Source organism: Balaenoptera musculus, chromosome 1, assembly GCF_009873245.2.
Source record: "Balaenoptera musculus isolate JJ_BM4_2016_0621 chromosome 1, mBalMus1.pri.v3, whole genome shotgun sequence".
NCBI lineage: Eukaryota > Metazoa > Chordata > Mammalia > Artiodactyla > Balaenopteridae > Balaenoptera > Balaenoptera musculus.
This window is the reverse complement of record NC_045785.1, coordinates 176,251,058-176,395,236: the sequence shown is the minus strand read 5'-3', so window position 1 is coordinate 176,395,236 and position 144,179 is coordinate 176,251,058. Positions and strand designations below refer to the sequence as shown.

At 37.3% G+C, this 144,179-nt stretch overlaps 2 protein-coding genes across 3 annotated transcripts; one reads left to right on the top strand and one right to left on the bottom strand.

Annotated features, from left to right (window-relative positions):
• Nucleotides 1-47,493: 47,493 nt before the first annotated feature.
• On the bottom strand, nt 47,494-134,743 carry CDC73 (cell division cycle 73). The gene is made up of 17 exons (XM_036860156.1): nt 134,359-134,743; nt 131,769-131,874; nt 128,752-128,821; nt 126,882-126,944; nt 126,746-126,798; nt 123,492-123,580; nt 119,724-119,940; nt 115,813-115,911; nt 113,968-114,046; nt 112,259-112,323; nt 69,513-69,570; nt 63,438-63,473; nt 63,043-63,130; nt 57,754-57,915; nt 54,984-55,084; nt 49,011-49,152; nt 47,494-48,093 (listed from the first exon to the last, which is right to left on the bottom strand). The coding sequence occupies exons 1-17, from the start codon at nt 134,487-134,489 to the stop codon at nt 48,057-48,059; spliced, it is 1,596 nt and encodes a 531-aa protein (XP_036716051.1). The 5' UTR covers nt 134,490-134,743; the 3' UTR covers nt 47,494-48,056.
• B3GALT2 (beta-1,3-galactosyltransferase 2) lies at nt 85,003-92,814 on the top strand. Of its 2 annotated transcripts, XM_036860178.1 has the most exons (3): nt 85,003-85,640; nt 89,570-89,740; nt 90,158-91,590. In XM_036860178.1, exon 3 carries the CDS (start codon nt 90,281-90,283, stop codon nt 91,547-91,549), a length of 1,269 nt encoding a protein of 422 aa, XP_036716073.1. In that variant the 5' UTR covers nt 85,003-85,640; nt 89,570-89,740; nt 90,158-90,280; the 3' UTR covers nt 91,550-91,590. The 2 variants fall into 2 exon arrangements, with proteins under 2 accessions (XP_036716073.1, XP_036716062.1); XM_036860167.1 differs by lacking the exon at nt 89,570-89,740 and having other exon boundaries at nt 90,158-92,814.
• Nucleotides 134,744-144,179: the final 9,436 nt, after the last annotated feature.

Here is a 144,179-nt window from a genome sequence, read left to right as displayed (position 1 = left end):
ACTTGTTTTCTTTTGGGGGTGGGGGGAAGGGCAACATGAATCTGGTGTCTGTTACTCCATCTTGTCCAGAAGCTAAAACTTTCAGGTACCTTTCCATATAAGTATATATTAATGTACCTCATTTTTTTTTATTAAAGGAAGCACTATATTTTGTATTTATCTGCCGTTAATTTATTTAACGATTCTCCTATTGAAGGGTATTTGGGTTGTTTCATTTTTTTCTTTAGAAGTGAGTTATAATGCATGTATTACCTTTTTTTTTTTTTGAAAGGTAGATTTTATTTATTTTTTTAAAATTTTATTTATTTATTCATTTTTGGCTGCGTTGGGTCTTCATTGCTGCACACGGGATTTCTCTAGTTGCGGCGAGCGGGAGTTACACTTTGCTGCAGTGCACGGGCTTCTCACTGTGGTGGCTTCTCTTGTTGCAGAGAACAGGCTTTAGGCATGCGGGCTTCAGTAGTTGTGGCACACAGGCTCAGCAGTTGTGGCTCACAGGCTCTAGAGTGCAGACTCAGTATTGTGGCGCACAGGCTTCGTTGCTCCACAGCATGTGGGATCTTCCCAGACTAGGGCTTGAACCCGTGTCCCCTGCATTGGCAGGCAGATTCTTCTTCTTTTTTTTTTTTTTAACATCTTTATTGGAGTATAATTGCTTTACCATGGTGTGTTAGTTTCTGCTGTATAACAAAGTGAATCAGCTATACATATACATATATCCCCATATCTCTTCCGTCTTGCATCTCCCTCCCTCCCACACTCCCTATCCTACCCCTCTAGGTGGTCACAAAGCACCGAGCTGATCTCCCTGTGCTATGGGGCTGCTTCCCACTAGCTATCTATTTTACATTTGGTAGTGTATATATGTCCATGCCATTCTCTCACTTTGTCCCAGCTTACCCTTCCCCCTCCCTGTGTCCTCAAGTCCATTCTCTAGTAGGTCTGCGTCTTTATTCCCATCCTGCCCCTAAGTGTTTCATAACCTTTTTTTTTTTTTTTTAGATTCCATATATATGTGTTAGCATACGGTATTTGTTTTTCTCTTTCTGACTTACTTCACTCTGTATGACAGACTCTAGGTCTAATCATTTCTCTAATGATTAATGATGTTGAGCATGCTTTCATAGTACGTTGGACTCTTAAGGGATATACTCTCATTGTCTTCATGACAGTACATTGTATGGGAAAGAGACACAAAACACTCAGCCTAAGCTTTATTCCTTTACCTTCTGAGAAGCAAAAGGTAAAACTTCTTCACCCTTAGAGTTACTGGTGAGATTCCTTTTCCATTTCGCTCATCTTTAGTGTTCTTGATGGTCCACATACACATTACTAAACTCTCAATATGTACAGAGATAAATTTTAGACTAAGATTAGACTATTGTCTTGCTGTTATATTGGTCTGTTAGCCTTTTCAATATCGTTGTTTAAAGTTCTGTATTTACTTATAACTCAATTCATCCAAAAAGGGTTTGAAATTTCTTACTCCCCTAAATCCTTTGTCTACCTGATTTAATTAACTGAATCCAAAACTGACCAGGCACTTTGGGGGGGTCTAAAAGCATGAATGACAGGGTGTCTCTGCCCTGCAGAAAGTAAAAATCCAGTAGATTTAAGGTATATGAACCTAAATCACTCTGAAGAGACAGACTGATAACTGATAAAATAGGTCTACAAGAGTAACTCAAAGAAAAGAGTCATTCTACCAGGAAGTCAGCTAAAATGCATGGCTATTCTACTTCTATAATCTGAGGGCAGTTGCCAGTACTGATTCATCTCAATGTCCCATGTCTTCTACATCAGGATATAAATGTTCATGTTTATAAGGATGATTTTGAATCAACAATATGTGGTTAAATTATTTAATTTTATTACTTAGACTAAAGCTGGAAAGTATATAACACAATTTTCAAGATATCAATATAATTCATTGGAGAGCAAATCATTTTTTAGCTCAACTTTTACCTTTCAAATGTCCAGAAATGTCATTTATTCAGAATACCTAATTCCCAAGGACTCTGGAATAGCTAAATGTGGTTGTGTGTTCCTATTATTTCACTCTATGCTTTAATTCTTTTAAACATTATATCTTGAGCTAAGGATTCTCAATAGGATTATATACATTGCTTAATACAGTTCTAGCCACATAATAGGCATTCAATTTTGCTGATACGTATACAGTTTTACGTATCTCAATAAGTATTCATTGTGCAAAATTCAGTCAGATAATATCAACAAGAAAATACAACTCAAAATGGATTAAAGACCTAAATGTAAGGCCAGACACTATAAAACTCTTAGAGGAAAACATAGGCAGAACACTCTATTACATAAATCACAGCAAGATCTTTTTTGACTCACCTCCTAGAGAAATGGAAATAAAAACAAAAATAAACAAATGGGACCTAATGAAACTTAAAAGCTTTTGCACAGCAAAGGAAACCATAAACAAGACCAAAAGACAACCCACAGAATGGGAGAAAATATTTGCAAATGAAGCAACTGACAAAGGATTAATCTCCAAGATTTACAAGCAGCTCGTGCAGCTCAGTACCAAAAAAACAAACAGCCCAATCCAAAAATGGGCAGAAGACCTAAATAGACATTTCTCCAAAGAAGACATACAGATTGCCAACAAACACATGAAAGGATGCTCAACATCACTAATCATTAGAGAAATGAAAATCAAAACTACAATGAGGTATCATCTCCCACCAGTCAGAATGGCCATCATCAAAAAATCTACAAACCATAAATGCTGGAGAGGGTGTGGAGAAAAGGGAACCCTCTTGCACTGTTGGTGGGAATGTAAATTGATATAGCCACTATGGAGAACAGTATGGAGGTTCCTTAAAAAGCTAAAAATAGAACTACCATATGACCCAGCAATCCCACTACTGGCATATACCTTGAGAAAACCATAATTCAAAAAGAGTCATGTACCCCAATGTTCATTGCAGCTCTATTTACAATAGCCAGGACATGGAAGCAACCTAAGTGTCCATCGACAGATGAATGGATAAAGAAGATGTGGCACATATATACAATGGAATATTACTCAGCCATAAAAAGAAACGAAATTGAGTTATTTGCAGTGAGGTGGATGGACCTAGAGTCTGTCATACAGAGTGAAGTAACTCAGAAAGAGAAAAACAAATACCGTATGCTAACACATATATATGGAATCTAAAAAAAAAAAAAAAAAAAATTGATCATGAAGAACCTACGGGCAGGATGGGAATAAAGACACAGACCTACTAGAGAATGGACTTGAGGATACGGGGAGGGGGAAGGGTAAGCTGGGATAAAGTGAAAGAGTGGCATGGACATATATACTACCAAACGTAAAATAGATAGCTAGTGGGAAGCAGCCGCATAGCACAGGGAGATCAGCTCGGTGCTTTGTGACCACCTAGAGGGGTGGGATAGGGAGGGTGGGAGGGAGGGAGATGCAAGACAGAAGAGATATGGGGATATATGTATATGTATAACTGATTCACTTTGTTATAAAGCAGAAAGTAACACACCACTGTAAAGCAATTATACTCCAATAAAGATGTTAAAAAAAAACATAAAAAAAAAAGAGTCCAATGTACTAATTAGTTAATTGAACAAATGTGTGTATTGAGCACTAATTATTCAAAGACAACTTTGCTATTGAAATTCAGGATCCACTTTTCGGTTTTTACTAACTAGCCATAGTCTATTTCCTCTGAAATGGAATTTTTCTTTGGAGTCAAGAAGAAAAAACCCAAAAAAGGATGAATTGAAAATTAAAGTATAAGGCACTTCTCAAAGATGTTCCATCACACTATGAGTAATTCTTGCTTTTCCCATTCAAAAAGTGAATATGGAAAAAGGACAGTTAGCCCCTAGTTTGAGAGAGAGAACCTTTAGGAAGATTTGGATAGACCTTGACAGAATTACCATCTGCATTTTGAAGTTTATTCATAATTTACGATTGGTATCCCTGCCCATTTTCCAAGCAAGGTTTACACTAAGGGGGAAATATTTTTCTTCCTATTTTCTCTTATTGTATGTGGATTGAAACAGTTGCCTTATAAAATGGAAAAGTACAGAGCATAGCTGGATCTTTATTTTCTATGGGGACTGCTTATACATCCAAGGGAATGTTGTAAAGTAGGCTATAGGAAAGATGTACTGCAGAAGAAAAATCATATTGATATTTTTTCCAAATTTTTGACTGTATAGTTTGGTGAAAAAAAATGATCTAGAAAAATAATGAAGACTATTGAACTCAATACTGCTTTTCTAATCTGCTGACTTCTGAATGCAAGAGATTTTATTTTAGAACAAACCCTTCTCTGACAAATTTTCTTTCCTGATACATTTTGGTGTGTGGTTAATTTTATAAATTCCTTAAAATATAACATCTTCTGTTTTGGTAACTCAATGAATCAATTTCATAACAATTGAATCAAGGCCTTAAGTAAAAGGATAATAAAGATAGGGTAGATTAAGAATAAGTACCTCAATCAATGGAAATGGGTTATTTCAACATGTTCTTTTCCTGCCTCTACACACTCAAATGGGCATATCCGGATGGTGACCCTCTGAAAGAGTTATAACGAAATAAAGGAACAAGCACTGTACACAATTATACCACTGTACCTTTGACCAGCATCTCCCCATTTCCTCCTCCAGCCCCTGCTGCTACAAGCACCCTCCACTCTCTGCTTTTAGGAGTTCGACGTTTTTAGATTCCTCATGAGATTGTGCAGTATTTGTCTTTCTTTGTCTGGCTTATTTCACTTAGCATAATGTCTTCTAGAAACATCCATGTTGTTCCATATAGCAGATGTCCTTCTTTTTAAAGCCTTTTTCATTGTATATATATATATATATATGTCCTTCTTTTTAAAGGCTTTTTCATTGTGTATATATATATATATCTCTCACATTGTATATATATCACATTGTGTATATATATATCACATTGTGAGTATATATATATATCACATTTTCTTTATTCATTCATCTGCTGATGGGCATTAAAGTGCTTTCAGTATTAAGCTACTGTGGATAATGCTGCAATAAATATGGGAGTACAGATATCTCTTTAAGAAGGTGCTATGATTTTTATTTTTATTTTTTGGCCACGCCATGCAGCACGTGGTATCTTAGTTCCCCGACCAGGGATCAAATCCGTGCTCCCTACAATGGAAGTGTAGAGTGTTAACCACTGGACAGCCAGTGAAGTCCCAAGAAGGTGCTATTATTATATAATTCTTCTTGCCAATTAAAAATATTTATGGATTTTTAACGCATCACATGAAGCGTATCATGGCTAATATCACCAGATTATTATTGGTCTTCATTTGATTTGGTAATTTGTACTGTCAATCAATGTCAATGGTATCATTGTGGCTCATGTATCAGGTCAATGGTGATCACTGGCTTTCAAATGATGGTCAGAGGAATCTTGGGGTTCTGTGGATGTGCCTCAGGTGTCACCAAAGGTGGGCAGGTAGACGCTAAGTGGGCAGCCTGGTCTCCTTCCCATGTTTGAACCAGAGCAATTCCACATTTATTTGTTTTGTATACTGGGGTTCTACAAAAGTCTTCCTTTGAAAAAAGCTTTTCTTTTTCCTTTACAAAGAAGATATTTGAAAATCCATGATAGAGATGCACTGCTAAGCCCTCTTTCTCTCTCCTTTCTTAATAAAAATTCATCCATGGGTAAAACTAAGATGAAAATGGAAGCAAATACGAAATCAGCACCAAAAGCACTATAATGATTCATAATTGCTCTAGTTATTAATGGCATATCACTAATGACGGCTCACTGAAGGATGTGGCAGAGGAGAAATAAATTGCAGGTTATGCCTAATTCTTTCTGCCTGCAACTTCAACTATTTCTTCTAATTTTAGAAAGCAGATAGGAAAGCAAGTGAGTGAGAGTGGTACCATTCAGGGAATAACCTTGAATCTATTCTAATTTGTAGGAGAAAGTAAATCATTTGTATGATTGACATTCTAGTTATTACTATTAAAATTATTTCAACACACCTCATTACTAATGACATCACACTGGTTACGGATTTTCTAGGGTATGGAGCTGAGAGCTGGAAGTCACTGCACTGATTTTAAAATATGAAATTTGGGGGTTGCAAGGATACAGTCTGTTGAAAACACCTAGATTTTTGACGTATAATGGCTCTTATTTTGTTTTTATTTTTTAAATCATAATCCCAACAGGACAGTTTACATAGCGAGAGAGAACATATCCTTGGAGGATGCCTAGTGATTCTGCCTCACAGGCTTGGAGTGGGACTCCCATGAGGTCCCCTGGGTCTGCTGCCCTCAAGGAAGCTGCAGCGAACAGGAGGAGGCTTAACTCAGAGGACTAGTCTGGCCAGAAAGAGTGAGGGAGCGAGGCCTGTTAATAAATTAATTGAGGTGAAACCAAACAGCTTGTTTGTAGTAACATAATCCTCCAAGCAGAGTTTTGTGGGAGATTTAGATCTGCAGAAAATCAGGATGTATGATGGAAATAGAATCAAGAAGACAAGAGCCTGTACTATTGCTAGAACTTGGTAGGCCAAGGCTGTTCATCTTCTCCTCAGGAATAATTCCTGGAGTCATGAGTGACTTAAACTAAAACTGTCGGGAATTCCCTGGCGGTCCAATGGTTAGGACTGCACGATTCCACTGCAGGGGCACAGGTTCCATCCCTGGTCAGGGAACTATGATCCTGGGGGTGTGCGGTGAGGCCAAAAGTGAAATATTTCTGCAATAAAATTCGCCCACAGGATCTTGGGATGCTATTTATTTTCTCTTAATTCTACATTCTCTACAAACATCTTTAACTTCTCTGGAGAATCATTTCTCTTCATTCTCTGAAATGTTCTTTTCTGTTTTTGTCCTTTATGGTGGAAGCCTCTCTTCAAAGTCACATAAGCAGTCACATCTGTTACATTGTATCTCCAAGTATTTCAATGAGAGGAGCAGGAAAACACCAAGATTATTCCCTCACTAAAGAAGAATTTATAATTTCTGTAATCTGGAAACTACTGGAAATGTTGAATACAGTAATATATATTTTTTTATTTTTGCAAAAGAAAGCAGAGGTAGAAATTATCTTCTGTATAAACATAGATGGTGTTCAGAGTAAAATGGTTCCATTTATGAAGAAAAAAACATATGCACAATACAATCAATTACGAACGGCAGGAGAAAAAGTGATGCTATGATTGGATAACAAATCTCTAGCCAGCTAATCTTTAAGGCAAGTGGTAAGATAATACCTTTTTAAGCTTCCCTATTAGAAGACTCAGTAATCTACAAGAGGCTAACTTTTGTTTTTCTTATAGCGCTGCTATTTTAAAAAATCAACACATGAACTTATCAGTATTAAAGTTTTCAACAGTGCACAACTTTTAAAAATAGAAAAATTTAAAGCACATTTTAGCATTAGTAGAGCACCTTAAATGTAGTAGGCATTCAATTAACATTTACAGCTAATGATTATAGCATTTATCTTACTTTTTTTAAAGTTTTTAAAAAATATTATAATACACATTAGTGTATATGTTATATCATATCAATATACATTTTATACCAGAAAAAGTAAATGAAAAAACATTCATACATTCTACAAGAATGCATCTATGGGGCTTCCCTGGTGCTCAGGGGCTAAGAATCCACCTGCCAGTACAGAGGACACGGGTTCGAGCCCCGGTCCGGGAAGATCCCACACGCCAAGGAGGAACTAAGCCCGTGCGCCACAACTACTGAGCCTGCGCTCTAGAGCCTGAGAGCCACAACTACTGAGCCCGCGTGCCACAACTACTGAAGCCCACACGCCAGGGCCCGTGCTCCACAACAAGAGAAGCCATCGCAATGAGAAGCCCGCACACTGCAACGAAGAGTAGCCCCCGCTCGCCGAAACTAGAGAAAGCCCGTGCGCAGCAACGAAGACCCAACGCAGCCAAAAAAAGAAAATAAATAAATAAATTTATTTTAAAAAAAAGAATGCATCTATGTATTGATAGGAGGACAAAAACAAATAACCTCAGAGTTAAAAAAAACAATTCTGGGAATTTCCTTTAGCAGAAATAAAATAACCAACACTCCAGGCATGCTGTTTTTTTCTCTTCAAAGAAGCAAATTCACAATATGTACAAACCAGTCTAGTTGAGTACAAGGTAGGCAGAGTCACTTTATACTTAACTATAATTCTTTTTGACATCTTTTATCACTTAGTGGGTCTCAGTGCTGATTGAAGAGGAATAATAGAAATTGTAGGCTTTGAGAAAATTGAGTAATTTTAATCTAATTGCACTAAAAATACACTATAAATACATCAATAATGTTAATCAATTAATGCAGTTTCTTGAGTTTACATGTGGATATCCATACATTAGTATGTATGTAAATACATGTGTTAAGTAGTTAAGTGATTTAGAACAGTGTTTGGCTCATAGTAAGGACTCAATATTAGTTGGTTATTATTATATGGACATATTGGTGTTTTATCTGTATATTACTTAACTGTACATTTATTAAATAGGTAGAGGAAAATCCAGCTCTATTAGTTATACATGGAAGTAGCTGGTTGTCAATCTGAACTTTTGACTCTGGTACTGCACATTTCAACAGTGAGCACGTGAATGACAACCATCAAACGCCAAAAGGTCACCCATTCTTTCAGCACTGAATGTTAATTTTGACATCATCTTGCCAGGGAAAGGAAGAAAAGTGACATAAATGATCGAGGTAAAAGAAACCAAAAGAATGACCTTTGAGAGTGATACCTATTTTATGTTACCAGCTGCTAACTTTACTTTCTCCTTTAACATGAGTTCAGACTCTTTGCTGATTACATCAGTTGGACTTATTGTAAAACAAATCATTTTCCTTTTAAATGTGACTGTCTAGCGAGGGGTCATGATTTAATATGTGTCAATTACAGGGACATAAAATATTAGTTGGCCTATTCATTTTTATAACCAAGGTGTGAGTGAATGTGTTGGGCAGCTTCTGACATGACCCCAGTGAACCCGACCTCCTGGGAGTCACACAATTGTGTAAGGCCCGCCCCTAGAGAATGAGTCCCTTCTATGTTTATGTTGCTGGCTTTCTCTTTCTTGCCCTCTCTCCTGCTTACTGCCGCGTGGTGAGAGGCTCTGCAGCCTGGGTCCAACAGCCTGCTGAGGTCTGAGTCCTGCCAGCAAGCGCATGAGTGAGCCTGGAAGTGAATCCTTTCCAAGCGGGCCTTGAGCTGACCAAAGCCTCGAGGACGCTCAGAGCCAGGGTACTCAGCTAAGCGGTGCCTGGATTCCTGATCCAGAGAAACTATGAGATACTAAATGTTCTAAGCCAACATTTTGGAGTAATTCGTTACTCAGAAACAGGTAACTGAAACAATGGATAAATTGAAGAGCTAAATATTAGCTTGATAAATTTGGGTTGTGGGTACCTACAATTAGGTTAATTGACTCCAATTATCTGAGATATTATATAAAATGTCTCTGAAGAGTTAAAAAAACTATACACTATTTTTCTAATAATTCTCCCTCTCCCAACTCCACGCCCAGCCTGAGCTTCATGATCTACTTATTTTTCACACAGTGCTAGAAATATGATATTAGAATATTTCTTTGTACATAATTACTCACTAGCAAAAGACAAAAGTAAAATAATTTGACAAAAATGACTTGCATGTCATAGCTCTAGGCTATACCATGTCAAGGAACATGAAATATAGCACATATTTATAATACTTGCATTACTCATGAAAAAAGTTACTTCCCATGGGGTGTTCTCCTTTGAGATGACTGGCCTGGATTACACCGGTCATAGTGCATTACATCACACAAGAGAATGCTGATGGCCACTGTCAAATGCAACGTGCCAGATGGAAATTGTCACAGAAAATTGTCTTTGAACTTACATGATATAAAATTTTTCACTGCTTCCCCTCACCCTAAGCAATTTGTAATTCAAAAGGCATATTGTGGGCGGGTAGAATTCTGGAGAAGTGATTAAAGTTGTATTGGTTACATGCGTATGATTAGGAGTTTGCCATATTTTCTTTCTACAACTTTGGGCTCATGTATTCAAGTGAGAAACTGTGTAAGGAAAGTAAGGCTGAAGTTTATTGAGTTAACTCACTTTGCCAGAGAAAGGAAATGAAATTTAGCGGTGTTTCTGGCCTCAGTTTATTCCAGGTCTAATAATGGTTTTGTGCCAGTTGGATAGTTTTGGTTTGAAGTTATCCTGTTAACGTGTTGTGGTTTTCATCTTCTGATGAATATAGCAGATTCTAAATAATTTAGCTGTTAGCTTAAGGGCAGGTTTTGTATGGTACGGCTTCTCTTCCGCGTCTGTCTGTAGGGCACACTAATTAAACACTTCAACCAGCTGCAGGAGGCAAATGCAGGTTATTCTGGGTTTGGCTTATTGCCTGTCGTGATAAAGAGGGTCAGTGGAGGAGGGAGCTGGATTTAAGAGAAAACAGCTAATTTCAATGATCCATGGTAGTTTGGGTCCTATTAACAAAGAAATCAAGTGGCAACTGGTTTTAAATTTCAGTTCATGCTGGATCAATACAACTGGTCAAGATACAGCAGTGAAAAGAAATTAAGTTATGGGGGCCAGAATTGGACCTAATAGTAACTGGTTTGTATTTCTACAGCTATAAATTTCTACAGTTATAAATACTCTTGACATTATTGCTATGAACAATGGGCTAAACACAGCCTATTAAACCATGAGTCAAATTTACTTACTTTCTTGTCTGTTTAGAGAAACGTTGGTCCTGATCATCTGTTGCTTGCTCAGATTACTTATAATCCGTCAGTTGTAGCAAGTTTTTCTGCATCCAGACACATGTAATCCTGACAAAGTCTGCTTTTCTCACAGAGGCTTCTGCTGGTTGCTGCTTTCAGGTACCTTCAAGAAACCAGTTGGGCCCCGGTGAGAAGATGGCAGAAGAGTAAGACGCGGAGATCACCTTCCTTCCCACAGATACAGTAGAAGTACATCTACACATGGAACTGCTCCTACAGAACACCCACTGAACGCTGGCAGAAGACGTCAGACCTCCCAAAAGGCAAGAAAATCCCCACGTACTTGGGTAGGGCAACAGAAAAAAGAAATAACAGAGACAAAAGAATAGGGACGGGACCTGCACCAGTGGGAGGGAGCCGTGAAGAAGGAAAGGTTTCCACGCACTAGGAGCCCCTTCGCGGGCGGAGACTGCGGGTGGCAGAGGGGGGAGCTTCGGAGCCATGGAGGAGAGCGCAGCCACAGGGGTGCGGAGGGCAAAGCGGAGACATTCCCGCACAGAGAAGCGGCGCCGAGCAGCACTCACCAGCCCGAGGGGCTTGTCTGCTCACCCGCCGGGGCGGGCGGGGCTGGGAGCTGAGGCTCGGGCTTCGGTCGGATCCCAGGGAGAGGACTGGGGTTGGCGGCGTGAACACAGCCTGAAGGGGTTAGTGCACCACAGCTAGCCGGGAGGGAGTCCGGGAAAAGTCTGCAGCTGCCGAAGAGGCAAGAGACTTTTTCTTGCCTCTTTGTTTCCTGGTGTGCCAGGAGAGGGGATTCAGAGCACCGCCTAAACGAGCTCCAGAGACGGGCGCGAGCCACGGCAATCAGCGCGGACCCCAGAGACGGGCGTGAGACGCTGGGGCTGCTGCTGCCGCCACCAAGAAGCCTGTGTGCGAGCACAGGTCACTCTCCACACCGCCCCTCCCGGGGGCCTGTGCAGCCCGCCACGGCCAGGGTCCCGTGATCCCGGGACAACTTCCCCGGGAGAACGCACTGCGTGCCTCAGGCTGCTGCAACGTCACGCCGGCCTCTGATGCCGCAGGCTCGCCCCGCCTCCTCCGTACCCCTCCCTCCCCCCCGCCTGAGTGAGCCAGAGCCCCCGAAGCAGCTGCTCCTTTAACCCCGTCCTGTCTGGGCGGGGAATAGACGCCCTCAGGCGACCTACACGCAGAGGCGGGTCCAAATCCAAAGCTGAACCCCGGGAGCTGTGCGAACAAAGAAGAGAAAGGGAAATCTCTCCCAGCAGCCTCAGGAGCAGCGGATTAAAACTCCACAAACAACTTGATGTGCCTGCATCTGTGGAATACCTGAATAGACAATGAATCATCCCAAATTCAGGAGGTGGACTTTGGGAGAAGGATATATTAATTTTTCCCCTTTTCCTTTTTTTGTGAGTGTATATGTATATGCTTCTGGGTGAGATTTTGTCTGTATAGCTTTGCTTTATAATAGCTTTATTTTACTTCACTATATTATACCCTCCTTCTTTCTTTCTTTCTATTTTTCTCCCTTTTACTCTGAGCCGTGTGGATGAAAGGCTCTTGGTGCTCCAGCCAGGCATCAGGGTCGTGCCTCTGAGGTGGGAGAGCCAACTTCAGGACACTGGTCCACAAGAGACCTACCAGCTCCACGTAATACCAAAGGGCAAAAATCTCTCAGAGATCTCCATCTCAACATCAAGACCCAGCTTCACTCAACGACCAGCAAGCTACAGCGCAGGACACCCTATGCCAAACAACTAGCAAGACAAGAACACAGCCCCATCCATTAGCAGAGAGGCTGCCTAAAATCATAACAAGGCCACAGACACCCCAAAATACACCACCAGACGTGGACGTGCCCACCAGAAAGACAAGATCCAGCCTCATCCACCAGAACTCAGGCACTAGTTCCCTCCACCAGGAAGCCTACACAACCCACTGAACCAACCTTAGCCACTGGGGACAGATACCAAAAACAACGGGAACTACGAACCTGCAGCCTGTGAAAAGGAGACCCCAAACACAGTAAGATAAGCAAAATGAGATGACAGAAAAACACACAGCAGATGAAGGAGCAGGGTCAAAACACACCAGACCTAACAAATGAAGAGGAAATAGGTAGTCTACCTGGAAAAGAATTCAGAATAATGATAGTAAGGATGATCCAAAATCTTGGAAATAGAATAGACAAAATGCAAGAAACATTTAACAAGGACGTAGAAGAACTAAAGAGGAACCAAGCAACGATGAAAAACACAATAAATGAAATTAAAAATACTCTAGATGGGATCAATAGCAGAATAACCGAGGCAGAAGAACGGATAAGTGACCTGGAAGATAAAATGGTGGAAATAACTACTGCAGAGCAGAATAAAGAAAAAAGAATGAAAAGAACTGAGGACAGTCTCAGAGACCTCTGGGACAACATTAAACGCACCAACATTCGAATTATAGGGGTCCCAGAAGAAGAAGAGAAAAAGAAAGGGACTGAGAAAATATTTGAAGAGACTATAGTTGAAAACTTCCCTAATATGGGAAAGGAAATAGTTAATCAAGTCCTGGAAGCACAGAGAGTCCCATACAGGATAAATCCAAGGAGAAACACTCCAAGACACATATTAATCAAACTGTCAAAAATTAAATATAAAGAAAACATATTAAAAGCAGCAAGGGAAAAACAACAAATAACACACAAGGGAATCCCCATAAGGTTAACATCTGATCTTCCAGCAGAAACTCTGCAAGCCAGAAGGGAGTGGCAGGATATACTTAAAGTGATGAAGGAGAAAAACCTACAACCAAGATTACTCTACCCAGCAAGGATCTCATTCAGATGTGATGGAGAAATTAAAACCTTTACAGACAAGCAAAAGCTGAGAGAGTTCAGCACCACCAAACCAGCTTTACAACAAATGCTAAAGGAACTTCTCTAGGCAAGAAACACAAGAGAAGGAAAACACCTACAATAACAAACCCAAAACATTTAAGAAAATGGGAAAAGGAACATACATATCGATAATTACCTTGAATGTAAATGGATTAAATGCTCCCACCAAAAGACACAGACTGGCTGAATGGATACAAAAACAAGACCCATATATATGCTGTCTACAAGAGACCCACTTCAGACCTAGAGACACATACAGACTGAAAGTGAGGGGATGGAAAAAGATATTCCATGCAAATGGAAATCAAAAGAAAGCTGGAGTAGCAATTCTCATATCAGACAAAATAAACTTTAAAATAAAGACTATTACAAGAGACAAAGAAGGACACTATATAATGATCAAGGGATCGATCCAAGGGGAAGGTATAACAATTGTAAATATTTATGCACCCAACATAGGAGCACCTCAATACATAAGGCAAATACTAACAGCCATAAAAGGGGAAATCGACAGTAACACAATCATAGTAGGGGACTTTAACACCCCACTTTCACCAATGGACAGATCATCCAAAATGAAAATAAATAAGGAAACACAAGCTTTAAATGATACATTAAACAAGATGGACTTAATTGATATTTATAGGACATTCCACCCAAAAACAACAGAATACACATTTTTCTCAAGTGCTCATGGAACATTCTCCAGGATAGATCATATCTTGGGTCACAAATCAAGCCTTGGTAAATTTAAGAAAATTGAAATCGTATCAAGTATCTTTTCCGACCACAACGCTATGAGACTAGATATCAATTACAGGAAAAGATCTGTAAAAAATACAAACTCATGGAGGCTACACAATACACTACTTAATAACGAAGTGATCACTGAAGAAATCAAAGGGGAAATCAAAAAATACCTAGAAACAAATGACAATGGAGACACGACGACCCAAAACCTATGGGATGCAGCAAAAGCAGTGCTAAGAGGGAAGTTTATAGCAATACAATCCTACATCAAGAAACAAGAAACATCTCAAATAAACAACCTAACCTTGCACCTAAAGCAATTAGAGAAAGAAGAGCAAAAAAACCCCAAAGCTAGCAGAAGGAAAGAAATCATAAAGATCAGGTCAGAAATAAATGAAAAAGAAATGAAGGAAACAATAGCAAAAATCAATGAAACTAAAAGCTAGTTCTTTGAGAAGATAAACAAAATTGATAAACCATTAGCCAGACTCATCAAGAGAAAAACGGAGAAGACTCAAATCAATAGAATTAGAAATGAAAAAGGAGAAGTAACCACTGACACTGCAGAAATACAAAAGATCATGAGAGATTACTACAAGCAACTCTATGCCAATAAAATGGACAACCTGGAAGAAATGGACAGATTCTTAGAAATGCACAACCTGCCGAAACTGAACCAGGAAGAAATAGAAAATATGAACAGACCAATCACAAGCACTGAAATTGAAACTGTGATTAAAAACCTTCCAACAAACAAAAGCCCAGGACCAGATGGCTTCACAGGTGAATTCTATCAAACATTTAGAGAAGAGCTAACACCTATCTTTCTCAAACTCTTCCAAAATATTGCAGAGGGAGGAACACTCCCAAACTCATTCTACGAGGCCACCATCACCCTGATACCAAAACCAGACAAAGATGTCACAAAGAAAGAAAACTACAGGCCAATATCACTGATGAACATAGATGCAAAAATCCTCAACAAAATACTAGCAAACAGAATCCAACAGCACATTAAAAGGATCATACACCATGATCAAGTGGGGTTTATCCCAGGAATGCAAGGATTCTTTAATATATGCAAATCAATCAACGTGATACACCATATTAACACATTGAAGGAGAAAAACCATATGATCATCTCAATAGATGCAGAGAAAGCTTTCGACAAAATTCAACACCCATTTATGATAAAAGCCCTGCAGAAAGTAGGCATAGAGGGAACTTTCCTCAACATAATAAAGGCCATATATGACAAACCCACAGCAAACATTGTCCTCAATGGTGAAAAACTGAAACCATTTCCACTAAGATCAGGAACAAGACAAGGTTGCCCACTCTCACCACTATTATTCAACATAGTTTTGGAAGTGTTAGCCACAGCAATCAGAGAAGAAAAAGAAATAAAAGGAATACAAATCGGAAAAGAAGAAGTAAAGCTGTCACTGTTTGCAGATGACATGATACTATACATAGAGAATCCTAAAACTGCCGCCAGAAAACTACTAGAGCTAATCAATGAATTTGGTAAAGTAGCAGGATACAAAATTAATGCACAGAAATCTCTTGCTTTCCTATACACTAACAACAAAAGATCAGAAAGAGAAATTAAGGAAACACTCCCAGTTACCATTGCAACAAAAAGAATAAAATATCTAGGAATAAACCTACCTAAGGAGACAAAAGACCTGTATGCAGAAAATTATAAGACACTGATGAAAGAAATTAAAGATGATACAAATAGATGGAGAGATATACCATGTTCCTGGATTGGAAGAATCAACATAGTGAAAATGACTCTACTACCCAAAGCAATCTACAGATTTAATGCAATCCCTATCAAACTACCACTGGCATTTTTCACAGAACTAGAACAAAAAATTTCACAACTTGTATGGAAACACAAAAGACCCCGAATAGCCAAAGCAATCTTGAGAACGAAAAATGGAGCTGGGGGAATCAGGCTCCCTGACTTCAGACTATATTACAAAGCTTCAGTAATCAAGACAGTTTGGTACTGGCACAAAAACAGAAATACAGATCAATGGAACAGGATAGAAAGCCCAGAGATAAACCCACGCACATATGGTCACCTTATCTTTGATAAAGGAGGCAAGCATATACAGTGGAGAAAAGACAGCCTCTTCAATAAGTGGTGCTGGGAAAATTGGACAGGTACATGTAAAAGTATGAAATTAGAACACTCCCTGACACCATGCACAAAAATAAACTCAAAATGGATTAAAGACCTAAGTGTAAGGGCAGACACTATCAAACTCTTAGAGGAAAACATAGGCAGAACACTCTATGACATAAATCACAGCAAGATTCTTTTTGACCCAGCTCCCAGAGAAATGGAAATAAGAACACAAATAAACAAATGGGACCTAATGAAACTTAAAAGCTTTTGCACAGCAAAGGAAACCATAAACAAGACCAAAAGACAACCATCAGAATGGGAGAAAATATTGGCAAATGAAGCAACTGACAAAGGATTAATCTCCAAGATTTACAAGCAGCTCATGCAGCTCAATAACAAAAAAACGAACAACCCAATCCAAAAATGGGCAGAAGACCTAAATAGACATTTCTCCAAAGAAGATATACAGATGGCCAACAAACACGTGAAAGAATGCTCAACATCATTAATCATTAGAGAAATGCAAATCAAAACTACAATGAGATATCATCTCACACCGGTCAGAATGGCCATCATCAAAAAATCTAGAAACAATAAATGCTGGAGAGGGTGTGGAGGAAAGGGAACACTCTTGCACTGTTGGTGGGAATGTAAATTGATACAGCCACTATGGAGAACAGTATGGAGGTTCCTTAAAAAACTACAAATAGAACTACCATACGACCCAGCAATCCCACTATTGGGCATATACCCTGAGAAAACCATAATTCAAAAAGAGTCATGTACCAAAATGTTCATTGCAGCTCTATTTACAATAGCCAGGACATGGAAGCAACCTAAATGTCCATCGACAGATGAATGGATAAAGAAGATGTGGCACATATATACAATGGAATATTACTCAGCCATTAAAAGAAATGAAATGGAGGTATTTGTAATGAGGTGGATGGAGTTAGAGTCTGTCATACAGAGTGAAGTAAGTCAGAAAGAGAAAAACAAATACAGTATGCTAACACATATATACGGAATCTAAGGAAAAAAAAAAAAAGGCCATGAAGAACCTAGTGGCAAGACGGGAATAAAGACTCAGACCTACTAGAGAATGGACTTGAGGATATGGGGAGGGGGTGGGGTGAGATGTGACAGGGTAAGAGAGTGTCATGGACATATATCCACTACCAAATGTAAAATAGATAGCTAGTGGGAAGCAGCCGCATAGCACAGGGATATCAGCTCGGTGCTTTGTGACCACCTAGAGGGGTGGGATGGGGAGGGTGGGAGGGAGGGAGATGCAATAGGGAAGAGAAATGGGAACATATTGTATATGTATAACTGATTCACTTTGTTATAAAGCAGAAGCTAACACACCATTGTAAGGCAATTATACTTCAATAAAGATGTTTAAAAAAAAAAAAATAGAACCAGGCCAAAAAAAATAAAAAATAAAAAATAAAAATAAAAAAAAAAAAAAAAAAAAAAAAGAAACCGTTCTTTCCAACATTACATAAAAGATGAAACACGTGTTCTAAGTAATTTGACAGTGGTGGAAAAAAAGGGTCAATTATTCTGGTGTATTTAAATTTAGACTTATTACTCTACCATAAAATCACCTAGATAAGAACTTTTATTCTTTCAAGAATAAAAAAATAAATCTCTGGCATGCTTTCTTGTTTTGGTAAATTAAGGTGCACTTGAAAAATAAAGCTCTATGAAAAAAAGTGTGTACAGGATACTGCTTTGTCTTTCAACTTACCAGAAAGAAAAAATATGTCAGTGAGTCAGAAAGATTGTCCTGAGATATTTGCATAGTCTGTTATAGACAAAATTGGTTGGATAAAGAAAAAAAATTTTTTTAATAACTTCTGTGGGAAGTTGGCTATAATCTCATGGATCAATATCCCTTTATGAAAAATTTTATTAAAATGTATTCATTATTACAAATGTATTCATTTATAAGTAAAGCATACTTATTTATTATAGAATAAAGTAGAAAATTAATTCGTTTAAGAAATCTATAATTTCACCACCCAAAGGTTAATCTCTAATCCTCTGGTTATTTATTACATACCTTCCACATAATTTTTTAGCCAAGATAGTATCAAGATTTATACTATTTTACCCTGATTTTAACTTGCTTTTTAATTCAACGGTATTTTGCTAACACATTTCTTTTCGATAAATGTGTCATCATTATTATTCTTGATGGCTGCATTAGTATTTCACTCCATGGATGTACCGTACTTTGTTTAACCATTAAGCATTGTTGGCCATTATACTCTGTTGTTAAGCAATCCTGAAATAAACGTCCCTATTTGTAACATTTTTGAGTCCTTGCCAAATTCTTTCTTTAGGATACATTCCTAAAATTAGAATTTCAGGATTAATGGTATACATTTTAAGTGTTTTGATACACTCTAAATTTATCAAGTGAGAATTTCTTTCACCTTAAAGGACATTTTCAGGATCCTTCTTGTTATTTGATCATTTTGTACTTTGTAATATAGACAGCTCTTATTTCCCATGCCAATGCGTGTCTTGGATGACCACTAGAAGTCATCTAGGAAATTAAATATCCTACCTGCGACTCAAATTTTTCAGTCAGAGGTTGACCTTTGTGTAAATCAAAGAGAAAAATAGTCTTAATGCTTGCTAACTAGAGTAATATTATTAAAGTCAAATCTCTTTCCTTCTGCCATACCACCACCTGCTTTAAAAAAAAAAAATGACTATGTTTGTGGAAGACTCAGCAGCATCAGATTGTATTCTCTTTGTGATTGAGAGCTAGTTTACGGCCTTATGCTTAGCACGTGTTTCTTTTTCACAATCTTCCCCGTTCCTTTCACGTATTTTGCTCTTTTATACCTATTTGAATTAGTTTATGTCAAATAGTGAATCTAAGAAATCTTGGAATCAAAATGCCTGGTATAAGGTATTTTGATCCTGTTTTATTAAGGTGGCAGATATTTTTGCTACTGTATTCTTCCTACCCCTCTGCCATGATGTAGATTATGCATGGATGTGCCAGAGTTTGCTTAGCAACTGGTATTGTTCTGTTAATATACTTTCATCTTGATGGCTATGTCATCATCATTTTCATTCTTGAAGGCTGTGTTAATTATACTTTTTAAACCACTTAGCATACAAATAAAAAAATTGAAAACAAATTTTGTTCTAATAATCTTCTATGATTACTTTGAAGATAGACTAGAGATGGCAAACTCTACTTAAATATACATGTTATATACAGGGATATTAATTTGTATTCTGAACATTTAGGTAGCTACTTATGTATCAAGAACGTTGCCACGCTGATCAAGTGAACCTCTTAATTTTTCTTCTCTGTCAGACTTAACCTTATTAGATTTATCTATATACTATCTATATCTATATCTATCTCATAGTATGTAACATATCCTGATATGATAGAAATTACATAAAGATTTCATCATGTTTACATTTTTATTATACACATACACGTACAATTTTTTTTTAAGTTAAAGGCTATCACAGTTCGTGGTAAGCTAATGCTTCACCCTCTTTCAGTGTACTCTGTGGAAGGGATTCTTTGACAATCTTTTACAATATGGACTCATTAAAACACATGCAATAGGGCTTCCCTGGTGGCGCAGTGGTTGAGAATCTGCCTGCCAATGCAGGGGACCCGGGTTCGAGCCCTGGTCTGGGAAGATCCCACATGCCGCGGAGCAGCTGGGCCCGTGAGCCACAACTACTGAGCCTGCGCGTCTGGAGCCTGTGCTCCGCAACAAGAGAGGCCGCGACAGTGAGAGGCTCGCGCACCGCAATGAATAGTGGTCCCCGCTCGCCGCAACTGGAGAAAGCCCTCGCACAGAAACGAAGACCCAACACAGCCAAAAATAAATAAATTAATTAATTAATTTAAAAAAAAAAAAAAAAGATGAAGGCTTTAAAAAAAAAAAACCAGAGGTAGAGTCACAGATATAAAGAACAGACTTGTGGTGGCCAGGGTCTGGTGGTGGGAGGATAAACTGGGAGATTGGGATTGACATATGCACACTACTTTACATAAAATAGATAACTAATAAGAACCTGCTGTATAGCACGGGGAACTCTAATCAATGGTCTGTGGTGGCCTATATGGGAAAAGAATCTGAAAAAAAAAGTGGATATGTGTATGTGTGTAGGTGATTCACTTTGCAGTGCACCTGAGGTTAACACAGCATTGTAAATCAACTATAGTCCATAAAAATTAAAAACAAAACACACGCTTCTTGTATGATCTTGTTTTCTCCCCTATGCTCTTTTACTGACAGTGGCATAATATTATGAATGTTCTTCAAAGTTCTCAAAATTTTTTTCTTAGGATCTCTCTAGACTCTTAAAAATTATTGAGGCCCCCCCAAAAGCTTTTGTTTATGTGTATATTATATCTAGAGATTTTTAGTGTATTCAAACTTATATCTGAGAAAATTTTTTAAATCTATGGATAATTTATTTTAAAATAACAAACCCATTACATGTTAACATAAATAACATTTTAACGAAAGATAATTTTGGGAATATTCTGGCGGTCCAGCGGTTAGGACTCTGAGCTCTCACTGCTGAGGTCCCAGGTTCAATCCCTAGTTGGTCGGGAACTAAAATCCCACAAGCTGCGCAGTGCAGCAAAAAAAAAAAAAAATCTTATTTCCTAAAACTAAAGAGATAAATTTAGTGAGAAGAGTAGCATTGTTTTTTTTTTTTTGAAAGTTTCTTTAATGTCTGACTTAATAGAAGACAGCTGGATTCTTATATCTGCTTCTGCATTCAGTCTGTTGTGACATCACAGGTCATGCAGCCTCTGGAAAACTTCACTGTGGGCTCATGCGGGAATGAGAATAAGAAGACAAGGAATGTCTTTTTGTTATTATGAAAATAGTTTTGACCTCGTGGTCTCCCCAAAAAGATCTTGAGCACCCCCAGGAGTTCCCAGATCACACTTTGTGAACCACTGTGCCAAATTATAAAACTACGGGTATCCTTATATGTACATCTTTCTTGTGGAATAAGAACATTTATGGGAACCGTTATTACAGGGCGGTATTGGAAAGTTACAGACTAGGGTTTGAAGAGCAGCTCTGCCATTCGGTTGCTTTGTTGTCATAGGAGAGTCACACTTCTAAACCTTAGTTTCCTCATGTGAAAAATGAATATCGTAATGTTTACTTCACGGAGTTGCTTTCAAGGACAGGCATCTAAGCTACCTACTATCGCCTATGATTTTTGCTATTACTGAGAACCTGGTGGACTCTGGGTTCATTGATAAAGACCACTTTCTGGTTCTGCAAAGTGGAAAACCTGGCTCTGTATTGTGGTAAATTCAGAGAACAATTGACTGGCTGGACCTGTGACATTGGGACATCTGCATATAAAACGAGTGCTGCTGCTACATGCATTGTCCCCGTGTTGGCGGGAAGACGCACAGGGGTCACGTCACTGGGGCAGGGCCAGCGGCAGCAGACGTGGGATGAGAATCTGCGGCTCACCACCAGATTGTGCGTCCCTACCCTGAACCCTGCACAGCTCCTCTAGCTAGCATTTTGATGTCATACTTCAAATTATGGAATTTGAATCTAGAGTTTGATTCTTGTCATTTTCTGAGTACATTTTACATTATGGAAAAATTATTAAAATTTACATCAGTCACTACTTTGTGTACTCATGGATATTGCTGTATTAACTTTCACTGTAATTGCTTTGTTTTTGCATCTGGTTTGATTTTGTCCGAATTTTAGGTTACTGACTGTGTAGCTATCTTCTCAAGATGTTCTTTCTATAGAGTGTCTCACCCTCGACTGTGTAAGGAATAATTTTCAGCATGATTATTGTCCTACCAAGATGCGGTCTTTTTAATTTTTAAAAACTTATTTTATTTTTCTCCCATTTTTATTAAGGTATAATTGACATACAGCACTCTATAAGTTTAAGGTGTACAGCATAATGATTTGATTTATATACATCAGGGAACGATTACCATTTTTAAAATTTTTTAAATTAATTTTTATTGGAGTATATCTGCTTTACAATGTTGTGTTAGTTTCTACTGTACAGCAAAATGAATCAGCTATACGTATACATATATCCCCTCTTTTTTGGATTTCCTTCCCATTTAGGTCACCATGAGCATTATGTAGAGTTCCCTGTGCTATACAGTATGTTCTCATCAGTTATCTATTTTATACATAGTATTAATAGTGTTTATGTGTCAATCCCAAATGACTTTATTACTTTGAATAAAGAGAATTTTTTTCATTTGTTGGATTTCACGAATGAAATATCTCAAACATGTTTTCTCTTCATTCATCTAAATTAATTTTTAACTGTACTGGACCACCCTATGGTATCAGTGACATCATTCTCCAGAGCAACTGACATTAGGGCAATAGGTTTAGTTTGGTTACCTCCAACATATATTCGATACAAAATTATATTTTTACATTTATGTAGCAATTACATGGCTAATTCAGATCTCAGTGTTAAGAGAGAGTCAGATTAATCTTTTCTGATGAGTTTTCTTTTATCAGAGAAGAAACTTCTGTGTACAGCTGGACTGCTAATATATTCATTGTTTTTCTTGGATAACACTATGTGGCACCATTTAGGTGACAGGTGCGATTTAATTTGCGTTAATAAGGGTCAACATTGCCATCTGGACCGTAAGAGAAGGCCACCTCTTAAGGAAAGAAATGATCTAGTTTCTAAGCTCATTTTAAGAGTTTCCTTTTCACCACATTTCTTTAATTATGATATTGAAGGGAAATTTCATTCTTTGAGAGGCAGTTTTAAAAATACTTCATAGTTAAAGTTGGCACAGACGCTATGAAATCACACCGCTTCAGCAGTTTTAAGAAAGCACTGAACAAAGTGTGAGAAGTTAGAGACTGATCATGCTTCCTGGGCTCGCCGGCTCCCATGACTTAGAGAATTTCTGGCTCTCTTTGCCACCCCATCTCCTCTAAGCATTTTGCTTTTAATTTCTTTTTAACCCTGAACTTTCTAAGTCTCACCTCTCCAAGGTTTCTCATTGATCAAAGGCATCAACTTCTTTCCTCCTCTTTTACTAATCCTCTCTAAAACAGACAGACCCCTACCAGGCTGAGTCCATAAGGTTTCCGGATCATTTGTTGCATGTTTCCATTTCTCAATGGCGCACCCTTTGCTTCCCTACTCCCCGTCCATCTCCATCCATATTTGCTATAAGGAAGCATCCCCTTTTTGTGTTAAAATTAAAACCCCATTTTATAATGTAGTTTTTTTAAAAATTGCAGTTTGAAGTATAATTCTTTGTTGTAAACAGTAATCCTTCTGATGGCCCCCCAGTGAGGTGACATAAAATCTTATCTATCAGCCTCCATAACTGGTAGAATAATTATATATCACTTGTATGTTTCTGGGGATTAATAAATCAAATGTGATTTTAAACAATTTCAAATATAAGTGATATTGAATAGGGCAGATCTAAACATTCAGCTTAAAGAAATATTGAAAAATCTCCCTCTGGTGATTTGGTTTACATATGGGTGATTGGTTTTAATTTTAATGAATTATTTCAGCCCCAGACTAGACAGTAAGAAAGACAACACAGACTGCAGGAGACAGGAGACTGTGCAGATGAACAATATTTTTGATGTCCTGAAAGGATTACTCATTTTACACCTGGGAAAATGACTAAGGATTTTAAAGATCTCTTTTCCCAGGAATAGCAAGAAGAATTGCCTTTAAAAGAGCCATGCAGAAGGCAGGGATTTTAGGATTTCTCCATTGAAATCCCAAGGGGAAAAAGGACACTAGGCACAGTCTTCTAAAAGTTATAATGCAGGTACAAAAATCACGTCTTAGATTAACACAGCCTCCCATGAGTGGGAGTCAATGTCTTTAGTGATTACAACTGCAAACAGTTTATTCTGTCAGATAAATGCATTTTGACAGGGTGAGGTGGTACAACGCATTTTTCCTTTGGGTGGCTCCTACCTTGTCCTGATAGGTCTGAAGTAGGAAGGAAATGAGAATTGTCACATAAAGACTGAATGGCTCAAATGTAGTCAGTCCTCCTCAAATACTTCCAGATTCATAAACTCTTTTGAAGTACGAGAATATTCCAAAGGGTCCTTTCTTCATCTCCAATCCAGACTGAATTGAGAACATCCTAGAAGGAAACACTGATTCTTTTTTGGGAGGAAAAAGACATCTATTGTTGATTCATCAGTTAATCTATTCTTTGAATCAACAGCTATCTAGTGAAAACTTACTATCTACCAGCCATTTTTCCAGTGCTGGAAGATACAGTAGTGGGTAATAGACAGTACCTCTGCCTTCTTTTGGCTTAGTTGAGGTGACTGGATGCTTGATGGGAGAAAGACAATTGGGTTGTTGCCAGTTTCTGACTTTAATAAATTTTGTTGCTATAAATATTCTTGTATGCAGCTTTTGGTTAACATATATATACATCTCTTTGGGGATTATAATTAGGAGGAAATGTTCAGGATTGTGGAGAAGATGTATGTTTAGCTCTAGTCAAAGGTAAGATGTTCAGAAATTTCCTCTTCAGTGATGTCACATTGGTAGCTTGAAATTGGCTATCAGGGGAGTATTTACATCACAGGCAATACTAAACCAGCAGACCCCCAGCCCCGCCCAACACTCCCCTGAGAATCAGGTGTTCGATATTTACTGGCATTCCACTAGCTTTAGTAGCTATTTTCTTATAGTTTTCCAAATTTGTATTTACCAGTTTACCAATTTATACTCCCATAAACAATACAGAATTCATGTTGTTCTACATTCTCACCAACATATATGATCTTGATTTTAGTTTTAGCCATCCTGGTGGGTATGTAGTAGACTGTCAGTTTGAGTTCAATGACACTTGAAAAAGTTTTGAGTTATTTAAATTAGCCTGCTACCTGGATTTGTGAACCTAGACGTAAGTTTTGTGGGCAGATGTTTCTCAATGAAAAAAGGAAAAGTTGAACAAATCATTGAACAAACAAAATTACCTGAAACTCATGCTATAGGAGAAATGCTTTTCTTCTACCGAAGGTTAGAAATGCTCCTTAAGCTTAGATAATTGTCATTCATTTAGTGAGATTTAAAACTTCATTTTAAACTTTCTCACTACTTCTTTTACTTAGAAACTTCTGGATTTGGATAGCAAATGAAAGTTACAAATGCCCATTTTAAAAAAAGACATTGTGTGATGTCAATATAAAAGATGAATTTCTTCTTTACTCCTACTTGTGTGGTCCAGTGAGATGACAGATGACCTGAACAACAGTGAGCTATTGGCAACCGCATTACATTGCGGTTGCCAAACCATGGGACATCAACTTTTTCATGGGTTTTCTGGGGGAGAGGGGACTTTTCAGCCTGTGTTACTGCTGCAAGCAGCCTTCTAACTGGTGATTTGTGGTGATTGCTCCAGCTGCTTTAGCTTTATCTAAGTTATATGTTCTTCCACACGAAGCAACTGACTGATGGTAGCAGAATTTAAAATAACTCAGTGCATTTGGATTTGAAAAGTTAAAAACTCTTTTAAACTAAAACAGCATTTGCTACTATATTTGAAAATGATCTATCTATCCAGTTGGACAAACACAGCATATGCTTTGTGTTACATCTCCTATTATTTCTTTCTTAATTTAGTAATGGAAAGTAAATGAGGGGATATAGGAATATATAAATATACACATTTTCAAAGGAGGGACACATTCTACAAAGCACTGGGGATATTATATCCAAGAAAGAATTTGAATGCCACACTGATATGAAAAGTGGAAGTGGCATGGTTGGAAAAATAAGTCCCAAGACGCTGGTAATATAATAAAAAGATACTGAGGAAGAACGTATGGAAAACTATATGTAGCGATTCTGGATCTTGCCATTTTGGGTGGGGGGCACCTTTAATTTATCTTTTGTCCTAAAACGTTTTGCTTATCACATTATGTTGTATAAATAAAATTGCAGGACAACTCTGTTAAAAAAAACACAAAACCTCTATTGACTTGGCTGTGCCATCTTTGCAAACACTTGTGTATTTAGGAAAGTAAGTTATTTACATGGAATTCTTAGGGATTTTAAAGCAGATGGGATGTGTCAATGGTTTGAATCTAGAAACAGATTCAGGAGGTAAAGTGCAAATGAGCATGAAGGCGTAGCTCAGAGATTCTGAGGTTAACAGGAGATGAGGGTGGTAGAGGACAGTTTTTCCGAAGCTTCTACCAGTAATTGCACACCTTGACCTCTGTCCACACAATCTTTTTTCCTATCTTGTCTCTCATATCCAATCTTTCACTTGTGCTCGGGGCCCCATCCATGCTTCTCATCAATAACTCCTCTCGCCTGGACCATTCCCAATCCTTATCAGAATACAAACATGCTCTGATCTTTCCTGTCTTTGGGAAAGAAAACCCAAACCATCTAGGTTTCCTCCACCAATCTCCCCCTCTTAGCTGAATTTGAGCGAGACAGAGATGTGTCTTTTTCCCTGCTAGCTTTCTCTCCTACTCATCCTAGCGGGAGTCTTGATATTGACTCTTCTGTACTATTTCCCTGAAATTAGCTATAGCGAGCGACACCCATTACATTGTGGTTGCCAAACCACAGGACGTCTTCTGCCCTCATTTTCCTCTGCTTTCTCCACAGGATAGCACATAAGGCCCTCACGGTCTGACCCCTGTGTCTTTCTTCAGCTCATCCTTTGTTCTCTCCTCTTTGCTCACCAGGCTCCAGCCACGCTTGTTTTGTCTTAGATCTTTGAACAAGTCTGGCTCTTTCCCTCCTCAGAGCCTATACGCTGCTTTCATCTTGGCAGGAGAGAGCTTCTCTCCACTCTGTGCATAATAATTTCTCACTCTTAGGTCTGAGCTTTAATGCCATCTTCTTAGAGATGCCTCCCTAACCATTTTATTTAAACTCATCCCCCTAACTCTTCTCTCTCTTAGCTACTTGTTTCTATGTGGCACTTACAATTTACTTTATATACTTGTGTATTTATAGTCATGTGCTTACTTCTCATTTTCTCTATCTTCCTTACTAGAATATAAACTCCATAAAGACAGGAACCATATCTATGCACTGTTCACAGTGGTATCTTTGTTACCTAGAACTGTGCTAGGTATTATCTACGAATGAGTAAAAGTGGAGCCAAATTAATTACAGTTTATATTATTACCATGCTTTCATTCCAACAAATAGGTCTTGTTTTGAATTCAAATAGTTAAATGAAAGATGGTATTCTCAACCATTTTTTTAAAGTTTCATTTTTCTTACATATGATACTGCTATAAATAAATTGTCTTTTCACTGAATTTTCATCCAAAAAATTTGGGTAACATTTAAAAATCTTCGGATTTCATCATAACACCCCACTTAACTGAATCTGAGTGCATTCAATTTAAATTAAGTAAAGTGTGCACATTTATACACTATGAAAAATGCTAAAATCCCCTCACTCTCAAATCCACTCGTCTCCACTTGGTGACTTTGAGTTCTGCCTTCCTTCCGAGCTTTAACGTCACATGATTTGGATCACTCCCCTAAGTCTTCTTAGCTTGCAATTCCCTGTGTAATTGCAGCCAGAAGTGCAGGGTAATTTGAATGCTTTTAACAGGAATAGCTTTGGATACTCTTTTATTAATGTAATTAGCTTGGCTTAATTAAGGGTCAAATCTGAGGGGCTTTTCCAACCATTGCTATTCCATATCCTGCTTTAAATGCTTTTAGTCTTTCCCAGAGTAGTTCCATTCCAGGACGGATAAATCCCAGCAGGACGTTCTGATCTGGTTCTGTCCCCAGAACACACAAACAGATAAATTCAACTTCAGCTCCACAGTCCTGGTGTTTTTGACTTAATCTTTTCCAAGGCTTCATTGTAGAGACATTGCTTCTGTCCTGTTTTCATTTTATTCTCTCAACCCCTTATTTTCTCTCTCTCTCTTTTTTAGCGCTAAAATCAAAGCATCATCTTCAAAAGCTATTGATAACTACATAATATGTCCAGGAAGAGAGGAAGACTCTGACAGGGACACAGGGATGGATTTTCCATTACTCCTCTCCTTCCACACAGAAATTCTTAGAAAAGAGCTTCTTACCAATTAGAACTTTTAGTAGGCGTAGACAGTTACAGGATAGGAAACACATGAAAGAGCCTTCATTGATAGGGGAAGAACTTGGGGTGCTGAGAAAAGGAGGGCAGGTTGAAAGACCATTGAGAACAAGAGTTTGAGAGCGGTAAATTAATAGGAACACTTGGAATAGAAGAGAAGGTGAATTGCTGTGTTGATGTAAATAATGAACATGCAATATACTCATTCTTAGAGCTTCTTTGTCTTCATTTTAGTCCTACCATATACCTATGACAGTGCGGACCATGTCCAGATTTGGTGGAGGACTTTCTTATTTACGGGGAGAAAAAAAAAAGTATGATCCTGATGAAATACTCCTTGCCTTCATGTCTTTTCCCCTCCAATTCATATTGTACCACGGTTACTAAAACATGCCTTTCATCATGTCACTTTACTATTTGAGAATCTATAATGGTTCCTGTTGCTTCTTGTATAAAGTTTAGCCATATCATCCCATACTTTAATCACATCTAGCATTATTTCCCACTGCTTTCCAAATATACTCTTTGCTATCTTCCTTACTATGGACTATTTCTTGGCTTTGTATTTTTAAATTCATTTCTTTGTCACACATATATGTTTAATACCAACAATAAGATCACTGCTAACCTACAGTGGATGACACAAACATAAATAAGCTATGTTTAATAATTTAGTGGGGGTAAAAGTCCTAAAACTACACAAATAACTATTTTCATGTAGTTCTTTGCCTGGAAGATCTTTCTTTTCTATTTATTATCATTATAATGTGAATTCATAGTGTTCACGGTTTTTAATCCTTTATGTTGTATGGTCTGTGATAGTGCTTCTCAAACTTCCATATGGGTAAGAATCACCTGGAGAGCCTAAAAAAGAAGAAATTCCTGGACCTTACTTCTGAGGATTCTGGGTCAACATGTGTGCGTTGGGAACCTAGAATCTGGATTTCTAACAGGTTCCCAGGTGACGCTGATGCTAAGGGTGCAGGGGCCATACGTCGAATCACTCTAGTTTACCCAATGACACTAAGAGGTAGATGGTGTTATCTCCAATATACAAGTGGGAGAAAGATGCTCAAAGAAGCACAGTTGACTAATCAATGATCCTATGACTGGTAAATGACAACACTGGGACACAGGTACCCTGAGCTGTGATCAAGTGTTACATTCCAACAATTTCTAACTATTTCTACTGCATCCTACTGCCTAGGCACAGTTTACACAGCTTGGAAAACTTAATTCTAATTCAGCTAGGCAAAAAAAGTAAAGACTTCTGTTTGTGATCATTTTATCATTTATGATACTTACTGCCTACATCAGCAGTTCTCAAAGGGCAATTCACAGAAACTGTGGACCGCAGAAATCCTTTCTGGGTGTCTTAGAGGGCAAAGCTCTAATAATAATACTAAATAATACATAATAGTACTAAAATATTATTTGACTTTTTCATAGGGCTGACACTTGCAAGCATGGTGGAAAAAAATGGTGAGTAAAACTAATGGCACCTAAGCATGAATGCAGGTAGGGGTACCAAACTGTACTAGTAGTCATTGTCTTTTTAGTTGCCTTCACTGTGGTTAAAAAATGCCAGGTATGCCTAAGAATATCTTTATAAAGCAGTAAAGATTATTAATTTTATTAAATCTTGACCCTTGAGTGCCTGTCATTTTAACATTCTGTGTGACAAAATGGGAAATAGGCATAAAATAATTTGTGCTCCACTCATAGAAACAGACAGTAGATTGGTAGATGCCAAGGATGGGGGGAATGGATGGGGGAAATGGGTGAAGGTGGTCAAAAGGTACATGCTTCCAGTTATAAGATGAATAAGTTGTGGGGAGGTAATGTACAGCATGATGATAACGATAGTAGTTAACAACACTGTATTCTATATGAATAATTTGTGGGGGGGTAACGTACAGCCTGGTGACTGTAGTTAATGACACTGTATTCTATATGAATAAGTTGCTAAGAGAGTAGATCTTAAAAGTTCTCATCACACACACACACACACACAAACACACATTTTGTAAGTATGTGAGGTGATGGATGTGTTAACTAACCTTATTTTGGTAATCATTTTACAATATATACATGTATTAAATTATTACACTGTACACCTTAAACTTATACAATGTTATATGTCAATTTATTTCAATGAAGCTGGAAAACCATAAAATACTTTGGTTGCATACTTGAAGTATGATGGTTGTCTCGAAGAAAAGCACTTATGTATGTTTGAGTTACCAGCTGAACTAGCTGCTTTTTTCATGGATCATCCTTTTCACTTGCAGGAACAACTGTCAGGCAAACTAGAGCTATTCTGATTTATTAGGCAGGTATATTCTTGAAAATATATGAAATGAGTATCATTTTAAGAAGCAACTGACATTGTTGACAATGAAAAAATTTGAGGTTTCACACAAAAATTAGAAATTTAGAAAACTTGTATTCATCACCATTAGCTATAGTTCACCAATACCTAAAGATTTTTCTAATGAGACTGGTGGTGATATTAATGAATGTCATCTTTTGAAACTGAGTAATGAAATGAGTCAGCATTTGGAAGATCTGCATAGCTCAGTGAACCAAGTACTTTTCAAGTGACTAATGCATTATGTTACCAAATCATGCACAGTTCTTGAAAAGGTCATTCAAAGTACAAGATAGACCAATGACTTCTAGTGTAACAGAATAGAAAAAGTTCATGGATATGATTTCCAATTTCACATTTTGGTGTTGTGTCAAAGAAGAATAACCACAATTATCTGAAAAGGCTATTAAAATACCTCTTCCTTTTCTAACAATGTATCTGTGTGAGGGCACGTTTTTACCCCTATATTTCCAAACAACATATCACAACAAACTGCATACAGAAGAAGATATAATGAATGAACTGAATTCTATTAAAGCCAGAAGTTAAAGAGAATTGAAAAAGTGTTCAACAATGACACTCTTCTCACTGATGTATTTTGTTTTGGAAAATATAGTTGTTTTAAAATAAAAATATGTTATTTATCACATACAGTGGGTTTATTGTTGTTATTTTAAGTCAATCAGTAAACAAATATTTTAAGCTCTTAATTTTTTTAATTTGATAAATATCATTAACTGAAACCTATAGACTTTTTAACAGTATAATGAAGTTTTTAGACCAAAACATTTGAGAATTGCTAGCCAATTCTATGAATTTTGGTCATTAATTACATTCAGTATGTCAGTAACAGGAAAGTAGAAATATCCTAACTTTAAAAAAATCACTTAGATTTAGTCTTTGTGAAAATTAAAAGGAATTTTTGGTTGTAATGATAATTGTCTAGAATAAAGAATCTATTATGTAAAATACTTTTAATCATTTTTAAGTTTGTCTTTTAAAATTAATAATACAAACACATAAATTTAAAAAATAAAATTATAATTTGAGTCCTGTCCTAATCTTTACTACTCCCAATTGCATTTTTAAAAGGAATTTAGTTAATTTTATTATGATATATACTTGTAATAAAATCCTATGCAGACATTAATGTTTTTCCTGTAGGAAAAAAAAAGGCAATTAGGCAACGAGTGTTCTGCCTATGTTTTCCTGTAAGAGTTTTATAGTGTCCGGTCTTACATTTAGGTCTTTAATCCATTTGGAGTTTATTTTTGTGCATGGTGTTAGGGAGTGTTCTAATTTCATTCTTTTACATGTAGCTGTCCAGTTTTCCCAGCACCACTTATTGAAGAGGCTGTCTTTCCTCAATTGTACATTCTTGCCTCCTTTGTCATAGATTAGCTGACCATAGGTGCATGGGTTTATCTCTGGACTTTCTATCCTGTTCTATTGATCTTTCTGTTTTTGTGCCAGTACCATACTGTTTTGATCACTGTAGCTTTGCAGTATAGTCTGAAGTCAGGGAGCCTGATTCCTCCAGCTCAGTTTATCTTTCTCAAAAATCTTCAACAGAATACTGGCAAACTGAACCCAAAAACATATTAAAAGGATCATACACCAAGATCAAGTGGGATTTACCCCAGGGATGCAAGTGTTCTTCAACATGTAAATCAGTGTGATACACCACATTAACAAACTGAAGAATAAAAACCATATGATCATCTCAATAGATGCAGAAAAAGCTTTTCACAAAGTTCAACACCCATTTATGATAAAAACTCTACAGAAGTGGGCATAGAGGGAACATATCTCAACATAATAAAGGCCATATATGACAAACCCACAGCAAACATCCATCTCAACTGTGAAAAACTGAAAACATTTGCAATAAGATCAGGAACAAGACAAGGATGTCCACTCTCTCCCCTTTTATTCAACATAGATTTGGAAGTCCTAGCCACAACAATCAGAGAAGAAAAAGAAATAAAAGGAATCCAAATTGGAAAAGAAGAAGTAAAACTGTCACTGTTTGCAGATGACATGATACTACACATAGAAAATCATAAAGATGCTACCAGAAAACTGCTAGAGCTCATCAATGAATTTGGTAAAGTTGCAGGTAAAGTTGTAATTTTATACAAAATTAATACACATATATCTCTTGCATTCCTATACACTAACAACAAAAGATCAGAAAGAAAAATTAAGGAAACACTCCCATTTATCGTCACATCAAAAAGAATAAAATATCTAGGAATAAACCTACCTAAGGAGGCAAAAGACCTGTACTCAGAAAACTATAAGATACTGATGTAAGAAATCAAAGATGACACAAACAGATGGAGAGATATAACACGTTCTTGGATTGGAAGACTTAATATTGTCAAAATGACTATACTACCCTAAGTAATCTACAGATTTAATGCAATCCCTATCAAATTACCAATGGCATTTTTCACAGAATTAGACCAAATAACCAACCCCTCAGGGAAAAACACATGAAAGGGTCTGCTTTCTGAGGAACCCAGGTTAAGACTCTCTGTATTTCTAAATAACTTGTTCAAACTTATATCTCCTGATTTTTCAATTTAAGACATTATGAATTGACTTTTTCATGAAAGATGAGGACCTAGTGGTTTTACATTTTCATTCACCACCCAATATATTTTCCCCCCACTATCCCCTCTATATGTTCCATATGAATATCAGTGTTTATATTATTATAATTACCAAAATATAATTCATAGATGAGTCATATAGTATATTAGAATATATTTCTTTTCTTTTTAGTTACTTAATTTTTATGTACCTATAACTAATTAAACCCCACATTCTCTGATAGAACATTAAAACTAATTTCAATAGAGTCAAACACATCAAGGAATCTATTAGCTCAATTTGTGTGTGTGTGTGTGCGTGTGTGTGTGTGTGTGTGTGTGTAGGCTCATCCTTTCTGGAAACCTTCATATCCTCTTGCTCAAGTCAGAACTTTCTCTCTAGGTTTGCTGCTCAGCTGTCAGACTGGAGTATCTTTTCACCATCGTTATTAGAATTCATTTCACCCTTGTTTCTTAGATACTCTGTTTTCTGAATTTTATGTTGTCCTCTTTCTTGGATTCTTCTCTTGCTTTTGTAGAGCACATTTCCAGTAACTTCCTGAGAAAGTATCTGGGAGGTATATCTTTTGAGATTGCACAAGTCAGCATAAGTCTATCTACATTTACATGTTGATGGTCTGGCTAGGTGTAGACTCCTAGGTTGACCATCCAGAATTATGTAGGCTTTCCTCCATCATCTTTCTATATTCCTCTTGAGAAATTTGATGGCATTCTGATTACTGGTTCTTTGTAAGTGACTATTTTTCTCTCTCTGCAAGCTTTTAGAATCTGCTCTTTACCTCAGGTGATTTGAAATATGGGGGTATGCCTTAGCGTGTGACTAGCTGTCTACCAAAGTCCATTCTTCCCTTCCATGTATAGAGTTGAAGCTGCAAAGAGGCTGATAGATGAGAAACCTCACTTTCCAGTTCTTTGTGAAACTAAGTGTGGCCATATGACTAATTCTCACTAATGTATATGTTAGCAGAAGTGATGTGTGCTGTTTGGGGGCCAAGGCTTTTATGAAATAGGTGTGCTTTCCCTTTGATATTTCCTTTCCCATAGGCTGTATGCAGATGGCAGTGGTGAACTAGGGGATGGCAGAGCCACCAAATGGAATGACCATGGATGCCTGAATCATCCCATGGAGGAGACCTCCTCACCCTCCTTGGCCTCCTATGTGACTGAGATATAAACTTCTATGTGTTTGAGCCATTATATACAAGGCTCAGAAACATATACAGATGGTCCTTGACTTATGGTTCAACTTATCATTTTTTGACTTTACAATGCTGTGAAAGCGATACGCATTCATTAGAAACTGTAGTTCGAATTTTGAATTTTGATCTTTCTCCGGGTTAGTGCTATGTGGTACAATCCTCTCTCGTGATGCTGGGCAGTGGCAGCCATGGGTCCCAGTCAGACATGCAGTCACGAGGGTGATTAACCAATACACTTACAGCCATTCTGTTCTTCACTTTCAGTACAGTATTCAATCAACTACATGAGGTACTCAACACTTTATTATAAAATAGGCTTTGTGTTAGGTGATTTTGCCCAACTGTAAGCTAATGTAAGTGTTCTGAGCACTTTAAGGTAGGCAAGGCTAAGTTGTGATGTTCGGTAGTTTAGGTGTATTAAATGCATTTTTGACTTACGATATTTTCACCTTAGGATGGGTTTATCAGGACCTAAACTCATCGTTAAGTCAAGGAAGATCTGTATGTATATTCAGTCCAAAGCTCTTTCTGGGCTACTCATTCCTCATAAAAAAACTTTCTGTTAATTTCCCTGGAAAGTACCATTAAACTTTAAGATACTAAATTCTTCACTTAATCTATAGAATGTATTGCTCATATAAGTTGGAAACAAACTATGTGAATCAGATCCATCACTAAATTAATTGCTTAAGCTCTCCTACCAGTTGGAAAAACCTCACACTCCTGGACCTAGTTTTCCTCCTACCTGACCTAGTTTTCCTCCTAATTCAAATTAAAGAAGAAAAATGTTGGCTGTAGTGGATTAGAACCCAAAACACAACTTGTCTTTGTATTGTTCCACACAAATGTCTTTTCTATTAATTCACATTAAGTTACTTGAGGCAGAAGCTATGTTACATACTTCTTTCGTGTACCCTATCACCCCTCCAGGAGTAGTTGTTGGAGTTTTTTTCTATCCCATCAGTAACAGAATCTCCTGTCAAATATGCACATTTATTGAATCAGAATATCTGTGGAAGGGCCTTGGAATCAGACTTTTAAGAGTCATCCAAGGTGATTCTCATTACTCTAAAATTTGAAACCCACTGCCTTACGGGGTGCTAGGTAGTTTAGATACTTTTGAATCTTTGCTTAATTAAGTTAATGTTAATTCAAAATATATATCATTGAAATTTATGTAAAAAGAATTATGACAATTAATAATCATTAGGCTTTGATAAGCAGAGTCTCCCATGATGCCTAAGTAATGATTTATATAGCTTCAGAGAAAATTCTTCAAAAATTGGGGCAGGACCATTTTATAAATGTGAATAATTGAATCTCGATATTTCCTGTTATCTGTTCTCACGTTTATAGTATTCAATATGAATGAGCCCAGTTCCTTCTTTCCTTTTGGACTATTTCCATGATTTCGTGGGTGTTGCTCCTCCAGTTACGTGTTGCTCTGTCATAAATCACCCCAAGCTCAGTACACGGACAGGAGCCATCTCTCTATGCTCACAGATTCTAAGAGCAGGGATTTGGACACAGCACAGTGGGGTGGCTTTTCTTTGTGCCGCAACGGAGGCCTCAGCTGGAAAGACTCAGAAACAGCAGGGGCTGAATCCGGTGGGGACTCCTTCACTCATCTGGGAGAGCTGGGAAGGCCAGGAGCCTGGGCTCAGCTGAGAGTACTGACCAGGGCTCTGGTCTCTGCATGCGGCTCAGGCTTCTGCTGCATGGGGCTGGGTTCTGAGGGGGAGCTTCCCCAAGGGGAGGGCTTCAAAGGAACCAGGCAGAAAAGGCGGGACCTTTTATGACTGACCCTCAGAGGTCAGAGTGTCATTTCTGCCCTTACTGTAGAGTTACAAGTCCACCCCTAATCAAGGTGGCCATAGGGGACACAGACCCTGCCTTTTTTTTTTTTTTTTTTTTTTTAATTTATTTTTGGCTGTGTTGGGTCTTCGTTTCTGTGCGAGGGCCCTCTCTAGTTGTGGCAAGTGGGGGCCTCTCTTCATCGCGGTGCGCGGGCCTCTCACTGTCGCGGCCTCTCTTGTTGCGCAGCACAGGCTCCAGACGCGCAGGCTCAGTAGCTGTGGCTCACGGACCCAGCTGCTCCGCGGCATGTGGGATCTTACCAGACCAGGGCTCGAACCCGTGTGCCCTGCATTGGCAGGCGGATTCTCAACCGCTGCGCCACCAGGGAAGCCCCCAGACCCTGCCTTTTAAGGATAAGAGTCTCAAAGAATTTGGAGGCCATGTTTTAAAAGTACCACAAAATTAAGAAGCACTTCTAATCATTTAATTTCTAAAATCCTTTCTTAGCCCTTTATTGGGTCTCTATAATTTATATATAAGAGTATCCCTCTGCTTTTCTGGTAGAGGCAAATAGAGCCAAACACTAAATCTATATATCATATTTACATGTATAATTTTCACAACCCCTTTATAATGTTGATATTATCATCATCATTTAGCAAAGAAGACACCGATGCGTTGAGAGGTTGAGTAGCTTGGCCAAGGTTACACAGTCAGGGAGGTTCTGAGTCCAGAGCAGTAACCCTTCATGATACCTAATTAGTTGCACTTTCATACTCATGTGAGATCCTCTCACAGTGAATCCAGGGAAGTTTACATAATCCACACGTCCTTGGGGAGAGCTGAAACACATTTATAATCACACTCTACCAAAGAGCCTAAGCCTTTTAAAAAGTTGCTTTTGGCTAAATGATGGCTGGACCATAAACCTTATCGTCTTATGAAAGCACTCAGGGGCTACACATGTTTAAGGATTTCATTTCTTGTGGAAAAAAGAAAATGTTCTTAGTTGCACTCTGCTGCTGAATTTTGACCGGGGAGTAAGAGATGCCTTTCTCTGTGAAACAGGGCAGGACACTTTCATTTGTTTTTCCCCGAGGGGTTGGCTATTTGGTCTAATTTTTGTGATAAGCTGACTCAGGGTCAGGGAATGTCAGGAGTGCAAAAGGCAACAAAACCTTGGACAGGAAGAAGAAAGGCTGGCATGAGGTGGAGACCATATACAGAACACCTGCCCAGGAAAGGTCAGACCCAGGCAACACAGAGTTAACTATCTTAAATCAGTTAATGCTGGGCTCAGATTCTATACACCAAGTCGGGTCAAAATTTGGCTAATGAAGCTGAAGTCCTAATTGGAGATAAAAATTTCAGCTGAGGAAGCCGCAAAAGTCACCTTTTATGAGAAAAGTGAAGATGTGCCAGCTCGCGCCTCCTCTTCTCCAAGGCCTGCTTGATAGTTGATGGAGGGAGAGGCGGGTGTCCATTCTGCTATGATTTGCCTGTAATTCACAGACATGAGAACAGCCAAGTCCTAAGGAGTCTGGAAGCAAGAAAACCAGGCAAAACTCAAACTCGTTCTAAAATTTCTTCTTAGATTTCCATCTTTCTGTGGAGAGAAGATATCCTCCTAATTCCATCCTTAAGGATATGGGAGCATCTCTTCTTGACATTAGGATTTTCCCAAACCCACGAATTATATGTTTACTTACTTTCCACTTCCCATATGTTGCTTAAATTTGCAGAATCAAATGATAGGTAATTATTAGCTAAACTTCACTCTCATTCTGAGAAATCTAAATAAGTATTACAGAGCTTCAAGTCAACCCATAATGTTTATTTGACTAACTGCTGTACTGTACTTACTTCACACGTTACAGATTCTCTATCACAGAACACAGGTCTTCGTTTAAAGTTCTTGGTGCATTTTCCTCAACCCAGGTCACTGGGGAGAAATATTCTGTGGATCCTCAAGATAAACAATCGTATTTGGGAAAGGGATTCTTAGTTGTAGTCATTCTCTAAAGCCTGGAGATGTGATTTCCCTTCTCCCTCTCTTTTTTTCCTTTATAAATTCCTCTCTTTACCCTGGAATTCAAGAATTTGAGTACCTTCTCCAGCCTGTCTGACCAGCATCCCAAAGTCAACATCCCAGTTAAGCCTGATTCCCTACGGCTTAACTGCTGCCGCCCCCCAACGGGACCCTCACACAATCTGTCCTCTTACAGGAAGGAGAAGCTCCGTGCTTTCCAGGTACTCAGGCAGAAACAAACAAGCAAGCAAACTTGTTGCCTCTATAACTATCACACACCATACCCAATCCATCTACTTTCAAAATATTCCCAGAATTTGACCGTTTGTCGCTCCTCCACTGATACCACACTGCTCCAAGCCCTTGTCATTTCTTATCTCAATTCCCGCAACACCCAGTGATCTGGTCTCCCCGCCTCGACCCCCTACTGCGTACACAGTCTATTCTCCAAGAGCAGAGTGACGCTCTTAACACGTAATTCACCTGGTGTCCCTCCTCTGCCCCAAAACCCTCCAGGTTTCCCATGTGTGCCAAAGGCCTCACACCTGCCTCCAGAGCCCTCTCAGCCCTGCCTGCTGCTGCGGGAGCCCTCATCTCTGACCGTGCTCAATGCCTCGCCTCCAGCCAAGCAGCCTCCCAGCCAGCCCTTGAAAGACCACGCAGGACACTACCTCAGGGTTTTCCTGTTCCCCGTCTGGAGTGTTTCTCCCAGATATTAACAAGGCCAACTCCCTTGCTTCCTTCGGGATGCTGCTCCCACGTTACCTGGCCTGAGACGTCTCTGACCGCTCGCGTAAAATAGCGAATCCTGCCTCTACAGGATTATCCCAACACGGCCTAGTCACTCTACTTTGTTTCATTTTTTTCTTTTTTTTCCTGTATCACTTATTCCCGTCCATCTCATCCCATTCACTGAGGGATGAGCCAATGCTTTGTTCACCCTGTATTCCCTGTGACTAAAACCATGCTTGTCACTGGCACGAAGTAGATAATAAATATTTGACAGAAACGTCTGCCAAGTGTCTTTTACCCCCCGATGTTGCCTGGAACCTACATAGTAAGAGCCCTTTCAAACTAGTGAAATCTTCCTTTAGTAGTTAGTAAGTGTGCCTTCCTGAGTCTGTTTCCATTTTTTTCCTTATGGTTCTTCACATTAAATATCCTAAACTTGTCTTTGAGGTGTTTTCATTTTTGCTACCATCTCCGTATCTTTGGGTTTTGCTTTTCTAAAGATAAATAACTACTACTACACATATTCCAGGCCACTAATCTGGTCCTCGAGAGGGGCCATTTCCCTCTTTCCTACCACACTTCAACGTGTCAGGTTTTTGTTTTAATTTCTGGAAAGTTTATCTTACACCGATTGAATTTCCTCATGTGCTTTTTCAAAATTAAAGTTGCCCTTGATCTCTACAGCAGTTCTTTTTTACCACTACCCATTTCTGAGGGTTCTTTCTCTCTAGATACTGGCTACTTAAGTTTTATTTAGACTATTTTCCTTTGTCAACTCATTCACCCTCCGGCACAAGTCAAACTGGGATACTCTGAGTGCCGAGAAGCCTGTGAGCGATGAAAGCCAGTGACCTGGGCTTCCGTGGGCTGACGGTGGATTAGGCAGCAAGCTGCCAGCCCCCGGCACAGACAGGAGGACTGGCTCCCCCACCTCATTTCCTCTGTTTACAACAGCCTCCCCCTCCCAGCCTCGCAGGAAGACATGGAGGGGAACCCACCACGCAGCCGCCCCGCGGGGACTTGGGAGTGGAGTGGGCCTGGTGCCAGCCGTGTGGACCACACCACTTTCCAAGTCCAGGGAACTCTGAGAGCGAGGCCCTCACGTCTCCAAGCCATACCCCTAGAACCGCATTCACGTTGAAGATGGAAGGTGCAACCAAGTTTAAACGTGGCTGGCAAGGGGTAAGTACAAGGTGACAGGATGAAGATGCAAGCTAGCGAGTAAACAGTAAGAACTCAAAACTCACGACACTGGGGGAGGTTGTAGGAGAACACGTATGAACGGGCAGCTTCCCTGATGGATGACAGGACGTTTAAACCACCGTGACAGGAGGAAAGAAAAAAAAAAAGAATGCTTATTATCGTGCACACCTGTTTGTGAGATACAGTCCCGGAAGTTCATGGCTTCTGCTTCCTCTATCAAGAACAGGTAGGGTCACTTGTGGGTAAAGACAATCAAGTAAAGTAGGATCACAGCTGGATCATACTTAACAACTAAAGATTTATTGGGAGAGTGAGGAAGGAGGAAAAACTTGCAATAATATCAAGAGAAGGCATAAAACCTCATGCTAACAAAGAAACCGAGGAAAGAAACAGATTCAGGCAAGATTTAGATTAGGTTCAAATGAGCATCTAACCCACTTCATTGTAGGAAAAAAAGCTGACATCATTCGAAGAACCCCCATCCGAAATCCATAACAAAGCAAACTGAGGAAATAAAGAGGCTCCCATAGAAAAAAAACAATGAAAACCCCTCAGGAATGAAAAACCCCTTCCAACCACGAGTATCCCCAGGGGTCCCTTCTCCCAGCACCCTGAGCACAGATTGGGAACTGATCCCGGTGCTCTCCCTTAGTGAGGAGCTTCGAGTTCCACCGCAGGGGGTGTGGGTGGGGATGACCTCGGAAGAAGGCAGAGCTCAGGTCTTCCAACAAAGACTTGACCATCCTCAGGATTTCTGGGCTCCAGAAGAAGCTAGGAGAAGAACTAGCCTCACAGGGGAGCGAAGAGGGAAGACAAGTAAGACTCAGAGTAGGCAGGAAGGCCACAGGCAGAATTTGCACTTAGGAACATCAAAGCTCTCATAATCTGTGCAACTTGGAGGGGGTGTTGAAATGATCTATACCTTTTTATTTTAAATCTCAAAAAATACCTAAATGTACATGCACTGATCTCTTGATATAATGCCAAGGGTTTTCGTTTGCAGCGTGGGTGATTCTTTAAAGCTCGTGCTATCTAGTCACGATCTTCTTGTCGCCATCAACGTGAGCCCCTAGCCTGTGGCTGTCCTCCGTCACCCCAATTCTCGTTGTCATTCTAGATTAGTTCAACACTCACATTAATAACCATTGCCTCACAGATCCTTGACTCTTTATCTCAAAGATCTCCTCCTATCTCGGCCTCTTCCAAGGTCTTGACTTTTTCTCATCAATATTCTATCACCTCTGAAATCTTGATTTCACACATCCCATCCTCTGGCCTTCTCATCTTTCAGGCTCACTTTTAGCCTCATTTCACTAAAGGTTTCAGTTCACGGTTGGTGCCACTTTCCCCAATCCACCACCTCCTTTCCATCATTTATTCCTTGAAGGCCTTACTTAGATCCCATGTTCTGGTCCAATAATCATCACCTTGTGAGCATCTTCAACTCCCTGGCCTGCTTCTACTTCCATCAAAAGTTAAAAATCTAACTATTTGCTTTCTCTACACCTGCAGGTAAATGCTGCTGGAGGGGGGAAAAAAAATCTATCTATCTCACCTTACAGGTTTGCCTAGTTTCACTTAAATTTATGACCAAAACCCCAAAAGGATACATCGCTGCCCAAATCCTACTATATTTGGAGTTCCCAAATAATTTCTTTTCTCCTCAAATTCCTACATCAACTTGCTTTAAACTACATTAATGCTCCTCAATTTATTTTATTTCATCATCAGTAACTCTTATTCTTCCTTTTTGTACTCAGTGGTGCATTATGGAATAAAAATACATAACTAAGAATACAAATTCTTTAAAATCAAAACCACCATAAACATTAGCGATGCCCAACTGTGCTAAAATAGCTGAACGAGCACGAACAAGCTCATTTGATCTCCCCCAACCTTCAACACACTGACTTGACAAACCTTCACATTATTCCATTTTAAAGAGAAACATGTTCATGTTATTTAACAAATTTAAAAAGAAAAATCGATGCCATTACATTTACTTCTTTAACACTGTGAACTGCATGATGGCAGCTCTTCTGTGAGTATACATTACCATATTTTATCACAGTGAATGTTGTATGACCCAATGTGTTTCCATTTGGATTTTTTTGTAGCAAATGAAGCACAGCCCAATAAAATATCCAAATGTGATAAACAGAATCTCTCAGATGCCTTCTGTTTCATATGGCCTCAGCCCTACTGTCATCAGTTACGTGATATAAATCAACATTCTATAGATGAGGGTGAATTATAAACTATTAATAATTCTATGCCTAAGGATCTACAAATAATTATGAGACAGACTCAACAACACAGCCTTCTCCAGAGCTATTTTTAATGTTTTTTTATGGTCATTTAAGAAAATTGAGAGGAAAAGTCTTCTAACCCACCATAAATGCTGATCATTATACAATCAAATATAATAGGAAAGTGTTTTAGAAAATGAGAGAAAAAAAGCTTATTTGGCAATGTGCTGTTATTTATATACTAGTACCTTTAAGCCCTAAAAAAGTTCAACATTTACAACTCAGGCTATATCTATTTTAGTTATGTGAAAGCTCACCCAAGAGCAGATGATCAAAGGAACAGAGAGCAGAATAGAATACATATTTAGTGGGCACTTATGAATTGGATGGAAATTAAGTTCAAATATGGCCCATTAAACTCTTCATTAAAGAAATTTTGCTGCAGAAGATTCACACATTATTACTGGCACCACCAATATGCTGCTGCTGCTGCTAATGATTTGATTATGTGGGAGTAGTTTGTTTTGAAACTATTAAATGTTAAAATCAGGATGCTCAAACTGTAAAGATAATGTAATTTACCAGGATACACTCTTAATTCTATTACAAGGATATAGGAAATGTGACCATAACCAAGCTGTTAAGTTCAGCCGAGCACATAGCTTGTCATCTTTACGAAGAGCTACGAGTCTCTATATTATTTAACTCATTAACAGAAAAGGTGACTATAAATGTACTTAACTCAGTAGTTTTCAAAGTGAAATCTTATATACTGTATTTATTTCCGAAACAGAAGAATACTATGCCTGAAAAATCTGATGAATCATTTTATGTAAAGACTTTCATCATCCACATCCTACCCCACAGTACAGTTTCTGTCTTCTTGGCTGAATGTGATTTTTCTGGTGGGGCACGGGGTTGGGTTGGGGGTTAGTATTAAAGTACCACAAAATGTTTTATTCACAATTAAACCGGAGACTTAAAAATCCACTGGTATTAAATCAGAATGAGTACAACGCTTTATCAGGTTACACCGCCCAAATTTAAACTCTACTCAAGAACCACTTTGCTTGAGAAATAATAAAATTGGTGGCTAGACAATCACTTCTAGTGCCTACACCATGTACATGAACCGCATGACATATTAAAGCACTTTAATCAAACTTGGAGGTTAAGTAGCTTTTAGTAAATTTAAAGTGGATAGAAATGGAATTCAGTGGCAAACAAAATTCTCAGAGAGATAGGTCATTTACTTAAATCTGACATAGTATCACCCCACTTTTTGAATTTTGGCAATAAAACTGGCTTTATTTCATTAGCTTTACTCATTTAAATGGCACGCATTTATAACTCCCAAGATACTCGTATAAACACTACCTAAAATAATACATAAAAAACCAAACAGATCAATAACTTGAAAGTGTTATTAGCTATTATGCATTTACTAAATATAATTCTTTATACATCTATTATACATTTTTAATTTTTCCTTAGTTATTATTCCAACATATTAATATAGAAACCATGCTGGGGTCAATATATATCCAAATGTGGCAATGAGTTTGCCAGAACATATAGGACAGGCATTTCAAAATTTCTAATGCAATTTTTAAGTCAAATTCAGTCATTTCTCCCCTTTTTATTTCTAAAGTTAATATACCATGGTTAGAGTAATCAGTTGAATATCAAATCCAAGTGAATCATAAAAGTTCAGCCACGTTAATATTAAGGCTAATGTGATTAAATTTATTTTTCATGTTTCCTTTAATTTTGACCAGCTTTTGTAATGGTTGCATTTGTAATATTATAAAATAAACTGTTGGTCTCAAAAAATTTTATAAACGAATTAGTTTGACAACTAAGACTCATATAATAGTTATCTGGGAAAGTGGCACTTTATTCCTGGCTACATATGTATATCTCATCATCACTGTTCCTACTGTTAACACCAATAAAATGAAATTGTTATGTAGTAAGAAATATGGCAACAAAATACCCCCTCCCCACCCTCCAAAAAAGAACAATGTCATCACTTGAATTTTATTAGGAGTCACAAAATTTTTTATTTAGGAAAAATATTTCCTTCAATGTTTATTAGATAATGAATCTTAAATGAATAATTTACTTTTACTTTTCTGTGTAGACCAATTAAAAAGTATGCCTCTTTCCTTTCATAAGCAAATTCTATTTGTCTAATTCTGCATGGCAGATAAGAAATTAATACTTTATTTCCTTCTACCTTAAAAATTATTAAATTTTCCTCATTATGAATTAGTTATTTCTGTATGGACTGTTGTCATGCTGCTGTTCAAAAAAAAGTTAGTAAAGGATATGGACACATGGGAAACAAACCATAAACTATAATACTAGTTTATAAGGAAATATATTAAACATTGTTTAAATATTAAACAGCAAAATATTCGTATATTAAATAAATAAGACTTGAATTTGTCTTGTGGAACTATAGGCCAATACCACCAATAATGGGGATGGTCTAGTGCAAAAGGTGGCCACAAAAGAAAAAAAACAAAAACAAAAAAAGGAGGAGACGACACAACATTTAATACTGGCATCGTTTTCGTAACAAATTGAGCCAGTGATTTTAGATCCTTTCTGAACATAAAATACCTGAAGAACAACTTTTTAACAATACTGATGAACAGGTCTCATCCCATACAAATTAAATCAGAAACAGGATTCAGGCAACGGAATTTTTTAAAGGCCCCCAAATGATTCTAACGTACAGTCAGGGTTGAGAGCTGCTGACTGAAACCCACAAGCTTCTTACTGTTGCCTGACTCAGAAAAGGTGTCCTATGAATGAAGAAAAGGCGCTTTCTTTTACTGGTGGGACAAGAGAAGGGTGTCTCCAGTTACTTATGGTTAAGTCAAACTTACTAATGCGTACTTCCTTTCCATTAAAATTATCTGCATAGGACTCTTCATTCCCTACAGGGAATTACAATTACAATTCTGTATTTTTAAACTCCAAGACCAAGTAGAGTCAAAGTACTTTTTTGTAATAAATCAATTACACTGAGAATCCATCACTCATTCGTGCACATAAATATGTACTGAATGCCTACTGTGTGCAAGGCACTGTGACAGGTGCCGCTACAGGACCTGGAGCCATGAGAGGATGAAGAGTGATGGGCTGGAAGCTTTTTTCCTTAGAATTAATGGCTATAAAATGAATTACATGGACCTAAATAAGGGAATGAAGGTCAAAAAAAAAGGAAAAGAAAAAGACAAAAAGTACATACTAAGGGTTTGATTTTCAAATACATGATACAGCATATTTGTACTTTTCCTAATGTTATTTCCAGAGCCTCTGAATACACGTAAGGCAAATTCAAGATAGAAAAATAAACCCTGTTTAAAGCAGATGTTCCCAATTTTAACCACACTCTATAAATTTCATACATAAGTATAAATACTAAAAATCTTTATAGAAAGGTAGTTCATGTCCACTTGTAGTAGTCTTAACAAGTAATCTTACATTAAAATATTACAGATTCTAGTCCTTGACTATTTCATCACGGAGAAAGTTTATACAACACAATTTATTTTGAAAACAGATTTATATGCTGAGAAATTCTAATGTGAACAAATTTGAGTTTTCTTTTCAAGAAGAGAGGATGCAGAGAAGGGAAGAAAGGGGTGGGGGGCAGAGTCTGTTCAAACCTTATAAATATCCTAAAATCTAAAAATTTAAAACGCTGACTGCTTTCTTCCTCAAGAACCTAGTGAATTCCATATGAATAAATACTTTTTCTGTTCATTATTGGCATGGACTTTTTTGGTTACTTAAAAAATAAATACTAAGTGCTTCTCATTTTTACGACAGCATTAAATTTCAAAATGAGGCAGGTAATGTCAGCTTAACATAAGAAGGAGCTAAATGTTTACATAAAATATGTTAACCTACGAGAGATTCCTGGGGTGGGAAATGACATAAACTGAATGATCAGCAACAATTCTAGTGGCAAAAACTCTTTAGGGGAGTAAAGGTTCCAAGCTGCGTTTAAGTAATAAAAGATGGATCAAGATTCAAGAAAAATGCTCATTCGTTGTACCTTGGATGCAACACTCCGTCTAAAGTACAGAAGTAGTAAAATATTTTACTAAGTTAAAATATAGGTTTTATATTTTATACGATATTGAATACGCACATAAAAATACCAGTGTTTTTATCTTGTTTCTGTTCAGACACTTAATTAAGCAAATATGTTCTTTGGTGTCTGGGAGAGTTTATCAATATTTAAAGATAATGGAAGATAAGAACATGCCTAGAAATAGAAGACTCAAAATCCTATACCATACAAAGAATCAAAGGTGGACTTATGAGAAAAGACAGAGTTACACTGCAGTAGGACTAATACATTTCTTTCCCCCAAATCATACTCTGGCTCCCAAAATAAAAAGTACTATAGCCTATTAGGTTTTTAATCTGTGTTTTGAGATTTTTCAAGTGGAAAGATATCACAGATAGAAATATATCACTCTAAGTTTTAAAATTACCAAAGTCAGTGAGAAGAATGTACATTCATTAAATGTATTCATTGTAAGTAAAGAAGTCTTGAAAAGCTGAACAGTTCAACCAAAGGTGATGAATTGTTCTTGATTTTTCATTATTCCTTTTTAAATAAAGAGAAAGTACAGATATAGTACACATACAGGCTGACATTTTGATTCATTCAAAATAGTCACATCCCTTTGCTTGGTTTTGGAAGTTCCAGAGACTAAAATTAATACCATTCATAACACAGTATTTTCAATAAAAGGAATTATAGAGCAATGAAAAATCAGAAGCAAGATGGCTTAGAGAGCCTTATAACCTCTACATATACACACTTTTGTAACCTGTATTTATTTTCTAAAGAAACAAATTTTAAGTAATGCTAATTTAATCAATGGAGAAAAAAATTCTATCAAAATATACAATTTCCATTACAGACTAGAAGGCTAATATTAAAAAAATAGTTGTAAGCCAAAAAGTTTGCTTATATGACAGGCGTCATCCCTTTGAAGCATAAATCATCAAATAAGGTTTTATAAAAGATCGATCTGTGACCTTCATTTGTTAAGTTCTTGATAAATTCATAAAGCTTGAGTCCCAGTCTCTAGATCACGGTGTATCCATGCTTCTTAATCCAGATTTCCAGAAAAGCGGGAAAACAAGTAATTCAGAATCTCAAGTGGGATTTGTGCTTTACCATGTACCTGAAAAATAATATTATAATAGGTTATAATGATTATAAGAATTCTAGAATTTTTAGAATATTACATGTAAAAATAAGTTGACATTTTTAAAAACTTAAAATCAACAGTGGAACAGGATGTTTTGCTTTCTAAAAAACAGATACTGTAACCTTTGGGAATATAAGGATTTCTGAAGTAAGCCAGAAAAAACATTCCTCTTATTAATTTCTATAATCTAAGGGCTTCTGGCTAGATAATAAATGATTCTCTTTAATATATTATCAATTATAACTACTGGGTTAACTCAATCACCTATGACTTTGAGGAAACCCATAATATTCGGTGAGAGACCAAGAAAGTTACAGATTTTACAGAGCACCCAAAATGAGAACCACAGATTCAGTGGTATTGTGATCACGTGCTGTTGTTAAATTTCCAATTATAAAACTGATATCATTGCAAAGGTCTTTAAGAACTCAATTTATACTAGTAATTAAGATATATTCAAAACCTGAACTCCTTTCATGAGCAGCCAGCTACCCATAACTCAAGTCCAGAGTCAGAGACCTTTTGGTGCTGGCAAAAAACGAAGGGATCACTTACTTAGTCCAAGTTCCCTGGACAGACAGAAAACAAGGTTCAGAAAAGTCACACGGTTCATTAGAGCCGAATCACAAAATCAAGACTAAAATCTAGGTCTTCTGACTCAGAATTAGTGCTCTTTCTACCAAGCTGTAACCCTTTCTCCCTTTGTTCAAGTCAGTAATAACAAAGATATTTGTTAATTATCTATTTTAGATCAATAACAAATTAGGCACTGTTTTAAAGGGGAGTTGGGGGATATGGGTCACAACTTCAAGGAACTTAAAATCCAATAAGGAGGCAGGAAAATTACTAAAATAAGGCAGAAGTTAAGTGCATTTTAGGATCAGGATTACCTATCCAGGGTTTCCCAGAATCGTAAGAAAACTGGTCTATCCAGATGACGTTTGTGATAGCTGAGTTCTAATACTGTTACATCCCATTTCTGAACGTTTGGATCCAGACGAACTTCATCATATTTGAGATGGAAGGCTTTAACTACAGGCGGAAGAAATAATACTCTTTATTCAAACTGCAACCAAAATTATAAAAATATTTTATAGAATAATAAAAATACCCAAACACAGACATTAATCAAAAAAACTTAAAAAAAAAAAAAAAAGTCAACCTTTCTTCCACCAACCAAAGCTGTATTATAACCAAAGTGATCTTTGAAATAGAGGCTGAGCACTGTAGTATCTCCCAAAACATTCAACAAAAATTTACTGAGGCTTATACATGCCACCCCCTGGGGATTGAAATAAAAAATGAGGTAAAATAAAATGCATATGATCCAGTGAAGGATAAGAAGAAGAAAAAGACTACTCACATACAGTATGATAAAGGTAGTAGAATATCATAGAAACACAAGAGAGTACCCTTCTTACCCACATCATGGGATTCAGAAAAGGCAGATAGGCAGGGTGGAGTAAGAATTAGGCAAAACACAGAAAAGTGATCCAGTTAACAAAAAGAACATGCTCAAAGAGAAAAAGGTTTAGTCTAGGAACTAAAGAAATTTAACAAAATTGCATCATGCAAAGTAAGGTAGAGGAAAAAAAAAATAACATAGGGAATGAATAAAAGCTAAGACCATAGAGGTTTAGAGCAGTGCCAGCCTTGTAGGCCATATTCAGGAGTTTGGACTTTTACCTAAGAGATGTAGGGAATCACTGCAGAGTGTATAGCAGAGACTGATGATACAGCATAGTAATCTAGAGGAGAAAGAGATTTGCTCTACTGGGGAGAAGATACACATATGACAAGAAAGATTCAAGAGATAATTAGCAAGTGAGAACGGAACTTGGTAAGAAATGATGAAAAAGGAAGAAGAAACTGGAAGGTCTCTAGAGAAGGTTATCTGGAAATAGATATTTACATGATATAAAAAGAAAGTCTAGCAAAGATCTAGAAGAGGAGGATTTCAGGCAGAGGGAACAGCTGATACAAAGGCCCTTAGATGGAAGGAAGCTTGGAATGCCCTACAAACAAGAACAAGTTTTGTAGGCAATGTCCTATATGCAGAACCTATTCAGCTATGATAAGAAATCTGAATTTTGTTTCAAATGTGATAGTAAACCACTAGATAGTTTGGAGCAAGGAGGTGAAATTATCTGATTTTCGTTTTCAAACGCTATCTCTGGTTGCTGGGGAGATTCAAGACTCTAGGACTAAACTTCCCAACAAGTGTCTGCTGCCAAATGGTAACAGGTGACCATAAACACTGACTTTGAATCTTCTTCCTTGATCATCCCGCTGGACCATCCTCACCAGTTTATTATTGTCTTTGCAATCAGTTTATCAGTGGAATGTTAGTTTTACTTGTGCACATGGAAGATGTTTAGTTTTTTCCATTTTCTACTTTTTTTCTAACATATAAGATATGATCATTACTATCACCATTATCATCTATTATTAGGAGTTTCTAAAGAGAAAATGATTGACTGTTAATTTTTTTAAGTAGCTAATTTATAGATTGTTTGTTCCATACTGCTTGCAGACTTACTGGCTTTTGATGTTAACTAATCAAGGTCTAATTCCTTGATGGAAATACAAAATAAACCATTTTTATTTTGTTAAAATTTTTATTTTGTCTGTTTTTGCCCCCCAAAAACACATAAACATTACTTCTAAATTATTTGCTTTCATAAATAAAGGTCTCCTCATTGAGCACATTATTTATTTTGAATTTAATTCAAATTAATCAATTTAAACCAATTCATTAAAGGGGCTATCCGTTAAGGATTCAGAAAACTCACTTTCAAAATAATTATTATTTATATGTGTAAAAAATACTTTTTAAGTTTCTTTAAACTTTTAAATTAAATGAAGTCAATATTTGAATACTCTCTATTGTGCTTACTACATGTTTCTCTTTTCTAATGTTCTCAGTATGATTTGCTTTAAAAATCATTCTTAAAAATACATGAGTTATAATTTTTAAAATGACTTATCTAAAGCCTTATATAGGGCTTCCCTGGTGGCACAGTGGTTAAGAATCCACCTGCCAATGCAGGGGACTAAGGGTTCAAGCCCTGGTGCGGAAAGATGCCACATGCCGCGGAGCAACTAAGCCCGTGTGCCACAACTACTGATCCTGCACTCTAGAGCCCACGACTCACAACTACTGAGCCCGCGTGCCACAACTACTGAAGCTCACATGCCTAGAGCCCATGCTCCACAACAAGAGAAGCCACCTCAATGAGAAGCCCGCGCACCACAATGAAGACCCAATGCAGCCAAAATTAATTATTTAATTAATTAAAAATAAATAAATAATAAAGCCTTATATAAAGGCCTATAATCCCCTTTACTAATTTCAATAGATTTAGTTTACACAGTATTTATTTTTCCAATAGAATACACAACTTTTTAAATTAAAACTGAATATCAGAGTCCAAAAAGGTTAAGTCACAAATGAGGAAACATAAGGTTTCTCTCATCATACAAAGTATGTTATTAGCATGAAGCAATGGTGGCAAGCAAACTTACACCAAGACACCATAAAACATCTTTTTTTTTTATTTTAAGGTTTTATTTAAGCTAGTTTATCTGAAATGTATTTTACCATGTAATCAATATAAAATTATTGACAAGATTTATTTTTGTCCTGTATTAAGTCTCTGAAGTCTGGTGTATATTTTACACTGACAGAACATTTCAATTTGGACCAGCCAAATGTGGCTGGTGGCTTCTGTTTTGGGCAGTGCAGGTGTAACCAACCCCAGCAAGAACTCAGCCGCCCGTCTAGGGAATTCCCTGGAGGAATTCCAGTAAGTCCAGTGTTTCTTACTCATAAAATACATAATTTTTAAGCCTCAGCAAAGATAGAAGAAACAAAGTTCTTTTTATAAGAAGCCAGTTATCTGGGGAAACAATGAACACTAAAGCAAAATACTTCACACAATTCAGAATTGTTCATTTTTTGCAAACTGCATGAATGTTGTCAACGCTTTTTTGCAGGAACAAAGAAAGAAAAGAAATAGAAAGGTGCTCTTAAATAGTATTTCGGTAGATAAATGATGGCATGTCAAATGACAAAGGGACAACATAATACAGAAGATTACTAAATGAAAAAGTTCTCACAACGATAACTAAAAAATTTGAAGAAATCATCATTTAAAAATCTTGATCAACAAATGCATGTAACCATTTCAAGCATAAGAAATAATATTTTGGGGACTTCCCTGGTGGCGCAGTGGTTAAGAATCCGCCTGCCAGTGCAGGGGACATGGGTTCGAGCCCTGGTCCGGAAAGATCCCTCATGCCGCGGAGCAACTAAGCCCGTGCGCCACAACTACTGAGCCTGCGCTCTAGAGCCCGCGTGCCACAACTACTGAGCCCGCATGCCTAGAGCCGGTGCTCCACAACAGAAGAAGCCACCACAATGAGAAGCCCGTGCACTGCAACGAAGAGTAGCCCCCGCTCGCCACAACAAGAGAAAGCCCGCATGCAGCAATGAAGACTCCATGCAGCCAAAAATAAATAAAATAAATAAGTTTTTAAAAAATAATAATATTTTTTAAAAGCTATATCCAGTTACAAGCTCAAATCTATCATAATTTTGAAAAGATTTTATTTGGAAATTTTATACAATTCAATATTTAAAATCTTTTCTAAACCTTTGTATTTTCTTACTGTGCAATATGAAGAAAATATAATTTTTTTACCAAGTACCCTCAGTTTACTCCTATGCTATATAGATATAATCATTTTCTATGTGGGTTATGGGGAAAAGGTGAGGAGCTAGAAGAGTCAAGAGTTAAACGCAAGGAGACCAGCTAAAAGCTAAGAGATAACATGTTTCTAAATTTCTGGCTTAGGCAAATTACTAAAAAAAAACTGACTGAGGAAAAGAACAGCTTGGGGATGACAGAGTGTATAAGACAATAGATTCCGCTCGGAACAGGCTGAGTCCTGATACACTGATGGGACTTCACAAGGAGTCACCTGGTCATCAGTGAGACAGGCAGGCCCAGAATATCAAGCCAGAGACATAACGTTTAGAAACAGAGGACAGATGGTAACTGAAAGCTATCAGATCTCCTTGAGAGAGTATGTGTAATTAAAGGAGAAGAGAAGCGGGAACACAAATATGTCACTGAAAGCCAGAGGAAGAGTAGCTAGTGTCTGAGAAAATGTTAACAAGCCCTCAGAAAAGAACATTTAAAAAGGAGGAAATGGATCGAGAGTAAAATTCTGATAAAGAGATCAAAAGTATCCAATATTTGGGTCACTGGTGAGTCTGGCGGGAACAGTTTAGTGGGCAAGCAAGAGAGCACAACTACAGTAGCCTGAGAATCAAACAGAAAGTGAGTGAGTAGAGACCATTCTTTCAAAGGCTTGGCTGTAAAAGGAAAGGAGAGGGAGCTAGAAGAAAAGGTGAGGTAAGAGGAAAGGGTTTTGTTTCCTTTTAAGATGGAAGGGGCAAGAGTACTTTCATTGTAAATGCTGATAAGGTAAAGAAGGAAGGTTGAAGAGAAAGAGAATACTTCTTGGAAGAAAATTATTATTGTTAACTTTTTAAAAAATCTCTAAGTTCCTATCTAAATTTCTGAAGACTAACAATCTGAAAAAAACAACAATGAATTTAGAGAGCATTTATATCTTGAAGACATTCTAATCATTTTTTATTATAGTACTATTCAACAAGGCAAGCAAGTAGGTAAAACACAACAAAATTAGTGTTCACTGACATTTTGCTTTCATTAAAACTCCCATTCTCTGTATCTTTGACTTCTATTTATCAAACCTGTGCATTACTCAGGTTTCTGAAATAACATAAAAAGCTACCATCATATTAGAATTCATTTTTAAAACTGAATGAAGGCAGGAGAATAAGCGATTAAAACCTTTCAAGCTTGGGCAGTTTCCAGCCTGGAAGAATGGTGGTACCACTAACAAAAACTAAAATTGATTTAAAAAAAAAAAAAAAAAAGCTGGGTTTCACAGTAGCATAATAATCTACATTCGTAATAACTAAAGTTGTTATTTCTAACAAACATACCTGTTTCATGAGGATGCTTTTTAAAAAGTAATTTTACTAATGTTACTAACTTAAATGGGTACTCAAATTAAATGATAATTAGAATATCCCTACCAATAAAAAGACAAGCTTAAATTCATCTACTTTTGGTATATCAATACATACCAAAATATGGTCAATAAAAGACATAGACACATGAAATCTATCCATTTAACAGGTATCTACCGAATGCTTCCCAACGCCATGCTCTCTTCTGTGCTGATGATACAAGAGTGAACGAGGCAGATGAGGTGCTCCCGTCCTGGAACTGGCATTCTAGCCAGGGAGGACTTACCATACAGATATGAAAATAAGACCATGTCAAGCAAAAGTGAGTGTCACCACTGCAGTAACTGGGAGGAAGTAACGGCTACTTCCAGGGTGGTCGGAGAAGGGCTCCCTAAAGGAGAGAGTACTTACTTGGCTGAGACCTAAATGAACAGAAAAAGGCCAGTCGTGCAGCAACCACTCCAGATAGTGGGAGTAGCAGGCGAAAGTCAACCCCTTTAAAAACTGGCTATCAAAGTGAATAAAAGTGTAGGGACACGCAACAATATTAATGATTTATTAATGTTGAGGGATAGGCAATAATTCACTTTTAGATATAAGTACACAGAAAATATTAATGTTCCAAAAAGGCTTTAAAATATTTCACAGGTGCTTAAAAATTAAAATACGTGGTACTTAACAGGAATCCTCTGGTGTACACATCACACGTGCAGAGCCGTGTGCTCTTAAATAAATAAATAAATAAAGCAAAAGCATTTCTGTATTAGATAAGCAGTAAAAATACAGAGACTCTTACTTTTAGCAAATATGTCGACTGGTGATCCATCAGGCAAAAGCCACGGCCAACCTTTGAACTGCCATGCAGGACCTTGCACAAAAACTGCTACAACCCGGTCCCTATAAATAGAAAAGAGGGAAGGGAAGAGTGGAGACTGAGTATCTCAGATATTCTTGGTTACTATAATCCTTATGGAAAGAGTCTCATCATTATTCCTGCAATAGTCTCCTGTCAATACTTCTGAGCGGCAAACACAGTACTGCATTACCATAACTTTTCATTACAATGTTACCATTAGAGTACATAATGATTGCTACATTTCCCATGCATTGTTTTTTACATCTAAGTCATTTAAACATAATTACATGCACAGTCCTATACATGATCCTTTTAGCCTTTTATCTCTGCCCCTTCTATTAATTAAAGGGCCCATTTTGCTTACGCAACAGGGAACAGTAGTATATCTGTTAATTGAAAAAGTTAGTTTTAAAAGAAAATCATTTAAAATTCAAACGCATCTTGAATATTTCACTTTAATTAAAAATGTTATAAATTATAATAATTTGCTAACCATTTTATAAAGCTCAAAGGCCTTATTTTGAGTTCTTCTGATTATCTGGAAAATAATTTGAGTACAGAAATCACCTAAACTTTTAAACTTTTTCAATTGTTTTTCAACTGTTTCACTCACCCTAAATTCTCTAAGTGTTTTCTAAAGCAACTTGTTTTTCCCAGCCATTCAACTTCATTTTCCTAAAAAGCACAAATCTCTTTCTAGGCCCTCATATTTCATCAGCTTCCAAAAAATTTAATTAAACTGAGAAATTATAATAAGTACAAAAGCCGTCAACAGTTTAAGCCTACAACTAAAGAGGTGGGAACAAAATCATAACATCAACAATAATAAGTAACACTCATTAGATTTACTACGAGCATTTACTATGTGCCAGTGCTGGTCTAAGCAGTTTACTTATGTTAACACATTTAACCTTCAAAACAACCCTGTGAGGTAAACTATTATTACCCCTATTTTACAGAAATGCACAAGCCTACTAGAGAACAGTCCACTAGCCAGAAGAGAGAAGGAGGGAGGGGAGGAGTGTGGAGAAGAGAGCAGAGTGGGAGAGAGGGAGGGAAATCAATGATTGATCTTGTGCACTGGTTATGCTATTGTCCTGTATGGGGGCTAAGAAATCACATGAATAGCCAACTCAGTGTTACAATGGAAACAGTTTTGACCTTACAACTCCCTGAAAGGGTCCTGGGAATGCTCAGAGGTCCACAGACCACACTTTGATAATCACTGCATTAGATGGAGACTCTGTACATCCAACAGAATATTAAGCCAAAGTTACCTTCTATTCAAGTTAAAGACTTAACAGCAGTGATCAAAGTTACTATGAAAAACCACAGCTTAAAATTCTTAACCTGCTCAAAATCTCTAAGGCTAAAATTAAATCTTAAATAAAAAATTTCCTCCTTCATGGGATATACGCTCCATACTGCCTAAACCATCTTTGGTAATGGAGCACACTATTAAATGGCCTCTTAATTTTATGATGTAGCTTGCACCATACAATAGTTGAAGGTCCAAGGTACCTGCCAAAGTAAAGAGGATTTGCTAGACAGAGGTCCCCTAGATCCTACTGTGTCTCACAGGGTTAGCAGGGGAGCAGGATAATAAAAATACTATTCCCAGTGAACTCCTGAAAGGACAATTAACAGAGAACAGAAGAAGAAGAAAGGTAAGGAAAATATTATTCCTAGGTTATGACACCAATGGCTAGGACCAAGCTAACACACACAAAGCAGTAACATAAGCACAGTGATGGCACTTGTACACACTGTGTGTATTATTGTTTTCTGTAAATAACTGCAAACATATAAATGATGTAACCTTCTACTTCCTATAAGTTTTAAACTTGATATATGAAATTCTCATCTTACACTTCATACATAACTCTAAGTATTTCTGTTAGGTACTAAAAGAGAATTCTAATACAAGAACCCTTGATTCTTTAGTAAATTTTTAACATACTAATATTCTCAATGGCTTCACCTCCTAACATCTGAAGACTAACGAGTCAAAGGTACATTTCAGCTAATGCGTCAACGTGTTACACTATATCAGAGATGCACACTTAGACTTTGTATTTTTACTCTGGCTTAGATTAATTAAATAATTTAAGGTAATTCATGTATCTGAATTTATACGCACTTTATATTACAAACATTGGGTTGGCCCAAAAGTTCGTTCGGGTTTTCCGTACCATCTTACGGGAAAACCCGAACGAACTTTTTGGCCAACCCAAACACTTAATATTTTATTAAAGGACATTTTAATGCAATAAAAGAGCTGAACCGGGGTGATGTTACTATTTTCGTTAACTTATTTCCTTACAATAAAAGTAACAATGCTTTCACTTATCACTTCTAACCAAAAAATTTGAATTCTCCAAATCAAACATCTAAAACATAGGCCCTCTAAAACAACATGTCTATTTGAAAATTTTTTTCTAAAAGCTGATCCAGAATAAATGGACAAGTGGAAAGAATTTTTACTCTCCAAGTTTTCCAGAAGTTTGTGTTTCTTCTTATAAGTAAAATAAAGTTTAGACATCCAAAATATATTACTTAGGTATTACCAGAATGTTAACATTACTGATGACCAAATTAGACATTAACACAGGTTTCAAGGATAGGTTCTATCTAGAGCTCATGATGAAATTTGATACTCGTTTATTACACAAAAAATTAATGACTGTGTGAAAAATACAGATTAATTTACCAGTCTTGAGGCATTAGTTTAAGGGGCTGGTCTACTACTCTGTAAGGAACTGTGACACTAATTGCAGTGCCCCCTGGTTGCATCTGGTCTTTTCTTCTCTGTATTAGAGTTTCATTTTCTCGTTGGCAGCCTTGCTTCTTCTTTTCATCTGATGGGACAAACCTTTCAAAAAACAGAAATGATTCCACAGGAATCGTTAAAAAGAAAAGAAATAGTATTTTGAAATGATTTTTTAAATAATGATATTTTCAAACCAAAAACATTATTTTTTGAGATAAACCCACTCTGCATGTACAGATCATAATGCTTGAAGAGTATGGGTCTTTACTTCCCATGCCAAGTAGAACTCAAGCTCACTTAGGCCAGAAGTCAGTATGTGTGTGTGTCAGTCTCACACACAGACACCCAATTTATATTCCTTCATCTAGCGTTTAGTATTCCTCAAGATTATATAAACAACCACACTAATCCTTGATTTCTCAACGCTAGTAAGAGGGAAGTTTTACTATGAATCAAAGGTCACTTGAAATGGAGCCGACGTGGCTAGCTAGGTGACTCAGTCTACCCAGAAGCGCCAGCAAACACCCCTTTCCACATGGTAACCACCACTCCCATCAGGATACAGGCACATGTGCAACAGACCAGAAAAGTTTCCTCCTGTACCTTTCAGTAAATCCCCATCCTCCTCCCCCAACAGGCAACCATACAATTCTGCTTTCCATCACCATAGACAAGTTTTGCCTGTCCTACGAATTCATATATGCAGAATCGTACAGGATTGTACTCTTCTTTGCCCGGCTTCTTTCATTCAATTTAATGTTTCTGATATTCATCCATGCTGAGGGGTATATTGGTAGTGAACTACCAATGAATTCTTTTTTACTGCTGAATAAATTTCTATTGTATGAATATGCCACAATTTGTTTATACATTCTCCTGTGGTACATTTGGGTGGTTCCAAAATTGCAGTTATTACAAATAAAACTACTATAAACACTCTGGTATAAGTCTTTTTGTGGACGTATGTTTTCACTTCTCTTATATAAATACCTATGAGTGGAACTGTTGGATCACTGGGTATGTTTAACTTTACAAGAAACTGTCAGAAAGTTTTCCAAAGTGGGATAAAGTATGAAGAACATTCTAAAGGCATCTCTGAGCTAGCTAGCAAGAAGTAAAGAACTCTTGGGCCAAAGACTGAGTAAAGAAGGGAACTCAAAGAGGTTAGAATAACACTGCAGACTTCTTTCCATCCACGGAAGGCACTGGCAAACTAATTAAACTTAAGCTTTGTCTTTTATTGACACTATATTTCACTAGACTCCTGGAAGAGGAAACAAAGCCCATATTCTGCTCAAGGTAGAGAATCTAACAGAAGTTCCTTCTTTCATAAAGCTAGGACTCTGGGGTTTAAGTTCAGTGTAATATAAATAATGTAAACTAGAAATAAACCCACTGCCCACCCGTTTTCCTGCCCCCCATGCCCACCCCAGCCCTAACCAACACCCTGACAAGTGCAAGAATAATCAAATCTCGGAATTGCAAATTGGACCTCACTTGGATTTAAAGCAAGAATTAACAACCCTGACCACAGTGACTGGTTCGGAAATAAATGTGTTATACAAGCCAGGAAAATAAGACTTAATCCTGGGATTTTTGGTAACCTGGAGTTTCTGATGGTCATCTTTGCCCCTGAAGCGGGAGAACCTGCTTAAGAGACAGAGAGACTAACTCCTGATCACTTCATTTAGCACTGAGTCCAGCTGTGTCAGAAGCTAGGACTAGTTATATTGAGCTAATAAATTATTTTTTGATAAGGCCACTTTGGGTTGGTTTTTAATACTTACAACAAAAAGTGCTCTAATGAATACAACCAGAAATGATGCACAACTGATTGGATGGATATTTGTGATTTGGAGAAATATTATGATATCCACTGACTCATCCAATATTTGCAATTTATTTATTCCACTTTGCATTCTATGAGTGTGAAGGAGTATGGGTGATATGATTAAAGTCATTACTGTTTAAACAAGAACAGTTCTAGTAAAATAATTTTCTTAGTATAAAATGCAAATGAGTTGATATACTGAGGCAAGTTCCAGATTTTAAGTTTACGTTATTTTGAAAAACAGAACAATTTTATGGATATTTCACAGATTAAAAATATAGTTTTCGGGAATTCCCTGGTGGTCCAGTGGTGGTTAAGACTTCACCTTCCAATGCAGGGGTTGCGGGTTTGATCCCTGGTTGGAGAGCTAAGATCCCACATGCCTCAGGGCCAAAAAATCAAAACATAAAACAGAAGCAATACTGTAACAAATTCAATAAAGGCTTTAAAAATGGTCCACATCAAAAAAAAAAAAAAAAAATCTTTAAAAGAAAAAAAAAAGTCTTTAAAAGAAAAAAAAAAAAAGAAATATATATATATATAGTTCCTTTCTCCTAAATAAAAGAAGTTGAAATTGGAGGGGGTAGGGAGAATTAACAATAATTTCTGGATGTTAAACCTCGAACTGAGAATTTAACTTAAAGCAATGTTAGATTGGCTATGCTCCCAGGTGCCTAGCAGACACAAACACAAATCTTCATTCTGGAACTCAAAGAATTTCCACAAGAAAAAAATTCCAAGGAAAATGAACAGAAATTACTAAATGAAAACCATTAAATGAATAGTAAAAAAAAAAAAACTAAACACACAAGGAAATGAGGTATAATGAATGAAACAATAATCAAAAGAAAATGATTAGTAAGTACTTCCAATGATGCAGCTATCAAAGACCAAACCTGTAAAACAAGCCTACAAATACGTACAGGGAAAAAGAAATTATTTAAAAAAGAGAGAGAGAGACCAAAGATTTGAAAAAGAACTAAACAGAACCACTAAAATAGAAAAAATAAGATATCTGAATTTTAAAATGGAATGAATAGACTAGGGGACGGCCAAAGAAAACACAACTACAAGTTATATCTACAGAAATGATCAAGAATGCAGGTGACAGAGAAACAGATGGAAAGTAGAACTGTTTAAGAGACATGGATGATGAAATGAGAAAGTCTAAAGTATGTCTCATTTAAATCCCAGAAAGAAGAAAGAAAAAAGGGGAGATAAAGGGGGAACACACAAGTAATATCTAAAGAGATAAGAGCCAAGACTTCCCAAACTGATGAAAAACACAAATCCACAGATTCAATTCTGAATCCCAAGGTGGGATATATAAGAAATCTATACCTAGGTACAGCAGATAAACAAATTTAAAATGATCTTTAAAATAACAAGATAAAGCAGATTTCCTTCAAAGGACTGATTACCGCAGCTGACCTCTCATCATCAACAAAGGAAGCTAGAAGGTACTGCAATAATACCTTCAATGTAATAAGAAAAAAATTAACTCCTCTATGGTTTTCCAGAGTGGCTGAATCATTCTGCACTGCATGTTGCAGCAGGGAACATGAACTATTTATGGTCCAGTGTAAGCTCCAGTAACCGTTCTGCCTGCTCTTCCCCAGGCCTTAAGTGGTTTTCTCACGTGCGAGTGCTGAACAGTATTTGACTAATGCAAGGGGAACCCTCTGCCTATCTCTGGAGCACTCTCTCCGTGCAATCTCTCCTCTTTGGAACTCTGCCCTGTGAGAGGACCACCGTGGCCAGAGTCACAAGTGCCATCCAATCAGTTTATTTTAAATAAACTTATGGTCCCAGTGAAACTTCTCTCAAGGTCATGTTTATAAATGTAAAATGTGCTTTCTCATACTTCCATGATACAACCTTAATTTTGTTATTTAAAATGTTAAAGGTGAAGGCAGGTTTTATTTTATTTCGTTTCATTTACTTAATTGAAGGGCTAGAAAACTGAAGAATCCTCAGTTTTACATGAAACCAAACAGAATCTATGCCAACATGAGCTATGGGTTACAGCCAGTACTATAATTGTGTGGAGGAGGTTTCAATTATGCATTAATTACACAGCAAAGCCTCCAGCTGACTCAAGCTGCAGGGGAGATGTCAGCTGCAATGAGGTGTTAAACAATGAAGGGAGTGTTTTAAACTGAGAAGAAAAATTAGGCATGATCTATCCAAAGAAGGTAGTCTTGTTAAATTGTTTGGCTTCTCTGTAGTAAGGCTAAGGAGAAAGATGCTAAAATTTAGTTTGTGATTTCCATGCACTACTTACTACCTTTATTATAAAATAATATTTTATATTATTATCAGATCTATTTCAAGAGATGGGCCAAAATAATTATATTTCATATTCATCCAACTGTAGATTACTTGAGGAACTGCAGACTGTAGATTATCTGAGTAATCCACAACACTGTCGGAATACTAAACTTCACAAAAAAAGCCTAATAAAATATAAAAATATAAAACCTAAAAATTCCTTCTTTCCACACTGTTATTAGGAAAAGGTTCACTGAAAATTTCACTCAAAAGTACTAAAGAAAAAATACTATACGAATACACTTGTATGTGCCAGTTACGTAGGTTTTTATTCAGCTATTTAAGTCATAGGCACTCAAAATTCAATTCTGCATTTGGTAAAACCTGGAATCAGCAAGTATTACAACTTATTTTGCTACTCATTTTTAATTAGTCATAAGTTATTTAGAAGCAGCATGATTTTCTTTTTGGAGGTGAGGTTGTTTTGTTTCTTTTTTAAGAATCGTCATCGTTATTTTACTGAGAAAGTTAAGCATCTGGAAATTTTAACACAGGATATAGATGTCCTCTTCACTTCCTCAACTATCTTTTACTGATGTCTAGGTTAAAAAAGTACGGTCCCTCCTCCTCCCTCTAGGAGGTATGTACATCTAATTTAAAGCTCATATTACTTTTTTGGTTCTTTAACCAGAATTCGGAAGTGGGGAGAAGACAACCTGAATTTCTTGTCTTAAAGTTCATATTTACTTTTAAAGTTTATATTAAACTTTAAAGTTCATATTACTTTTTTGTTTCTTTAACTAGAATTCGGAAGTGGGGAGAAGACAACCTGAATTTGTTTTAGAACCTCTTCAAGCTCTTCAGCTGGAGCAAAATAATTCACATTAAAAATTAATACAATAGTACTCTCTTCGTTAAAACTTTAGTCAGAGTTTCTATAATTTTCCCCACAGGATTCAGATATAAAAGAATATACTGTTTTGAAAATTATATTTGAGACTATCTGTAAAGCCTATAGCACTGAAACTGAATTTTTGCTTTCTCGAAATAAATACTGCATTAGTAACTACTAATTCTCAACAATAGTTCCATGTCCTATGAAAAGAACAGTTTAACAAATTACTTACTTCAGGTCCTGTAGAAGGTCCTTTGCATTAAGCATGGTTATTAAAGAGGTGGTAGCTGCAGGAATTATGATAATGGGTGTTCGAGATCCTATAAGGACAAAATTTTAAAGGAGCAAATATGTTATTAAAAGGAATTATAGTTACTTTCCTAATTATAAGTTAAAAGTTTGTAAATTTGTAATTTTAACTCTTTTGAGCTAAAAAATATTTTAGTCAGCAGTGATACTCAGAATATTTAATGATCAGGATGACTTGAGCACTGACTACTCAGAACAGACACCAAACACGAACATTTGGTATAACTGCACAAGCATGCAATCAGCCCTGATTTTGTAAGCTAGCTTACTCACGTTTACTTTTTTAAAGTAAGTTTAGAGTCACAGGCACAACCTTACCTTTCTTCTGATTTGGGGGAGGTCTGGCTTGAGAAACTGTAAGAAAGAAAAAAATCCAAAATATTGTTATGAAAATCACATTCTTATTTTCAAACCGACAAAGTAAATAAGGCCTAAAATATTTGTATTTACATATGACTAGTTGTAGAATTTTTAAATGCATTGCAATCTTCTTAAATAATATTATTTTTCTGCTTCACAAAACCACTACAGTGCCTTAGCACTTCAACAATCAGTGGTCACAAGGAAAGGGGATATATGGGCATTGGTAGGCACTGAGTATCTACATTCATGGATGCTTGGATCTAGAAAAGGAAGCAAATAAATAACTTCTGAATTAACTGATTACACTGTAATAAATGCAAAAACAGAGTACTACAAGAGCATCTAACTCTGGGGAAAGGGCTGGGAGAGGGAAATGTACTTAACCACTGTGGAGGAAAAACAAAGACATTACTGGGGACTAAGAGCTAAAATATTTACCTTTTTCTCTCTTTTTAAAATTTTTTGGGTTTTTATTAGCAGAAGAAAACATTACAGGCAATGAGTCATGTAAAGGTCTTTATTCTGGAATTGCCCATATTATCAATAATTTTGAATACATGTTATAAAAACATGAATATTTGTATCTTTTCATTATTTGTATATACAATGGACTTTATAATACACAAAAATATTTGTTGGCATAATAATGGCAATATCAGCCTAGTTCAAGATTAACATATTTTACGATAAAAAGTGCTGTATGTTCAATTTTCAGTATTTATTCATACAATAAATTTTTATTGACTGCCTTCTACATGCCGTGTGCTGTGCTGCAATTAATTTTTTTAAATCACAAAAAATAAAAATTCAACAATTTAAAATTCTAATTCAACATTAGTTCTTAGAGATACCACTTTTAAAGGAAAGCACACACATCTTTGGAATATGTTGCATTTTAAAAGCAGTAAAATGCTAAATTTTAACTAATACTTTGTACTCCTTTATATAGCTATTTCACTGTGAGAAAATATTATGTAGTCCAGAAGTATGATTCTTCTAGCCACAGAAAGCAGAGAAAGATATATACAAATACAAGTTCACACACATATTTATTATAGTGTGCTCATCTTTCTTATTCCTGAGAAAAAAAATACTAAAACTTTCTTAAATTATTTTTAGAAATAGTACTCATGGATACATCTGACATGTATACACAGATACTGCTAGATAGTGTCATCTGGAATATGACAATCTCAATAAATACTTAGAATTTGCTGGCGGGATACAGGAATGATGGGATGGACAGAGAGATGGATAAACTGGAGGCGGGAGCTGCTGGGAGAATGACTAAGGAGAACAAAGAAATCTTCAACTGAACTACCACTGATTTGCTAAGGGAACCCACAATGGACTCTGGAATATAGGAAAAGATTCTCTAAAATCAAGGCTGAGAAGACTTAATGTAGCAAAAACACAAAATATAAAAGCTCACATATTAAAAATAAACTTTAGGTGTTTAGTAAAAAAACAAATGCAATTAAGGACCAAGACAGGGACATGAAGATGAACATGCTAATAAGGATAAGCTTGATTGAAAGGGTGGGGGAGGAAAGAGCAGAATAATTCGAGTCCACAAGGAGAGTGATGGAGAGCAAGAGCCTGTACTCGGTCCCCACTGTGCCACTTCGCAGGCAAATTACCCCGGCACGCTAAGATGAATGCTGCTCAGCTTCAGTTGTCCCCAACCATAAATCAGAGACAACAATTTCTACATCTTGATTCTGTTTTAAGAGTCTTAAAAACAACAAGGCAAGTTGTCCAGGTCCTGGGCCCTGGGCATACTGACCATTCACTGAACCTCGCGGCCACCGCTGATGTCAACTGCTACTGCTTCTTGTGCCTCTACCACTACCACTGCCTTCCGCAAACGCAATGACCGATTGTTTACAAGCTGAGAAGAGGCAACTACTGTTACTATGCTTGATTTCAAATATAATTATATTCTTTACTTAAATATTTATTCAGAGCCTATGTACAAGGCACTCTGCTAGGTTCTTATTTTTATGATGATAAATAAAACAGAAATAATCCCTGCCCTCAAAGAGTTTTCAGTAAAGTAGGGGAACCAGACCATAACAAACAGGCAAACAAACACATATAAACCAATCTGAATACATAATATTAAGAAGCAAAGAGAATGTACACTGATATTAAAGTGTCCTTTAGACAAAATGCTTAGAAAAAGCCTCTCAAAGGAAATGGCATTTAAGCTGAGGTTTGAAGGACAAGAAAGAGCCAACTTGCAAAGAACAAGTGAAAGAACAGTCTTGATAAGAGGTAGGAATGTGGGCAAATGCCAAAGGCAGGAAGAAACTGTCATGCTTATGGAACTGCAAATGTGCAGACAGACCATGGGGACAAAAGGAAGAGTGGCAGGAGATGAGGTTAAAAATACACGCAGGAGCCACTTTATGTAGGGTTTTCTAGGCAACGTTAAGTTTGTTATTTAAGTGCCACTGGAAAACCCTGTAACTTTTAAGCCAGAAAGTGACATAATTTGATTTTCAGGTCACACCTTCTGTAAGGGAAAAACAATAAATTTAGATAAGGGATCAAAAGGGGGACAACCGTGAAAGCAGGAAGCTCAGTTAGGACTATCACCAATATTCTATAGCGGTGCTACCCAAATTATGTGCAGTTAAGCATAAGGTTTTTCTGTAAACTTTCCAAGGTCAACTGAATAAAATACAGTAACAATGAACAGGTAGAAAACTGGCCACGCACCTGGATGTTGTGCCAGTACGGTACCCTCAATTCCTATCTGTATCTTGTTAGGGACCAGAACTAAACAGGTCATGGACTAATATCAATACTTTAAGATGCACTAGTCTAGAGAAATGCTGGTGGTTTAGACTTGAGTTGTGGCAGTGGAGATAAAGAGAACAGATAAATCTGGAATACAGAAAAGGTAAATTTGACAGAACTCACTGACATATTAGATGAGAGGAATAAGCAAATGAGAAAAATAAAGAATAACTCCTAAGTCTTGGACTTAAGAAGCAGAGTTGATAGCGGTGTCATTTATTCATGAAGAAGCAGAAGAATGTGAAGTAAGACATCTTGGGAAAAATATCAAAGAGCAAATGTTTTAAGGTTTAATCAGTTTTAAGATGCCTATGGCACATCCAAATGTTAAACAGTTAACAGATGATACCAGAGGTAGGAAGAATCAGGGACACAAGTTTGAAAATCATCAGCACATAGATTTGAAACTATGGAATGAGGTAATCCAACCAACACCTAGGTTATAAAGTGGATCACTGAACAGGGCTAACTCTCTCTCTCAATCTCACATGAGCAGTAAGCAGATAAACTAGAGTTACAGAGTTACGGGTACTCACCTACCCATTTCAGAAGACCTATGAAACAGAAGTAAAGAATGAAAGCTGGAGAAGTGCAGTATGTGATGTACACGCATTAGAAAGAGGCAGCAAGAGCAGGGACATGTGCAAGAGATTTAATGTGGCTATAACAGGAAACAACATTAAGCTCCAGGACTGTAGCTTATCAAAGGCTTGTGTTTCTTAATTCACTGGAAAGCATGTGTCTCTTGTCAGTTATATTCCCTAAATGAATGTTTAGAAGTTGGGAATAATTGTAAACACTTTAAAATATTAAATTGACCCAGGGACTTGCCTGGCACAATTAGTGCTAAATAAATATTTGATGAAAGAATAAATAAGAAAAAATGATCAAAAAATGGGACACCATGGGACTTCCCTGGTGGTCCAGTGGTTAAGAATCCACCTTCCAGTACAGGGGGCGTGGGTTCAATCCCTGGTCGGGGAACTAAGATCCCCCATGCCTCGCAGCACAGCCAAAAAAAAAAAAGGAACACCATCCTTGAGTTCCTTTACTGAAGGAAAAAAGAATAGGTAGTTCAGTCCCCTATTTGCAAATAATTCAAACTCTACCTAACAAATAACAGTATAGATCTATGCTGTCTCATGTATAACATGTTACATTGCCAGAAATGTTTTGTGGTTTTTTTTTCAATTTTAAAAAGATAATCCAGGTGAACATGCCATATATTGCACAATATGCCTTCAAAATTGGGCATCAGCCAATAAGCAAATACATTTAACAATCTGCAAAACAAAAATTCACTGATCGAGACAAATAAAGATGACAAACTGCTAACGCCCACTCAAGTCAGGTCTTACTGACAAATGAGCATTAAAAACTTATAAAATAATCACTGCTTTTGGAATGGTGGGTAGGGATTGTGGACCTATGGGAGTCAATCAGTGAGTGAAAGAAGAGGAGACCTCACATGGATGGGCATCAGAGTATTTGTAATGAGACATTAGATAAGATTAATTTCAACCATTTTAATCACCATGGCAGAACAATTGAAAAAGAAAGATGGAATATTAGGAGCTGAAAAGACCCACAGCTCCTTACCTCACATGTGACCTTCCCCAGGATCACATAACTTACTAGCTGGTAGAACCCAGCTCCCTTCGCTTTATTACATGGCACATTTGAACAACTGGGTTTACTCAGGTATTAGTGCCACCCCTACCCCTTTCCTTTGTCTGCCAAATGATTTTGAGAAAATGTGAAATGGAGACAGTTATTTATCACACAGCACAAAACAGAGTTAGAATCCTCAGGTGGTGATTTCTTCCTTTTTATACCATTTCTGAATTTCTCATGTGATCTTCTTTAGACTGACCAACTACAGCCTGCCATCCCTCCCTTCCAAGGGAAAACAAATAATTCTGTATCTATCATTCAACTGCCTCCACAATATTCCTCTACTTTACAGGCTGTATTCCTTGGGTCCAACTCAGTCTGCCCATTCCTATTTCCTTGACTTTTTTTCTTCGTTCCTGAAAAGAGCTCCTTTAGCTTCTCCTAGTTTCTGGCACTGAGTACATGGAAGGCATTCAAATAATATTTATTAAATTTAATTGCTCTTCCTTATACTCTCATTAACAGCTTTTGGTATGGTCTTCTCTACTGAAAAATAGTGCCATGGTCCTGTCATCTGAAATAAATTACATCCAATGTGCTCCAAATTTAACAAAGATTTCAAACAAACCCATCATTTAAAAAAAAAAGTAAATACTAGTCATGTCAAGACCCAGGTTTATGGATCCAAGACAGTGAAAGAGCCTACAAAACCATCCCAATATAAACCTCTTAACATCATGCTTTTAAAGTGCTTCCAGAAATTTGAATACCTGTAATCTACATAATTTTAGCATTAGGCTATGTGCGAACGTACTATGAATAAAAAGATATACAAATCTGCACTACTGACACTAACAGACTGAAAAGGAAGATCACCCAGTCAAATTCCTGACTGTGCCTTTTCAATTCTTTTCATTTTCTTCATAGCCACTTTTAACAGCACTGATACTATGCTAAATGCAAAAATAAAACAAACAAACACTAAAATCAAACCCAAAACACCTAAAATGAATATAGCGTTCATATCTACATGCATTTATAAAGATCAATCTTTTTAGGTACTAGGAAGAGGAAAAGAAAATATTGCTAACATACTGGGTTGCCAAAAAGTTCGTTCAGGTTCTTCCATAAGATGTTACAAAAACCCGAACAAACTTTTTGGCCAACCCAGTAACTTCAATACTACCCTTGCTTATTAACATACATATTTTTAAAAATGATTCCAGAACCTAATATGCTCAATAACACAGATATCTGAAAATCTAAACATCAAAGCTGCTTATCAGTCTATTAAAATTATGGTTCTATGCTTCTGTAGGAAAAAACAAAAATCACATCCACCGTGCTATCATGGAATTCAAACAAGGAATTGATGGGGGAATGGGTACATAATAAATAGTTTTTTAAAACATTCTTCTAAAATCTTAAAAGCATTTTCTTAAAAATTTTCTTTAACTCTTCAACTATCCTATTTAGTCAAGTAAATGTTCTTATACTAGTTTTGAAGTATTTTAAGTAAAATTTCAATTCCTTCAAAGCATTATACATTATCAAAAATTTTCACTGTCATGATTATAGAAAAAAACAAAAATCAAAGTTTTATATTTTTACCTGGTCTTGGTACCGGTTGTGCTGCAGGAGTCTGCGTCTTACGGGCCGAGGCACCCTCCTTTAAAAGAATAAAAATGGGTATGTTAAAGTTCCTTTGCATAATAAACACTTTCATTTAATTACTGCAAAGAAATTCCGTATCTCTGTCTCTCTCTCAGTCACTCCACTGAACACGCTATGAGTTTAAAAAAAAAAAAAAAAAAGGAAAAACCTCCCCTTATCTTTTATGCTATTGGTTGTGAAGTAGTAAGAGAAATCTTTAGTGGAAATATATTTAAATTGTTACCATCAATAGTTATTGTAAGTAGGTAGTATTTTTCAAATATTCAATGATTTGCTTAATTGCTGACAATTATAATATTCTCAGAAATGTCATTACCAGTTTAAAAATCAAGTCAATCTTTTTTTCCCTTAAAGAGTCGCAAAATGAATAAATGATACATAATCTCACATTAGAAAGATGAAAGTGTTACTTTGAGTTCATTAAAAAAAAACACAAATATTTCAAATTAAATGCCTTTTAAAATATTCAGGGGAAATAATCCATTTATAAAGATGAGATTTGTTACATTTAAGAGTGGTTGAAAATATCTTAAAAACTGAATAACAAATCTCAACTAATTACTAAGCATGTAATATATACAAGGAAATATGCTATGTATTGAAGTACATCAATTATATACTCAAGAATAAATGCCTCTGAAATGCTTAAGATACTTCAAAACTTATCTATATTTAGTGCAATAGTTTCAATCATATTCACACTAAATTCTTCATTAAAACATTTTTCTTTATAGAAAGCTACAAGTGTAAATTTCAAAAACAACTAGTAGCTCATGGAGATTTTATTCTAGCTGTATTCAAGTGAAGGAAATTTGATAAATATCATGGAAGTTACATAAATCCATAATAATAAAAATCACTACTACAACCGCAGAAACATTTCTAAAGAAGTCCTGCTAAACAATGTTAATTTTAATCATATTAAATTTTCTTCAAAAATTTGGAATGGTAAAATCATTTGGAAAGATAAGCTATCCCAAAGCATCTTTTTTTTTTTTTTTTAATGATTATAAAAATTAGCACCAACACAGAGAATGTATTTCACTTGGAATTCAGTGGGATTCCTGGCATTCAGTTAAAAAGCCAGGGCTTCCCTGGTGGCGCAGTGGTTGAGAATCTGCCTGCTAATGCAGGGCACATGGGTTCGAGCCCTGGTCTGGGAAGATCCCACATGCCAAGGAGCAACTGGGCCTGTGAGCCACAACTACTGAGCCGGCGCGTCTGGAGCCTGTGCTCCGCAACAAGAAAGGCCACGATAGTGAAAGGCCCGCGCACCGCGATGAAGAGTGGCCCCCGCTTGCCGCAACGAGAGAAAGCCCTTGCACAGAAACGAAGACCCAACACAGCCAAAAATAAAAAAAAAATAAAAAAAAAAAAAAGCCAAAGAAACCATTCTTTACTGCAAAAAATAATAGCAGCAGAGGCAACCAGCAAAAACTTTTTGGGGAAAAAAGGTACCTGAAGACAGCAGAACATCCTTTCCCAATATTTTCACTGTTATGCATTCAGTTATACATTTTGTGGTTAAAACTGAGTCACTCTGGTTGCTGGTTTCATGGATGTGTTAAGTTTGTGAAAATTTGTCAAGCTTACTAATGATATGGTCACTAGACTACAAGTAAATTATATTCAAGTAAAATTTTAAATGTGAAGAAAGTCAGTTATTATTAAGGTGGAGAGCATATTAAACATTTAACTTCATTTAACGTGCTGAAATTTCTGATTTATATTTTTCTCTAAGTTCGTGTTAGGGGACACAACGGCTTTTACTCATCTTTGTAAATCTAGTACCTAGAACACTCAACAAATGTGTGTCATATTGAACTGAGTCTAGACTTCTAAAAATCAGAAGCCAAGGGATAATCATTAAATAGAAATCAACTAGACATTACATAATAAAATAACTAGATTAAGCTTTAACCATATTACTTTTAAATCCTTATATGTAAATACAGACTCATTGGGTATGGTTTAAGTACACAGAGAAGGAAGAAAAATAAAGGAAATGAGACAGGAAAAACAATGAGCACACACATATGGAGACCTCTTTCTGTCTGCATTTGACTATAAGGCTGGTTGAATCCAAATCAAAGCCCTCTTCACCTGAATTGAGTAGACTTAGATAAAAATCACTAGAATACAGCACTATGTGCGTATTAAGAGAACTATCCAAACCAAAACTGATCCAGCTGACTACTAAAATATACCTACACTATATGAACAAAGAGTATGGCTCTTACAGCATGGGTCAGCAAAGGGGCAAGCATATATATGTAATACGAAAAAAAAGTCTTTTCCATTACAAATTATTACCCTTAAGTATTTCTGTCTACAAAACTAGACCCCTTTAAATATCAATAATGGGCATTTTATGTTTACCAAGTAAGCAATCTTTGCTTGATGACCCTTTCCCATTCCAAATCATTCCTTTTGGCAATAAGCCCCTGGTTCCTGGTCACTGCACAAGACATATGTCCTGGGCTAGGTCTATTGAGAGTTCTTCTTTGATACGTGTTTTATAAACTGGAGCTCGCCAGTCACAAGGCTATAAGGAGGTTAAGTCTAAAATTACAGATAACCGTGTCTCTTGACTCATGGAGAAAACCCATCTGCAGACGGACATAATGAAGTTACAGTTAGGAAAAACAGTGACTGAAACCGCCCTGGCCAGGCAAGGACAGTAACAATCTGCATGAGTTATTTTACGACAGAAGATCCTGTAAGGAACACGGAACTAACAAGCCACCACCAACCAGAAGAATATGGGAAAGGTCAAAAGGACAGAGGAGATGCCAGTCCACATGTCCTACCAACCTCCCAGAATCCTCCTCACTGGAATCCATCTTGGCTGAGCGGTTCCGCACGCCACCAGAAAGGACCCTGAGTCAGAATGATGGGCCAGAGACAACCCGGAAACTAACCCCACCACCATAAAACCTGAGACTGCGAGCCACGTGGCAGAGCAGTCCTCCTGGGTCACCTTACCCTCCTGCTCTCCACCCGGGTGCCCCTTCCCAATCAAGCCTCTTGCTTTGTCAGCACGCGTGTCTCCTCGGACAATTCACTTCCGAGTGCTAGACAAGAGGCCACTCTCGGGCCCTGGAAGGGGTCCCCCTTCCTGCAACATTACCAGCATGCAAGAAAACACTCATAATATCTATCTAGTTCTAATGGCCTGTAAGACCTATTCTCCTGCTAACTCTTCTTGATTCTAAGAGCCGTTAAAATCCCTCATCTCATTCTATGCACCCCACACAAACAAGTTTTGTCTTAACTAGTTGAGCAGAATCTGTTAATTGCAACCAGAAGAGTGTTATCTAATTTTGTCTTCTCAGATTCACTGAAAATTCTGAGTTTCCAAAAGTCACTATAGTATAACTTTGCTTAATTCTGAAGTAAACACACACAAATAAGCTCAAACGCACATGAACATACACAGCTATGACACTTCAGTAGGCTGTGGGCTCCTGGAATGAAAACCGGGAGACCTTCGCTAATCACGTCGTTCGTTCATGGCCATTTCTAGGACGCCCTAGCCAATACTAAGAGCTAAAAGCTCCTTCTACTCTGACCTGCATTATTTTGAAATAAATTTGTAGAAGTCATTGCATAAAGACCTCAGAAACCATATAATCCAATCCCAGCACTCTTTACTCTAAAGATGAAGAGACAGAGGTGAAATAGTTTTTCAAAGGCTACATAGTGGTATATCTGGCATATATTAAGAAACAGAAATAATAATTGGCAGTAATGTGGAGTAAACCGACAGTTCTATATTTTTAAAGATATTTGGATTGGGGGGAAAATACTACTCAGCTGGGAAAAGAAAAGTATCAGCACAAAAACAACTAAAAGAGCTGACAAGTTGTGCTAACTGGAGAGGAAAACCTGCTTTCTCTTAAAAAGTCAGAATCATTACAATTTCACTAAGACTTGAGGCATTCTGGAAAAGAAGTAACTGATAAAAAGGGATGGGGGAAATAGTGATAGAATCATATTTGCAAAACATAACAAGACAAAAACAAAGTAAACTGTTTACAGTCCTTCCTTGCCTTCTTTTAGCAAATGCAATAACCTAAAATCTTCTGGTATTGGGAGACAGAATAGTGGTATTTGCTGCTTAAACAAGTAGAAAATAAAACCGTAATATAAAATATCATAAGAAAGAATATTTGTAACAAGTATCAGTATGCAAAATATACTATATTTAATTTTGAAAAATGCTATTTATATGAAATTTAATGAAATACTGAAATTGCTTAATGAGGAAAACATACAGAATATATATGCAGATTCTAGGAGTTTATAATCTACCTCTCTGACTACTGTATTTATGAGAGGAAAAGTAGTATGTTTAAAAAAGTAAACAAATACTAATTTACAGTTGCATGTTTTTTCTTTTTAAAAAGTAACTCATTCCCATCAAATCTGGATTTGATATTCACAATTCCCAAGTATCAGGATTTTTTTCTTTCAGCAACTGAATTTTTAAGTTCACTGAGTGAGTCTTCAAGTATTTTGGAAAAACTATGTACAAAAAGGAAACTGCAACTCTGAGCAAATCACAATGAGGCTGAAAAGCACTAAAGGTTTCAGGAACAAAACACTCCAACACAAATTTTAAGTAGACTTGTCATAACCTGGGGGCATATGTATACAATGTTTGCCAATACAGAAAATAGCTGACACATTTCTAAAATATAGTATAGTATATCTATACAGGCATACCTCAGAGATACTGCAGGTTTGGTTCCATACTACTGCAGTAAACTAATATCATAATAAAGTGAGTCACACAAATTTTTTTGGTTTCCCAGTGCATATAAAAGTTATGTTGACACTATACTGTAGTCTATTAAGTGTGCAATAGCATTATGACTTTAAACAATGTACATGCCTTAATTAAAAAAAACTTTATTGTTTAAAAATGCTAGCCATCCTCTGACAAGGCAGGGTTGCCACAACCTTCAATTTATTTTAAGAAAAAATGCAAAACCTGCAAAGCATGTAGTACAATAAAACGAGGTATGCCTGTTAAATATACAGATTTGATACCTCTATCAAATTTCTCATTATGCTATATAATTACTTGTCTACTTCTTCCAACCAGACCATCAATTACTCGAGGTCAGGGACTGTCTATCACATGTCCAATGCCTGTTATAGAGAGCCTGATGCATGGTATATATGCTTAATAAATATACATTAAGTAATTAATTAAAACAAATCCATGCCTTAGCATTACTAATTCACTACTGTTATACTGGTTAAACTGCTTTAATCTGTTAAATGAAGATGGTAAAAGTATCATAAAAGATTACTGAGAGAAACAAAATTTATTTATTCATTCCACATACTTTCATCGAGAGCATCAAGTACCAAACAAGAAACTGGGAATGCAGCAGTATAAACAGAAGCCATGTGGTCCCTGCCCTTATGAAATTGGCAGTCTAATGGAGGAAGCCAGTGACTGAATAAATGAATGAACAGAAGTTTAAAAATTAGAAATATAATTACATATGTATTTAATTATTCATCATGTGCATATATGTGTATTTGTCTGTAAGTGTGTATGTGTGTATATGTCTGTGTGTCCAGCTCACTGCCCAAGATAAAGAGGGACTAATAACTGTTAAACCACCTTCTTTCCATAAAGAGACATTCTCTATACAAAGATAAGAAAAGAACTAGCAAACCAAATTCAGCAGCATACTGAAAAGATTATATGCCATGACCAAATGGGATTTATTCCTGGAATACAAGGATGGCTCAACATATGGAACTCAATCAGTGTAATAAATCACATCAACAGAATGAAGGGAAAATGACCTCATGATAAAACTTCATGATCATCTCAATTAATGCAGAAAAAGCATTTGACAAAAAAAGTCAACATTCTTCCACGATTTAAAAATTAAAAACCCTCAACAAACCAGGAACAGAAGGAAACTTCCTCAACATCATAAAAGCTATATATATATATGAAAAATCCACAGTTAACACCATACACAATGATGAAAGATTGAAACCTTTTCCCCTAAGATCAGGAACAGGATGTCCACTTTCCCCACTTCTACTCAACATAGTACCTGAAGTTCTAGCCAGAGCTATTAGTCAAAAAAAGAAATAAAAGACATCCAAAATCTGAAAGGAAGTGATAAAATTATCTCTTTGCAGATGACAAGATGTATATGTAGAAACCTAAAGATTCCCGGGGTGGGGAGGTTGTGCAGGGAACAGACGCCCTACCACAACTAATCAACTATTTCAGCAAAATTGCAGGGCGTAAAATCAACACACAAAAACCCACTGCGCTTCTATACGCTACCAAAGAGCAATCTAAAAAAGAAACGAAGGAAACAATCCCATTTGTAATGGCTTTTAAAAAATCAAATACTCTGGAATAAATTTAACCAAGAAGGAAAAAAACTTGTACATTGCAAACTACAAAGTGTTGCTGAAAGAAATTAAAGCCATAAATAAACGGAAAGACATCTATGTTCATGGACTGCTAGAATTAACTATATTAAGATTTCAATACTACCCAGTGCAATCTACAGATTCAACACAATCCCTGTCAAAATCCCAAAGGTGTCTTTGCAGAAAGAAAAACTCATCCCAGAATTTATACAGAATCTCAAGGAACCCCAAGGAGGCAAACTAATTTTGAAAAAGAACAAAGTTGGAGGACTACAACTTCCAGATTTCAAACCTTACTACAGAGGTACAGTAATCAAAACACTATAGTAGGGCATAAAGACAGACCTATAGACCAATGGAATAAGACAGCCCAGAAATAAACTTTCACATACATGAAAGGTGCTAAGTCCATGCAATGGGGAAAGGATAGTCTTTTCAACAAATGATGCTGGGAAAACTGGATATGCACATGCAAAAGAATGAAGTTGGACCATTATCTTACATCATATACAAAAATTAACTCAAAATGGATCAGAAGCCTAAATTTGAGAGCTGAAACTTTAAGACTTACAGAAAAAATCAAAGAGTAAAAGCTTCATGACATTAGATTTGACATCAGTTTCATGGATATGATACCAAAAAGTACAGGAAACAAAAGAAAAACAGATAAACTGGACTTCATCAAAATTAAAAGCTTTTATGCATCAAAGGACACCATCAACAGAGAGAGAAGTCAACCCAAAGAATGGGAGGAAACACTTGCAAATCATTTATTTGATAAGGAATTAATATCCCAGACATTTGGTTATAATATTATTCTGGATGTGTCTGTGAAGATGTTTCTAGATAAGATTAACATTTTAATCAGCAGACTGAGTAAAGCAGATTGCCCTCCCCAAAGGAGATGGGCCTCATCCAATCCACTGAACAGAACAAAAAGGCAAAATAAAAGAGAATTCACTCTGCCTGGCAGTGGTCAAGCTGGGACATGGGTATTCTCTTGCCTTAGCCTCAGACTGGAGCTTACACCACCGGCCCTCCTGGTTCTCAGTCCTTCAGGATCAGACTGAAGCTTTACTATCCCATCAGTTCCCTGGGTCACCAGCCTGACGACTGTAAATCCTGGGACTTTTCAGTCTCCCTGAGCACATGTGCCAATTCCTTATGATCAATCTATCTATCCTATTGATTGTTTCTCTGGAGAACCCAAACTAATATAGCAATAAAAATTTGGATCAAAAGAGAGGAAAAGACAGTGAGACAGAACACAAAATCTTTAAAGAGGTATTCTTTCATACTGGGAAAATGTCAGGTTTTTAAAAATTATTTATCTGTAGATTAAAAAATTACATCCACATGAATGTAGATGAAATGTTAATCTCAGCACTGCAATTAGAAACAAACCAAAGCATGTGTACTGATCTCCTTTAACACCAAAGTCTATAATGCTCACAGACCTTCTGGTACAAATGAACAATTCTTTCTCACTGAGTTTTAATAAAAGCACTATCATTCTCACTTAAAACTGGCAGAATTGTTTTTATAGTGGCAGAGGGATACGGGTAAGGTAGAAGGTCCACAGGCTCATTTGTGTAGCTTATGGATCCATGGACTAAAAACAAATACACTGATGTTAACTAGAGACAGAATAAATCAGTGCAAAAAAAAAAAAAGCTTGATTTACAAGTCTTGAGCTCTAGGTTCTAGCTTTGGCCCTGCCACATTAAGAGTAGACCTTCGAGAAAAATCACCGCCTCTCAGGGTCTTAGTTACCTTGCCTGTAAAATGAGGAAACTAGATTTTTAGATGACCTCAAAGGTCCAATTCTGCTCTGAAATTCCATTATTCTAATGTAAGTAATACCTTTTCACTAGGAACAATGCCATTACAGTACAACCCGAAGGGTCCAATTAACTGATTAAGTTTGAAGACATAATTCAATGTGAGTTTCTTCAAACCCATACAGCTTATAATTTTGCTCTATAGCTTATAAATTTGCTCTTCTTTTGTTTTGTGTGAATAAATAATATTCTCCTGCCCAGCTCCCTCTATCAAAGGGTACACGTTTGGAATTATATTAATTTCGTTGTTTTGGGAACCAAAGATTATAGCTACTGGCAATATAGGTAGAAAGGGAAATAACAATATTGTAAGCTTTAAAAGAAAATATTCAATGTTTTACCATTTAATGATTCAAGAAACTGACTAAGGAAGCTAAAATAAAACACAGACCTGTACATACTTAACTATCTGAAATCACACATACTAAGACAGGCAACTGAAATGTTGTGAAACATTATAAATTCCAGAGATGTTAATAAATACAAATTCTGTGAAAAGTTACAGAGGAAATATAGATAAACCTCAAAGTCTACTATGAGGATGTTTATGAAAAGGAAACATACTAAATATGTTAATTAATAAGTAATCAGGGAGACACTAAAAAAATGGAGGGTACAAACAGAAATATATAAATTTTCATTTTTTTAATTTTAGTTCACTAAAACTCAGCAACTGTACTATCTGTGAGCCCTCTTTTTATTTATTAAAAGGGGATAAAATATTAGAAATACATAAAAATTAAACAGATAAAAATGTAACATAAAACCGACTACAGGGCTTCCCAGGTGGCACAGTGGTTAAGAATCCGCCTGCCAGTGCAGGGGGACACAGTTCGTGCCCTGGTCCGGGAAGATCCCACATGCCTCAGAGCAACTAAGCCCGTGCACCACAACTACTGAGCCTGCGCTCTAGAGCCCTGCAAGCCACAACTACTGAGCCCGTGTGCCGCAACTACTGAAGCCCACGCGCCTAGAGCCCGTGCTCCACAAGAGAAGCCACCGCAATAAGAAGCCCGTGCACCGCAACGAAGAATAACCCCTGCTCGCCGCAACTAGAGGGAGCCCGCGCACAGCAACAAAGACCCCATGCAGCCAAAATAAAATAAAATAAAATAAATAAATTTATTTAAAAACAAAAACAAAAACAAAAACAAAAAAAACCAACTACAATTGGGAAGATCAAAAGTATCAAAGCAGTGAAACTGAGTGAGACCACAGTGAATTGTACAAGACAATCTGTACCTGAAGGGAAAAACTGTAAATAACTATATAACATTTACTTCTAGTTATCTGTGCCATCTTTATAATGATTTGTGTACCCATCAAGTCTAGAAATCCCTTGAAAAAAAGGAACCTAACGATGCAGTATCTCATATGCTCCTGTAATTTGTGTACATGCTTAGTGCATTTGCTGAACGTAAGTGAATCCGTTGGGCATCCTCTAAGAAATTAGGGAGGGGAAGAAATCAAACCCTAAAGTCAACCCTTACCCCTTCCTAATCCTATAACCTTTGCCTCTCTCTTTTGCAAAGTTTTGAAAACTTTGCAAAGTTTCTTTATACTGAAGTCCCTATTGCCAACCAGACCATAAACAATCATTCTGAAGACAGCTACGTACGTGAATTTAGAATCAAGTACACTCAATGTTCCCAGGTCACCTTAAAAAAGCCCCCTTGGGGAAAACATTCTATTTAGTTACTTCTGACTTTTGCTTTCGTTCCTTATCTACTAAAGCTATTAAATAAGAAGCATTTTTCAATACTAATAATTCATATTTGGGTAACTATGCTTCTTTGTGAAGTTTTAGTGGACTTGTAAGTTCTAACATATTATATCTACCTGAATTTACAAACTGTCACACTTTGTAACGAATTAATAGTGTTAATATTTTAAAATACTCTTATGTGCTGGGGAGCAGGGAGTCAGGAGTAAGACGCCTGAAATAATTTAAAGGTGCAGACCTAGCAGGCTTCAAAACTCTATGTAAGAAATATTTTACACTGACCCCTCTAACAATCTAAAATTAAATGCACAGGTAACATTTTAACCTATGTATGTAAAATTTTTAATGGAAACCAATATCCTAGCAATATACTCTGTATTACAATTATGTTTTAGATTCATTTAAAGAAGGTCTCACACAAACACACACACACACACTGAGACACTCAGAAGGCCTTGCTGTTTTCAAAGATTGTCTCCCACACTACAGACTACCTTCCCTGGCCACACTCACTAAATGCCCTTCAATTATTTTGTCAGCCAAACACACCTTCCCTCGTAAACTTCTAGAACACCTCCTAGGAAAGTAGTATCAAGCCCAGTACTGCCTTCATTGATAACCCCAGCGCTAACCTCTAAGACTATTCCATGTGTGCCAAATAACAACTGAAAGATTCTAGTTGATTCGTGCTAAAAAGAAACAGCTATGCTACTGAGAAACCAAAGAACATACAAGCAAAAAGGCATACCTCGTTTTACTGCACTTTGCAGATACATTTTTCCACAAATTGAAGGTTTATGGCAACCCCATGTTGTCAGATCATGGTTAACATTTTTTAATTAAGATACGTACATTGTTTTTTTAGATATAATGCTATTATCGCACAAAGTATACTGTAAACATAACTTTTCTGTGCACTGGGAAACAAAAAATTCATGTGACTCACTTTATTGCGATTTCGCTTATTACGGTGGTCTGGAATGGAACCCCAAATATCTCTGAAGTATGCCTTTACTATTTTTTTAAATTAATTAATTAATTTTTTTTTTGGCTGCGTTGGGTCTTCGTTGCTGCGCGTGGCTTTCTCTAGTTGCGGCGAGCAGGGGTTGCTGTTCGGTGCGGTGCGCGGGCTTCTCATCGCCGTGGCTTCTCTTGTTGCGGAGCACGGGCTCTAGGCACGCGGGCTTCAGTAGTTGTGGCACGTGGGCTCAGTAGTTGTGGCTCGCGGGCTCTAGAGCGCAGGCTCAGCAGCTGTGGCGCACGGGCTTAGTTGCTCCACAGCATGTGGGATCTTCCCAGACCAGGGCTCGAACCCAAGTCCCCTGCATTGGCAGGCGGATTCTTAACCACTGAACCACCAGGGAAGTCCCTGCCTTTACTATTAAAGTACTTGCCAAATTACTGCTGATTTTAGATGCTTACATTTTCCCTTAGGATCATTAACAGTTTGTTATGAATTAAACCAGATAAAGGTGTCTACAGTTAGTTTTGAAAGAGACTTTTAAATTTAGCTCTGCTTTCAAGTCTAAAGAAATTCTTAAACAATATGAGAAACTGCAGCACAATCTTGTGAAAACTGAAGGAAAGAGTAAGGCAGGCAAACACTGACACTTGTGGTCATTCTGAGATTGCTAATTTGCAATCAGCTAATTCCTGCTTTGTGAGTTCAAAGAAAAGCAAAACTGGTTCATAAATCTTATATTAACTTCAAAGGAAAATGCCAAATTCTTAATAAACACAATATTTTTTTCAAAAATGGAAAACTACTAATATTAAATAGCCAAAAATATGTTATTTGTCCAAATCTTTTATGTAATGAAAAAGATGTCATCTGATTTTGAGTCAAAATAGTCAAGAGATATAAACTCCAAGCAAACACTGCTATGCAAAATTGCTGATTGATCTCAATAAAATTAAAATTGGTATCTAAATAACTGTGTCAAATGGAATTTTTCAGAGTACTACGTTGGAAATTACACCTAATCCAAAACATTAAGATTTTTCTCCAGCACTGGAAAAAGATAGCTAGTTCTTCAGGTGAAATAAATGGCCTGCATTTAGGGGCCAAAGAGTCAGACTAAAGCACAAACAGGAATGGAGACTAATGTAGGGAAAACCAGATTCATGTTCCCCTCCTCACATTACTCAAGGCTATTAGCTCATTCTCAGTGAACAGAAATCACCCACCATGGTTGAAGTGTTCTCCCCACAACCCTTTTTCCCTTATTCTTTTTACCAAGGACATTTAGTTGAATTTATATAGATAGATGAATAGTATAATACTTGTCTTTCTTATTACATATTGAACAAATCTGTACCTGATTGATCATGTAATAATCACTCAGAAACTATTAACAACATGAATAAAGAAGTAATAATTATTTCTGTACCCAGTAGAAACTAAGAGTTAGGAGGCATAGCAAATCCTGCCTTTAAATTCTGACTCCTTAGGGGATATTCTAGACATGCCCAGGAAAATCCTAAAATGAGCCTGGACGATGCTGGCCAGAATGCATATGTGATAGTAATATCCATCTATTTTCCCACCAGGGGTGTGTTCTAAAATTGAAAAACAGACCTATGCAAGTAAAAATTACAAGACATTTATAACTATAAAACTTAACAAAATAGCTGCCAGTTTGCTGAGTCTGACAAAGAAATCTGTCACATTTACTGAGAAAGTTTAACCATAGAAATCAGATGTTAAAAGAAATTAGACTAAAGGAAGAACTTCTACAAGCTTGCCTGTCATAAGATTTTTACCATTTCTCTTGGCTGGAAACATGCAGGTTGCTAGAAAAAGTCACTAAAGGAACTTTTATCTCACGTCTGCTGTTTTTCTGTAAAGTTCCTAACCAGCTTAACTTAAACATAAGAAACAGGATGCAGTTGTACCTAGAAGTTTAAAGTAAATTCTGATTCAGTCAGTACACAGGTACCCTTTCATTTGCTTTCAGGAGTCTCCTTTGCTGTGTAAACACTTTCCCCATCGCAAGCACAGTTGAGACAATAGTCCACTGGGAATTCAGGGGCTCTACCTAATACTGCAAGGAACCACTAACCAGCAGGTTACCTATGGAGTTCTCTTAATAATCAAGATCCATAAGAAATCCAGTGGGCATCAGAAAAGAGTCCAGTCAAAAGAACAGCCACAAATAATTCCTTTATCCTTCCTGGAGAAAGGGCAGGGAATGTAACTAAAACATCTTTGTATCTCTAACATTTAATAAGCTGTGCCTAATTGCAAATGTTGGCACACAGTAGTTGATCAGATATGTATTTGCTGATCAAGTGATTAAAGCAAAACTACAAACATCCATTTATACTGCTATGAATGATCTCTGGGTATGCTGTGCTAGTAACAGGAAAAAAGTCCCACAATTTCTCCAGCAGTGCCATGCAGCATAATGGTTAAGAAGAGAGGATAAGGACTTAATATTGCTTTAATTCCCAGCTGGACTCTTTCTCATCACTAATCATCTGATATTTGGGATAATTAGTTTACAACTCTAAACACTGGTTCCTCATCTTTAAAATGGGTATTACAATAATAAAACCATTATGAGAAAAAAAGTCATTTATATAACAGCTCAAGTAGGCTTAGCACACAACATGAATTTAGTCACTGCTGCTACTTGCATAGTCAAATCCTACGTCAGGAATTATTGATAAATAATGATCTACTACAAACCACTTATACTTTTATAAAGTAAGTTATTTTAAGTAAGTAAGCACTTAAGCATTACTCTGCCACCTAAGTTTAATTAAAAAAAAAAAAAAGAGTAGTGTGGGCTTCCCTGGTGGCGCAGCGGTTAAGGATCCGCCTGTCAATGCAGGGGACAAGAGTTCGAACCCTGGTCTAGGAAGATCCCACATGCCGCGGAGCAACTAAGCCCGTGCGCCACAACTACTGAGCCCGCGTGCCACAACTACTGAAGTCCACATGCTTAGAGCCCGTGCTCCGCAACAAGAGAAGCCACCACAATGAGAAGCCTGCACACCGCAACGAAGAGTAGCCCCCACTCACCACAACTAGAGAAAGCCCGTGCGCAGCAACGAAGGCCCAATGCAGCCAAAAAATAATTAATTAATTAATTAATTAATTTTTTAAAAAGAGAGTAGTGAGCATGTAATATGGGTGGACTTAGGGACTAAATGCCAAGAAACCTGGGTTTTAGTTCTCTCCTTCACACTTAACCAGAAAAAGTCAAAGCTCTAGGCCTTACATTACCCATTTATAAAACTCTTACTGTTCCTTCTAACATTTCTAGGAAAATCACATACACTCCTTTAAAAAAGTCTTAGGATTCCTAAAACTACAAAACATGTTTCATCAGCTATACTAAAAAACATAATGAGGACAAAAAAAATTTTAATATTAGAGAAAATGTAAATCTATATTTGAAATAACACACATTACTGGGGAAGATAGGTGGGATGAAAAATATATGACTACAAATATACGGTGTAAGTTTCAAAATGGTAAATTTCTATGAGTTACGGTCCCTAAAGTCTCAGAGGAAAAACTGATAATTCAGGTTATTTAAAAAAAAAAAAAAAAAAGGACAATGCCCCAGTACTTGCAGAAAAAAAAGCAGCAAGGTGCCCAACAGACTAATCATACAAAATATTTCAGAGTGAATATCTAGTGTTTACTGAAAAATTTGCTTGATGGCAAGTTACTAAACCATCCGGAAATATTAGGACAAATAAATATGATTAGTAAAACCTCATTACCCACCAAGATCCCATACAAGTGTGCTTTATCCATTACATCATTTTGTTGAATTCCACCATACATGTAATTTTAAAGAAAAATAAAAATAAAAAATAAATGCTGACATTAAAAAGTGATTAAAAATAAAGTTTTGCTGCCTTCAACAACACTAGAAACCACACAAGAGTAAAAAAGAAGTGGGCTGTATCACAGCATGTGTCAGTAAAGCAATCTACAGCAGCTGATTTACATAAATCCCAGAAAATGGGGGGGGACGGGGGGGGGGGAAGATGTCTACGTTACTGATTAAAAATGATCTACGAGCCGCAACTAGGTATTAGTAAAACGAAAATCAGAACAATTTGAGAAAAAAAACTTCAAGGGAAGGAGTGCACTGAAGGGGTTAAATTACCCTAAGTTACATATCAAAGCTTATATTGCTTATGCCCTATAAAATCATGTAACATGAAAACCAACATCTAACACTGAAAACATTTAGAAAGCCTGTGCTTGAGCATAAAGTAAAAAAAAAAAAAGGAAATAAGCTGGAAAAAAATAAAATTATAACCATTCATTTCATAATCATCCCATTTTTGCATTATTCACTCATCACTACACTTACACTGAATATATATAATTTAGCACATGGAAGCAAATCTCTAAGCTTCTCCCTACCTTAGGTTTTTAGTCAAAATGAATGCAAACCATCACGTGGGATTCAGCCAAGCAGTGACGTTCAATTCTGCTCTGTCAGAGAGAGCATCTGTCAAGCCCACATTTAAACGGCTGCCTGCCTGTGCAGCAGCTGAGGAACCCTGGATTTCATATTACAGACTAAAACCCTGGTAAAACTGCTCAAAATCCTTCCTGCAGCTGCCAGGCAACAACGACAGAGAGTTAAATCCTGTTCTTCTCCAATACAATCGAAGCACTCCATTCTAGCTCTGGCTGCTTTTGATTGCAGCTCAGTGTTCTTACTAGAAATATGGATACTGAGAAGAGAATACAGCACTGCATTGTCCGGCCAGGAAAACAGCAGATGTAAAAAGCTTCAATGCATCAACTGTCAGCAAGAGTCGACAGTGCTCCAAACAGAACGAACAACCACAGCTCTTTTGTTTAAAGAAAGAGAAAGAAAATGAAAGAAAGGAAAAACCTCAGAAGACCAGGACCCATATGAACAAGAAGGGGAACTCGAAGACAAGCAGACAGATGGACACTCTGGACACTGTGAAAGGCAATCGCAGGAGGCAGACTGCTGGGGGAGGTGCGCATGTTCGATAGCATCTTGGCTGAAGTGACGGCGTGCCAAAAGTATCTTCAGTGGGCATAACCCTCGCCACATAAATGCCTGACCAAGGAAGGTATGTCGATATCTTGTGTGGGATACTCATTTAAATGTCTGTTACTTTTTTATAGCCCTGTAGGCACTAGTATCTAATAGACAAGTTCATACAGCTCACTGTCCTTGAAACTATGAAAGGGTTTCTAAATATATGATTTTAAAATCTGTCATTGTTTAGAAGACAAGCCGTCACTGCTTTATTCAAGTAAACATGTAGCTTGCAGTAATTATGGATTACCGAAAAGGCAAACAGTAACAAGATGTGCTTAAAGGCTTCTCTGAGAAATTAAACTTTAAAAAAAATCTGAAGCCCTCTAAAGAAAACATAGCAATCCTTTATCAAATTAAGTCAAGCTGAATCCTTATCCAATAAATTAAAGTGCTCTCTTAAAAATGGCCATCAAAGAGGTCAATGCAGTGAAATTCATTAAATAGTATCAAAGATGATCTTAATATTAAGAGCTTTTTCAGTCCTTTTAAAACAAAATCTTAATATAGAACAGTTTTTAGTAACAAAATGTTGCCTCCCATTCCCATCTCCCTAAATAAAGATAACTTACCAACTCTGAGACTATCGACAAATTTTAAGTACCACCGAGCTGTAAGATACTAAAAGGAAAGCATTTGCACAGGATCACAGAAGGCAGTGTGCATTTATGCACAGCACACCACCCCAGGAGATTTGCATGTCCACGAATACAACTTTAAACAAAGAAATATCAATACTTGCTAAAATTACCCCCTTTTAAAATAGTGAGCTTTTATTTTAAGCAACAGACTGATTCTAAATGATCAAAATATAAGACTGGTTTTGGTGATCATTTTTAAAGTGAAACTCAAAAATATAACACGAAAATACTCTGTCATAAAAATATCCATGTAACAGCAATACAAGGTCAAAAAATTAAACTTAAATGTAGCCACTGTGCTTCCAGGCTATATAAATATGTAATGATGAACTAACTGGCATAGTATGTGTGTGCAGGGCAGAAATAAATCTAATAAACTATTTTAGTAACAATCATAGAAGAGCAACTCATGGCTCAGGAACTCGGGTATTTCTAAAATTTTTTTACAGATCGTCAAAGATCCTGATTTTTGCTCAATTTTACAGCACAACTCAACCTATTATTTAATAATCACAAAAGGCAAACATTTGTAAGACATATGTAGGGATTCCATTCTAAAGTTAAGATTAAACAAGTCTATCAGGCCCTATTATTATTAGAGCTCAACATCAACTCTCACTCATAGTATGAATTTTTATTCCATTAAGGAATGAAACCAGATGGTATTAAACAAACAAAAAAAATACGGTTGTAAAAAACCTCAAGTCTCTCTTAGTACCTTTATCTCTCAATGTTAAAGTCACCAATTAAACATTTTTATAAGCTAGCTATCTCAAAACAAGAGTGTAGAGTTTTTTATTCAAGCACCCCTTAAATCTAGAACTGTTCCCACAGACTAAAGATATCATCACTTTTAAAAGCCAAATAATAAAAACAGCGTGTGTGTGTGTGTGTGTGTGTGTGTGTGTGTGTGTGTGTGAGAGAGAGAGAGAGAGAGAGAGAGAGAAAGAGAGAGGGAGAAGTAATGGAACATTTTATAGTAACATCCTCTCCATGAGCGTCAATCCATAAGATGTAAATACATATTAATAACTTGATAATATTACCATAAAAACCCATAAGAGATAAATCAAAGCTATTTCTATGCTGAAAATGTAAAAGTGCAAAACTATTTAGAATGTCAAAATATTGTAACTTTCTGGTCTTGTTCCCACTTCTTAAGAATTAATGTACAACAGGCAGTAACTGGAGAATAATTTTATCTTTTAATAAAAGGAGGAATAGTTACTTTAATTGTACTTTCTTTTTAACAGTAAAATTATGATAAATATCTGAAAAATGTTTAATGAAGAATTTTTTTAAGGCTAGACACATGCACTACACTTACCAATGGGAGATTAAGAAATGAGTATATATGGATTTCAAGCCTGAGCAGCTGGATATTTACAAACAAACAAATATCATGAATTTAAATTAAGATGCATCTCCATCACCTATGGCTACAAAATTACATAGGACCATAAACTACATGTATGCCAGATTACAATGTATAATAATTTGCTGTTTTCTGTAACACTGAAATACTTTAGAAACATCACTTCAGGTATAATGTTTTCATAAAAATACAATTTACTAATATATTTACCTTCATTCATTTTTTCAGTCCTTTATTCAAACATGCATTCAAACATCTGACCTTCTATTTATTGCTTCTTAAACCATCAAATTTACACTTTTAAAAGATCTAAATGACTAGACTTCAACCAGATTCCAAGCATTCTGTATCAAGAGAAAGCTGACACATTTAATTTAGCTTTGGAATGTTTAAAATAGATTATCAAATAAATTTTAAAAGCAACTTTTGTTTCTTTTAAATTTACACACATAACCCTTGTATCTACTGGCTTCTTTACGGGGTGGAGGGAGAATTATTACTATTTATCTAATCTTTCACTTGAAAATAAAAGCTTAGAAAGAGTCTCCTCATCTGAACACAATGGCCAACTATTTACAGCGTAAGGAGGAGAAAAGCGAGTCTCTAAACCAGAACACTCAGCTCTGCTATTTTCAGCCGAGCTCACCACAGAGCTATGTTTTACTGGTACGGTGAAGTGTCTTGGTCTTCATCAGAGTAATGTGAAATTAAAATTCAGGTAAATAAATTCTAATAAATAACTAGATTCTATTTTTTTTAAATCTGAAAACTTAAGGAAAAAAAAACACTGCTCCTATCTCATAAAATGATTAAATAATTTTTACATTGGAGAAATACCGTAACTTCTAAAAGCACTACATAATTTCAGATACTAGAAATTATCAAAAGCTAGTGCCTGCACTATTACACTTTAGAAATGTTTGAATTCCCACCTACTTGCTCCTCCTAGTGGCTTTTGCTAGAATAGTAGTCTAACACTTTCCATCAATATTTTCAAAATACTTCACATTATATGAGTGTTACTCTAGTTATTCAATTATATGAGGACTTCCATGTAAATGCCATTATTTTCCCCAAATAATTAAATTTCTCATCAAGGTTAAGCAAATTTGGTATTAACCATAAACCTTTCAATATCACAGGCTACATAAACACATTCATATGTGTATATATAATTTCAAATAAACAAACGCTCCTACCATGTTTTTAATTGACCAGTTTTCTTTTACATAAAGAAATAATTTTCACAATAAAAAGTTGAAAAAATTAAAATTACACAAAAAGGCTTTTTTTCTCTTTTAATAGAATTCAAGCTACAGCTCCTTATCCATCCTTTACCCCCACGCCTTGATCCAGAAAAACTAAGAGCAAACTGAAAAAACATGAACAAATTTGTGCTATGCACTGAAAAAACTTGTTCAAAGACCAGTTCTTAATATGCGGCATCGTGAACTTCCCATATTGACATCTCATAAATTTTTTTTTCTAAATGTAGGGCTCTAAGTGTCATGCTAGCAGAAGTCCTAAAAATGTAAAAAATTCTCTACATGCAAATTTAGAACACAGCATAACTCAAAAATCTTTTAAGATGCATTTTGTGAAATTTAAAATTTTAAATAGTTGGGGATACAGTAATACCTAGTGTCTATATTTTGTAAGAAATCTGAAAAGACTGTTCAAAGCAGTTCTTTGTTTAATTCTAACATGGAGATTCAACTGAGATACGTGATAGTACTCTGTGAAGTCCACAGATAACTAAAGATAATTAGTTGCTATATTATAAAAATCAATCTTAAGTCTAAGTAAGGACAATGATCTCCTGAATACCTCATGTTTGAAGTGGAAAGTTAACATGAGAAAAGGGTATTTGCAAATGTCCATCATTTATTACTGTCTTAAAATCCTGCACTGAAGTTACTGAACCCTGAACATTAATTCTGACAGGTGCGTCTTCTCACTGACTTTCTCGACACAGTAGGGGCCAACGGAAACATGCCAAGCAGTGTACTGTGACTAACAAAACTCTGCCATAATCAACCTTGCACCGTCTGTCCCACAACTGATACATGACCATTTTACAAAAAGGGCCGCTGACTGTGCACCATACCACCAACGGTATGTCAAATCAATTTTAATTAATGCCAATAAAATTTCCATCTGCTCTCAGGCCTCCTTACATGGCCTCTCTCAGGGATCTAGCAGCATTTCCCTCTTCTCCATGCATACAACTTTTAATCTTTAACTTAAGTCAACAAGTACAAATGACCAGAGCTACTGAGACGATAAGTGGAAGAAAATCAATCCATTCACCTCTCTTTAAAGTGGTCACTGTGCTCCAAAGGTGTATTTTTAAAGAAATTAATCCTGTTCTCAGGATGTTACGTTGCCAAGGGAAGACAAATCATAAACCTTGTTCCTGGGTTATCCTATTTTCACAACTTAAAAATTTCCATGTGCCCTAATTTTATTAGTCTCTTTCAAGCAGTTCTGTGATATTTCCATGCCGTAAACATTTATGCTTCATCTTTATAGAATGACTGCGAGGGAGACGACGTGACCGCATTAGAAAATGATTACCAAAAAACAGTACTGATTCAGGAGAAGAACACATTCTCAGCCACCGATCTCTCTCATCCACTACTGGATATTTACAACATGCTTCAGTGGAGAAGAAGACACTGCTGCCTTGCAAAGATGAGCTGGAATGCCAAGAGGTCTCTGTTCCGCACCCATCTTATTGGTGTACTTTCTCTTGTGTTTCTTTTTGCCATGTTTTTGTTTTTCAATCATCATGACTGGCTGCCGGGCAGAACTGGATTCAAAGAAAACCCTGTGACATACACTTTCCGTGGATTTCATTCTACAAAAAGTGAGACAAACCACAGCTCTCTTCGGAACATTTGGAAAGAAACAGTCCCGCAGACTCTGAGGCCTCAAACAGCAACTAACTCCAATAACACAGATTTGTCACCACAAGGAGTTACAGGGCTGGAGAATACACTCAGTGCCAATGGAAGTATTTACAATGAAAAAGGCACTGGACATCCAAATTCTTACCATTTCAAATACCTTATCAATGAACCTGAAAAATGCCAGGAGAAAAGCCCTTTTTTAATACTACTAATAGCTGCAGAACCTGGACAGATAGAAGCTAGAAGAGCTATTCGGCAAACTTGGGGCAATGAAAGTCTAGCACCTGGTATCCAAATCACACGAATTTTTTTGTTGGGTGTAAGTATTAAGTTAAATGGCTACCTTCAACGTGCAATACTGGAAGAAAGCAGACAATACCACGATATAATTCAACAGGAATATTTAGATACATACTATAATCTGACCATTAAAACACTAATGGGCATGAACTGGGTTGCCACGTACTGTCCACATATTCCATATGTTATGAAAACTGACAGTGACATGTTTGTCAACACCGAATATTTAATACTTAAGTTACTGAAGCCAGACCTGCCTCCTAGACATAACTATTTTACTGGTTACCTAATGAGGGGATACGCACCCAACAGAAACAAAGACAGCAAGTGGTACATGCCACCAGACCTCTACCCAAGTGAGCGCTATCCTGTCTTCTGTTCCGGGACTGGTTATGTTTTTTCTGGAGATCTGGCAGAGAAGATATTTAAAGTTTCTTTAAGCATCCGTCGTTTGCACTTGGAAGATGTATATGTAGGGATCTGTCTTGCCAAGTTGAGAATTGATCCTGTCCCCCCTCCCAATGAGTTTGTGTTCAATCACTGGCGAGTTTCTTATTCAAGCTGTAAATACAGCCACCTAATTACCTCTCATCAGTTCCAGCCTAGTGAACTGATAAAATACTGGAACCATTTACAACAAAATAAGCACAACGCTTGTGCCAATGCAGCAAAAGAAAAAGCAGGCAGGTATCGCCACCGCAAACTCCACTAGAAAAGACAACTTTTTTTTTTTTCCCAAACGTGCAATCTGTAGAATATTGCTAAAAGCATGTATAGTTAAAACTGATCACATCCATAGGACAAGTTTTAGTTAAAACTCATCGCATAAAGGAATCCAAAAATATTTTTTTAATTTCTGAAGAAGGTAATTCTTAAAAATACATGATATAACAAAAAGGTATCCCAAACAATCTACTAAAAATCCACATATGGGGATTCTGTGTATTAACATGCAATAACAGGCGTGCATACATCAACGGTTCAACTCTTACGTTAGGGGCCAAGAAGGTGTATTTGCATATGTTTTCCACATAAATTTTAATTTAAGAAATGGATACAGTCAAAAGACCCTTCATTTGGGATTCAGTTTTTCATTTCAATATATAATTAAATGTAAATAAAACATTATTGTCAATTTTAAGGAAACTTTATAATTGTGCAAAGGACAAATTTTGACCTATTCTAGGGTTCTAAAAACCATATTCCATGCAATAAGATTTAGTTGAATTATTCCATAAACATATTTATAAAGTTCAGATGTTTCATCAATGCAGTTCTCATCTAAGTATTTACTTTTTAAAAACAATTGAGATATTCATTTTCTTTTATCAATACGCACATATACTGGGGGAATTTATTTTGACATGACGTGATAAAATGTGAAAAAAAATCAATGTGTCTCAGGCTCACGTTTTTATAAAAAAAAAAAATTAAATGTTTCAAAATAGAACATCTGTCCCCTCGTTGGTGTTCAGGGCCAAGCTAGTACTTCAGTGATTTACTCAGTCAACCAGTTACTGCACTCTCAAGGAGCATCACCACTTAACTTCAAGCATATCTGAAAAAATCTATCATTTTCCTCTAACTGAAGCAAAAGTGATTACTTACAGGCACAAAGAGGATGCACTGTTGAAAAAAGATAAAGGATAAAGAGTGCAGCGGCAGTTTCATTCAATACATTTTAAGATGCATGTCTGTCAAACTGCAACATATGGGAAGTTTATTTCCTGACAGCAGGTGTACACATGCCAATACTTAATCATTTTACGGCACCTACTTCTTTCTCTGAGTGCCAAGTTTACAAACCTGCAGTTTTTAATTTGGTGGATGACAAATATTCTGTACCACTGATTAAAAACTTTTCTGGGAGGGATGGGGGAAAACTACAAATGTTTGATGAACACTTGATTCTAGGATAAACAATGTATACAATGCACTTTTATCAAGTTTTTAATAAAAAAGGTAAACAAAAAACCTTTACTGAGTGTTATGGTCCAAATACTTCACAATAATTTTGTATGGCTCCATTACAAATTTTAAAATCAGGAAATACTAAGCCATTAATTTTAAAATAGTGTTTTTACTTTAAACAAGTGTGTAAATTTATCAATCTTGCTCAGTGAGGATGTCACTTATCCTAATTCCAATAACAATCATTTTTATCCTTGATTCTATTCTGAAGAGTTATCCACCAAAATAGAATTCTAACATGCTATAGTTCAGAATCACAGAGACTGTTTCAGTACTTATCATTTAATGCGTTGAATTCTATTTATACTCAACTTATCTCCCACTTTCAGTTCAGTTGTTTAAGTGTTCTATTCTACATAGAATAATTCTGAATGCTGAGCTAAAAACCCCCCCAGCTCTTGGTAAGGTCTGTTTTTCACTTAATTTATTCTGTATGGTTATAAAAAGACTAAAATTACTAAATACCAAAATTACTAAACAAAGGTCACACATAAAAGGATAATACCAAATTAGATAAGTGTGATGAAAGACAAAAGGAATCCTTCCCTCAGTATAGAGTAATCCTCTCATTAATACTTCAGAAGTTTTATTTTTTAAAAGTATATGTATATGCATGTGTGCATCCACAGGTATGTACTCAGAAACAATGCAAACACTATGTGTACAAATTATTATTACAGTGCAGTATCTTTAAAAGATAGTATTTTCCTTCCAGAAAAATTCAAGTTTAAAAAAGATGACTTGGAATCTGATGACACTCCAAGTTCTCAAAGAGCACTGAATCAAATAACAAGTGTTTTAGTACTGCTGAAAATCTTTATTTTAAAATAAGTATTCTGCTATTAATTTATTTTTGACCTTCCATTCTGAATATGCAAGCTGATTTCAGCAAAATATGATTTTCAAATTCATATGATATTTAAAACTACAGTATTTAAACATCTCACCAAATATTAATTGTGCCTTATTCATGCCCAGTACTATGTAATTTTTACTATGCATGAAAATATAATTTTAAATGACAGCACTTGCATTTGGTCAAAGAAAAAAATTCCAGGAACAACCATGTAATCTTTATGCTTCAAGCGTTACGAGATATTTTGGAAGATAATAATACCAAAACTTTCAATACTTACACTAGTTTATTTTGATCAAGATTATTGGGCTTCCCTGGTGGCGCAGTGGTTGAGAATCTGCCTGCCAATGCAAGGGACACGGGTTCGAGCCCTGGTCTGGGAGGATCCCACATGCCGCGGAGCAACTGGGCCCATGAGCCACAATTACTGAGCCTGCGCATCTGGAGTCTGTGCTCCGCAACAAGAGAGGCCGCAATAGCGAGAGGCCCGCGCACCATGATGAAGAGTGGCCCCCGCTTGCCACAACTAGAGAAAGCCCTCGCACAGAAACAAAGACCCAACACAGCCATAAATAAATAAAAATAAATAAATTTAAATTACTTATAAAAAAAAAGATTATATAGGTGATGAAATTCTAATTCAAGTAAAAAATTTTTTTCTCACCTCTGAGTATACAGTATAATCACATAAAATCAACTGGAGTCTTATTAATATCTATTACCAAAACCCTTATAAAAATAATACCAACACAGCAGCAGGAACTATTTACTGATTGAGAGTACGCTGTGTGCCTGGTACCGTGTTAAAGCACTTTACACACATGATCTCGTATAATCCTTGTAAGTAACACTAAGAGCTAAGAAAGACTTGTACAAGAGGTTAAATACCTAAGATCACACAGCTAGTAAAACAACAGGGTTCCACTGCAAAGACTCTTAACCATTATGCTATTCTGCTACATACTTCACATATGACTCCTGCTAGAGGGTCTAAAAAGCTAAGCAAAAACGGCCTGTCCTCTCTTCTATTCCATGCTTATTCTTCACCTTTTGCTAGGATCTCCAGGCATCACAACTGTTTTCTCACACTGGAGGGAAGCCTGATGTCAGGTGCAAATAAAGAGAAGGAGAAAGAGAAGGAGAAGGAGAAGGAGGAGAGGAAATCTGATCCCTCAGTTATTTTTTCTTCTCCTTTTCAGTTGTTGATGTCTGGGGGCCAGAAACTCAGAAAAGCTAAGAATTACTGCGTATCTCTTGCTCCTTTGGGCACTGAGACACATCTGTAAACAACAGGCAGGTGGCACTTAGAAATTATGTAAAAGGTGCTTCTTTTGAAGTACAATTTGATCATTGTTAGTAGACAAAAGTAGCAGGGCATTTACTCACTCAGTAGGTTTCAGTTCACTGTTTCTAATCTAGGATTTTTTGTTTGTTGATTGCATTTACTCAGTAGGTTACTCAGTATTTACTCAGTAGGTTAGTCACCTACTGTTTTGTGATGAGGTGGTAAAACCGATTTATCCAGCTGGTTCAGGTTTGTTTTCAGTTTTTACTGCTTAACTACAAAATTAGACTATTAAATTAACACAGATTTAAGAAGCCAAAAAAAACACATCTCTACCATACCTACATTCTAACACACCTCACAGAGTATCAGTGTATCACTTAACGTGACTCTCGGAAGACGGGTAATGTGCATCAAATACTAACGGGACATTCTAAGTTTCGGCCAGGAACCTGCTGCTGCGCACTCCATCAGCGCACGCACACACACACACACACACACACACACACACACACACACACACACACGCCCTCCCCCAAGCGCGATGTAACTCTACACCTTACTACTTTCAAGATCCGATTTGCCAGAGAAGGAAGAAAAACGTTTCTGTATTTGCAGGAAGTGTTTCCCCTCCCTCCACCAGCAAATGTCTGAGCTAAAGGACAACTAGAGTGAAAGCAACTGCCTCCATCTGTTTATTAATCTAATTATTTCAACTTCCCACTGAAGCCTATAGATTCTCAGTCTGAATTTCACTTGAGACAGTATCCTAAACGTTGAAAGATGAAAATAAATCAACGGCATCACAAAAAATAAATGTTAAGTAACAGAAAGCTATAACATTATATGCAAAATCTTAAATTCATGTTTGTATAAGTTTTTAATTAAATGTTTAAAAGATACTAATTTATACGATAAAACTAATAAGGGTTGTTTACTTCACTGTCATACCTAAAATGCTAGTAAAAACATATATTTGAATATAGATAACAAACAGAATTAGCATGAGACTCTGATGGCAATGAGAATTTTCTATCATACTGGCAGATTTCCTTTGGGGAGCTACTCCACCCTCAAATAAGAAAGTTCTAGGAAATCTTTCAATCAAGACACCCTGCCTTGCACTAGCCAAGCTAAGATAACCAAAGACCCTCTCTTATTGCAATCTGAATCCTGAAGGAAGGAAACAAACACACGCACACAAACAAAGAAAGTGATTGGAGCTGATTCACTTGAAACTCAGCACCCTGCAGAAATTACCCACTGATTCTTGTTCTCTAGATCCCAGAGCTGCTACTGTTCCTGTCCCTTCTACCACTTGGTTCTTTAATTTTTTGAACTCACCTATAATATTCTGATACTTTTTTTTTTTGGTTTCAGTTAGTCAGAGTCAATTTTTAACCAAAGAATCCTAAGTGACAGAAAACCTACCATTAGCAAATGCTGCAGTGATAAAGTCGTTCCTAGGTTCTATGATGACTTCAGAATGCTCTATAAGACCATGCCCTCTGTGTGCTTTGCCACCTGAACAAGTCAGGAGTGTAAAGGGATCCAAGAACAACTTTTCTGTTAAAGAAAACAGGCTGAAAATTTTAGAGCTGTTCATAATCCATATTCATGACCAGGCCTCACAAGAACAACAAAGTAGTTTTTGTGCATATAACATAACATAGCGGAGAGCATGTTGCTATAGATACCTTATTACTGAAGGGATCAGGGAAACAGGCTTGGGAGCTGTGTTTCTACAGTCACACCACCATGGGGCAAAGGCAACATGTCTCCCAAGTAGCCACCAACACGGAAGTAACCATGAGCACAGCTGCCTGAGCCCCCTGCACTGTAAAATGCTGTCTGAGCTTAGAAATGAATGAACAGAGAAGCCTGACCACACCTTCACATCTGCTGTTTAATACTATTCCTTTATCAGAGATCTTTTCGTCTCCTGATGAGGTTAAAAAAAAAAAAGCTACAACCTTCTTCCTGGTAGATTTATGTAAAGGAGGGAAGAGAATGAATGACTCCTCTACACTGAAAAGAGAAAGCTAATAACTGGGCCAAAAAGACAAGTAAAGTTAATTTTTACAAAAATAAAATGAATTTCTTAATCAAAGTTCATAAGCATAACCCCCAATTTAAAGTATTTGTATGTCTGAGTGTCTTTAAGTACACACATTTAACAGTACATTTAAATCCAGTTATCTTCTCTCATCTCCAAATTTTAAAACTTTTAAAATAACATTTCCTGTCTGAGTGAATGGCTATATCCAGTCAGTGGCCACACGAAAATATCAAGAGTCATCCTCGCCACTTCCTTCTCTTACTATCACCCGTATCACTCTATCCCCAAAACCTGGATTCATAGTGGAATCCACTCACTTTTCTTCATCTTACCGCTCTAATAGTTCAAGTGAGCAAAACTTTTACAACTGGTTTCTTCACAGTCACCCAATCTGCTTCCCATATACTACTGCCAGAATGATACTTTCAAAACCACAAAACTATTCACATCATCCCAATGCTTCAATGGATTCCCCATGTTCTTAGGATAAATACCAAAATCCCTGAAATCCCTGGATAGCGGCAGGGCCCATGAATGACTCTCTTCCTTGCTAAAGCTAATGTCTCTACCCAATCTTTTGATCTTACTGATGCCTTTTACTTCACTCCATAATGTATCCTCTCTCTTCCTCAAGACTGATTTTAAAAGCAATCAACAAACAAAAAATCCTAGATTAGAAACAGTGAACTGAAATTTGACTCAATAAAAAAAAAAACAGCCTCACATTTTTGGTTTGCAGCATTTTCATCTTATTTGAAAGGAAACTTATTTTTAAGGCGTCAAAATCAATTTTTCTCTATAGTGAAAAATTGATTTTGACGCCTTAAAAATAAGTAAGACTCAACCACTGGCTTATATATGGGCTCACCCACACTGCAAATAAAGCAACATATAAGTAAATATATGTTGACAAAAAGAAAGTACAGGGGCTTCCCTGGTGGCGCAGTGGTTGAGAGTCTGCCTGCCAATGCAGAGAACACGGGTTCGAGCCCTGGTCTGGGAAGATCCCACATGCCACGGAGCAACTAGGCCCGTGAGCCACAACTACTGAGCCTGCGCGTCTGGAGCCTGTGCTCCGCAACAAGAGAGGCCGCGATAGTGAGAGGCCCGCGCACCACGATGAAGAGTGGCCCCCGCTCGCCACAACTAGAGAAAGCCCTCGCACAGAAACGAAGACCCAACACAGCTAAAAATAATAAATAAATAAATTTATTAAAAAAAAAGAAAGTACAAATATTCTGGAAATAATTACTATAATCAGTTCCACAAATGTGAAGGTCCCTCACATGACAGTGCATTTCTAAGCAGGGACCATGATGCTGAAGAAGATCAAGAAGTGTTAACCTTCCTCAATAGAAATTCAATGCAAATGAAACCCCTAGGCATCATTTCCCAAACAGACCAGTTTACCATGCTCTATTCCAGAACTCTAACACTAGGTTAATAGAAATTCTTGAGTCCAGTCCTCCTTAGCGTTGAAGAAACATCCAAAAGTCCACTCACTTGATAAATATTAACTGAGAGCCTAGGCATTAAGACATGAGCTGTAGATACAATGATAAACAAAAACAATCATTAAGTTGCTGCCATAATACTCCTTTGACAGAGAAAGCCACGTATCAGAGCTTCATACAAATAAGTGGAAAGGACAACTATGATATCTGTCATGAAGGAAAGATACACAGTGCTTTGCAAGCATACAACGGGAACTGACCTGACCTATGGCAGAAAAGCCTTCTCAGAAGAAACGTTTGTTAACATCTAAGAAATAACTAGATGTTAATCAGGCAAAAGGGGAACAATTCCAAGAAGGAGCAGCAGGTACAATGGCCCTTGAGGCTGGAGTAAACCATGGCACAAAAATAAAGAGGAAGATTGGTATGAGCTAATGCCAGAAAGGTAAAAAGAGAGAGAGACAGCTAAACCCTCATGAAGACTCGTGGTACCTATTAAAATATGGCTTTTAATCCTAAGAGTAATAGGAAGCCATTGAAGATACAACAATACTTGGAAAACAGAAAAACAACTGAGGCTAGTGCATGCCGAACAGCTCCCCTCTTCTTCAGTGTCTGAGGCATCCTGGCTGCACCACGAGAACAGAATGAAGAGGCGCATGAGTGACACAAAAACACAAACTAGGAGACCACTGCATAATCCAGGGAAGATACAGAAATAGTTGGACCAGGAAGGACGGTAGTGATCCGGAGATAAGAATTCCAGAGATGTTAGCAAGTGAGGTCCACAGGCCTTCACGACGTGTGGATACTCGCGGTGAGGGAGAAGGCATGAGTGGCAAGGCCTAAGATCCTGGCCTGGGCACTGAGGGCATGAGGAAAGAGAAGACGCTGTACGAGAACCTGATTCGCCAAGGATAACATAATAAAGAGCCACTGAAAAATGTACAGAAGGATTGTCAAGTGGCACTGAGGGCCTATATATTACAAAGCATCAATAACAATAATAAATCTTTACTACTTAACATCCATATGAAAGGATGGAAAGTAACTAAAAATATACAGATAACATGAGCTTAAGAATCACTCATTCAGGGGCTTCCCTGGTGGCACAGTGGTTAAGAATCCGCCTGCCAATGCAGGGGATATGGGTTCGAGCCCTAGTCCGGGAAGATCCCACATGCCGGAGACCAACTAAGCCCGTGTGACACAACTACTGAGCCCACGCCCCACAACTACTGAGCCCGCGTGCCTAGAGCCCGTGCTCTGCAACAAGAGAAGCCACCACAATGAGAAGCCCGCGCACCACAACCAAGAGTAGCCCCCATTCGCCGCAACTAGAGAAAGCCCACGTGCAGCAACGAAGACCCAACGCAGCCAAAAATAAATTAACTAATTAATTTAAAAAAAAATCATTCATTCAATAAATACTTTTCAAGCAACACCTATGTGCCACTACCCTGTTCTCAGCACTGGGGAGATGGTGGAGGGCAACAAGATGTGTTTCCTACCTTCGGATCTTCATATTCGAAGAAAATCGTTAATGTAAACAAATAAATAAGATTACTAGCAGAAAAAAAAGTGGGAGGTCTTCCTGGAAAAGTAACCTTTAAACTGAGATCTGAATTTTGAGGAGCCAGTCTTATTAAGAGCAAGAGGAAGAATGATCCAGGCAAACAGAACTACAAAGACAACGGCCAGGAGGTTGAGAAGAACTTGACACGTCTGTAGAAAAACAGAAAAAAGCCAGTGAAGCGGAACTCTAGAGTAGAGCGCTGTGGATAGAAATCAGAGGGGCCCCTAATATGGATGGGAAAAAAATTCACAATTTTATCTTCACCAACCTCTAACAGAAATTGACATTTCCTTCTTTCATGAATGAAGGCAACAAACCACAGTACTATTAACAACGGTTCTGACTTTGTCACCAACAGAAATCAAGTATTTTCATATCACATTACTCTTACAGATATCTTGAAATACTGTGTATGGTCATACTTTAAAATTCTGGAATTTATTAGATTTGTCCCTAGATCTTGTTATATAATGCATTAGTAAAAGCAACACGAAGCACAATACCATGTCATAAAGTTATATTTCTCAAAATTTTGATAATTTTATTTCAATACAATTGGTTTTCTTTGTTCTCTTATGTATTTTATTTTATGCATTAAAAACATTATTCAGAGAGAGGAATCATAGGATTCTCCAGTCTACTAAATGGGTCCATGGCACCAAAAAAAAAAATATTACGAACTTCTAATCTAGAATAAAAGACATATAAGACTCCTATCAAGTAAATGCAACTATTGGTGCTTGTTTGGATCCTATTTCCAACAAATGAACTGCAAAAAAAGATTTTTCAGAAAAATCAAAGAAACTGGAAAATGAACTGGGTATTAGATGATACCAACAATTAATGTTTATTTTGTTATATGCAATAATGCCTACATTAAAAAAAAAAGTCCATGCTTTTTAGAAGTGCAGAGTAAGTAGGAACAAAGTGTCAGTGTCTGGGTTTTGCTTCACAGTACTTCAGGAAAAAAGGGAGCTGTCGAACAGCTGAAGTAAAAGTGGTTAAAAAATAATTATAGAATCTGTGTGATGGGCAGATTTAAAAAATCATACACTATTTTCTCTAATTATATTTATGTTTGAAATTTTTCATAATTAAGAAAAATGGGGGGTGGAATTCAGTAGCTGCTTTGCAAAACAGAGCCCCTTAGAGGGGAAAAAATTGCAAAGGGGCACTGTCTGTTGGAAGAAAATTAGAGAAAGATGCTCCTTTCTCTGGGCTGATGATATCCTAGGCCAGGCCACCTAACTTGAGGAGGGTGTAAGCTATCTAAGGAGTTTTCCTCTTTCTTCCACCATTAAGTTCAGGGAAGACAGTAGGCATCATTAAAACTTGCTTTGACATTATTCATTATTCACCTTGTGAGTATGCACCACCTGTCTAATGGCATTTGTTTCAAAGAAAAAATAACCTATTTCCCATTATATCAACTGTCCAGGCCTAGAAAATTAGCCTTTGATCAAACTAGCACATCCTGACATTAGAAACAGTGATGGTTTAGGAAAAATAATAAGTTATAGTCTTAAGCTAACGAGCACTGATTGCGTTTAGTTTTCATACTCAGGAGAACCTGACGATTCAGAAGAACAGGGTGGGGGAAAGAGGAGGGAAGCTAGGTAGTTGCAAATGCACGTAAATGATGCGTGCCAGGCCGCTGTCGTTTTCATGACTGGTAGAAAGTTAAAAAATCTGGATGGGGGTGAGGGAATGCTGTACATATTTAAGCAATTGAACCATGCAAGATGGTTCCCAGGTTGTCAAAAAAATGACTGTAGCCGAAAAGGAGCCCTCTCCATTTGTGTAATATTAAGAAGTGGACTGTACACCTCTCCAGCTTAGCGTATTTAAGGTAGGCTCTGCGTCGGCAGGAAGGTGGGCTTGCTAATCTCTTCTCGGCAAGCCCGTTCCACTGTCCTGCTATCCTCACCTGTCATCTAACTCAGCACTCGCTCATCAACTGCTCCTCTGCCTTAGTAGAAGTGTTTTCTCAGCCTGACTGACAGACAAAAAGCCTTATAACTCTGTTTCCCAAATATCATACGCTGTCACAAACCAGGAGGATGTCTTAGCAAAAACTGATACGTTCATTCATTAAGAGAAATTTTCTTTAAAAAAAATACCAAATGTCCATTCTATTTGGCTTTAAGCAATCAAAAGTTCCTGATTACAGGGGCTTCTCTGGTGGCACAGTGGTTGAGAATCCGCCTGCCAAGGCAGGGGACACGGGTTCGAGCCCTGGTCCGGGAAGATCCCACATGTCACGGAGCAACTAAGCCCGTGCACCACAACTACTGAGCCTATGCTCTAGAGCCTGAGAGCCACAACTACTGAAGCCCGTGTGCCTAGAGCCCATGCTCCGCAACAAGAGAAGCCACCACGATGAGAAGCCCGCGCATCACAACGAAGAGTAGCCCCCGCTCGCCGCAACTAGAGAAAGCCTGTGTGCAGCAACGAAGACCCAACACAGCCAACAATTAATAAATAAAATAAATAAATTAAAAAAAGAAAGTTCCTGATTACTAAAGTTTTATTAATAAAAATTTAATTCCTTCAGTACTAGGAGATATATCTTACAGTTTCTCACTGCTGTCAGTCTAAAATCCAAATCCATCAGTAATAATTTTCATTTAATATTCCTGCATTTCCTAAGATAAATAGAAATAATAGTTTAACTACAGTACACAGGCAAAGGCCACTAGGCAAATGTCTCCAACATTTTTTAAATAAGTCAAACGCAACAGAATGAGATGTTAGTCCTAAAGCTGAATCAGACATCTGTCCATCTAAAGAACTACATCACATCCACTAGAAGACGGATTAGTCAGACACACCAACAGGAAGACAAGTCACAATGGCAAAGCCTATCTAAGCAGTGACCAAGACTAAAGGTTCCCTGGCCTTTGCAGTACATCTTCCTTTACTGAAGAGATGCAAATATCATTATCTCTGATCTCCAAGTAGCTTCTCTACTGGGAGAACGTGTATGTGCTGGATAGAGGAACTGAGTGCCCACTGCCCTTGGCAATTACATTTCTCACTCGAAATTAATTAATCAGCATTTAGCATTTCAAATGTTACTGTTTCATAAGCTTGAACAATGAATCAATCTCTACCGGTATGTTAATATTACCCAGTTTCTCAGCCTTTCTCTGGGCCATGGCAAACTACTAAGGAAATGCCACCCTATTAGGCAACTTGGGATCCACAGAACTGATCTTTGTAGGGGAGAATAATGTTCTGCACAGGTGCTCAACACCAGCTTTGATCTGCTACATCACAAAGACGGTGGTGAAAATTCTTCAGGTACTTAGAACCAGACTGTATGTCTAGGGATTAGTCTTCAGTGATCTACAAGAGGGTTCCAGTGTAAAATATAAGTGTGATACTACCAGTGTGCCATACTGAAGCATGTTTTTGTAAAATCTACTAACCTATGACCTTTATGCTGACGTTTAAAGCTTTAATAAAAAAAATTATACAAACTTTTCAAAAATACTAATAATGACTCAGGAAGTTTAGAAATAAATCAAATGTGTATCACAGGTCTCCCCAAAATTGGCATCTATTACCTTATTAGACGGTATTAAATCAATTATATCTATTACATTTAATCCAGATAAAGAAAGAATGTTCCCCCAAACAATTTGAATAGTTAAGCTTTTAACATTTATTTTTCCTGTTAAAGTAACTTTGGGATGGGGGGAGGGGAGGATGTCATAATATGTACTAAAGTTATTGATGAATTATAATGTATCCACAAATTTACTATCAGAATGGTTGGTTATTATAACGTAGCTCTCCATGTTAAAAGCCAACAATTCCTAAGGACACTATGAAGTATTTTGTACAGCCTTTTAAAATAAATTATAATATTCCAATCATATCAGAAGCTGAGTATTTTTTGGGGGGGGGGTGGCGCTTATAAAGAAAACTAAAAGCCTTCTACATAACAGAAGTTAAAATTCTTCTGAAAGGTCAAAGAGCTGCTTAATTTTAATGATCAAACTTGGTATATTAAAATATATAAGGAACTGAATTTCAGGATGTTTACGGCAACACACATATAAGATAGAAATGACAAAAAGACACTGCAAGAAGACTGAAGCACCTATCTAAAATATCAAAGTTAGGGGAGATAAATGATTAGTTTGATAGTGTCCAGAATTCACTGTTTGTAGATGACAATAAAATACTGAATCAACTCTCTTTCTGACTTAAATGGTAATTTGTAAAAATGTTAATTGACTTGATTTCAAAATAATTTTGTGTTTGATCTTATATACTTCTGCACAAACCTAAATGTTAAGGAACAAATGCTTTTTCAATGACAACATAAAATATGACGTCAACAACGAGACAATTACCTGAGTTCTATGGTATGACTTTTGTCTCCAATTAAAACAAAAATAAAAATCTTAAAAGCTTTAGTTCCTCAGCATTTCAAATGAGTATGTCTTCAACTTATGCACAGTAAAGCACCATTCTGAAATTTCAAAAAAAACCTTAGTTCTAAACAGTAAGATTTGTCCGAACCAGAAGCAACTAAGAGTCTTTAAAAAACAGGTATTTAAAATAAACGTGGGAACAGTCACTCACAGAGGAACATGAGAAGCAGGAAAGACAAGAAGAACAAAACTAAAAGAAACATCCATCAAGAAAAAGACCTGGAAAAGAAACCAAAACTTAGCATTAAAGATCAAATGAGGTTGGCAGGGTGTGGGACAGAGGGGAGGGGAAGGGATGAACTAACTAGACAATCCAATGAGTATTAAGAGAAAAGCTCTAAGACACTAAGAAAATAAAATTTGAATGTGGGATTTATACAAAAGATTAGAAATTCATTGAAGATTTAAATCAATTTATGAAGACCTAGAAATTGATAGAACAAACTAAAACTCAGCCAATAACAGCCAACAGAAAAGTACCCAACAAGAAAATATCTAAATACCCAATTACAGTATGTAATTAATATACTGTATTTTTATTATGAACGAACTGATTCAAATCATGTCATGATATTAAATATTAATCTTTCTTCCTCAAATTAATGAAGAAAAATAATGAAGAAAAATATACAAAATAAAATCATGTCTAAGTTAAACAAAAGCAGTGGTTAGTCTAAAAATACATTGAGAAGTTAGAATTTAAAAGTGATGAAATATGTTCAATACTGATACTAATTTTGTTAAAACTGAATAAAGCTGTAGTGATGAAGGTAAACAGAAATTAGAATAAAAGACTATATTGTAGTATGTCCAAGAGAGAATATTAAATTTAATGAAAATTAAAGTTTGCTTTTGTGTACATCTGAGTCATGTATATAACTGCAGCATTACATATGGAACTACAGTGAAAAGAATTTATATAATCAAGCTGAAATTTCATAGTATAAATTTTTATTATATTAACAAAATACCATTATATTTCCAAACTGGCTTCTGTTTTCTCCTGTTCTCACAATAACCAATATTAAAACACTTTGAAACAAAGTGATGTTAACATTATTATTAAAAATTATACAATGGTTTTCTAAATTACTTCTAACATACATGTCAAGAATAACTTTGTCTATGCTTCTTTCAAAATATGTCTCAGAAATTGTGTGATCATGGCATTAAATATATGGTCACTGGTAGAATAATTTTAAAAGGTATGTTACAGGCATTATTAAAATTTTAAGGCATTTTGGATAAACCGATAATTACTCTTTAATGAAATGCAAAGCTAAATTAATGGAGTTTAACTGTATAGGCTTACACCAAAAGCACCATCCACTGTGCAATGCATTTTCAATAAATCTCAACAAGATACATAAACTGAAAGCAACAGTATAAAAAAGCAGTATTATAAAAATAACTTTTACTTTATAGGCATTAAAATTCCCTGACAATTATTAACATGATCTGTGCTATTATTTATTTTTTCTAAGTATATCAGCATCAAAATGCTGATCATATGCTGACAAAATATTAATGTAAAATGAGATTTTAATACCTTTAAGAAGGTATCAATGTAAGGAGATTAATACCCACCCAAATAAGTGTTCACTCTACATACCACCCAACTGTTTTTTATTTTCTAATTAATTTTTTAAAATTTTTATTGGAGTATAATTGATTTACAATGTTGTTAGTTTCAGGTGTACAGCAAAGTGAATCAGTTATACCTATACATATATCTACTCTTTTCTTTCTTTAAGATTCTTTCCCCATAAAGCCCATTACAGAGTATTGAGTAGAGTTCCCTGTGCTATACAGCAGGTTCTTATTAGTTGTCTATTTTATATATAGTAGTATGTACATGTCAATTCCAATCTCCCAATTTATCCCTCCCCCCACTTATCCACCCAACTAATTTTAAAATGTGTGGGTGAACAGGGGCTCTGTATTATTCCGTATAAAAAGTTCATAACTACAATTAATTCAGTACTACAAACAGCACTGAAAGAACAATGCTAAACTAGGTACACCTGTGCACATTTCAAACCCTGAAGACCTCAGAGGAGGTTATTATAATACCACTTTTCAGATGAGAAAACTGATGCCTAATTTGCTGCAACAAACAGGCAAAGAAATGATAATATTGTAGAAGACTCTCTTCTTCTGTCTCCCTTATATGGAGGTATGCGCCAAATCTACAACGAGCACAACATTATAAAAAATATTTTTTTAACCCAAAAATCTGGAAAAATCACTTGGGGAAAACTACTATAAAAGGGATAGAAGGGAAGTTTTGAGTACAGAGAAAACAACACTGTTCAGTTTAGTGATGAAATCTTAGAGAAGTCTCTGAAAATGCAAATATAATAAAAAATAAACTATGCACAAATACTAATATGTTAACAGTTAAGTATTACTTCATGTAACAGACAGTAAAAGTATAAAGTTGACTTTCAAAAGCTTAAGACATATAACGAGTTACTGACAGAAAACACACAATGTTTTGGTTTTTGTAGGGGATACACCTTTATGTTGGTCAGGCTGACACAGGATAGAACCACCCCAGTTCCCTGAAACAGCAAGAGAGGCAACAAGTTCTGAAAATTATTTCAAGTGTAATATAATATTCTCGAGCAAAATAATATGCCAATCTAAATGTAGAATGCAGCAAATTATAAATTACAGAAGTAATATTCCTACTTATAATTCTGTGACCATATATTAAAATCTCAACACTTACATACTTTTTGGATCAAAGTAAATAATCTAAATCTAAGTAAATGACGTTTCTTCCTATATATGAGCCCTAGCAGGTAAATGGAAAAGCCTAACTAGCTAAGCTGTCACACACTTAAAACGATAATGTCTTTGTAGCAATTTTCTCTCAAAGGATAAAGAACTTTACCATAAGATAAACACACACAGCTAGAGTAAAAATATCCCAGTTACTGGAGAAGAAAAGGGTTCTCATAATGTTTAAGTAAACTAGTCTTCATAGCTTTGAATGAAAATTGTATCACTAAACATGTAATATCAAGTTCATCACTGAAGCTACAGTTGCCTACATTTACACATATGACAAGCTGAGATTATACATAAAATTATAAATTCATAATAAAAGTAGCCATCATTTATCTGTTGAGTCCTTTTTGTGTTAAGCACTTTACACAGTGCCTGTTTCACTCATCAATAATACTGTAATGTAAATTCTAATATCTTTATTATAAAATAAAAACAAGACCACTGATAGAAAGGTTACATAACCTTCTCAACTTCATTAGTGGTGGAATGAGTGGAAGAGCTGAGAGTCAAAGCCAGGACTGACTTCAAAGCCTTAAATTTGTGTTTCCAACTGACTGACTTCTCTTTAACAAGCTAGCACTGCCTTTATTTACAGCAGGGATTTCATACTGAAAGGACAATAGGGCCTAAGAAGGTGGTGTAAATAAGTGAAGAAGGCAACATGAAAGACCAGAGTGGCGAGGCCTGAGGCTACCCGGGGAACCCGTCCCAGGTGAGGAAGGTGCCCTGCTCAGGGCATGTGGGGTCTGCCACGCTGGACTGTGGGCCCAGCGCCCAGTCGCGCCAGAGGCCTCGCAAAGGAAGCTGGAAATCCAGCCTGCTTACGAGACATACTCTGATTCTTTAAGTGTTGGTGAGTAAAATAAACCCTGGAATTACTACTACGGTAAGCGTGCGGCCACGTTTAGACTGGCACAACGAATGGCCCCAGAAGTGTGCGGAGAGGCCCTGGCACGCGCAGACAGGCAGGCTGTACCTAACTCTGGAAAGAAACTTTCCCAGAGGCATCCTTCGAATCCACACAATCACCAGTCTCCTTCCGAATCTTTCTAAGTGCCATGCTCTTCCCACCAGGGCACTTACTCCTGCCTTCTGTTCACTCTCCCTAAAATGCGCTTTCCTGCAATCTTCAAGTCAGCTCCTACTCAAACTCTGGATCTTACTTCAAGTACTACTTCCTCAATGAACCGTTCCGACTCCCACAAAAAGTCCTCCAACTTTAGGTTCTCACGGCACAATGTGTCCGCACACACGTGGCACAGTCATAATTTCACATCTGAGTGACTGACTGATGTCTCTCTCCTCCAACAGACCATTAAAAAAAGCCCATACGCATATGTCTGGTTTTCTTCATCTTCGATGTCTCTGCATCTAGTATAGTACATGGCATACAAAAGCACTCAACAAATATTTGCTGAAGGAAGAGTAGAGGGAGGGAAGGGAAGGAGAGTCTTGAGTAAGAAAGTCTTAATCAGCTACCTCCATCTTCTCCTGGCCCCCGCTCTAGACCCACCTCCAGAGAGCACTTGGTAACTAGCACACTCCCATAACACTTCAAGCAGAGATGAACACGTTACCTGACCACCAAATGAGAACGAAGCAAGCTTTGTAGAACAGGGAATGGGGCGGTTACTGATGTATGCATTCCTGCTTAAGAATGTAACTTTGAGGAGATTGAGATTCTGGATCCTTCTCAAAAGTGAAAGTTGACAGTGATAATATTAGACCTCTAACACAGATACTGAAAATCCACCCAAGTTTACTTACTATCAAAAAACTGGTTTCCCAAAAAAGAGATCATAAGAACTACGACGTCTGTTGGAGTCTCTTCAAATAACGACCTTAAAGGGAAGTTTTGATCTGTATGATTTCAGAGTGCAAAAGGTTTCCTCAAAAATGAAGACAGCAAGGTTATCGAGAGTCAATGATATTCAGTAAGAAGAGAGGAAAGAATAAACAGGGGCTAGAATACATGGCCTTTCCACGTGAACATGAACAAGCTAGATTGGGAGATTAAAATAAAGTAGTTCTTGATAAAGGATTTCCAAATCCTTATAAATAATAATAATGAACTGTGATCATATCTTTCTTATTCCCTCTCCGGTGGAACCACAGATAAGTTCCTTGCTACTACCTAACAAAAAAAGGTCTTCATCATCTCCTTTATTTACTATACAATGAAAAGCATTATCAAGTGGCATTTTCTTAGTCTAAAACGGCCCCTTTCACTGAAGGAATACATGAAAATATATTCTGATGTCCCCCATACTGAATGAGAGTACTTTCTACTCCCAAACTACGACTCCTAAGATAGCTTCAATTAAACTGATTCTATGCAACTCTGGTTCTTTGCAGTATTCTCAAGAGAAGGGAGGAGAGGGGCAAACTTGGGGGGTAAACAAGCTTGGAAAAGAGTCCATACTCCTGTGTTCCAATTAAGAGATTTATACATTAAAAACGATGAGATTCCTATACCACAAAATCTGCTTAATCCAGTATTTCTTAAACATTATAAAACCCAAGTGACGCATTTTGGGGGAAGTGTCCCAACCCAGGAAAGCCCTCTAGCTACTCTTCAAGAGGTCGTGTGCCTCTGTATTTCTTGGCACAATTCAAAAGCTATACTATACAAACTTGTAACTTTAAAGATACCTGAGCTTCTGTTCTTATAATAAACTTCGACAAATTATTATCTTTACAAAGTGTTACAAAATATACTGCCTGGGCCCTAATTTCTATAGATTTCAATAACTTATGATTCTTATGAAATATTATCAAAACACATACCCCTTCCTTCTCTGTAACAGATACAGAAAAAAACTCATTTGTATGAAAATTTTCTAGTCTGTATGATGTGACTTATTAATTTAGTCTAACATCTAAGAGAACTCTGGTGTCTTGAACTTAAAAGACATGCAGATCAATCCTAATGCAGATTGAAACTAATCTTGGTAAGCATGTACATCAACCAGGCACATCAAAACCCTGAAGAACAATGGTAGCAAAGCTGCACATAAATTAGAAAGGAAGTCACATCTGTGCAACAAAGTCTTTAACATACCCTTAACTGCTTTCTATGTCTGGGTGGATCTCATAACAGAAACATTCTTAACTGGAGAATAAGGTAGAAAGTTGGTGAAACTTGCAAGCTCACAAACAGGTAATAATTTCAAAAGAAAAAAAGAGGAGGAAAAAACATTACATTGAAAGGATAAGTTTGAGATTCAACTAAAAATAAACAATTATCAGAGTAACTTCAAAGCTTTCAGGTTCAAAGTTCTCAATGTATAATTCTCTAACAACTGCTAAATGAATCAGGTCACAAGCAGCACAGAGATTCAAACTGGGCATTAAAATATTGGAAGTACTAACAATTTGACCATTTCTAGTCTTTCTGCTGCGTTCCTACACAATGTCTTTTTGTGATTAGTTCTGTAAAATCACACACCATAGAACTGTTTGCCTCTTTTAAGTATACTTAGGAACAAAGACTTTGATAAGGAAGTAGAGCCTTATCATTCGCGTATTGCTTAATTAAGAAGCTGTCCTTGGATTTCAGAAAAACTGTTCTGTAAAAAGCATCTATTAAAAACTATCACTGATTTTACCACTTGCACAGAAGCTCAGTAATGAAATCAATTTCATGGCATTTTAGATGAGACAAAAGTAAAACCAACAGCAGCAACAGTTAACCACAAAAAAACTTATTTTGATGGCTACACAAGGGTGACAACATCAGTTCCATAATTCACTTGGGGAATGGCGAGGAGGCAAGCTCTGTCCCCAAGAAAAGGTCAATAAACAAATCTTTAAGAATGTAAGCTAAATCTTACAGCTATGAGTTACCTTTTGAAGTCAGGAAGACCCAGGCAGACCTCATAAAACGGGTGTACCTAACCTTTTACCACCTTCCCCTCACCCACTCGGCTCTGGAGACACTGGCCTGCGTGCTGCTGAATGGGCCTCAATCCTGACCCTGTGCGCCTTTCATGGAATGCTCGTCACCAGGCTCTGGCTCAGCTGTCACCTCCTCAGAGAGGCCTCTCTGACTCCTTTCTCTGAAGAGTCCTGTCTGGCTTATTCACAGCAAAAACCCTAGCAACCAGAACACGGTCTGACACAAATACTCATAAGCGCCTGTTGAACGAATAACGCGTCCCCATACAATTTCAATAATACAAAAACAAATCTGATGACAATTTAAAAATAAGTGTGTTTTAGCAAAATACATATAAAGACAAATATCAGTGGGGAAATTTAAAAAAACAACAAAAAAACGAACAAAGACTCACAGATAACAAAGATTATTGCATAGATTAGTGGTTACCAAAGGGATAGGTAGTTGGGAGGTGAGTGAAATGGGTGAAGGGGTCAGCTGTATGGTGTATGGTAACTAGACTTGTGGTGGTGATCACTCTGTAGTGTACACAGATGTTAAATTACAATGTTGTACAACTGAAACTTATTTTAAAAAAAAACGGGCCTTGGTCAGATCACCTAGAAATAACCATCTTTAGGACATTAAAAAATAAAAAAGAAAGTTTGCTAAAAGTGAGCTGAAGGCTTGTAATCATGGACGTCAAGTATTTGGCTGTATCAAGTATGCATCTTGCAGCATGACATCAACCACTGCAATCTGTCTTTTTAGAGCGTAAAGCGTTACATTTTAATAACATGAGATATTATGGCAAAGAACTCTCCCAAACTGAACCTCGTAACTCCTCACTGACTTTAAATTCTCTAACCAGGTAGCATCCAATCTACTTGCAAGTTAATCAAAACAGCTTTTCTTTACACTCAGTTTAAAAAAAAAAGACACCCATGAATCAAATAATCACCCCACAGCTCTGTCAGCTCAACTGCTCATTAAAGATAAATGTATGAAATTGAAAATGTTGGAGAACAAAGATTTCCTTCAACATCTGCTACTCACATAAAATGACTGGAACAAAAGAACCTCTGCAGTCAGAGTGACTTACCGTTACAGACTTCAGCGTCATACCATGATAGGTGCCCATAGTGTCAATTTTGAAGCCTTCCGTTTCTATAAAGAAAGGGAAGTTACCATTAGACTTTACATATTTCATGATAAATAACAAATCTAAAGTAATAATCTACATTATATCTGACAGTTCAACAGACTAACAAAGCCTAGACTCTACTACAGATATAAAGTTAAATTACATACTTGTGAAGTTAGAAACTTTAAAAGGAATACTGGTCTCCAAAATACATTCAATACACACCAATGAGCCCGAAGTGCAGAAGCTGGTTAGGACTATCTATCTCTACAACTGTGTTCAACGGTCATATAGTTGGTTGGAAATATCAAAAATTAGATTGAATAAAATACTTTATAACCCCCAAATTATTTAGTCCTAATATTCAACTACAGCACCACTAAAAGCATCTAATACCATGAGACCTCCTTAACTTATAAAAAGCTGTGTTCCAAATCACAATCATCAGCATATGTTATGTAATTCATAGAAAAGCAACGTTGTAAGTAGCGACAGGGACTCCAGGACAGAGTCCCAGTATACCTTTCTGTGATGGGTCAGATATTAAATATTTTACACACTGCAAGCCATACAGTCTCTGTCACGACTCCTGAATTTTGCAGTTGTGGTGCGGAAGCAGGATGAACAACATATGTAAACAAATGAGCACAGCCTGATTTGGCCCAAGGGGGTTCAGATTTGGTCTGTGGGCTCTAATTTGTCAACCCCTACTTTATATAATTCATCCCAAAAGAAAAACATTGCAGTGGATAAAAGAACACACTACTGTCTTTCTACGCCATGGATTCAGTACATGCCTTTAACCAGCAAATGAAAGCAGCACACAAAATTCACTGTATAAAGACAACAAACCCTTTAATAAACTTAAATGAAGATTTCAGATTATGCAGGAAAAAAAATCATAAATGATAAACTTCTAGTTGCCTCTATCTCATTTTTTCATGAATAAAGTCAAGATAAATGAAGATCCCAAGAGAAGTTACACTGACATCAGTCGCACGCTCACGAGCCACCTCACTGCTGTGGAAATGGTTCACTACTGAATTAGCCGTGTAGCTATCACAAAACAAGTCCTCACATGGCTACTCTATAATCTATGCTTCCCAAGTTCTCAATGTAAACCTTTATAAATGGGGAAATATGATTTGATATATAGAATTTCCACTCTAAAGTAAACTTTCAGAAACAGAATTAAGGCTAATGGCAGTAAATATTTATAGATAGCTTATTATATATACCAGTTACTATTCTGTGGACTTTATTAACTAGTTTAATCCCCACAGTAACACTAAAAGATAGGGACTACTATTAACGCTACTATTAGTATCGTAATGACACACAGGAGGAAACTGAGATAGACTGCACTTAAAGTAACTTATCAAAATTATTCTGTAAAATGCTGGACAGTATTTTTAGGCTTTGCAGGCCACAGGATCTCTGTCGCAATTCAAACTGCTGTCACAGCACTAAAGGAGCCACAGGTAACACAAAAATGAATGAGCATGGCTGTGTTCCAACAATACTTTATTCACGAAAACACGTACGTGGTGGCACAGACTTGGCCTGCAGACGTTAGTTTGCCAACCCCTGCCCCGAACACCAGGCCACGCTGCCTCTCAAGTTCAGCACGGCCACGGTAAGGGTAAGGCCAAAATTAAGTAACTTGCCTTCTTTTCCTTTGAATCTTTCCTGGTCGTACCTGTTGTAGGCAGCTGGAATAGGCTGCTTGGTACGCAACGTGGGATCCTGTAGAAAAATATAATAATTATGAGTTATGTGTCAATATTGTTTAAATTGTTACTTAATACTCATAATAAAAAAGCCACAATAAGGGTATTGTTTTCTAAGCCTTCTTCTTCTCAATATTTGAGCCAATAAGACAAAAATGAGGAGTAGATAAAAGTGGGGAATCATCTGAAGCTGATATTCAAGATACTGTTTACTGCTAGAAAATTACCATCCCTGCCAGGGACAAGGCAAAGGACCCCAAGTAAACGTGCACGAAGGCACAAAGCAAAATTCTTAGACACTGCAGAAATAAAATTGGTGTACTTAGTAATTTCATTCTAATTACTTAAATTTCTTCACAAATTAATAAACTGCCTCCAGTTATGAATTATTTTTCTTTAACGAAAAAAACTTTTAATGCAAAGCTTACTGAGCTGACACTTTGGAGACTTTTAACTGAATTATTCCAATTATTAATTCTTATATTAAATAAATAACAATGACAATAAACCCATGTATCAATGTACAGTGTAAAACTGAAGTTAACAAAGGTGTTTTTTTTAAATACTTAGAAAAACTTGCTAATCTAATGATGTATAATTTAATTCACAAATACTTTATATAAAACTCAGTCTGTAATAATCTAAAGAAGGAGATTTAAAGAATATTCCCAAAATTGCTTGGGAAATTCATGGTATTCATAAAGACAAATATGCTTCATTTTGTTACAATAGGATGCTACCGCTATTATTATTCCAAATAAAAGATACTCATTCAAGACTGTCACTAGGTATACACTTCTATCGTGAAATGCCAAACATTAAAATTTTCAAGTATTTTAATGATTACGGAAACACAGAGAATATTCAGTCACGAAGATAATGGCTGAACTGTTTTAAGATTTGACATAAGTTTCATGCCAGCTGCTATTCAAGATGTCAACCAATTCATAACCATAGGCGCCCTGTGTTTCACCATAACTGCACCTGCCCCACTACCTGTCTGACTCATTTGTATGTCCCGCTAGACTACAAGCTCAAAGGGGCTTTTGTTCTTGTCCCTCTTGTATCCTTGTCAGCAAACTGCCTGACCAGCAAGAGGCACTTAAAAACTTGCCAGAAAGTCACCTCAAGTGTTCGTCTAAATACCGGCAAAAATTCACTACCTCTCAAAGGGTAAACACCAAGGATTTCATGAACAAATAAAACTACTACTTCTTGCAAAGACTGCATTAGTACTCTACCAAATTTTGACATACTTTCAAAAATTCTATATAAAAAGGTTTTATTTGCATATTATTTTTCCTTTGCTGAACCTTATGAAACTGGCTTCATAGATTTCACTTATATGTGGAGTCTAAAAAAGAAAACAAATCAACAAACCAAACAAAACAAAAACAGACCTCACAGATGTAGAGAACAAACTGGTGGTCACCGAAGGGGTTGTGGGGAGTTGGGGCAAAATACGTAAAAGGGATTAAGAGGTACAAAATTCCAATTACAAAATGATTAAGTCACAGGGATGCAATATACAGCATGGTGAATACAGTCATTAATACTGCAATAACTGTGTATGGTAACAGACGGTTACTAGACCTACGGTTCTGATCAATTTGTAATATACATAAATGTCGAATCACTATGTTGTGTACCTGAAACTAATATAACATTGTATGTCAACTATGCAATAAAGAAGCAAATAAATACTTTAAGATGTTTTCAAAATTACAACACGGAATAATCGCTTTCATTAAAATTACTACATAAGCAGTAAAACATTCTTACCACAGGTGCCGCATTTGGGGCCGGTCGCTGTTCGGGTGCCCGCCCTTCTTCTCTGGCTTTTACGGATTGAAGAATTGCAAAGATATTCTTGGAAAAATTCTGAAACAAATGGATTTTAATTATTAAGTCCGCTTAAAATTAAATATCCAAAAGCAGTAAGTTTACTTAATAAACAATTTCAGACTCAGTTTTCTTCCTATCAATTCTTCCCTACTACATCATAATGAGGTATGATTACTACACACGTAAGTAAGAATCAACTGCTACTAGGAAATTCATCCAAAGACCAATTATTATAAACCCCGTGTTACTCACTTATTTTCATTTTACTTAAAGTGCATAACTGGCTATAAATTCATTCATATTTTCCATTTATTCAAATATGTAACCAGGAAACAAGTTAACATTAAAAAAAAATAAAAATATGGCAGATTTGTTGCCAAGGGGGCTTCTTAATTCTAAAAGAAATTAATCCTTCTGAAAGAAATCAACTACTATATTCTCTTCCAGGTATAATAAACTCCAGTGCTAATTTCAGATTGCTATAATTTGTATGAGATGTTGAAAGTTTTAAGATACTGTTTGTTAGGACTCAACATGCACTTTTCAAAGTTTTTAAGTTGGAAAGCAATTTAAAAATTTTACTTAACTTTTGCATGAACAACCTTAGCAACACTGAACAAAGCTGACGAATCTGACTCCTTCTTCCTTCATGAAATATTCTTCTTTTACCTGAGTCTCTCCCTCAGTTCTCCTGGGGCTCTTCTAATTCTGCCTGTCAATCACTTATCATTTTTAAGCAACATGGTATTACTATAAGCCAAACACCTTGCTTGGCACTCAGATACAATGATGACTAAGAGAGACATCGTCCCTGTCCTCATGAACCTCAAATGATTTCTCTTCTCTAGACAATTAAGAATACTGTTTCTTTGGCTTGGACAGCTTGTCCCTCCTAATTACTTTTTACTCTTTAGGTATCATTCTCCCCTCTTTGTTCTAGACCAAGTTAACTGCCCTTCTTGGGTAGCATCCCTATAATGTCATATGTCACAATTACTGCTTATTTAATTTTCTCTCTCCTATTAAAGAATATAACCTCTGCGAAAGCCAGGACCAATGCGTCTCTAGTGAGTGCCCACCACGTGCCTGGCTGGTAGATGTTGAATAAATATTACACAAATAGACGTGTATACAAAAGGAGAGACAGCCTGAAACATAACTTTAACCATTGCCCCACTAATAGTACTTACAAGTTCCTATAATTCTTTAGGACAGCAGACAAATGTCTCACAACCCCTTCCCAGTCTCGAGAATTATGGCACACCCCAAAGAGTTTTATTATATAGGTTACAATATTTATCACATTAGAAATTTGAAACTGAAATATTTTAAAAATATTAATTCCTGCAAAAATGAGGGAAAAAACTATTCCACGTAAAAATAACTTGTTTTTATGAAAAAGTATTTTCCAAAATGCACAAAAAGTAATGACAAGGAAGAGTGGCACTATGTTAAATTTAGGAAACTGTTAAGGTCTCAGTAGCAAAAAGAAACCTCCCAAGTTCTAATTTTCTCATGAAAGTTCGCATTTTATTACTGGCAACAAATACTGTCAGTTCCATATCTTGAAGGAACAGGCTTTCTTCCCTCATTTTCGAAAAAATGTCAAATGCACAAGTGCTCTTTGTGGAGACAATCATCACATTTTGGGATGCAGGAGTGCTTTGTATGCTCCGATTTCATCACAGAAAATACTAGAAAGACACATACTCAAAGGTTAAGATTTAATAAAATTAGTAAATTTTCAAATTTCACCAAGGACATCATTAGTAGATGAAGAACAAAATGGCTACTAGCAAAGTTTGGTGCCAGTGCTTTGATTCATGCCAAGATGCCAGCAGTTAACCAACCACTGCTTTTGCACCAGCAGTGAGAAGGTCAACACAGTGACATATTCAAATAAAATCTTAATCCTATTATGAAAATAGCTGAAAATATGAAAGTCAAATTTCATTACTTTAAAAATAATAAAGCATTTCATGAGAGACACAAACTCTAGAAGAATCAATCAAAATGTTACTAGCTATTTTTGTGCAGTAGAATTACAGGAGGTTATCTTCCTTTTAGTGATCTCTTTTTATCAATCTTTCAAAAATGAACATATACCAGTGTATGTAAGTTTAAAAGTATGTTTTAAATAGTATTATAAAATCAGTCTGCCTTTTTGTAGGGTGCTTGCAGTGGTAATGTAACTACAAAAGTATGTAGTTACATTTCTCATGGAATTTTAAACCTGTCTTTTATTCCAGAAACTCAGAAAATAAGAAAGCCCTGATACCTGGTAATAACGAAGATCTGTCAAAAATCACAGGGCCTTTCAGGGCTATAAGTACCTAAAAAGGTTTTTTTAGAGTTTTGCAGATGAGAACAGTATAGAGAGGCTATCAGTTAAAATCGTTGTTTCTGACTTTTAAAAATGTTCATACTCATAGAAGCAAACCTAGCTACCAAACAGTTCTTCTAGTATTAACTTATTTTTAAAATTACACATTGGTGCCAACAACACTAAATTATATTAGAACACTAAGTTTTGAAATGATGGTACAATCCTGCCACCTAGAGCTCAAAGAAAATTGTTCATTTCAAACATTACAATGAACGTTGGTAGAACAATATAAGTAACAATATTTAACTATTAGCCATACTAGGCAGTAAAAATGAGTATCAACAGATCACTTTATTTTAAATACAAAAATGAAAGTTTACTCATGTTCTCAAATTTCTCTATAATTCTAAGCTCTGGAGAATGATTCTTAACCTTGACCTCAAGTACTTTGTAAAACAAGTCAAAGTACAAAAGAAAAAGAATTCTTTCCTTCATATATTCTTTTCTAGTAGCTTTATTCCTACTAAAATGGCACAGTAAACTTAAGGCCAGAATCCAAAAAAAAACGGCAAAGAAAACCAGTCTGCCTGGACCAATATTAAAGTTCACTTTCATCAGTAATCTCACAACTTCTATAAACCTTCTCGCCAAATCACCACTGTGACACACTGTGCATCAGTGAAGAATTAACATTTAAGGGAAAATTCGGATGTGTGGGAGGAAAAGACAGGTGAAAAGAGGTAAGTGAAACAGAATCAACGCAACCTTTTTGGAGATCTATTAAGATACTGAACATCCAGTATATTTCAACTTCTTATCTTTCAAAATTTAAAGTACATATCTCCTTTAATCAGCAAGTCACTTCTAGGAATTAATCCTTTTGCTATATAGACATAAATGTACAAAGGTTTATGTACAAGGATGTTTAACGCAGTTGTTTGTAATCATGAATAAGAAGGGAAGGAGACAGGGAGAAGGAGAGGAGGAAGGAGGAAAGAAGGAGAAAGGGAAGGAAGAAAACCCACAATAGCAAACACGTAGCAAAAAACAAAACAACTCCATTAATAAGGAATAAACATCCACCCAACAGACTATAATGTATCAAACACACTCAATAAATGTCTGCTGACTGATTTTCGTTAAGTTCTCTACTTTGTGAGGAAAAAAATTAATAACGGTATTAATGACCAGAGAGCTTGCCATCAATATTCCTTGTTCATTAGGTTTAAGCAAAAATCTCATCAACAAGAAAACTGTAAATCTCTTTGGATTTACAAATGAGGTGAAAATAAAGGGACTCGCACTTTGAATCAGACTTTTTCATCAGCTTCTCTGGTGACCAACAACCAACCACATGCTAGAATGGAATGGTAAATATGGCCCCTTAGAAGTCTACATTATTACTGATCTGTCACATATAAACTTGAAACTTCCTCCTCATGGGAAACTAACGAGTTTCATAACCAATCGAAGATGAAACACACACACTGACTCTAAGGAACAAATAAAATGTTTCAATTACCTTTCCTGTGCTCTGTAAGATAGTTGTTCGTGTCCTCCACACCCTTTCTCTGCTCACAATATCTCGGGTCACATCTACTTCAGCATCCACAAAACTCCTCTGTTTTAGGGCAGTTATATCATCATCCAAGTCAGTCTTGATGGTAGATCTTTTCTTAGCCATAATTTTGGCTTTGATTGCAGCAATTTTTTCCACTGACATAGCTTCAGACAAAGACCTGAAAGCAATTTCTTTCTTAATATTCACAGCAAGGATCTCTTGAGCACATCATAAAATATTTTGTGACATTTTTAAGTTCCTGGTAATAACACTGTAAGTGGCAATAATTAAGCTTTCCTTCTTATATGCTTGATAACTTATAACCATGTAAGAAAGAGACCCTATAGAAATATTGCACTATAAGCATATTAGTAATTTCTTAGAAGAAACAATGCAAAAAATTTTTCACATTTTTTTTTAACCTCTTGCCCTCCCAATCAGAGAATTTTGCACAAGCTGATCACATGCCCTGGGACACCCCTCCCTCACCCTGCCTTTAAAACTACTTTGCTGAAACCCTTCGGACTGTTTGGGTTTTTTGAGCACGAGCCACCCGTTCTCCTTGCTTGGCCCTGCAATAAACCTTTCTCTGCACTTCCCCCCACCCCAAAAAAAAGCCCTTTTCTATGAGACTTTTACTTGCTAACCCTCCCTCCCATCCATGCCAATTATACAAACACATACACATATGTGAGCATGTGCATGCACAACCCTGGAATGGGGGTAAAAATTTTTCATTCTGTTAAGAATTCAGTTTAGGTTTTCCTTGAAACTTATTTCAAGGTTTCAAATCTATATGTTACAATGTACAACATATCAATTTTATAGATGACAGAGGCTTTTATATGCCACACAAACATATACTCCTTTTAAAGTCTAGAAGATAAAACAGTATTTTGAAATTTTCGTTTTCTTTCCTTTATTTTCAAATAACATGTGAAATAGCAAACAGAGCCTATGCTTTCAGAACTATTTAGAAAAAAAAAAAGACTTAACAATGAAAGTACCGATTTCATTAAGATGACAATCTTAAGCTTGGTGTCATTTTTTACAATGTAAAACAAGAAAAAGAGTTTGGATACCTTAACAACAGTTGATAAAATTATTAGTCTAATCACAAGATGACAATCTTGAAAAACGTTTAAACATGTGGGAAAAGGACAGGAATTCCTGCAGGTTTAAACATGGTAGTATTATATAGTATGTATTTTATTTACATTAGGTGTGAAAGTACTTGCTCAAAGTATATGCTCAATATGCATTAGTATTCGACTCATTTTACATACTACTACACAACTTACCCTTAAAATCTAAAGCATACTAGCATACCTTGAGCCAAATTCAAATACTTTTCTAAACTATAATCAAACGTGCACTGGACATTCAATCATTGAACTTTTACTTCCAGCCAAGATGAAGTAACAGGGACTGGATTAACCCTTCTGTCTTGAGACAACCAGTCAAAATACATAAAACAACAGTTTACACAATACATGATATCAAGCAATGAAAGACAGTGATCTCTAACAAATGAAAACTAAATAAGTAAGTCCTATGAAAGCTGCAGGTTATGGCCTTGAAAGTTTCCAACATGGCAGAGGGAGGAGAACCCAGGCAAAACAGTGTACTTCCTGATCTGAGAAAATGGTGCTGGGATTCCAGCAAGAACAAGGCGTATGGAAACTCACAGGCCAGAGTACCTGGGAAGAGAGAGCTGCACAGAAGGTCCCCCTTGAGTATTCCAGCAGAATACTGATTAGCACATAAGCAAGTGGAAACTAAAGCTAGGAACAGAACCACCAAGAGTATTAGAGGGAACAGTGTCCAGCACTCACTCAGGAAGAATAATAATACCTGCTCCCACCAGCCAGACTGAAAACCTCATATTCCTGGGGCAGTAGGTAGAGTTATTCCCCAATGGTGGGGAATAACTACCCTAAATTAACATTGTTCAAATAACAAACCTTAAAATCAAGACTCAAAAGGAACAAACTGTTTCCAAGTGATTTAACTGTGTTCCCAAACAAAACTAAAGAAAATTTAGAAGAATACAAAAACATCTAGCACTCAACAACATAAAATGCAAAATGTCTGGTATCCAAAGATTATAAGGCATATAAAGGAACAGGAAAATACAAGCCAAAATGAGGAAAAATCTAAGCCAAAAACACTATAAACTGACACAGACGTAGGACTAGCAAACAAAGACATTAAAATAATTAATGCAACTATTCCATATGCTCAACAAGTAAAGACATGGACTGCATATTTAACCACCTTGTAGAGATAAAAAATACAATGTTGGAGACTACAAATGTAATGTGAATATAATTACAGAAGAAAATATTAGTGAACTACAGAAATTATCCAAAATGAACAGAAAAAAGAATCCAAAAACAGAAAAGAACCCAAGTAAGCTGTTGGACAGCTTCCAGCAGAATACGAGTAATTAGGCCAGAAAGAGGGAAAAAGAAAACAAATTTTAAGAAGCAATACCAAAAATTTTCTAAATTCAATGAAAATTATGAACCCAAAAATCCCCTCAAAAAGCTCAATGGACCTCAAGCACAAGAAAGATGAAGAACACTCCTCCAAGTCATGTGATAATTACATAGCTCAAAACCTGCAATACAGAAAATTTTTAAAGTAGTCAGAGAAAAAAGGGCACACTTAAAGAAACAAAAATAAGGATGACAGATTTCTAATCAGAAACAATGCAGTCAAGAAGGCAGCAGTACAACATCTTTAAAGTACTTTAAAAAGATGTAGCTTGGAATTCCATATCCAGTGAAAATTAAAAAAAAAAAAATATGGGAAATAAACTTTTCCAGAAATAAAAATTAAGTTGAAAGAATCACTAGCAGACCTGCACAAAAAAGAAATGTTAAAAGAAGTCTTTTGGGGGGTGGGGTGAGAAGTCTTTCAGGCAGAAGGAAAAAAAATGGGTACACAGGTCTACAACAGGAAAGAAGAGGCATGGAAAGGGTACATAAAATGTTTTTCTTATTTAAATCTCTTTTAAACAAGAATAAGAACGATGCATACTGGTGTTTATAACATGTGTGTGAGTACAACGTATGACAACAGTATCACAAAGGCCAAGAGCAGAGAACTGGGAGTGCCTTCTAGCTGAGGCTCCCACGCTTCCTCACAGGGGACGGGGCGCTGAGGTGCACTGTGACGCTACACCCTAGCAACCACTCGAATAGGACAACAGCATAAACCAACCGGCCAACAAAAGAGACAGAAAGCACTTACAGCATGTATTCATTTAACCCAAAATTAAATGGATTTCTTTATGGGGGGACAAAATTTTAGCCCCCCAATAAGGAAAAAGAACAAAGAGACAAATAGAAAACAACAGCAAATTAAAACTAGAATTAAGCATATCAAAAATCATGTTAAACGTAAATATTTAACACATGGTACTTAACAGAAAAAGTTTGCTAATCACTGCTATAAACCAACAAAAGATTTCATGATAAATGAGTGGCTTGGATTATAGAGTAATTTTTAAAAAGGAAAGATCAGTACAGTAACAGAATCAAGAAGCTTCCAGAAAGCATAAGTAGCACAATGGCTTCCAATCCTCCCATCATGAAACATGCTCAAGCATCTTCTGAACTGAGGGCAATGAAGAACACATGTAGACAGCATATTAATATCCCTTTTTTCCATATATACTTACATATACCTAGACTGCTCAGTTTCTACTAAAGAAATTCTTACCTGATCTGTTCAGTCTGTACAATCCCTTCTTTGTGACCCTCCAAACGAGCAGCCAATCTCTCTTTATCAAGGCGTACACACTCTTCATCCTGAAAATAATCACTCAGTGAATATTTTAAATTTTTATTTAACTTGTAGAACAACAACAAAAAGAAACACTGCACATAACTTTTCCTTACCCAAGTTCCCACCTATAAAGTCCCAGGCATCACTGGCCTTTGGTCAATTTTAAAATATTTTTAGTTACATAAAGACAACAATAATAAATATATGTTGGATCATGTAAGATTAAAACTGACTAAAAGCTTACAAATAAACTTTAGTAAGTTTTTTCTATGATTAAGTGTTCTTCCCATAACATATCATAGCTACTTTTATTCAGAAAGAAACATACAACAAATAAATTCCTTCTCTTCAGGAAAGTTTATAACTAAATTTTATGAGAAGCCTTCGCCACAGTCAAAAATTTCATTTTGGGTCTAGATTTTTTTCATCTGTTGCCCCAGGTCCTGAATCTATCAGCACAGAACAAAACACCAGAAGTGAAACTTTAATGGTTTTCAAAGTATGCTCCTCAGAACATCAGGAGCTTCCTACAAAGTGCCCATGAGCCACTTCTTATCTGAATTCAACTTTGGTAGCTTGACTTTTACCTCATTTAGATATTAGAATCTCAGGTAAAAGTCAGTCTGAAAAGTGTTCGGTTACTTAAAAACAAAACTTACTAATTCTGATCTAGTTCAATGCCCACATTCAACAAACACGAAAACTGAGAACCAGAGTCAGTGTCTATGGCTAACAAATATGAAATTGTATAAAAACCATCAGTACGTTCAAGAGGTCCAGAGAGATGTGCTCCAGTTGTGTTCTAACCATGTAAAACTCGAAACAGGCATATTGCTGAGATGAATGCAAAGATTAATATTTTAACAAGCACATTAAACTCTTTCCATTTGTAAGAATGATTTAACACATATTACTCAAGTTCCTTTGGAAACTGATTTTTTTTTTTTTTTGGTCGCGCCGTGCGCCTTGTGGGGATCTTAGTTCCCCAACCAGGGATCGAACACGGGCCCTCAGCAGTGAAAGCAGGGAGTCTTAACCACTGGACTGCCAAGGAAGTCCCAGGAGACTGATTTTAGAGACAACTGCAGCCTAGGTTTTAACCAGATCCTAAGGTTTCTCTCTGCTAGCATAGTGCCCAGCAGGTCCTCAATGTAGATCTGCTGAACTGAAAACTGTTTATGTAATATATCAATAGCTATTTATGTAATTCATTTTAACCCTACAAATGCTCTGGAAAGCATTTTATAATGCTATTTCTTGCTGGTTTCTAAAGTTACCAGATCCTAGCAATTCTGCATTTCTGATACATTCAATTATTTTTCAAATAATTAAACCATGAAGTTCACGTTTTTCCAACTAAATGGTATCTCTAAATTCACTTTTTTTAAAATTTATTTATTTATTTTATTTTTGGTTGCGTTGGGTCTTCATTGCTACGTGGGCTTTCTCTAGTTGCGGCGAGCGGGGGCTACTCTTTGTTGCGGTGCGCGGGATTCTCATTGCGGTGGCTCTTGTTGCGGAGCACGGGCTCTAGGTGCACGGGCTTCAGTAGTCATGCACGGGCTCAGTAGTTGTGGCTCGCGGGCTCTAGAGTGCAGGCTCAGTAGTTGTGGCGCACGGGCTTAGTTGCTCCGTGGCACGTGGGATCTTCCCGGACCGGGGCTTGAACCCATGTCCCCTGCATTGGCAGGCGGATTCTTAACCACTGCGCCACCAAGGAAGTCCTAAATTCACTCACTTTGTACAAAGTGGGTTATAACCTCCTTACACAAAAAGAGAGTTGGGGAAAATTTCAGTTTTACTGCCACAAAGTTTGTACCCAGCATAGTGGACTAGGTAGGAACCACACTGCCTGGGCTCTAATCCCAGTTATGTGCACCTCAGCAAGTCACTTGTCTCTGAGCCTGTTTGCTCACAGATGACATGCACAGTACTGCCAACTTCAGGAGGTGGTGGTGAGGATTACATGAGTTAATGATATACATAAAGTACATACAGTATCACCTAGCACAGGATAACAACAAGCTAATTATCACTATCATCTGAAAAACATCGCGTCCATGTCTCAGAGTATCTTTAAGTAAAATTATGTAATCTTAGCATCAAATTTTGTCAGTGATTCTACTGTATGTACTTACCAACCAACCCTGTCCCTTTAAGTTACCTTTCTTACCCTTAATTGTGGATGCTTTGCTGTTCATGAAGCAGGCAAAAGGTACAACTATTTGATTTTTATTTAAGTGTGAAATGACAAAACTTAAGTTTCTAGTAATGTTAACACTACTGGTGATTACAAGTGTTCTTCCCATACTGGTCATTGATATATAGCCAGTTCAGTCATTTCTCAGATTTTAAGTGTGCCTCTAATACATGATCCTCCATCTTCAGAGGGTTTATATGCAACTGATCTGGGGCTTGTTACAAATTTAAATAAATAGTATTGTACTCATACAATTTAAACTCCCAAAGTTTAATTGTCTTATGCAGTATACGAGCTGGTCAACAAATTTTCTTTTCAATGTTAACTGCATTACTTACAGGTTTCTATTTAACATGAACTACCCTTGTTTACCAATACTAATATTCCACTTGCTGGTTATAAAATGCTACCAAAAAGACATATAACCTGATATGTCAATATTGGAAGAAGTAACTGGAATAGGCACTTCATGTTCACAGCTCTTCAGAGTGGAGTAAACTCCTACACCACCTTATTCCAGAGGTAGGCACACCACAACACAAAGGCCAAATCTGGCTGGCCATCTGTTTCGTAAAGTTTTACTGGAATACAGCCTCGTCTGTTCATTTATGCATTGCCTATGCCTGCTTTCACACTGCAGTGGCAGAGTCAAGGAGCTGGACAAAGACGACAATGCCCAAAAAGCCTGAAGTAGCTACTATCTGGCCCTTCACAGAAAAAGTCTTCTGACCACTCATCTAGGCCAACACTTTCATCATAAGGAAATAAAGGCACAGAAAATAAAGTGACTTGTCCATCACACAGCTTGTATGTGAGAGATCTTACACGATAGCTCAAGCTACTTATTAATCAACTGTTCATTCTAATATTACCACTTTTCCAGGAAAAAACAAGTTCTTAGGACTACTATGAGCAAAGAATTCTTACTACTACATGATTCCAATCTCCATAAAAAAAACGAATCACTTTTAAAATAAAGTTCCATTACCTCAATTCGCGGTTTTTTTGCTTCTGCCAAAACTTCATCTGCAGCTCGTTTGACTGTAAGGAAAAAAGAAGTAAATAAATGTATAGTTTGGGGACTGGTGTTTGAAAGTTCAATATAAACATGCAACAAGACATACCTTGAGTAGATCTCTGCAGACCTATTTCTAGAGGGGCACTTCTGTCTATACTGGCCGATGTTGCTGAAGATTTAAAAAGATTTCTGTGAGAAGATAAATATTTGAACACATGTATTGGATATTATTACAAGTGAATGCTCAAGATTTGTTATATTTCTTACTTTATATATGGTTATTTCCCTTAAAAAAATAAGTTTTAAAGCAGGCTTGTAAAAACATTTTATTATAAAAGATTAATCTGTATTAGAATGTCTGTAAGAGGACAAACTCTTTTTGACCATTTAACTTACAAACTAAGATAACCTGACTGAAATCAACTTCAAAGAATATACTCCAGTATCACAACACATGTACATAAAAGTGTATGTAAACATAAATAAAAGCATAAACGTATATATATAAGGGAACAACATTAGAGCACAGCTCTGAATGGGGTGGTGAGAAGTGCGTCACGTGACAACGCAGAGAAACAAAATGTGACACAGAGGGAACAGCAAGTGCAAAGACTCTAAGGTTAGACAAGCTAAAAGAACCAGGAAGACCGGACTTCTGTGAGCAGAGGAAGACTGGGAGAGGACGAGGGCACAGAGACAGGCAGAAGCACAACCGCGACGCTCAGGAAAGGGGGATGAGCTGCATTCTGAGTGTGACGGGAAGCCACAGGATGGCCTTGAGCAGGTGGGTGGCACAATCAAGTTCAGATGCTTTTTCAAAAATAGGTCCCTCTGAGTGGTGAGCAGAGGCTACACTGCAGGAAACAGCGGAGCGAGGACCTTCCGGAGGGCTACGCAATGGTCTACAGAGGAAGGTGGGGCAGGGTGGGCGTACGATGGTAAGAAGCTGTCATACTTTCAAAGGTGAAGAAAGGACTTGCTGATGGAACGGATGTGAGCCGTGAGAGAAGAGAAATCAAAGATTTCTCCAGGGTTGGTGGCCTAAGCAACTGTATGAATGAGGTACCATTTACTGAGACTGAGACGGGAACACTGGGAGAACAGACTTGCTGCTTTCGTTCTGTCGGTGGGGAGAAGGGAAGGCAGGAATCGGCACTCTACTTGGATATGTTACGTTTCAGATGCCTGTTAAATATCCAAGGGAAGACGCCGACAGTGAATTTCTAAACGTGAAGCTCAGGAACATGTCAGTGTTGGAGATGAGGAAGCAAGGAAAACAAGTGAGGTGGACAATGAGTAGAAAGAGAACCTCAAGAGTCCGGTGCCCCAAACGCCAAGTCAGCAAGGCTTTCCAAAAGGGAGCAAGCAGTCAACAGTATCAGATGCTGAGAGGTCAAGTTAGCCGTGAAGCGGAGAGACCAAAGGATCTGCCAGCCCTTACGTCAGTGCTGAGCTCGTAACGGTGATCTGAGTGAGGTGGTGAGGAAGAAAGTCAGACAGGAGTAGATTCAAGAGAGAATCAGAGGTAAAGAGGAAGCAGTGACACCACACAACCCTTGCAAAGAATTTTGTAATGAAAAGGAGAAGACAGATGGACCAGTAGAGAGTAGGAAGGTGGGGTACAGGGGGGCTCAGAGAACTGTTTTAATGAGAGAGACCACTGTGTATGTTCTCAAGGGAATGGTGCAGAAGAAAGAGAACTGACGATGTAAAACAGAAGCAGCAATGTGCAAAGGCAGAATCTCTGAGAGTGTGAAAGGAGATGAAACCCACACGCAGGGAAGGGGTGACTGGCCCCAAGAGTCAAGCGCATCCACTATAACAGGAAGGAGAAGACAGCACGTGGACACGGCTGCAGGTAGGGGAAGTTTTTAGTGGGAATCCACAATCTCTTCCCACTAATTCTTATTTCACAGGGGAAAAAAAAAAAGCAACAATGTCTATTTAAGAGTGAGAGCAATTTAAAAATTACTCACATGCTTCACCATTGAGATATCCAAGTAGATCTTTTCGGTCAGGTCTTCTAACCACCGGAATATTTTCAGTCTAAAGTCAAAATTTTAAAATAGATATCAAATCAATAACAATTATAAGAAACTTGGTAAAGATAAACATCCTGTAACGTCTGAATTTTATTCCAACATATCTTGATAACATATATTTAGAATCATGTTTTTTAGAAAATAATTAGGCTGTAAGAACCTAACAAAATCTTGACAATTTTTAAGCATATTAATTTTTGGTAACTTTATCCTCAAAATTCCAGTAAGATATACAAAAGGTAAGCATTAGAAATGAAACAATAACCCTATCCTCTTTTAAATACCGATTAGTCTTTTTTGTCCCTTGGCTTATTCTAAGTATTTATTTTTGAATTTTACTCATGATGTTTTGCTTTTCGGGACAAATATCTTTTTAGTCCCATTGCTTGCTTATTTTATTCAAGGTTTCCAAAGTGCTTTCTTTTCTCACACCCAAACCAGACCTCCTCCAAATATGGTAACTGAACTGTTTCAAATAAACTAAATTAGCCACTAAAACTATATTTTCATAATTAACAATAAGTACATGTTCCAAGAACATACACTGAGGAAAAGACAGGCTTTTCAATAAATGGTCCTGGGAAAACTGGACAGCTACATGCAAAAGAATCAAACTGGACCACTTTCTTATACCATATACAAAAATAAACTCAAATGGATTAAAGACTTAAATGTAAGAATTAAGAAACAATAAAACTCTTCGGAGAAAACACAGGCAGTGTGTTCTTTGACATGAGTCTTATCAATATTATTTTGGATTTGTATCCTCAAGCAAGGGCAACAAAATAAAAAAATGGACTACATCAAACTAAAAAGCTTTTGCACCATGAAGGAAACCATCAACAAAATGAAAAGGCAACCTTCTGAATGGGAGAAGACACTTGCAAACAATATACCCAATACGGGATTAATATCCAAAATATATAAAGAACTCACACGACTCAACGTCAAAAAAGCAAACAATCCAATTATGAAATAACTAAGTCATGGGAATGTAATGTACAGCACACGGAATATACTCGATAATATTGCAAAAACTCTGTATGATGACAGATGGTTACTAGACTTACTGTGGTGATTAATTCACAATGTATGTAAATGTTGAATCACTATGTTGTACACCTGAAAATATTTTATTATTGTATATCGACTACATTTTAACTAAAAGAAAAGAAAAAAGAAAATGATTTAAAAAATAGGTATGTGTTGCTTAGGCACAGGGAAAAAAGCAGGAGACTATACAGAAAAATGTTAACGACAGCTGTTTACTTTCTACATTACGTATCCCTTTTCTTATCCTTGAGTGTGTATAAATTTTGTAAGCGGGGGGGAAAATTGAAAAATTAAATCTGGAAAATGTATCTACTGTGCTACATGAGTAGTTTTCCTTTAATCTCCTATATTAGCAATTTGTAAAGAGGTAAGCAAAACAAATAAAACTGCATACTTTAGGCACCAAGTCATCCTTGGGCCATGAATTCAATGAATTCTACCATTACCACAATTTTCACTACTATTTTTATAATGTAAACTAAGGACAACAGAGTACGGGAAAAACATGTGGTTACAGGATTACACAGTTATAAACCCTTTGTTACTTTACATAAGCAACAATGAACAAGAACCCTTAATATCTCTGGCTCATTGTCTTATGTTGAGAACTGACTATACTTCACTGCAGCAAACATTCTGCACATGCTCCTCAATGATAGAGATAAACTATATTTAATCACTTAACATTAATCTGTTTTTTAAAAGTTAGGTTAAAATTTAATTTTTGCTTATGAGTATAAACAAGAGCCCACCAATTTTTTTGTGCTTGTTTTTAAAAACTAGTCTACATGGACTATCATAAATAGTTAAAATATTTGAATTGATTTTCTTTAAATTATTGTGTCTAAGTATGATAACATACTTCATCATTTGGTCACTAATGAATTATATATACGTTATCACCAACAAAAAAAAGTATGAGTATTCACACTAAAATAGGGGCTACGAGTAGGAAAAACTCATTTCAGAAATGGTCTGCTCACAGGAAAGAGCAAATAATACAAAGGAGTTTGGAGAAAACAAAATTTGTAGAACCCTAGACTTTTAGAATTCTGCCCTTTCAATCTGTCAAATATTTAAGAAATATAATAGTTAAATCTTACGTGACCAAAGGTCCTAAGGCCCACAGTTAACAATTACAGAATCAGTTACGTACTACAGCCATTCCCCAGAGACGTAATCTAAACCTAAACCAAGTGTCTGGATTATATTTATTACTCCAAAATGAATGGACTTATCCAACAAAACATTCTAATTAGTGCCTGATTCAGTTTTTAAAGATCTAATATGAGCTAACATAGCTTTATAAAGCGAGATGCTGATATTTTATCCCACTATTTCCAAAGTCTTAAATAGTTTCACCCTACATATTACTTTTTTCAATACATACTTGACACTAAATATATATTTCTTGTTCAGAAAAGCAGTGTTCATACACTCAGATGCAGAAAGCAGGCATCTTTCAAGCATCTGAAAACAAATGAATTTATCACTTAAGTATGAAAAAAGTTTATAAAATTGATTAAAAATTCATTTTAAAAAGCTGTCTACTAAACTTGGTTCTTTTTGATGCCAAAAAAAATTTTTTCCTTGCAATTAAACTAGATTTCTGAATATCAAGGTCCTTCCACAGGCTCATAGATTTTTTAAAACATCCCTACAAACAGCCTTGAAACTTCTGTTGTTATAAACATTACCCACGTCTTACATGTAGAAAAATCACAGATTTAAAAATGCATAAGTCACAGTGATCGATCTAATTTTGACCCTCCAGGAGACTTTCATATAGATACAAACAAACTTTTCATTCTTCTGATCTAAAACCCATGACGGAAGTTATCCACACCAAATGATACCAACTATCAAATCAAAAGAGTTTTTAAATGAATTCTACTTACAGCTGCACGTCGGACATAAACAGGATGAGATAGGTGCACATTATTAAGTAGAAATAAGATAGAATCCAATGTGTAGTATTCTCTGGGTTGGCCTTCCTTCCCAGTCCTGAAATGATTAAGACAATATTTTTACTCACATTCTAATACAACTCCTTCGGCTTAATCACGTGTGTTAATTTATCTACACTCACTTTGCTATCCACGACGGATTTAACATAGCTAACAAAGATACATGTAGGGTATGAAATTTAGTAAGTGGAACTGTCATTTGGGCAAAAGGAACACAAAAGTAGATAGTGACAAAAAGCAAGAAGTAAGGAAAGCACACCATATTCATACTTTATTACTACAGACTTTTTAGAATTTGGCCCAATTAGGTTCTGGGCTTTGTCAATAGGGAGAGAAACCTAATCGGTTAGAGAGGATCCGTAAGAAAAAACAATCAAATGATTAAAAGAAGCACAACTACGACTGGTGCTAAACTTCCAAGAAATGTATCCTGTCTCCTAAGTAAGATACTGCTGAACAACGTTCTTAAACACAACAATTAATCTCAGACATTTGAGTCTTATGACATCCCTCAAATTAAACCAATGACATAAAACCCAAACTAATTCTACCTGTAATAAAACAATGTCGTCTAGGGGTGCAAGATCTATCCTTGTAAGCACATACTATTACTTGCTCAACAAATGTTAGCGTCCAATCCCACCCTCCCTCTTACATTCTCTCCATCTAGAAATATCAACGTGTTATTTAAATTCATCTGAGTACCGGCCAATACAAACAGCCCCAAACCTACTTTTCTAGCCTCTGCTTCCACTTTTCCTCTAAATCAATATATTTCAAAGCACACACCACTTTTCAATCATTGTACTGTGAAGTATAATATATGAGTCACAACCTGGTATTTCTTTATGATATATACATATATATATATAAAAATAGAATGCACTGCATTCAATAAGGGTAAATTGTTTAATGTTATGTATATGTGTGTATTTACATGTGCACAGACAACAACAGTAAATGAAAATGTTTGTATTGGTGTGACACACTGCTGTGAAAGTTTAAAATCTACTATTCTAAGCACTCCTTTCTCACTACTTGCTTCACTGAATGGCTGTCAAAACATTTCCTTTCCAGCTCTCATGCCTTTAACCACACAGTTCCCTCATCCTGGAACACCAAACCCACCATTTCACCCTCAGAATTCCTATCCATTCCTTAAGGCTTATTCATTTGTTCATTCACTTATTCAAGAAAAACCTGTATGTAGCACGTCTACATGCCAAACACACGTCCATGAAACCTTTCCTAACACCCCCAGGTAGAAGTGACTGCTCTTTTAAGAGCTGGAATGAGATTCTTATCAAGTTATGTCTTATCTCCTCTACTCTAATCGAGGTAACCTCCTTTGAGGCACCGACCCGGCTCCTCACAATTTTTCCTAGTTCTCAGATTGAACAGTCTCGAGTACTCAACCATTTTTTAAAGAAAAACCAATCAGTTAAAAACCCAATCAGCCCCTAGCTCCTATGGGCGGGGCAGAGGGCTCCTACCCTCTTCCATAGTTTGGCACTGCCCACATCAAGTTCTTTTCCCCCAAAGAAACTCTTAAAAGTTGTTTTTAAAACCCAATCAAATGCAATTCTGTCTGGGCAAACTCCTTCTGGAAGAGAAAACACACAGAAAACTCAGAATGATTTCTCCATCAACATTTCATAAAGCTAATTAAATCGTAAGCCCTCGAGGCCAAAAGATAAAAAATAAAAACCAACCAACTAAACTTCACCTAGCTTTTCATCAACTCCTCCTAAAGCCCGCTGCTCCCACTCGATCAAACAAAGTGAGTATGGAAGTTCTGGCCCAGGGTTCTAGCTGTCCAGATGAAACACCACTGAGAGAGACATCACTCAAAAGGCCCCCAACGATGATCAGACATCTCTCTCTCTCTCTTTTTTTTTTTTTCGTAATACATATGTATATATCCATTCTTTTTCAGACTCTTTTCCCATTTACTTTTCCCATTACTCCATTTCAGCAGGAACTTTCTCCCTGAGGAAACTCCTGCCTTCACCTCCAACAGATTCTGACTACTCTTCCAAAGTCACCGAATCTCTTTCCCGTCCTAACTTCAGAATTGGTTCCTTTCCCTCTGCTTGAGGGAATCGGGAAAGGAGAAGGAACAGATCAGGAGCTGCAAGGGGCCAGCAGAGATAGTTACAGAGCAGCCGCGTAGAGAAAGGAAAAACTAAAGAACAAAAAAGAGACTTCTGGGCACCCGGCGGTGCGCTCCTTTCTGCACCTATGCACGCAGCCAGCACTCGGCACACACGGGCAGAAACAAACCCCCACGGCACCCTCCCCCGACGCTCAGAGAATGGACCGCTGCAGACACCACTCCTCCCGCTCCCTCCTCACCTACAAGTGCAACTTCTGCTCCTGGGAAAACTTTTTCCCCGGAGCACCGGGTTTCCTCCATCCCCATAGGGAACGGGGGGGAGGGGTTCGGGAAGAGGGGGCCCCGGGGTCGCCCAACTCTGCCCCGCCGCCCGCCGCCCCCCGGCCCCGGCCGCGCCGGACTCACCCCCAAACCACGTAGTTGGTCTTCACATTCTTGGGCCAGGAGAACTCGCCGAAGATCACTTCGTCCCCTTTCACCACAATCTCCTTCTTCTGAATGTTGTACTGTCGCAGGACGCTGAGCACATCCGCCATCTTCGCCCCCCTCGCTGCCGCCCGCCCCGGGCTCCGCCGCCGCCGCGCCCGCCGCCCTCTTCGCCTGTCGCCTCAACCCCCGCCTCGGCCGCCGCCGCCGCCGCCGCGAGCCAACTGCAGCCGCACTGGCAGCGGTCCGCGCCTACGACAGCAGCTGAGGAGAGAGCCACCCAGGCCGCCGAGGACCCCGCGCTAGCAAGCAAGGCCCCGCCGCGGGCTGCCCGCGGAGAACGCCTGATCTCGCGCCGCCAGGGCCCCCAGCGCCGCCGCCCGCCGCCAGGGGGCGCCGCGCCCGCCCGGGAAACGCCCCTCCCAGACTCCCACTCGGCGCGGAGCCAAATCCCGTACCGAAACTCGGAGCGCGGGGACGCCGTGCCCACGTACGGCGCACGTACAGGGAGCATTGCCCGGCGCACGCGCGCGGGGCACGTAACTCATCCTCGTCCCCCCGCCCCGCGCGGCGCGTACGCGGCAGGCGACAGGTGCGCGCGCACCTGCGCGGAGAGTCCGGAACTTCCATCCCTAGAGCGCGCACTGGGTGCTCCACGACCCACCTGGAGTGTGGCCAGTGGTTCTCGGGTCTCTTCTTTAGCCAGGATGGAGTTTGGCGAGAGATTTGCAGAACCGGGATTACCTTCCCAACTAGATCGGACCCGCCTAGCAAATGGCCTGTAGGTCTTAGTGATTAAGCCCTCTTTGAAGGGACGGGTTTGGGGGAAGGGGTTGCTTTGGGGGTTGTTTTTTATTACGTGTTTTTGGTGGACTCGCATAGTGGAGAAGACCGCGTCCAGTGGAGATCAATCCCGGGCACTGGTGTTTGTTAGCTGCCTTTTGACCTTGGTCAAGTTACGCACCTTCTCACAGCATCAATTGGTTAATGGAGAAAATGGAATTAGTATAAGAAGGTGAAAGCACCTAGCAAATCATCTAAATATCATAAATGTTGGATCTTCCCCCTCAATTCCTTAGGTGGTGACTTTTTCCATCCTGTCCTCTTCTCCCCGCCAACCCCAAAGGGCTACATTTAAATGGCTCTGTTCCAAGATGCTGATAGGAAAGTTAGAGAACACGAACTCAATTTATTGATAGAAATTCAATGTACTGTGGCCTGTTTACCTTAATTGAAACATATCCCATAGGCCATTTTTAAAAATTTCTCTTACTATAAGCAGAAAGGAAAAGAAGGCAACTTTGTGATTGACATAACCAAATTCTGTTACCTGCTTTGAAAAGACTCAATTCTCGTTATCTGCCCTGCAGAGACATACATAGAAGAATGTGGTTCATTTTTCTATACACTCTAGCCATTTTGCAACTGAATTTGAGAAATTTTGGCTATTCTGCAAATGTTCCCGTTACTATGGTATTTTCCTAAACTTCGCCCCAAACACTCAGGTTAAAAAGAACGTTTTTTATTTATCCCCAGCACTATCTACTCTATTTATACTTGTATCAGAGCACCCAGTACTACTTGACTGCCTCCCCTACAAAACTAAATGACAATAGACCTGTGTCATCCTATCAGAGTGTCTTGCACATTATTTGCCACGTTGTTGGCCCCTTAAAAAAATGTTAAATCAATAAATGTGTAGATGAGTTCAAGGAAGTCAAAGTTTTATGATAGATTAGGAGAGTCAACTTCAGTCCCCTCAGAAGATACTTAATTTTATTTTGTAAACAAACAACGATTATCTTAGTCCATTCAGGCTGCTATAAGAGAATACTATAGACTAGATGGCTTATAAGCAAATTTATTTCTGAAGGCTAGGAAGTCCAAGAGCAAGGCACCTGCAGACTCAGTGTCTGGTGAGAGCCTGCTTCCTGGTTCATAGACCTTGGTCTTCACATTGCATCCTCACCTGGTAGAAAGAGGAAGGGAGCTCTCTGGAGTCTTTTTTATATATATATAAGTTCCTAGTCACCCCTCCAAAGGCCTCACTCTTGGTACCATCACCCTGGAGTTAGAATTCCAACATATGAATTGGTGGACGGGCGCGGGGACACAAACATTCAGTTTTATAGCAGTGACCAAACAGTCTCTCTTTGGGGATAAATCATGTTTTTTTGAGGGTAATGATTCTATTTTTTTCTTTTCCATTATAGTTTATTACAAGATGTTGAATATAGTTTCCTGTGCTATGCAGTAGGACCTTGTTGTTTATTTTATATATAGTAGTTTGTATCTGCTAATCCCAAACTCCTAGTTTATCCCTCCCCCCCTCCCCCTTTGGGAACTATAAGTTTGTTTTCTATGTCTGTGAGTCTGTTTCTGTATTGTAAATAAGTTCATTTGTATCATATTTTAGATTCCACATGTAAGTGGTGTCATATACTATCTGTCTTTCTCTGACTTCCTTCATTTGCTACAAATGGCATTATTTCATTATTTTTTATGGCTGAGTAGTATTCCATTGTATATATCCATATATATACCACACCTTCTTTAGCCATTCATTTAGGTTGCTTCCATGTCTTGGCTATTGTAAATTGTGCTGCTATGAATATTGAGTTGCATGTATCTTTTCAAATTAGTGTTTTCTCCCGATATATGCCCAGGAGTGGGATTACAGGATCATATGGTAGCTCTATTTTTAGTTTTTAAAGGAACCTCCAAACGGTTCTCCATAGTGGCTGCTCCAATTTATATTCCCACCAGCAGTGTAGGAGGGTTCCCTTTCCTCCACACCTTGAGAGCAATGATTCTTTTTTTTTTTTTTAAGTTTAATTTTTATTTATTTATTTATTTATGGCTGTGTTGGGTCTTCGTTTCTGTGCGAGGGCTTTCTCTAGTTGCGGCAAGCGGGGGCCCCTCTTCATCGCGGTGCGCGGGCCTCTCACTATCGCGGCCTCTCTTGTTGCAGAGCACAGGCTCCAGACGCGCAGGCTCAGTAGTTGTGGCTCACGGACCTAGTTGCTCCGTGGCATGTGGGATCTTCCCAGACCAGGGCTCGAACCCGTGTGCCCTGCATTGGCAGGCAGACTCTCAACCACTGCGCCACCAGGGAAGCCCGAGAGCAATGATTCTTAAACTCGATGTAGTGAGATATGTCATTAGTTATCTGTTACTTGTAACAGTTAAAGGACTGAAAGTTGTAGATCATTTTGTTTTTAAATCTCTTACAATTACCCCACTAATGTTAATTCAATAATGTTGTGTCAAAATACAATAAAGGCAAGTAGTAGCGCTGAAAAATTAGAATATTAATTAGAAAAAAATGGAAAATTAGTCTTGTTTCTTGCTCAGATAAAAGCTGCCCACTTCTGTAGTCATCAGCTTCTAAAGAATTCTTAACAATCCTCAGTTTGAAGTCTCCTGATAGAATAAATGCCCAGCAATCAGGAGAAAGTGGAACATGCTTTTAGCTGCAAACCATGGATCCAAGATCGTCACCTTGGAGTTTTACCACTATGTCCATTGTTAACAGCGCCTGATAAGGATCTGTCCATCAATGCCCAAGGGCAGTTTTATTCTGATGCCTTTTCCAGATGACCAATCTCCAGGTTTTAGATCAAGAAGGGTCTGTTTTAGGTAGGTATTTTGGAAATGCAGCTTGAAACTGCTAGTGATAATTCTGGAGGCATCATAAATTTCTTGTAGTACTTATTAACGTTGCTCTGTAATGGATAGAATCTAGGATTGGAAGTAAACTTTTCAAATGCAAGGGATGGCGGGAGATGGAGAATGGGGTTGGGGCATAGTTGTTAAATCTTGAGGAGATGCTCTGGGTTCCAGAGGGAGTGATCTTATCGCCATCAAGGCCAATGGCAATACGAAAGGCAATGAAAGTTCAGCTTTCTGAGAGCTTTGCTGATTTTAGTTTTAGGATTCGATTAATTTTCTTTAGTTTTCCTAAAGTTTGTAGAAGATAGGAAATGGAATTATAGCTCCCCAGCAAGGAAAAACCTCTGCCCATCCTGAAAATAAACAAACAACAATCTGAACATATTCTTAACTTACTGCTAGAAGAATTTGTGTAAAATCTGTTTGGCAGTGTTTAAAGGGGCCTCGAGGCTTTGGCTTCTGTCCATTTCCTACCTTTACGGTCATGCCCAGATTATGTCCTTGGCTGAAAGGATGCACATTGGAAACATCCTCAGTGATACCCTTACGATTACCCCAAGAATGTTGGTTCCATATTGTTGTCAATTTATCTCTGCTACTGTGTTTAATATCATGAAGCATTCTGGTTAAAGTTCACTTTTATTATTGCTTTGTCCTTAGCTGATAGCAAAGCATCTAAAGATTTTTAATTTGTTGTCCATTTTATAAAGGTTACTGTAGAGGTCGGGGATTCTCTTTGTTTTCAAAGCATTCCAAGGTCATGGACTTATCCAATACAATTATTACATACATATGTAATGTTTACACATATACACACATATATATGTGTGCGTGTCTATGTATATATACATATGTTTATCTATACATATGCATATATACATACCCTTACCTTTTGTCAGTAGGTTAGGTAAGAGAAATTTGGCATTCAAACTGATTTGATTCTGGAAGCACCTTATATTTTAAGGATAAATTTGAGCAATCTTTAATTTTTCTTTTTATGCATGAATCATCAACAAACAAAATTAAATCAGAAACATCCAAGAGTTCTTAGAGGTGTGTGTGTATTATGGATAGTTTTCCAACAGAGGTAATTTCTATTGGGATTCCTTTTGGTAAAGAAAGGAGGGTGCCTGGGCTTGGTATTGCAGTAATGGATAGTGGTGTGTAAGGAAAACAGTATTTTATAGGAGGTTAGGCAGCTAGCTGAGAAGTGTGGAGTATTTTTTGTCAATAAAAGAATCTGCGTGGCTTGGGGAGTAATTAGGTTTAGTGGATACCCTGGAACAATCAACTGAAGTTTTCACGTTTTACTATTATTTGTTACAGCCCTTGTACAAGATGGATGCCCTTTGCTGCTGGATCTAATGAAAGACTGAAATAAGTAATAAACCTCTGAAGAGTCAGGATGCCTGACCAGTAGTAGTTCAGACTTTTCATGAACAAAAACACAAACAAGAAAATTTCCGCATGAGGGTTTCTTCCTTTGTTGTTCTAAAGCAACTCTGTAAGGAGTAATCTTGTTCTTGTCAAAAGTAGCCTAAGTGGCTGGTGTAATTCCAAATTGTCCCTGGCACAATTGTGCCAGTTGGAAATTTAAGCATATAAGTGGACATTATGGTGTGAAAACATGAGGGAAGCAGGTTTGGGGCAAGGAAGTGGCAGTTTTCAATTTCGAGGAACGGATGAGAACTGCAATGTTCCCCAAAGATGTGCTTGTGCAACCCCACATCTCTGGAAGTTGGTCAAAGGCTCAGCATCACCAAACACAGGTTGGACAAATCTCTTTCTTCCAAGCAGATGGAATTAAAGGAATCAGGGACATAAAGACAAGACTAAGGAGGAAGTCTTTGTATAATTTTTAAATGGAGACTCGAGGCAAAGTTGGTTCAGAGGCACTGGTCTGAGTAGACCTTCTGTGCTCATCAGCCCCAGGACCAGCTCAGGATAGACTTAGGAAGTCTCTGCCTGTCCTATTCCCATAGATTTTCCTCTAATAGACCACTAAACAAGCAGACAGACCTCGGGGGGGGGGGGGGGGAATATTAGGAGGCTAGAAAAAGATTTCACTAAGGAGCGGTTCAAATCTGATCAGATAACAGAAGGATCCCTTGAGACTTTATTCCGAGGAAAAGAAAATAAAACCCAACGTGAAGGATTTCAACAAAATGTTGAAGCTCAATTAAATATCATTTTACCTCCCCACTCCAGGCATGATGGCCTTAACCAGGAGAAGATGCAAGAGATTTCAGCTGTCCAGACCAGGAAGTTGCAGGTCCCATCTGCAGCTGTGAGGATCTGAACTCAATCTTGGTGGAAACTTCACTTCTGTCAATGACCTTCAAACAGCAACCACCAGGAGCACACTGTGGGGAGAGGCAGTCCACCAAGGGCCCTGGGTGTCCCTGCCTGTTCTTACTGAGGGTGCCAGACTGCAAGGCTTATCCATCTCCTGATTCTAAACAGTTGCTGTATGAAGTTGTAGAGGCAACTAAATGTCAAGGTAACCTCAGACTCCTGCTCAACCCCCAGGCAAGGGGGACTGGTTTAATGGCATCTTGCTGTAACCTTTGCTATTGCTCAAAAAATGCTGGACTCTTAGCCCCAGGTTCTTTTACCGTAAAGGAACCCACTAAATATACTGGTGTCATCTGGCCCTCCACATCTCCCTGTTAAAATTGGGGCTTAGGAAACCAGTGCAAATACGCTGACACTCTAGCCACTGTTTTCAGTAATAAAGCCCTTCATCTCTGATCCAGGAATCTCATGTCTTTTGTCATCATCTATGAAACTGATACAAATTAACTTGTCAGCTTGCAAGTGCAATAAAATCTCAGACCCTTCCCAGTCCTTGACCAGGAGTTGGCAAAATTTTCTGTGAGGGGTCGAATAATAAATATTTTAGCGCTTGTAGGACATATATGGTCTCTGTTACATATTCTTCTTCGTTTGTTTGTTTGATTTGAAACAATCCTTCAATTTACAATAATCACTTGTAGCTTTCAGGCCACAGATGGGATTTGGTCTGAGTTTGCTGGCTGTTGTTCTTGATACATTTATTGGTCAAACAAAGTTGGGCTTATTGACTGTTTGCTATAAGGAAGACCATACATTATGTGTATCTGTGCAGTATCTCTGTAAGAGGGTGTCAGGATTATTATAGGCTTTGGGACTGGTGTTAGGTAATTTGGGGAAACACTTAAGGATGTGGAGCTTTGCTCTTCTTTGGATCCTGTCAGGAAGCAAAGGTGAACTTATGACTGTGTATCTTAATTTTCTCCAAAACAGGGATTGACAAACTTTTTCTGTAAATGACTAGATGGAAAATATTTTAGGCTTTGCAGGTGAACTATGGTCTCTTTCACATATTGTTCTTTGTTTGTATTTTCTTTTATTTTTTTACTTTTTAAAAATGTTAAAAACCATTCTTTGCTCAAAGGCTGTATGAGAACAGTCAAGGTCCAGATGCAACCTCATCTCGAAGGTGAGAGGAATAAAATGAGGCTGAAACTGTAACTAGCAAACTGTAATGACCCCAGTAGTGGTCATTTTAAGATGTATGTTCAGATATGATTCCTGAGTGGTCTTGTTTTGTCTTGATCCATCATGGTCACAGAGTGATCTTATCTGAAGTCGGTGCCCTGTGAAATTATTTATATTTAACAGGAGAATATCATGACTTCGCTGTTGGTATGGATGCAGATCCTGGATGTCAAAGACAGCTTTTCTCTTTGTCTGTGAGTGGACAGAGGGCTAGACTGACTTCTTTGACTACCATTGCCTTGACAGTGCCCACCTCAGGTGCCCTCTTAGATTTACACAAATCTAACAAACAGGTGAACAGGTCTTTGTTCTGTGCTTGGCCCTCATATCATAGTGGAAAGTTGGTGATATTGGAATTGGAGAGACTTGGGATCAAACTGCAATCCTGTCACCAATAAGTGTAGCCTTGGTCATGTTACTTGCCCTTCCTTTTTTCATTACTAGTTAGAGATAAAAATATTCCATTGTGGGCTCTGGTTTCAGACTACTTGGATTAAAAGCCCAATCTATCAACTGCATAACTCTAGACAAGTTACTTAAACTTTTGGTGCTTTGGGTTCTTTATATGTAAAATGAAAGGTAAGAACATACCTGCTTCATAAGGTGGCTAAGAACAGTAAATGAAAAAACATGTAAAGTACAGATGATCCTTGAACAACACAGGTTTGAACTGCATGCGTCCACTTATGTATGGATTTTTTTTTCAATAGTAAATACTACAGGGCTTCCCTGGTGGCGCAGTGGTTAAGAATCCTCCTGCCAATGCAAGGGACACGGGTTCAAGCCCTGGTCCCGGAAGATTCCACATGCCGCAGAGCAACTAAGCCCCCGTGCCACAACTACTGAAGCCCATGTGCCTAGAGCCCCTGCTCCGCAACAAGAGAAGCCACCGCAATGAAGAGCCCGCGCACCACAACAAAGAGTAGCCCCCGCTCACCGCAACTAGAGAAAGCCCGTACGCAGCAACGAAGACCCAACGCAGACAAAATAAATAAATAAATAATAAATAAATTTATTTTTTTAAAAAATAGTAAATACTACAGTACTACACGATCTGAGGTTGGTTGGGTTCCCGGATGCAAAACCTTGGATACGGAGGAACCAAGTTTACAGAGAGCCAACTATGAATTACATGCGGGGATTTCTGATTGTGAAGCGCCCCTAACCCCAGCATTGTTCAAGGGTCAACTGGAGTTCCCAAGTAAGCTGTTGTTTGCCAAATGAGTTTCTGTATGTGAATCACTCAAATGCAGTATCTGACACATCAGTAAATGTGAGTTATTTTCCGCTCTTCAAAGTGCTGTTTGCTAACCTCCTTAGCACCCTGGAGAGTGTCAGGCATATTGATCTCTGTTGCTCAGTGGAGGGTTGGAGGGAAGACAACGGTAGCCTTCTACAGGCTCCAGGTCCCTTCCTTCTAGCTCAGACCTGCAGCACTGCTGGGAAATTCTCTGTTCGCCTTCACCTTCCCCTTTACCTTCTTTCTTCTCCTTCCTTTCACCTCAGTTGTCCGGATCACCTGGTCCTGCTCCATCCACAACTTCATAGTCAATCTCTTTGTCAGTCACCTCTAATCTGATTTCTGCTACTACCACGACCATTCATGAGAATTTGTCCCTTGAAAGGTAACAATATCTTTCCTTTTGCAAATCAAAGAATCTGTGTAAGTTCTCACTCCTTCACTAATGTCCTTTTTTGCTACTATTGACTCTGATCTCTCTTCAGAAAACTTTTTCCCTCCATAATTCTGCCTACATTGTCTTGTGTGGATTCCCAGAAAGGATAAAAGATACAATTCAAGGAAAAAGAAAAGGGTTACAAAAGCCTCTCTATGTTCTTTGCCTCTTGTTTGCAGAAAAGCTGAAGTCTCCCAGGCTTCCCAAGGTCACAAAGGAGAAGGCTCGAGCAGTTAATGTCCTAATGATTAGGACAACAGAGTCATAGATTCGGTGTCTGATGCACATTCTGAGTTGTTTTACAAGTACTATAACTCCCACCAGAGGACATGACACAAGCTGCTCCAACTTGAGCAGTACTGAATCTATGGCTAGCACAATTCCAAGAACTGGCCTCAGGAGCATGGGATTAAAATTATTGCTCATAATAATCTGTATCTTTGTGGGCATCAAAATAATTGTAGCTTTCTCTGCCCATATATGTAAGCTGGCAACTTAAATTGTCAGCAAAGAGATGCTACAGACCAATGTTGACATCTTCCACTTGAGAAAATGGTGCCCTATGTCAGCATGAAGAAGTTACAGAAGATGAACCTTTGCCCCTAATCCCATAGAAATGCAATGATGTTTGACAGTGGGGAATTGAAAGCGGCTCTTCTGCCCCTTTCCAGTTTGCCCATTTCTGTTCCTCTCTAACCTTCAAAGAACCTAATTATAAGAATGAGATCACTAGGCAGTTTAACCTAACTCCTGACTTATGCTCTCCTGAAGCACACCATGCCTTGCCTAACCTGTCAATTCTTTTCCTGGATAAAAAGAAGTAAGAATGAAGAATTAAGTAATTAAAGAATGATTAGCTCTCTCCCCACAAAGGCCTCCTAAGGAATCCCGCAGGCAGATCATGTGGGCAAG

Bases quoted from the DNA above. Each gene is read 5' to 3' on its own strand.
- B3GALT2 (XM_036860167.1), top strand. From the start codon at position 90,281: ATGCTTCAGTGGAGAAGAAGACACTGCTGCCTTGCAAAGATGAGCTGG.
- CDC73 (XM_036860156.1), bottom strand. From the start codon at position 134,489: ATGGCGGATGTGCTCAGCGTCCTGCGACAGTACAACATTCAGAAGAAG. The intron at 131,875-134,358 runs GTGAGTCCGGCG...TAATCATTTCAG, and splicing joins ACCAACTACGTGGTTTGGGG to GACTGGGAAGGAAGGCCAAC. The intron at 63,131-63,437 runs GTAAGGTTGTGC...TTGTCCTTATAG, and splicing joins TCCCCCAAATCAGAAGAAAG to GATCTCGAACACCCATTATC.